Source organism: Pipistrellus hanaki, assembly GCF_964339955.1.
Source record: "Pipistrellus hanaki genome assembly, chromosome: 9".
In the NCBI taxonomy this organism is placed as follows: Eukaryota; Metazoa; Chordata; class Mammalia; order Chiroptera; family Vespertilionidae; genus Pipistrellus; species Pipistrellus hanaki.
The window spans coordinates 62969250-63085602 of NC_140511.1; the positions used below are offsets into that span (position 1 = coordinate 62969250).

Consider the following 116353-nt stretch of genomic DNA (forward strand, 5'->3'; position numbering starts at 1 on the left):
TCAACCTGCTGAGCTGATTTACGGCAACTGTAGCGGTAAATTCACTTGTACTAGGTGTTCAGCTGATGCCCTCCTGATGGAAGTGTGTGATTGTGAACTTTTAAAAAAGGACTCATAATTGTTAATATCTCTATTCTCTTTTGCTGACCTGGAAAAAGAAGCGATGCAATGATAGCCTGATTAAAATGACCCCTAAAGCACAATCCCCACCACGCTGTCCACAAGCCCATTCAGCCAGCTCCCACGCAGTCCCTTTAAGATGCGATCAGAAGAGGGGCCTCTCTGGCTGCCTCTCTGAGGGATTAAGGCCTCCCGCGTTTCCACAGGAGGGAATCAATAGTGGTCGGGACCTGGGACAGGCTCAACTCGTGGTCATCAATGTCGGCGGTTATCTTCTTGCCTATTTAAAAGAGGCTTAAAGATTTGAGCTCCAGAGGGCTGATAGAATCTTGCCACTTTCCTTTTGAATAGACTTTAATTGAGAGCGAAGTGAAAAAAAAATGCAGGTTACATGTTTAGTGTTATCCATACGTTGTAAGATCAACACCAAGACAGTGATGCATCTAACGTTTATACATTTCCTAACTTCAGTTGTCAAAGAGCAAATCATGATCAGATAGATATATTTACATGATAATTTCAAGCAACAGTAAATAATAAACTCCCTCCCTTAAAAATCCAGAAGAAAAAAAAATCACACACACACACAATTACCTTTTAAACAATGGATTTCCTCACCCTAGTTAAGTATCATTTTTTGCACATATACTTGTAGACCCAAAGTTACTTAAGTTACTTAAGAACAGTCTTATCAGTGAGATCCCGGATCAGCCCCATTTCTTTTCGAGTTGCTTTAATTTTTACAACTGGAAGCCACATAACCGGCGTGGCCTGTACACTTGAAGGACTCTAAGGGAACCCCACAAGATAAAAATGAATTCCACTTCCTTTGTGGAGGATATATGTACATCTCTGAAGATGTGTATGACTACAATTCAAAAAGTAAAAAATGAACACAAAACCAAAATCTCAGATCTTCAAGCACGGTGTTTTCAGAGCACTGTGTTAATGTTAACAATGAATTAACTGAACGGTAATATTCTTTCATATTTCTCTACAGTTGCTGGTTAGTTCTGATTCTCCCCCCCCCCCCCCCCCAAGCTGCTTGAAACACACGGGCTTTAAAATTTGCCTGGCAGTGCGCAGCCTGCCTAACCTCTGCACTGTCGGACGGGTCTCACCCCCAGGGCCCTGCTCTCTGATTTATTTCTTGCTATTGCTGTTAGTAAATGAAAACCATGACAAAGTTTACATTAGCAGACACATACGCATGCCCTGGCCTATAAATATTCTATGATGGAAAATGGTACAATGACTCCATTCCCAGTGAAAATGAGCGGAGAAGAAGAGGGCGGGGGAACCTTCTCAACAATGGCTCTTCTTACGCTGGGAAATCCAGACCATACGGTGATGGATGTCGTCAGCCACCTCTCCGGGGCCTTGTGAGTCAACTATAAGTTGGCAGAGTGGAGGCCACCTTCTCTGGGGGAATCTGGCAGGATCCAGTAGTACACGCATCTTGTCTTGGAAGCTGGATGAAGGCGGCGAATTGCCATTTCCTTCTTAGAGAGGTGAGTGAGGAAAAATTTTAAAGTCAGGTTGGAAAGCAGTTCCCACACTGTCCTGCCTGGGACGCAGCCCTGTCTCCGGGCAGTTGAACCCCTCAAAGTGCCAGCTGGAGCTTGGTCATGTTTCTCTGGTGCATGTTGTGATGGCGGACTAATTCGTCTGACCGGGCGAACTTTTTCTGACAACTGGGCCACCGACAGCTGAAGGGCTTTTCACCTGTTGACACAATTGCCAGTCAGATACTTGCAGAGGAAAATATGGTGTATATTTAACTCTCAAAGGCTTGAGTTAATGCCACAAGGCACCCAACTCCGGATTCCCTCTAGTTTTGACCCTAAGCTAACGTGCCAGGCTTACTTCATGGGCAGCTCTGAGATGGCAGCACCTCTGAGGCCTTAAAATACTGTAGCAAATTATAAAATATTAGAGGCCTGGTGTATGAAATTTGTGCACTTGGGGAAGGGTCCCTCAGCCTGGCCTTTGCCCTCTTGCAGTCCAGGAGCTCTCGGGGGATGTCCAGCTGCCTTGGAGGATGGAGAGGTTCCAGCCAGGATCACTGTGCTCACCAGCTGTGAGCCTGGCTTCTGGCTGAGTGGTGCTCCCCCTATGGGAGCACACTGACCACCAGGGGAAAGCTCCTGCATTGAGCATCTGCCCCCTGGTGGTCAGTGCACAACATAGAGCCTGGTTGTTCTGCCATTCAGTAGATTTGCATATTAGCCTTTTATTATATAGAATTATTAAGTCAGAAGACTTGGGAAATGAGAGAGTATGAAAGGAAATGCCTGAGTAATCATATAAAATGAAGGTGGGAGGAACAGTAATTTCAACCTCTTCTGTTAGACTGTTTTACGAACTGTGTAAGTAGGGCCTCAGGATCGGCACCCTGGATGTTACTGATTAATTGCCATCCAGCAGTAGAGCTGTGACTGCAGCTTTCCTATCTCTGAGTAGACAGAGATTCTGGACAGGCTGAGTATTTTTAAATAAGTCACTGATACTAGTGTGCTTCTATTTCCTTAAAGTGTTACTCAGAGCATAATTCTGTTACACAGAAAATTCTAGTTGAGGCATAGTTCTGAGATTGTTAACATGCCTGCCAAAAGATCAAGCCTTCTCCATCTAAGGCACCCTCAGAAGTTCTTTCCAAGCCTCATTCTGTACAGGTAAGATAATTAGCTTTCGTCAAGTGCCTAATGTATGCCAAGCTTTGTGCTGGCCATTGCAACAATAAATGACTGTTACAAATGAATGACCAGAATGATTGGTCGACCAATCACTATGACACACACTGACCACCAGGGGGAAGACATTCAATGCAGGATCTGCCCCATGGTGGTCAGTGTGCTCCCTGCAGCCTTCTCCCCGCAGCTGGCCGGCCCTGATCACCCTGATTGGAACCTCTTGCTGCCCAGATAAGGACTGGGAAAGATGCCTCCATTGGCCCCAACTCCCAGCCAACTCAAGGGATCCCATCCTGCACGAATTCGTGCACTGGGCCTCTAGTATATATACTAGTATATATACAACTTGCCTCATGTACTCCTTAGAACAGCTCTGTAAGGGAAATGTTGTTATCCCCACTCTACAGATGATGGTGGACTTCTAGGCAAGGCAGACCCTGGCAAAATTCCATTTCAGGTCAGTCTAATTTCAAAACCCATGCACTTTGCTGTACCCCACCTCTTGGGCCTAGCCATAATGCAAAGTTTAAAGCTGTGACTTCAAACTAAGTACAAATGCCACAGACGCCAAACCCTTGCACCACGTAGGGGATCTTCTCACAATAACACTGGTCCCACTTGGCCTTTTCTGGGAACTACTGGTCAGGACAAGCAATGAGAAATGTCCCAGGGGAGGTGCTGACACAGGATCAGTGCTGGGGGCCCATCAAGTATAGCATTAAACAGTCTAGTGGTAACCTAGGTCACGAGCACATATGCAGATATGCACAAGTTTGCGGGTTGGAGTACAAGGAATAGAAACTCTTTCCCACCGAATTATGAGCTCAGGACTAAGGCAAAGAAGCAACACCAAAGGCATCCGAGTAGGGCCAACGAGATGCCCATCCCACCAACTCTGGGGCACAGGTGCCTTGACTCTTTCTGTAAATGCAGCCTGTTTGGGTTGAAAATCCAGGACTGCAGGAGGGCTCATGACGTCATGCCTTCCTTTACCTCCTGCTCACTGCTCCTGTGCTCTTTTTTAATCTGGCTCCTGCTTCTGCTCCCCACCCCCAGCCATGCAGCCAAAGTCCTGTCCAACCCTTTCGCTTGCTGTCTTCATTCTTCTCAGTATATCAATGGTATTCAACTCTGCTAACTTTCTACTTGATTCTCTTTCCTCCATGTGTGGTGAGATAAACCCCAATCCCCCAAACCTTTCTCCAACAAAGAAGGCATATGGAGGGCTGGGAGCAGGTAAAACTGGGTTTGCTACTTACTAGCTTTAGGACTTTACACAAGTCATTTATTCACTACGTGCCTTAGTCCCCTCATCTATAAAATGGGGATAAAACACGCTTGCCTTACTCTTCTTACAAGGATGATGTTAAGATAAGGTAGATAACCTAGACATCGGCCCTCCTTCTAAAGTTATAAAATACATAACAAACACGGTGCCGTTTTCATTCTGAATCTTAGAGAAAGCAAAAGCCTTCAACAGCCAGTGAATAAATGCTAGAGTCCCCTTCTCTAGACTAGTACAAAGGAAATAATATCCACACGCTGATGTGAGTCTGGCAGAAACCATGGCAGCTCCCGGGGCACTGACTTTTAGCAGAAAAGGAATTCCAATCTCTGAAAATGGTGTCGTGAAACATGAACTTTCAGAGAATAAATGTTTAGCTTGCTAGAATTTCTGTTGTTCTTCTGTGAGGCTGATTATCCTATCAAGCTGAGTGATAAGAAAAATACGATGAAACAAATTGGGAACAGAGGGACCTAAGTTATCTCTTCATTTTTTATTCTGGACACTCATGAAAAGTTCTTTTCACATCTTTCTTCTATTCTGTATCAATCCCCGGCCCCTTCTTAAACAATGTTACTGTTTAAAGATAGCCATAGAATGTTCTTTCTCTCATCTGAGCCTAAACCTGTTTAAAACCGTTTTTACACTAGTCTTTTCCAATCTCTCTCATCATAAACAACTTCATTCAACAGTAGTTTAAAAAATAATGAAAAATAAATGTGAAGAAAAGTTTACGCACTTGTTTTACCTGTATGAGTCCTGGTGTGGGTCTTCAGGTGGTCGGACCGGGAGAACTTTCGCTGACAAGTTTTACACTGGAATGGTTTCACACCTAGACGGACAGAGAAGGTCTAACCGCAGCCCTACGAACGTGGGGGCATGACGAGGCCCACAAGGCCTGCTTCCCAGAGGCCGGAGGAGCCGGGCATTTCCAGCCACGCCTGCAGCATCTGCCTCACCCTCAGATTTTCCCCAGGCCCAGCATGAACCACCCGATTCTGCGCATAACCCTGGGAGACCTGCTTCTGCTCTTGGAAACAATTATTCCTTAACCACAGATGTCCAGCTTTCTGACCAAAGTCTCAACTCTGTCCAAGACTTTAAAAAGAGGATCATACACTACAGATGGGATTCCAGTCTCCACCACCCATGATCTTTACTGGTGCTCGGTAAAAATGAGATTCCATCAGCAAGTAGCTACTGGAATCTCATTGTTCTGTGGTCTGCATGATAAATATGGGGTGCTTCTTTCTCTTTTCTCTCTCTCTCTTTCTTTCTTCCTCTCTCTCTCTCTCTCTTTTTTTTTTTTTAAGAGAAGGAAAATCTCCAGTAATTAGAAAAATTTGGTAAATGAAACAAGTGGCTGACCCTCTCACATCCACATTTAACAACAAAGAATCACAACATCAACTGTAATGCAAGGGAACACACTGCTGGCAACGAGAAGTGAACCTACAAACCTGTGTGTCTCCTTTGGTGTCTTTTGAGCTGGTCTGAACGAGAAAACCTTCGCTCACAGTCCTTGAAGTCACACTGGTATGGTTTCTCACCTTGGGGGAAGACACAGACTCCATTTGAAAACAATACTGGAAGTGGGGATCTCATTGAAGGCAACCTCTCCGCTTGGGACTGAAGGGATCCCCAAGTGTCTCAGGCACCTTCGGTGGAGCATGTTAGTGTGGCCTTGCCAAACGCAGAGTGTGGTTGAAGGCCCACCTATCTGTGGGCTCACTGTCGGTGACTGCAGACTTGGGGGAAAGGGGAGGTGAATGAGGATGGTCCCTCACCTCCCAGTAAGAAGTGAACAGAATCCCAGGCTCTGGAGTCTGAGACCAGGGTCACATCCCACTCTGACACTTTAAGGGCTGGGTGAGGTGCAGTTTCCTTGTGGTGAAATGGGGTGAATAATCTGACATCTTCCGAGGATTTATAAACTGACTAAACCAGACCATCTACATAAAGGGCTTAGCCCAGTACCTAGCAAAGCAGTGTGCTCCAAAATCACTGGCAGAGAATATTCAGACAAATAATAAACTAGAGAAATCTTGACTCCTAGACTGAGTTTGAGACAGAATCCTGGGGTGGCCGTGCCTTGGAGCAGGCTCCGTATTTTATGGCCTGAAGATCTGGTGTTCTCTGCTACTGATTTCTCATTCCTGAGTCAAGAATAAACAGTTCCATGGTTGTGAGACACTCATGTAAAACCAGGAGCTTAGGAAGATTGTGCTACCCCTTTATCAGAGAGAAGTCAGTCGTGGGGTTACACAACCTCCCGTCTCAGAATGGAGAAGCCCCACCCTGTCCTCGCTGGAGAAAGTTCAGCCAAACCCTGGGAGCTGAGCCCCAAGAGTGCACTCAGCGACCTCGGGTCTTTCCACCTCGTATGAGAATTCTGAGTCACCCACATTCTGGGATGGAGTTCTGGAATGGAGAGCAAGTCACACACCCTCACCCGCCCCCCCCCCCCCCCCCCCCAGGGCTCTGTAGGGTCTTTCCGTTGCAGGGCAGTCCCTAGTTACCTTTCCAGCCCCATAACCTCCTCTCTCTCCCCTGAGTAATCTATATCCCTGCTATACCAGAGTTCACCATTCCCGAAGTCTGCCTCACACAAATGCCTGTTCTGTGATCCTTCCTGGGAACACCACGTGCAGACTGAAAGCCCTTCCTTCGCTCCTGACAGAATTTATTACAGAACATCGAACGTCGTGGGCTGTGCCCAGGTCTGCCTTTTCTCACCGGCTGGAAATTCCTGCGGGCAGGAGCCTTTCCTTCACTTGCTACTTGTCCCCAGCCCAGTGGCTTAGCTTTACCTCCACAATTGGGGAGGACAATACCACTTTTTGGTCGCATTTCCTTTCCCTGCCTTTCTGCTTCTGCTCCTGTTTTTTCTTTTTCTGCCCAACCTTAACCTTGTTGGTCAGCCCACGCCCATCCTCCTCCGAGAAACCTCCTTGACCCTAGCTCAAGTGGATACTCTCTAAACAACCCTTCCCACTCCTCCAGCCTCTGGTTTAGTACATTATCACGTGCTCTCTTAGTTCCTTTTCATCTGTATATGTCCTAGATCCAAACTAGACCTTACACCCTTTGAACTGGGGGCTTGTGACTTGGAATTAAAAGGCATGAGTTTGAGTTCTGCTTCCGCTGTATTCTACTCACCGGATTATTGTCATATGTGTGAGGATTAAACGAAATAATGCATGTAAAGAGCCTGACACACAGAAAGCACTTAAAATATAATTACTTAATATTATACTCTGCACTGTTATTACAACTCTTTCAAGAAGGGGCCACAGAATTGTTCCATACCAGCCTGCCCTAGCAGGTCTGATACTCTTGGCGATCTTGTCTACTGTCTTCCCTTCACAGACACTGAACCCTCATTGTTTTCTAACTATTTCTTTTCCGTTAAGAGTTTCTACAACTGTATACTAGTCTTGAATATGTTCCTTCGCATTCTTCCAAGCAGTTTTACTTCATACCCCTTCTAACCTTAACATTTACTTTCCACAGGATCCCATTTAATCCATTTAGGAAACTATGTAAAAACAGAACATGCCACCGGTTTTCTTATCTTTAGCCTCAAAGCCAGTGGGGTGCACTGAGTGCAAAGTCAGGTTTATGCAGGAACTGCATCCTCCACATGCAATGACGTAGCAGCGCCCAATGGTCTAGAGATCCCAAAGCAGATCCTTTTCTTCTCTAGCTTCCCCTAAGCAACCTCGGCAGTAATATTAAATAATGATGCTTATTGTCACCACAAAGCTGTCTTTCAAATGTGTTAAGAATGCCCTGGTCAGTGGAGCTCAGGTTGTTGGAGCATCATCCCATACACCAAAAGGTTGCAAGTTCAATTCCTGGTCAAGGCACATATCCAGGTTGTGATCCCTGGTCAGGATGCTTGTGGGAAGTACCAGTCAATGTTTCTTGCTCACATCGATGTTTCTCTCTTCCTCTCTTTCTCTCTCTCTCTTTCTCTCTCTCTCTCTCTCTCTCTCTCTCTCTCTCTCTCTCTCTCTCTCTCTCTCAATGTTAAATAATTTTTAAAATGAAAAAATATGGTACCTGCTGCCCTGCGGAAAAGCCTGCCCTTCCCCCTTTCCCTATAGGGGAGACCCAACCTCACTCCAACTACAGGCAAAGGCAAATGTTTGTAAAACGGCTGTTCACATTTGAGGTGTCCAACAACCACACAAGGACTCTTTCCCAGAGGCAGACCTGTGGGGGAAAATCAAGTTTTCCTAGACAAATCATCAAAAATCACCATCTTTTTTTTTTTAAGACTGAAAACAAAAATTAAGCCTACAATCCATTTTCCCATTCTCTTCTGGTTGATTAATAACCCAAGCAGTTAAGTTTGTCTTTGAACCATCTCTTTCTAACCTTGGGATAACCTTGCCATTTAAGCTCTCAAAATTGTCTGATTACCAAACCCCCAGACTAGCTCCTCTCCCTTTAGAGATGCTAATAGTATTCTAATAGTAACACTATCACTTATTCAGACCTGTTGGCATAGGGTAATGCACTTTGTGTCTCATGCCTGAAATTTCTTTAATCCAATTTAATGTTGAAATTTAATGTTATTAACAATTATATAAGGTAGGCATTATGATCTCCATTTTTCACATGAAGAAAATGAGGTTAAGAGAGGTTAAGTAACTTTCACCACTTGGTGATGAAGCCAGACTTCAAACACCAGACTCGTTAATTCTATGTGATTCTCTTTCCACCACTCTGCTCAGCCCTTCCTGAAGACAGCTTACTGACTTCTTCATTAAAGGATGGACAATTAGGATGCAAAATGGCCCTGCAGCCTTTTTCTGTCCTCTGAGCCAGAACTTTCAAAGTAGTGCCTGCTGCCCATCCCAGCAATCACCTGGGTCCTTAGCGGTGTGAGACCCAGGAGCAGGAGCTCCGGAACCAGCCCTCCCCAGAGGTCACCGAACCAACGCCAGTTGGTGACACACTTACCAGTGTGCTTCCGGCTGTGCATCTGTAAGTGGGACAGCTTAAAATATCTCTTATTGCAGCCCGGGTAAGCACACATGAAGGGGCGCTTCTCACTGGTCTCAGATGCTGACCGGACAAGAGTTGGGGCTACTCCAGGCACACGCCGCACATCCTGCAAGCAGAGTGTAAGAGAATGCACGCTTTAGCCACATGTGAGCATGCGTGCCAGGTCTGCAGGGAAAGCGCGCATTGAAATATACCCAAAGAAGAGATGGCAGAGCTGAGGCCTAAAATCGCTTTCCTTCACACACTAGATGCCCACAGCAGACATCACTAATGGATGACGGATCAGTGCATTCTACAATGAGGTGCTCTAAGGTCATCAATACTGACCAGCCAGAACCAGTACTTGAAGTCTGTTTGGGGTTGCTGATCCAGAGTATCTGAGAAAGAAATGCTGGTGACTGGAAGAGCTCCTGGTCCAGCCTGTCTATCCGCTTCTCCACTAGATGAGGTGAGGTTTGGAAGCCAAAGTCCCAGATTGTATTCCATTCCCTCCCACTCAGACGCATGGCCACAAGACCGGGGCCCAATTTGCAATGGGTGGGAACATCCTTATTAGAGAGGCATGCGGGATACAGATGAGTTCCAACTAACCAGACCTCCCATGTGTGAGTAAATGGCAAGGAAGAGAGGAGCCCCTGAGATCTGTGGGTGCTGTTTGTGAAAAGGAGCTGAAGCCAGTGGCTGCATGTGCAGTGCTTTCATGGCGACCCCAGAAAACACTGGGCCTGCCCTCTGTGCACCATACACATCCTCATAGGGCAATATGTGGATCCCCTTTACCTTGTGAGTGTACATGTTCGGTCAGTCCCACCTGAGAAAGCGCTAGAGGAAAACAGTGAGGCAAGCTCCCCTTCATTCTCTCTGGAGACGCCCTCCTCCCTCACACTGTTCTGTCTCCCTCGAAGGCGGTATACGGAGGTGGTTAAAAACAGGGTTTTTGGAGTCAGACAAGTCGTGTTGTAAGTCTCTGCTCCACCTCTTACCAGCTATGTGGTTTTGGACAAGCCACTCATCTTCTCCAGGCTTCAGTTTCCTTACCTATAAAATGTAGTTAATAATAGTACCTACCACATAGAGGTGTGCTGAAGGTTAAATGGAGGAGGAGGGGTCAATGTATAGACATGGAAGAAGCTTAAATGTGTATTACTAACTGAAAGGAGCCACTCTGCAAAAACTAAGTACTGTGTGATTCCAACTACATGACACTCTGGAAAAAGGCAAAACTATAGACAGTGAAAAGATCAGTAGTTATGGGGGCAGGAGAGAGGGGAGAGATGAGCAGGTAGAGCATTTTTAGGCAGTGAAACTGCTCTGTGTGATATTATAATGGTGAGTGCACAGCATTATGCATTTAACAAAACCCGCAGAACCACCCAGCACAAAACGTGAACCCTAATGTGAACTATGGACTTTGGTTAACAATACGTGTCACTATGGGCTCATCCATTGTAACAAATGCACCATACCAAAGCAAGATATTTATAATCATAGATACTATGTCAGGGGAGTAGCAGGGGAGAGAGAAGATGTGGGAACTCTTTGTACTTTTTGCACAATTTTCCCTTGAAATTAAAACATGGTTGTAAAAAAATTAAGTCTATTTTTTAAAAAAACTTAGCACAATGCCTGGCATATGCAAAGAGTCCAACCACAGGTGGTGCAGTTATTGATGTTGCTGTTATTTATTAGCAACACTTGGCAAGACAGAGTCTACCTTTGGGCACTTTACATTGCAGATCAAATCAAAGGCAGGCCACTCATTCAAGTCCCTTTAGCCCCAAATATAAGAGCTGCGCAGTCCACCGTGGAGAAGGCGAATTAAACCATGAAATGGGGAAGCATCTTGGCCTGAGCCAGAGAGGCAGCCCCCTTCACGCTGGCCTCTGGAGAGGAGGAGGCTGCCCTATCTGCTCCCTGGAAGAGGAGGGGTCCCTGATGTCCCAGGAGCATACAATTAGGAAGAGACTTTCTAGGAACAAATGGCCATCAGCTAGGAAGGGAGAGGGTGGATGTTGAGAAGAGAAAGAGGCCATGATGTCCACTTCCAGCCTGGGCCCCGAGTACTCACCTGAATGCCCCTGAAGACGCCGTGGGTATGTATTCTGTACTGGGCGCCACAGAGGATGGGCGTGGTGTGGTTATCGCTCTCATACCCTGTGCCGTGGCTGCAGACACAAAGAAGAGAGAACAAGGCTCTTATTGGTCCAGAGGCACCATTGGAGATGTGCATCTGCAGCAGAAGGAATGGTTTTTAAAGCTCACAGGACAGCAGCTGGTTTCTGCCTCCCTCCATCGGGAGGACTACTTTGGAAGTAAGGTTTTGCGAAGGGCAGGGCTGCTCAATCCTGGTGTCACCACCACGCAACCCTCCCTCACACTCAGATTCTCACAGAGGCTCTGCACCGTCTGGGGCTCTGCCTCTCTCAGACAAGCCGGGAACAGTCACCGTGGCAGGAGTTCATCCCCAGCACGCTGTTTACCCTCTAGATGGCAGGGCTGACAGCTGCAAATATCTCAGGAATGAGCAGATGCCTCAAGTTCACATCAAGTGCAATGGATGTTTGTCGGCACCTCATGACTCAGTTTTCACCAGATAGCGCCAAGAAAGTGATGACACAAGGAGAAGAGATGTCACATCCTCAGAAGTGGGGGTGACACATCTGTGGCCCTGCTCCACTTAACCTAGAGATCAGTTTTCCAGATCAACTTAACTTTTGGCAGCCGACCCATGCCAAAGGCAGACACCAGATAATCTTCCTCCAGCAGTAGACTGCCTAGTCCCCTCGTCTATGCTCAGGTTAACCGTGGACTACTAGTGAGAGCTGAGGGATGCGGAATGTTGAAAAGGAATCACTTGGAAGAGGTGGATGTTCTGCTCTAAATGTATTCTCTCCTCCAGGAAAAAAAAATGATATCTGTTCTACAGTTATTTTACTTTCAAATGAGGCAGAGAGAGGGTTCTTATCCCCCTGGCGGCACACTGCGATCACATCTAGAATCATCACGGAGAGCTTTTATGAAATACCTCTGTGAAATGATGCAGCGGCTTTGGAAAATGCCTGGAAGGTCTCCACTAGGTTAGACATAAAGTTCCCGTAGGGCCAGCAATTCCATGTCCAGGTATTTTCCCAGGAGGAATGAATCATATGTTTACACAAAAACCTCTGCACATTGTTTTTGAGCAGCATTTATTCATCCCGGCTAAAAAGTCTGAATCAACCCAGAAGTCCAGTAAACAAAATTCAGTACCTTCATAAAATGGAATGCTATTTGGCAATAAAAAGGAAGAAAATACTGATCCCTGGTAATGCAGACAAACCTTGAAAACACTGTACTAAGTGAGAGAGGCCACTCCCAAAGGACCACCTATTGTGTGATTCCATTTATACGAAGTGTCCAGAAATAGGCAGAATTATGGTGACAGAAAGTGGATTTTGGTGGCTGGTTGCCTAGGGCTGGGGAAGCTGGAGAGAAATGGAGACTGCTGAAAATGTCCTAAAACTGTGGTACTGATTTCACAAGTCCAAATTTACTAAAACTAATTGAGTTGTACACTCCAAGTGAGTGAGCTGTGTGATATATGAAACCTGTAAAGCTGCTTTTAAAAAATTACCTCTGCAGAATGAGGTCCATGCACCAGCATTTTTTTAAGCCTCCAAGTGTAATTAACTGGCAGTCAGGGCTGAGAGCCTCCACCCTCTGACTGTTACTCCGGAGATTCCAGGGGCCCCAGGGCAGGAGGCAGGTGGTTTGGCTGATGAGCCCACTCCATCTGAAGGTATGGGGGAAGCCTGGGGCTGGCTCAACTCTCACTCACCCAGGGAAGAGAATTCCTGGAAGGCAAGAGTGTCTGCCAGGACGCCTGACATGTCCACACACCCTGTGGCCACAGCAGCTGTGGGGTGTCACATGTAGTTCTGGCTCCAAGCTTTTGGAGAAAAGATGGCCTGTCTCCTTTGCACAGAGCAATGATGGCAGTCTGGGGAGGTGGGTGGCAGGTTGCTCCCCACAACCTACTATATACACCTTGTTTCCACATCTTCCAGGTGATTTCTGAAGAGAAATGTCCCAAAGGGCTAACCTAGGGTCAAGCACGTAAAAATTGCAAAGACATGCCAAATCCAGATAGTATCTGCCTTTCTGAACCTCAGAACATGCCTGCCAAGAAAAAGAGACCATGTCTGCGTTCCTTACAATTGCTAGACAGTCGGGAAGTGAGAGTTGATGATGATGGTGATGGGGTAGCAGAAAGCGGACAGGATGAGAATGCTGCTGCCAGAATGTCTTGCCTCAAAAGCTGTCTTTGCCTGCTTTCGCCTTCTGCCTGCAGCCAAAATGTGACTTACACCCTTTCCAGGGCTGAGGAATCTCTAGGGACAAATCAATAGGAATACGAATTATATTTTAAGAGTTCTGCCATCAAAGGGGAAGAAGTAGGAATCTCCTGTCTTGGCAGCTGATCTCTGGATGTTTCTGGGATCCTGGAGGGTGAAGGACATGGGGAATAGACGTTACTTAGGATACTTGTCCCAGGAAATGAAGTGCTGTGTCATTTAAAGGGAATGACATGAATCTCACGGCCTGATGCAAGCCAACAAACAAAAGAAGCAACCAGCAACAAGAGTGTATCTGCCAAATATGCCTCTACATTCTTCTACCAGGTTCACAAATCAGAAAAAGAGCTGAGCCCTGCCTGCTGGCTCTTGTGTTTACAGGAGGCAAATACACAATGCAGTTCAACGCTGTGGAAACCCAGCAACCCAACACTCTTCCCCATGTGGTCTGCCCAGGACACCGAGGACAGCCAGTGGGCTCAATGATGACTCTCTCTAGATAGGTAAAGGAAAGCAAGTCGGTGGTCTTGGAACCATCCACTAATAGAGGTAGAAAAGTAATTTACACCAACCCCCATTCATAGCGCCTCTAGCTCATCCTCAGCAGTTGAAGAGTGAGAAATTTTCAAGACAGCCCATGCTATTTGGAGAACGTTTTTATTGTTAGGAAAAGCCTTTCTAAACCAAGCTGAAATTGGTCTCCTATTTCTGTCTTTTGAAGAACCACAGAATGAGTCTTACTATTTTACAGCTATCTCTTTGTATCTCCTCTGCTCTATGGTAAACTTGGCCCTAAGGACAGAGATCAACTTGCTTTTCTCTGTATCCTCTCGATCTAGTGACTGACGTAAGGCACATAGTCCATATATGTTCCATGAGATGGACTAAATCTAACTCCTCTTCCACATGACAATCCTCCAGGTATTTGAAGGCAACTCTCCAGGCTACAGAACTATGGTTCTCTCAACTATTTCAACATGAACTGGTATCTAATTCCTTTACTGTTTGGATCCCCCTCTTCTTGATCCCCTTCAGTTTGTTAGTGCCTTTCAAAGTGTGGGCTTGGGATGGATCCCTATGCTCCAGAAGAGAAGTTCTATAAAGGAGTTAGGACACACACAAACACACACACACACACACACACACACACACACAGCCTTTGGAATCAAGGAAGGAACATCAATGCATAAGACTGGAGAGTACATGCCTCACCAAGGGGGTTCCATTTCAAATTTTTCAAAATCAATATGCTAGTCACACACAGTACAATGCATCAGGCCTACAGGCTTCTAGGGCCTGGGACATCCCCCCTCAATGAGGACAGAACAGTGCTAGTTATACACCTGAGACCACATTTTCCTAGCACTCAGGTCACAGTTGTCTTCCTCAGCCAAATTATATCTCCAACCACAGCACCCATCCTAGTATGAACTGCAAGCATGGCAGGTATCTCCAATCTTAAGCTTGAAGACATGATTTTTTTCAAGCTGCAATTCAGGACTACTCATATATCCTTCAAATTCCATTCTATTTATTTTAGCAAGTCATTCCCAACTGTTTAAATCTTTTTGACTCTTGATTTGGCTTCCAAACATTTGCTTTCATTCCTCTTTCATGTTATACATTTGAAAAGCAGCTTTCCTGTGTTTTCATTATTGGGAACTATTGTATTTACAATATGTATAGAAGTGATAGAATTTGAGAAGGTTCTAGGGGGCAACTGGAGGGAGGACATCATAGAGAACCTAATCATGTGTATGGGGTCCAGTTGAACAGAGCATAAGTCATCAGCAGGAGTTAACCTGAGACAGAGAGGCTCAGGAAAGTGGTGGCTGCCATTGCAACAAGGGCCACTGTTAAGAGACAGCTACTGCCGAAACCGGTTTGGCTCAGTGGTAGAGCGTAGGTCTGTGGACTGAAAGGTCCCCGGTTCGATTCCGGTCAAGGTCATGTACATTGGTTGTGGGCACATACTCAGTAGAGGGTGTGCAAGAGGCAGCTGGTCGATGTTTCTCTCTCATCGAAGTTTCTAGCTCTCTATTTCTCTCCCTTCCTCTCTGTAAAAAAATCAATAAAAAATATTAAAAAAAAGAGAGAGAGAGAGAGAGAGAGAGAGACAGCTACTATCTTGATGGCCAAGAGAAGCCACACTTTACTCCAAGAGAGAGCAGCCTTAAAAACTTCCACTTACTCTGCTGTGGATGAATAACATAGGAGTGAGGGTAGGATTTCTAGAAGTTTGAAACCATAAAGCCCTCCAAAAAAGGCAAGAGGCTACTAGTCCAATGAAGAGAGTTCTGGAATCAAACATAAAGAAATCAGAGAGCCCCGAACAGTTGTGGGGTAAAAATTCATCATGCCCCAGAGATAAAGGAGTTATCATTCATAGAACTGATATCAGAAAGAAGGTTTCAAAGGGAAGTGTGAATCCACTGATCAAGCCACTGAAAGACCCAAATCTCCCTTAATGGTTTGATCCACCATTCGCAGATAATGAGAAGCAAAATAAAGGAAGCCCAAAGCAATGCACAGTAAGGCACGTGACCCAAGCCTGAGTAAAGCTGGACTTCCTTAGGCTAAGAAATTGGTGCTTTGAACAATGTTTTCATGATTTTCTGTTTTATTGCCTAGTAAACTTCGCTCTGACAGGTAAGATACTTTTCCAGATGGATGAGAGGGTAAAGGGATTTGATGACGCCTTGGCCAACATCATCAGGGGGATCACAAGGATTTACAGTGAGATGGAATGAGGGCAGCTGTGGCTCAGAGAAGAGCCGGTGGTTCTGGTGCTGGTGGGTGAAGATGTGGGGAAGGAGGCTACGAGTAATGTGACTACTTCTCCTCTTGCCACAGAGCACTGCACTAGAAATCACTTGCCAGTTTGATAAACATGCTTAAGAAGCCCCTTTGGTTTTGTTGTGTAATTAGGTACAAATCATTCGTTCAAGTATTTAGCCCATAATTCCGTCTTGCCCACCCGGACATCAAAAGTGACTATCAAATGTCTTTTGTCAATAAAGACCCATTATACTAGGGGCCTTCCTCTATGAGATGAGTAATTCTACCACAAAAAGAAATAAACCCAAACATGGTTTTGTATGTGGTTAAAATACGTTAGTTCCTAATGATCATTTTCTTTCTACTTGCTCCTATAAGTCTAGCCTAATAACTTTCCCAAGAATTCAAGCTAACTTCACTGTTCCTTGGTTTCCAGAATTCACTGTTGTGTGTTTTATCTACTTGAAAACTAAGACATTTACCTGTCTTAACTCTCTTGTCACCTCTCGTATTCTCCATGAATTTCCAGATTATTGGCCAAAGGGCAAAATTATTTTATGTCTTTGTTAAACTAATCAGGATATGGATTTGGCTCTTTTTTTCTTGAAAGCAGAGCCACAAACTCAATAAATCTACAGGGGCCAAGCAAGTAAGAAAAATAAATGAAGAAGGCCCTGGAGGGCAAGATGGCACTAAAAGGGCAAGAATAGCCACGATGGCCACCCATTTCCTACCTAAAGGAAGTAACCAGGACTCTGCTCTACCAGCCAAGTACTGGCAATAATTATGAACCCAGTATTTCCAGATCTTTCCATTCTCCAAGAAAAGACGGAAATCTGGATTTTCATATGAGATCACCTGAGTTTTCAATTGTGGCAAATAATTGAAAATTTATAGAATCATTGTCAGGTCATATAAACATCCTCTTGCCTAAGGACCACCAGTTTAAAAACTCTGCTTTAAAGATTGAGCAGTGAAGTTCAAGATGCAAACTGGAAAATTCCATCTCAATTCTGTTGTTTCCTCCCACAAGGCAACAAAGTTGAGGTGAGGATGTGCCTTGTATGTTTCTTAGAAACCTGATGATTGAGATCTACAAAACTTATATAGTTTTTATCCTCAGCACAACCCTGGGAGTCATGAAGGTATAACACCTGAAGCAAATGACTTAACTTCCTCATGTAAAATTAGAAAAATAGTCTCTCCCTTTCCCCACCATTATCACTATTTTACAAGATCAAATGAAATGAGATAAGTAAAACATGATGTTTGGTATGTTAACCATTACTTACTGGTCTAAACCCCATTTCACTGCAAATAATACTGAAGTTTAAGGAGAAATTAAGTTATTTGCCCAAAATCAGAAAAAATGGCAAGTGGTAGAGATAGGGTTTGAGTGCAGGTCAGCTTAGTTCTTCTTCCTTCAAAAACTAGGGAGACAATTCTGGTTTTGTAACCCATGCTGGGTTTACATCTAATGATATTTGAGTGATTCTAAGCTCTTTTCTCCAGGGGTCTGAATTAAATTCAGCAAGTTGAAGTTTTTAAAATGTAGTGGAAATAAAATAAGAGGGGGAGCAATGAGGAGGGGAGGGTTCAAAATATTTACTCTTTAATATGCATCATCTTCTCTGAGGCTCAGTATTTATCTGGTATAAAGAAAGTGCAAGGCACACTAATGGAAATGGTCCACTTATATGTGTTAGAGCAATCAAAATTGAGCATAGCCCTGGCCAGGTAGCTCAGTTGGTTAGAGCCTCTTCCTGATATACCAATGTTGTGAGTTCAATCCCAGTCAGGGCACATGTAAGAAACAATCAATGAATGCACAAATAAATGAAACAAATTGATGTTTTCTCTCTCTCTCTCTTTCTCTCTCTTAAAGCAATACATACATACATACATAGACACACACACATACATACATACATACATACATAAAAATTTAAAAACTAAGTGCAATTTTTATTTTTAAAAATCTTCCTACCTAACTGGGAAAATAAGCTAAGCAGAAGCATACTCTTGGTGACTCCCATTTCTGGCAGTGGGCGTGGACTGTACATTTTCCAAAACAGCTTTAAATTGCATAAAAATGTATCCTGAGAAACTGCTTTTCTTAGACAGCTTTAAAATACATAACCACTTGTCCTTAGAAAGTCTGCAAAAAGAGAAAAATGTTCCTCATATAACACAAATTATGAGCCTTCTTCATGCTAAAAACTTGTACATTGAGGTTTGGTCCAGAAAAAAACTTAGCGTTTGAAGAGTAGCTTCTTTAGAAATGATTAATTTTGATATTCCACAGACACAAGAAGATTAATAAAAAGGTATTGAGGTTTAACAGATGAGGAAAACCAGAGCTGTCCTGAAATCCCATATCAACAGAAGAGGTAAAAAATAAAATAAAAAAAGGAAGGACAAGGAGCATTTTTAATAAAATTAGCATTTGTTATGAATATTCAAAGGGAAAACCTAGGTCTGCCATTTCTCTCTTCACCCCTTGTCATTGGCCAGGTGGGCAACCACATCTTCACCTCTTTCTTCTCACCTCGGCAAAGTTTATCAGGTTGAAGGAAAGCACCTGGGAAAAATTCAAACTCTATGTCTCAAAAAAAAAAAGTGTGTGTGAGTGGGAATTTACCAATCAACCCCTCTTCTCACGCTGTTCTTGATACTGAGCTGAGGCATCTAAATAAGACACTTAAATGTCTGATTCCTTTTGTTGTTGAAAATATCCTTTGATGCAAGCCTGTCTAATGTGCTGCTTTTAAGGGACATGAGCAATGGAAAACCATATTAAGAAATTGTGCCTCGAGATGAAGCCAAACACACCACCACTTCTCAAAAAAAGGAACCCAGCCCTAGCTGGTTTGGCTCAGTGGATAGAGCATCAGCCTGTGGACTAAACAGTCCCCAGTTCAATCCTGGTCAAGGGTATATGCCTGGGTTGTGAGCTCAGGTCCCCAGTAGGGGTTGTGGAGGAGGCAGCAGATCAATAATTCTCTCTCATCACTGATGTTTCTATCTCTCTCTCCCTCTCTCTTCGTCTCTGAAATCAATACAAATATATATTTTAAAAAGGAACTCAAATCTAATCAAGCCTCTAGATCTAACTACCTGTATATAGGAAACACAAGGGATAAGTAGAAGACCAAAGTTAAAAAATTTGAAGAGGAAGCAATCTGCCAAATCCAGAATCTGGGTTACTCTCCTGGCCTCCTGGCCTGCTGACCCCAACAAATCAAGAGATGAGAACACAAGAGGGGTAGAGGGTGGGAAGAGAAGTTACAGTTTAAAGAGAATTGAAAGAGGACAATCAATAAAATAAAACAAAACAGTAAGCCTCTGCACAAATGCTCACCATACACAAGGATGAGCCAGAGACTGTTGTACTTGAACTAACCAGTCCTAGAGGATTTAGGGCCCAAAAAACCAGCACTTCCTCTAGGAAGCCTCGTTGACCACACCACAATGCTTAGTTTAAAGCTTAGTGAATGAAAATATAATTTCCCTGTAGCCAGAGTAATTTTAAAACTCACTTTCATATCCATTTATAAGATCCAACTTGGAGAAATGAATAGGTAATGGATTATCCTTTTGCACATATGCAGAACTGGTGGCAACCTAGCACAGCTACCTCTAGCTCAACATGAATGTTATTTTACCCTTTGTCTGAATGTGATAAGTGAAGGACAATAATTCAAATGAAATTCACAATTCTGCACAAATATTATCAGCAATGCCATCTAGTCATTCTCTGTAATTTAATTTTTATAGTGGGAATATAACAAATGAATGGTACATTTAAAAATCAATAGATTATTCTGCTCCTGAGACTATAAAGAAAAAGGGCAAAAGATGACGTTTCTTTGCCTAATCCAGCATAGAATGTAAACCTAAAAATAAAACAACCATCTTACATTTGATTGGGTTAAAAGAAACCACGTAATGCCTATCATCTGATTATTCATAGATACAAAAGTTCCCCAGAAGTTCTGTCTATAAAAAAAAATCATCAACTTTTTTACTTTAAAATTTTTTTACCTTTCTCCTTCCCTCAGGTGTTTCATTTCAGTTCAGGGCTCAAGAAAACAATGCATTTTACTTTAACAAAAACAATATATTTTGTCAATTTTAATTTAAAATTGCATGATGGTATTTATTCTAACTATTGTTTTTTGTTTTGTTTTTTTTGTTTTGTTAATCCTCACCTGTAGGTATTTCTCCATTGGTTTTTAGATAGAGTGGAAAGGAGAAAGGGAGGGGAGAGACAGAGAGAGAAACATCCATTGGTTGCCTCCCGCATGCACACTTGACCAGACCGAGGATCAAGCCTGCACGCGAAGATGTGCCCTTGATTATAATAGAACCTGGGACCCTTCAGTATGCAGGCTGACACTCTATCCACTGAATTAAACTGGCTTGGGCTAACTATTATACTAAAATTTTTGATGAACATTTTCCCTGTGAGCTTTAGAAAGAAGGCTTCCCCAACCCCTGTTCCTCCTTCATTTATTTTCTATCCAGGCCTCATACATCTATCTCTATGGCACCCACCTCCACACCATATCTGGAGAAAAGAGGACTCACTCCACTTTCACAAACTCTGAGTTTTTAAATTATTGAGTATCTCTTGCTTTGACTATTCCACATCCATCCCACCTTCCTCTGCTAACACAACACTTCTTTTCCTCTCAGAGAATTCCACCCTCTCTAATTTCACCCTCAGGCTCGAGGGGTGAGCACATACATAGAGCCTGGCCTGGCCAATCAGATCACTGCATTCTCTAGTTACATGACCTAATCCAGGCCAATCAGAGCTTTCCCTGGGTCTTTTGCTGCAGAAGAACCATCAGAGAAAAGCCTTCTTCTTGAACTATTTTTGCCTCAATAGAAGGCAGCCAGCACAAAGCAGAAACAAGAGACAATGAAAGTATTCTAATGACACTGTCTGAACCCCTGAATTCAGACATGGTTTTGTTTTGCTTTGTTGTTTTGCTTTGTTGTTTTGTGTGTGTGTGCGTGTGTGCGTGTGTGTGTGTGTGAATCTTCACAGGAGGATATTAGAAAGGAGAGAGAGAAGGAGGGCTAGAGAGAGACACATTGATTAGTTGTCTCCCCATGTGCCCCATTTAGCATGGGGATGAATCTGCAACCCAGATACTGACCCTTGACCAGGAATCAAACCTGAGACCCTTTGGTGCCCAGGCTGATGCTCTAACCACTGGACCATGTCAGCCAGGGCTGGAGATGGAGTTTTTAAACACAATACACTAAACTGCTAAATTCCTCATTTGACCTATGCCAGTAACAATGGGGGGTTCTGGTATCTTCAATAGAAAAAGTCCTGATTAATATGTAATCTTGCAATTGTCTAAAGGTAACTGGATTTATATTTTCAGCAAATACATCAAAACATGATACCCGTAAATGAATACTGGTCCTTTCAATGTATTACCTTTTGGAAGATGCCCTCTTGTTCCAACCATGCTATTATTACTAAAACCTGGTTTTTATTCCTCTTCTGAAAGTTTTTTTTTATAGTCACAGCTCATATGTCTCCACTTCCCATGCAGCCTAGTCATTGGCAATTATTTAATAGGACACCGGCTGAATGGTTAATGGCCTGTCAAAAATGCTTGTATAAATCACCCCTTATGAACCATCAAGATTCCCTCACCATTGAAACGGTATATAAACCTCCTTCAACTGACCTTTTTCCTCTTATTTCACACTCAGAGGAGAGCCAAGAGATATTTTCAATCTAATTTCTCACAAAGTTTGGGGAAAACACAATTGAAAAAAATCCACAATGCTTACTGGCCCCTACTATTGAAAAAGGTATTTTTAGGCAAGACTTTCCTTCCTACTTCAACACATACAGCCATAGGAACTCATGTTCTCACAGACCACCTCATCAGACCACGCATGAAACATCTGGATCTCCCCTGACAACGCGGTCTGACATTGAGGTGCTAATTCATTAAAATTCCAATTTTATCTAACTCAAAGCTTTGTGCTATGGCCAGAGACAGCTATTAGCTCCACCCCAAGAATGGGTGTCCCAAATCCACATAGTAGATGAGCCCTGCATTTCACACAGCAAAGATAGAACAGGATCGTTTCATCCTGGCTTCCCAAAACCTCCCACCCAGCTCACACATTCTTGAATCAGAAAAATTTATTCAACCATTTTCAATTACATTTAAAAATGTCCTCACTAAAACCCCAGCATCTGGGGAGTGTGTGTGTGTGGGGGGGGGGAGATAGGAAATCAACCAAAGGACTTGTATGCATGCATATAAGCACAAATGGACACAAGACACGGGGGGAAGGAGGGAGGAGATGAGGGCATGTGCCAGGGGATAGGGGAGCCCAGGGGAAGGTCAGTGGGGGGGGAAAGGAGACATATATACTACTATTTGTAATACTTTAAACAATAAAAATAAAACAAACAAACAAAAAAGCATCAAGCAGAGCTCTTAAGACTGAGATCTCGCCTGCTTCTCAGTTGAAATGGAGGTTTGTAGGTATGAAGGCTGTGTGCAGGCCCAAATCCTCCAAACTGATGTTAGTAACATAATGTAGTAATTCAAGGTGGAGAAACAAAGAAATATCTAAAGGAATCACACTCTGAAAGAGATTTTGCAGCAAGAGGCAAAAATGGAGGAAATTCTAAATAGGGACATCTAACATAGAACAAAACTTGAAAACATTTTGAGATATAACATGTTCCTGAAGAAAGAATTAAAATTTATTTCAAAAGTTCCCCCAAATTAATTTTTAAACTGCTGCAATCTATTCAAAATTATAATTAAGACGTTTAAAATAAATTTGTTATTCAGAATGATTTTAAATGTAAAGAAAAATTTCTAATATAATACCTCACATTAGTATAGTGCATTTGTCACAATTAATAAGCCAATATTGACAAAGACTTTCTTTGAAATTAACAAAATGAATCTAAATTTCATCTTAGAATAAACAAAATGCAGTAGTCAGAAATAGTTTTTTTGGGGGAGAGGGAGTATAATGCTAGGAAACTATCAGATATTTAAACAGACTATAAAATTATAGCAGAAAAAAACAGCCTGATATCTGACAACAAGAGCCAGACTGAGCAAAAGAAAAGATAAATTAAATATGGGATTAATTATTCAAATATGAAAATTAAATTAAAAATATATAAATAAAGAAGTAAGTTATTTAAAAATATTGGAATGGGGGGAAATATCTCTAGTCATGATATAAAAGCCAAAAACTTAAAACTACAAAACATAAACTCTACTCTGCCATTATTGCTCAAAAGCAGCCATAAAAAATACATAATACAATTATCTTCTTTTGTGTGCGTGTGGTAAGAATATTTAAGATTTATTCTCTTAGCAACTTTCAGGTATAATACATGTTAACTACAATCACCATTCTGTGCATTAGATAAAATGACAGAGGTATTAACTAACCATTATTGTGTTTATCATTATAAGCCACTATTGTTGTAATCATTTTGCAATATATGCATGTTTCAAATAACCACACTACATCTTAAACTTACTTAGTGTTATATGTCAACTGTATCTCAATAAAGGTGAAAATACACATAACAAAAGATACATGGATGATAATATTTACTATATAAATAAAATTTTCTAACAGAAAAAAACCATTAACAGAGTTAAAATACAAACCAGAAAAAAAATGTGCAGTAAATACGAGAAGCAAAAAACTCTTTTGTAAATCAATATTGTTACTAGATGAACTATCCCAGTTCCTACCTAACTAGGAACCTGCACTTGCTTACAGAGCCTCTTCCTCTCTCAAGCACATTATTCCAGCAATTCTATACCCTCTAACATCATCAGTGGTATTGTGTTTTGGGGTTTTTGTTTGTTTGTTTTGTTTTTTACCTCTTCTTGATCATTTTCATTAAAAAAAAACAAAAAAAAAAACATGAGGGTACTTCTTTATAAATATAAATAGCCAAAAGAGTGTGGCTCAGGGTGTTGAGCGCTGACCCATGAACCAGGAAGTCACAGTTCAGTTCGTGGTCAGGGCTTGATCCCCAGTAGGGGGCATGCAGGAAGCAGTTAATCAATTATTCTCTCTCTCCATTAATGTTTCTATCTCTCTCTCCCTCTTCTTTCCTCTTTCTGAAATCAGTAAAAACATAAAAAAGTTTAAATATAAATAAATAAAAAAGCATGACCCTCTATATCCATTGAGCCAGAACCCCACTTCTTTCCTCCCTTTTGCAGCAAAACTGTATGAAAGTGCTGCCCAATTTATCTGCTGCTAAGATCTCTGTTATGCATCTCTATCAGGCTTTTTCTCTCTAATCTTCCCAAAGGCAACTACAGTTAGTAGATTGGTAAATGTTTCCAGAATTTTATTCTCTACAGTTAAAAACATACTCCAATTTGTTTTAAAATGTTATCTCTGGGTGGTGAGATAACAGATTCTTTTCTCCTTTATAATGTTTTGGTACTGTCTGAATTTTTAAAAAAATAATAAGCCTGAGTTACTTTTATAATCAAAGAGAAAAAGTTGTTTTCATTTTTGATAAAGTTACCCTCTTAGCCTTAAGAACACCACATCTGTGGCTTTAGCTTTATTTGGTTTTTTAATTTATCTTTATTGTTGAAAGTATTACAGATGTCCCCCTTTTCTCCTTCCACCCCACTCCCATCTCCTCCCCAGGTCTTCCCTGCACTACTGTTTGTCCATAGGCTATGCATATAAAATGAAGAGTTATAAATAAATAAAGCCAGACAGAATAAATGAATGTGTTTGCTTTTAACAGGGAAAAAAAAAAACCCTTCTAAAATATACAGTAGCCTTATTTCAGAGAAGCATTTATTTGGATGACTTTTTGAATCTAGCTTCTATATTTATGTTTTTCCACGCTAGAAGTGATGTTTTTTTTTCTTGGATAGACAGCAGAGAGAAGGGTAAATGGTGAGTAGAAGGTCTCAGAGAGACCAAGTGAGATCACAGACATGAAAAGTCCAAAACTCCTTTAGTTCATGTAAGGTATCTTCCACTCATTTGCTATGCCCTTTCCCCCTCCAACACACACGTACACACCCCTTTATCAACAGATTGGAGTTCTCCTTATCTCCACCTAATCTTCCTGAGCTGAATCCACCATGATCCTCATTTCCAAGTTCATCACCACCTTCTCTTTCTCTCTTTCCTGCTTAGCTCCTTTCTCCTCTTGATCTGAACAAACCTGTCACTTCTCCTCACCTTTATAAGAACAAAATAATTCCTTGCTTTAAAATGAAATAGTGTGGAGATGGTATGTCTATAAAGCCCAAAATATTTTTAAGTATTTTTTTAAGACATTGCCAACAGTTTCAAAAAGTCAATAAAGGTTGAAACACAGTATGTTGCAATGGCCTGTAGATTATGCATTTGCTGAATTAGGTCCAAGCAGATCATCATTTGTTATAAAAAAGGAAATGACACAAAATGTGTATGTATGCATAGAAAAAGGTTAAAGTCATATGCAACACAATATTGATAGTAGTTTCACTGGAGGGAGTGCTCATTTCTTCCCCTATATATTTATATTTTCTAACTGTTCTATAATCTACACATATTTTATACACAATTAAAAATTAAGTACATCAATTGAATATATGCCTAAGGAGAAAAGGGTGGGAAAGGTGAACAATGAGGGAAGAGAACAGAGCAGCAGGGAAGAGAGAAGTGAAGGAAAAGAAGCAATAGAAGGGGTTCTCTCTGAGAGGAACAGGGGACACAGCTCTAAATCAGTCTCCATCTCCATCCTGCAAGCCCAGGAGTTCCAAGCTCTGTTCTATACGGTGGCTAACAGACCCTAGCCAAGGCCACTGGCAAAGCAAAGAACTGCCTGCATACAGGCATCAGTGTAACCATTGATTCAAACGGAGAACTTAACTTCTTGCTGGGGGTGGAGGTGAGGAAGTACACTCAAGAACGCTGAAATTGCCCAGACAGGTGTGGCTCAGTTGGGAGTTACACCGAAAGCTTACCAGTTCAAGAACACACAGAAAGTCTTTTTTCAAGGAATAAAATGCACCCAGGTTGTGGACTCAATCTCCGGTGGGGAGTAGGCAAGAGGAAGCCAAATAATGTTATGCTCTCTCTCGCATAACATCTCTCGCATTGTCATTTCTCTCTTCTTCCTTCCTCTCTCTCAAAAATAAATAAATTATTCTTTTTAAAAAGGAAAAAAAAGGTGGAACAGAGCAATGGTGGGGGGGGGGAAGGAACATTTGTAATAATATGAAAAATAAAAACTTATTAAAAAATAAAAATAAAAATAAAAAAATTAAAAAAAAAATAAATAAAAAAAAAAGGAAAAAAAAAATAGAATGCTGATATTCACAGAGCTGCTTCTCTCCACCTTTGCTTTTACATCTCAAGCTCCAGGAGTCACTTAGAAAGCAGGCTATGTATTTTCAAGAAGTAAATCTCTTGGATGAGTACCTTATGTTCAGGAGCAGGAGAGGGAAGGTGCCTGGCTGTGTACCGGAACTCCCAGCCAGAGGAGACGGCTATCTATCTTGGCACAGGTTCTTGGGGATGAGACCACGTCTAGCGGGGATTTTCTCCAGATTCAACAGCCTTGGCCCTACCAAACCGCGCAGCTTTGTTTGCACCATACATCACTCGTCACAAGTCTTTAGTTTTTCCTTTCAAGCATCCACAGGTCAAAGACTGCGTGTTCCCAACCGTCTGGGAGCTTCTTGGGCCAGCCACAGGACATTCATTCTGCTCAGCACTCCTTTAACATTTCTATTGTGTTCGATTTCCCACTCCCCCTGCCCATGTCCCCGGAGAATAACTTCTTCCTTGTTTTAAAAAACTTGGACCCCAGTCAAGGTTGATGTGTTTCTCCGCTTGCAGGATATTTTCTTCAGGAGAGACAAAACAGAGGCTAACAGAGTAGCCAAGGCTTGTGAGGGGCCTTAAAAAAAAAAATCAGCAGCCTTATTAAGAAAACACAGAAAGTCTTTTTCCAGGAACACAATGCAGATGGCACAAGGCACCATATAAACAGAATTATTCATAAAGGTGGACTGATCCTCAGAAAGGGTGCCCAGCAATGTTTTCTCTGAGTGACCCACTTTAAAAATCTAATTTCATGTGTCTTATGGGTGAGGGAAAGGGTCAGACTTAAGCGAATGGTTTCATAAAGTATCTTCTCTTTGACTTAAAATGGAAATACAATAGCCTCCTGTTTGAGGTCATAAAACTAATACTGATCCCAATGGGCATGGGGAGATTAGAAAATGAGTAAAGGGGAAAGGAGACAAGAGTAAATCAATGGCAAGAGTATCCTCCCTTCCCCATTCTATCATGTTTTCATCTCATCTTCCCCATGCTCTCCCTCAAACCCCAGCCCCGCCCATGAGAACATCGCTGCTGCTCCCTGATGTCTGGCGAAAGCCTCCTCCGTGGACCTGTTAGGACATGAGGAAACAAGCCTATTCTTTTCTGTGTAAAAGTAACATTTGCAAGGAAAGAAGACATGAACAAATATTTAGTGGGGGTTAGCCTGAAGTACATGATCTTTTAATAAAGAATTGATAATGCCTCATTTTTATGAGCCTTGTGGGAATTCTATCTTTCTTCTCCAAAACATGAGTCAAACCTCCAGTCTTCCTGTCGTATATCTACCGCGTCACCATGGTTTTTCTTACCACTCATCTCAAATAGTGTCAAGACACTAGTTATGAATTAAAGCAAAAGACGGTTATTTCTCTTTGTTTTTCTTTGGGAAATATCTCTTCTCAAATGTATTCTCCATATTATCAGTGTTTGCATACCATGACCAAAGAAAGTAAATTTGATATCACAGAAAATAATGACCCCTACCTACCCAGATTACCCACCCGGAGAAAAGCCAAACTTTCTACTGGAATAACAGATTCAGTTGAGTCCAGTTCCAAGCTGTTCATGGGCTTGGAGAAAAGAGCTAAAGAGTCAGTCTCTCTTTAAGAATTAAAAGAGGGGCAACCTAAGCACCAGGAATGAATACAACTCGGGCCTACTCAAAAATGCACATAATCTCCTTTGTCTTGACCTTTAGTAAAACGTCCTGGTTTGTGCTGTATAAAATAAACATACTGTATTGGCTCTGGGTCCCTGTCTCTCAACAGAGGACAGAGGTCCCACCTGGCCCTAGCTTTTTCCTTCTTAAAAAAAAAAAAAAAAAAAAAAGAAGAAGAAGAAGGGCAACCTGTGGGTCATGACACATCAGTGGTTTCAAAATCAATATACACATCACCACCAGCAGTTTTAAAAATGAAATGGAATAAAGTAGAAAATATCAGCATGCACAACATGGTGTAAGAGTTAAGTACTGATTTTTGGAAATCTGTGTGGTGTGTGTGTGTGTATGTGTGTGTGCACTCATACTCACATGTGTATACTGGATCTCAGTAAAAGGTATTTCTACTGTGGTCACAATATAAAAAGCTTAAAAAGAAAAGGAAAAAAGCTCAAGAAATTCTAATCTAGGGCCCAGAATCTGGAGTCAGACAGAGATGGGTTCCAACATGGCTCTGTCACTTAGTCCCTCTGTGGACTTGGTTTGGTGGCTTACTCTCCCCAGCCTCCTCACCTGAAAGTTGGGCATAACCGTAAACCTAGGATTGGCATGAGATCAAAAGAGGAAACATATGTAAAGCCATTGACACAAGGCCCCACAATGTTAACAGTCATTCTTAGATAAATGTTCAGTTCACAAATGCAAGCAGACATCAGTTAATTTACACTGTGTTCAGAAAGGACAAATCCAGTGTGAGAGCTGTTAGTCAACTGGACACCTGTGCACCTTTTTTATTCTCCAGAGAATTGCTCTTCTGTAGGACTATCTATTGGGGCCATTTGATCCTTGTGAGACAGCTCTCTGAAGTTAGTATTCTAGAAATACATTTGGATTTCAGAAATCCTTTATCAGAATGTAAGCACCAAACTAATGAAAAAGTCTTCTAGTGTTTTCTTTCTCTTATGCAGAATTAAAAAAAACAAATTATTCACAGTTTGTGCTTCATCGTTACAATATACAATAGCTTCTGACTGTCCACCAAGTGACTAATATCACATGTCTAAAGACCTTCAAAGATATCAGAATTATCTCAACTATGGAAAGACCCAGATGCAAATAGATGCCAAGATCCCTTATTTGTAAATTTTGTAACTAAGCAAAAAAAAACAAAAAAAAAAAAAAAACAAGCAAACTATGTACTCAACATACAGATATTTTTAAAACAGTAACATACACATTTCACACTCAAGTTCTTTTTATTCTTGGCATTTAGTTTGTGGAGTTACTGAATTCTGAGTGAAGAAAAGGAAGAGATCCAGAAAGAGTGAGACCAAGAGGCCAAGTAATATAAGACAGGTTAAGAATAGGTAGAAGAATGAAATGATGAAATTGTCAGCAGCCCCTTGAATGCACGTAGGGGAGAGAGAAAATGTCAAGTCAACAGGAAGTTTCTTATTTTGAGGTCCAGAAAAAGGAAATGGAGATTTGAATAAAAAAAGAAAAAGTGGGGGTAAAGGTAGAGAGAAGCATCTAGTAGTCGATGAAAAACAACTCTGTAGGTTATTGAAGGATTATCCAAAAAAACAACTGAGCCAACAAAAGGATGAGGAGAGGGAGGCTGGTTCTGGTGTTCAAGCAGAGAAAATGAAATCAAAAGAAATAGTTATAGAAATATCCCAGTGTGCAGACTACAAGACTAGGGAAGGCACAGATGTTTAAAAAGAAAAATTCTTTGCAGAAAGTCTGGCCATAGACTTGGGGTAAAAATTAAGTTCTCCCTTAGAAATTTAAAGGTAAGTGGAGAAAATGCAAGTGAAGTATGACTGAAAGATTTGATTGATCTAACAGGAATATATGTAATGTCACGAATCTAGTATTTTATGAAACATTGACGAGAGGAAATGAGCAGGGTTCCTACATAAAGGCCATTAAGATGTTTTAATCAAAAGGATAAGTATCATGTGGATTATGAGGGCCTAAAAATTGTTTTCCAGAAGTATGTTGATGAGAAATGTCACCGCCTCCATTTTCATCCACTGCATGCTCTTGATGAATAAGAGGAAGCAGAAAGCGAGAGACAGATTTTTCCCATCCCAGGGGAAATACCCTGATTACCCATTGTCAGTCCTAACTCCTGCATTGCCCCCAGACGCCATCAACAAGACCTAGGCATTTGCCATCATCACATTTTCCACTCACTTGCTCTGCCCTTCTGTCCATTTCACTGAGCTGGAGCTCCCAGCAGCAACTCTAGAAGAGAAGAAGAGGTGGGGGATGGGGAATGGAGCATGCATGGCTCTAATGGCCTCCCAGAACCCAGAATCCAACGGGAAGCCACTAACTACACAGAGATGTGAAGCTAGCTGTCTCATCCAGAGTGTGAATAAAGTCACCAATCCCACTGGAGCTGAGGGAGGGTGAAAGGCCCCATGGGGAGGCCGGGAAGAACCTGGGCTTTTGGAATCAGATCTGGGCTTGGAATCTCAGCTCTACCACTTCATACAATGTGAACTTGGAAACTTTCTTAAGTCCCTGAGCTTGATTTACTTCTTTAGAAAACAGAGTAACAATACTAGGCCTCATACTGTTGTTATAAAGATTAGATGAGGTGACCTAAAAGACCACCTGATATGTCGTAGGGACTTGATGAGTGTCATATCCAACTGCCTATCAACTCAGACTTGCTAGAAAACTGAAAGCAACCAGGTTTGAGAACTTTGAATCTGGATTGTCCAAATCATCATCTCTCAAATATAAATTTAGATACTGAACTTTGCAAACACAAAGCATTTTTTGTTAAGATAGAGTAATAGTTAGCATCTGTGATATCTCTAACGAAACATAAACATTCAATGAGATTGAATGGACACAACTTTGAAGAACTCTAAAAATATTCAAAAGTAAAGGCCATATTAAGTTTTCCAAATAGTCTCAGCTCCCTCGTTCCAAGACAAAAATATCCCCTAAGTATATGCCTGAAAATTTAATACTTGAACACAACCCACCAACTGGGGGTGGGAAGAAAACAACTTGATTGTACAAAGTGCCTTGCCTATTCTTCTAAAACTGTATTCTTTTCATAAATTATAAGTAGGTACCTTTAAAAAATGGTTCAAATAGGTATAAGTGCCTGTTTAAGGAATAAAGAAGAACTTACCCCTTTAGTGTGGCTCCCAAGTTCATCTGATTCCAGGTCATGCATTCAAGCTGGGAGGTCATCTGGTATAAATTGTCACTGTTACAAAGACATGCAGAGTTAGAAACGCATAACTACAAAATAAATAAGCAAACAAACAAACAAATAAATAAGCCATTGTCTCTTCAAACAGCAATGGAGCTTTAACTTTCCTTTACTGTGGAAGCCTCCATGTTTTCCAGAATGACAGACCACAAGTCTGAAATAATTTTCATTTCACCTCACTGATCTTAGCACAGTTATTCACGTCACACAGCAGAAAGGATGTGAGGGTAATTTGGAAGCCTTTAAAAAGCCTTTAAAAAACCAACATATAGAGTAAACGTTGAAGTTTCTAAAGAGGTATTAAACCTTGGAAGGGAAGAGGCTAAAGGGAGTAAAAGTTTGAAAGGCAACACAGGCTGGATAGCTCAACATTAAAGTTAAAAGCCTGGAGCTGAAAGTAAAAAGACAGCAGATTAATTATTCGTGAAAAGGCCATTAAGTTGTTTTAATCAAAAGGATAAGTATCATGTGGATTATGAGGGCCTAAAAAGTCAGAGTGATGGGTGATGGATAGTCTCAAACGCAAGGATGTGACAGGAAGAGAAAGAGGATGAACTATGCACTAAGGGAATAATTTTCTATAAATTTTATAATCCTGGTACAAGTCAAACGGAGCTTTTTTTTCTAAAAGCCTCCAACCCAGTTCTATAAAGCTCGATGAGGGAAAACAATGGCTGATCATTTACATTAAGACGCCAAAGGAAAATCATGTAAACCAATCAAAAATTGTTCTCTCCCTTTTACTTTGTACATACAACTGTTATAAACATCTCTATTACATGTGTTTTTAAACATTACTCTAAATGCACAAAAAAGAGCTATCACATCCATGCCCTGAAATAACACCCCAAAGTATCCTGCCTGTTCAACTCTTTTAAGCATATTTTTTACAGGTTTTAAAATTTTCATTAATTCATTCATTTTCTATTTACCTCATCCCTAGAAAACTAGCACTTAAGTCAATCATCAGGCATCTCCTAAAATTGCCAAGCTCTATGAAGAATGAGTTTGGTCCTGAAGTGAAATGGTTAATTATGAAATGTGAAACCCAAGAGATGAATGGTTTGTTTGGGAGCCCTTGCTCTAAACACATTACAGACATTACAGAACATTTTCACTCCACCTTCACAGCAGACGTGAACAAAGGGTAAGAAGCTTTCAATATCTAAGGTGCGATATCAGATTGCAAATTCTGGACAATCTCCGTCTTGTCAAGGCATTCCTTTGGGGTGCCTTCATCCATCCGGCCGGGGCAACACCAGTTTAATTATGAGACGGTTTAGTCAGGCCAACCAAACTGGGAAATTACAGCAACTCGAAAGAAATGAATACTGTGCTCTCTCTCAGCACAGCTTGATAAATCAAGGTAGAGTGCATCTGCCTCTCATAGAAGCACTCTGAAAATTATTTTGAAGATAACACAGGATAAGGAGGAAGTCAGAGTCCAGAAGTGAGTTTTACATATGAAATGAGAAGTGACTTCAATCTCCAAGTATGTGTAGTTTCATTAGTCAGTGTATGTCTGGACCCCATCATTCATCCCCACGTCTGACTGGCTATTATGCTACTACAATATCCTACATATCAATGAGGAAAAAAATGATTATTTTCTCCTGCAGCTTCCCGGTTTGCAGAGGCGGCCGGTGCTGGTCTGTGCCACTGCGTTTCTCAATTCCATGAATTCTTGCTGTAAGGCCAGTGTAATTAATTCCTGAAGGACCCCAATTTTTATTAGAAGTGCCAGCCTGCTGCATTTAACACAGGAGAGTTTCTTGAACTTTCTTTGGGTTGACAGTCCATTAATAAGCAGCCTCCTCCACAATCTCTACTGGTTTTTGTTCTCCTGCGCCTTTTCATCAAGCAATCCATTTATTAATCTTGCCATTAATCTCGGCCAACAGGCATTGTATTCCCCAGGCAGCTCTATATATTTGTCACTGATTTTTTAAAAATTGTTCACCAGTTGAATCACTCAGCTCCAGCTGACAATTTTCCTAGGCCCTATAGGGATGTGGGATCTTTCTGAAATGATTTCATCCCTGCATAAAACTAAGAAAATCCTAATTTCTAAGAGGGCCGAGAAACAAGATGAATGACAGAAGTTTATTTGGGTTAATGAGTCCCAAATATTTAGGAATTTTCTCACAGATTTAAAAGAAAGTCCAATAGATTCCTAAGGGTCTCGGTAAGGAAGTACCCCAACAAGAAAATATTTTAAGGACAGTTTCTTGGCCCCCAATACCTCAAATACAAGGTATGTCTCACATATAGGTATCTTCCTAGTAGGTGCTTAATAAATATATTGCCCTGTCCAATATGGTAGTCACTAGTCACATGACTATTGAGCATTTGAAATATGACTAGTGCGACATGTTGAAATAAGATTTTGCTATATTGAATTATATAGAATATTTCAAAATTAATTTCACTTTTTTTAATTTGACTACTAGCACATTTCAAATTATGTATTGGCTTGCATTATGTTTCTGCTGGACAGTGTTACTCTGTAAGTTTTTGGATACTGAACAAATCAATTCAGCTCTTTGCACCTCAGTTTTCTTACCTGCCAAATGAGAATATTAATCTCAATCAATCTAGCTTTACAGAGATGTTGTAAAGCTCTAATAATGGCTCTTGGAGGACTATACAGATAAAACATTTTAATTTTATGATCATACAGGTTTCAGGGATAGGTTTCTATATGATCATATTAACCAATGTCACCCCAATAAATTTAATAAAAAATTAAAACAAAAATATTTTAATTTTTCTAATCTATCAAATTTTGCACAGCACTTCCACACCATCTCGAATATTCTTCACAACAATTTTATGAGGTAGTTAAAATTATGATTCCCATTTATCAGAGGAGGACCTGGGCTCAGAGAAGTGCCTAGTGCTGACTTTCCTGATGTCCCTATCCCCATCCTGCCCAGCCCCTTTGAAAGATTCAGACATCATTTGGCTTCTGAGCCTGTCCTCTCATTGCCATTTACATAACAATAATAATAATACAGACAAGAGGCTGGAAGTGAAAGAAAACATACATAAGAAAGCATTGCAACTATTTTGTCTCCAGAAAGTGACAAGATGCAAGATGCCCAACACATCCTCTTGAGCTAACCATGGACAGTGTGCCAGTAGAAGCCCCACTTCTTGATTTTCGTGGTCCTGCTAGCCCAGCTTATAGATCCTCAGAAGGGGAGAGAAGGTGGGATGAGAAGAAGAACTTCCAGAAAATCCTCAAGCTATTCATAATTTTCCTGAGGCCAGCGACAGGATCACAGCACCATTTTAACCACATCCTGCCTTCTCTTGGCTGGGAGTCCTCAGCAGCTCCCATCAGTAGGCTTGGCTGGCACAATCTTTCCACTGGAAGTCAATGACAGCAATGACAATAACTGCTGCTGGGGAGAGGACAAAATGTGTGCTGCAGCTAAAAATACTGGGCCCAAACATGCTCAGGCTCCGATCTCTTTGGGCAATCGGTCAACACCCAGCTCTCATTATGAAAACCCACAGAAAGAGGCAGCACTGGTCAAAGAATATATGGCCTCTGACAAAGAGTGCATCTAATTATTAAATAACCACTGTAGGTGTCAACCGCCTCATTCCCAGGGGAGATCAGATAAGCAGGTGGCTTGGCTCAGAGCAACCACAGTGGTCACGTAGGCATTTCAGCTCCCGGTCTAACTCTGTCTGTTCGGAAGTGAACTCTGAAATTGCAGGCTGCCAAAATATATTCCGAAAGTCATGCTGTCCTTTATATTTTTGTAAGTAGGTTTTGTTTTTTTTTAAGTCACTTGTTTCCTATGAAAGAAATGTTTGAAGTTGGAGGCAAAAGAGAGAGAAAAGCAACTTCTATAACTGGGATTAATGCAAGCTGGAGTAAAATAAAAGGAAGTCCGTCTTAGCAAAAAGGGGAACTTAAAAGGAAATCAGTAGTAGATCATATAGAGTTTATTTTGGCCTGGACTGCGGTATTACTGAGTTCCCGACCTCTGCACAAAAGGAAAGGAAGAAGAAAACCCTCAGCTATTATCTGGACTGGACCTCCTCCACTCTTCAAATGCATGTGTAATTCAAGTACATTTTCATCTTTAAGTGTGTTTACTATATTCAACAGAACAAGGTAGAAAAGTGCATATCACCACTGAAAAGGGACCATTGAACCTGGATGAAATTGGAGTTACCTCGGCCAGATGTTTGCTAGTTGGCAAAGTAGCATCTTTTTTCTCCATTACACTTTACAGTCGATATTATTCTGTATTAGTTTCAGGTGTATAGCATAGTGATTAGATAATCGTATAGTTTACAAAGTGGTTCCTGTGATATTTCTTTCCAGTACCCACCTCGCTCCAGACATAGTTATTACAATATTATTGACTATATTCCCTATGCTGCAATTTACATACCTGTGACTATTCTGTAACTACCAATTTGTCAATTTGTACTTCTTCATCTCTTCACTTTTTTTACCCAGCCTTCCCAACCTCTCTGAAAAGTAACATCTTGGTAGAAGAATTTCCCCATGATATTTTTTAAAGTCAAATAAGAAAATGGGGAATATAACTGGCATTCATGATCAGAATTCCCAATGTTCCTAGCATTTGCTGTCATAGCTCTGCCCCACACTAACAGACAGGCCTCTGTGGTTTTACCTGTAAGCATAACCAAGGCTCAAGAACTCGACTTCCACGCTGCCCTTCTCCTGAGTCCTTCCCTCTGAGGTGCCTTGGAGGCTGCCAGTAGAGAAATTTCTTCCCAGCAGGCCATGGTGAATAATTATTTTACAGTCAATCTCTTGGTATTGTAATTTCTCTCAAGTTCACCAGTTAACCAAAGAAAAACCCACTGGGGATTCAACTTCTATTAATAAACACTTGGTCAGCACAAAAGTTGAAGGAATATTTGAAACTAGATTTTCCTCCCTCCCTGGAGACAAGTCCAATGCAAGTCCCTTGGCTTTGATAGTGCTGCCAACCGACCACCCTGGAAACCATTCCAGACTTTCTGCCCTCATGCCTACCTGTGTGGGAAACATATGCCAGTGTTGTCTTAAGTGAAATTTACACACCATGTAAAGTGTACTTGGATAGCCAGTGAAAAGATACAGCACTGACTGGGCACAAATTGATACATGTCTAAGTATAAAACTAACCTAAATGGTGGGTTGTGAACTTCTCACTGAGCTGGATTCTCCAGAAAACTCTATGGCTGCTAAGGAAGTTTTTCTCCTATGAAAGATAATCTACTGGTAAAGGCTCCACTGTCACATTCACCATTTGTGAATCATCAACGGTCAATTAAAAATTGTCAAATCATCAATGATTGCTTCCCAAATGGCTAAGGGGCAAAAGGAAACATTCTCATTTATATTATAATAGTAGCACAACTGCTAGAGAAGGATATGCAAATTACACATGAAAGGAAAAATGAAAGCGAAACAACCAAAATGTAAAAAAAAAAAAATAAAAAATAGTAGGCATGGGAATATTTTTTCAAATACAGTGCACAGAACTTTTCAAAGTAGCTGTGAGAATCAATCTGGGCAATGGGCACAGTAAGGGACTGGGGCTCCAACAAGGTCAGCAACCAGACCAGATGGGGCTTATGGAATAGGACTCAAGAGGAATGGGCAAGGAAGGTCCAGCTAACAGTATGCTCTAGGTAGAAATCACAGGGAACATTATATTATACTCAATGAGGGTAGACTTTACTCTTCTGTCCCCTCAGGGAAACACAGGGTCCAACATTCCCTGGGGCCTTGCCTCTGAGCAAGCAGAAAGCTGGGTGGCTCTGGAAGCAGACATTCCTCCTGGGTCAATGGACAGGGAGAAAGGTCTCTGCCCTGATTTCTTAGGTGTTTGAAACTGAACTTCACCAATAGTTTATGTGCAGTGGTGAAGGCAAAGTTAGAGGAGTCTGCAGTTTGAAAGACCGAGCTGCTTTGTGAGAACTTAAGGAGAGAGTTCAAGTTGGCTCCAGTAATGCTCACCAGGGGAGAGTACTGTCAGTCCACTAAGTGCTTACTATTGAAAGCTACAGGTACAACTAATAGATCATGGTTTCTTTCACACCTGTGGGAAATAAAGACCTTCCTCTAGCGAGATCCAGGGCAGATGCCACTTTGGAGCAAGAGTGGCACTTGTGTACCAGGAGAGGCAGCAGGTGGGTGAAGTGGGTAGGAGAATGGATTCAGAAGCCTCACTACCTGAATCTGAACACCAGCTCTGTCTCTTACTGTGTCCCACGGGGTAAATTCATTGCCCAGGGCCTGTTTCTTCTCTGTGAAGTGGGAGTGATCATTTCAAAGGGATGATAACTCAAAGAGTTCTCATGTGATTAGGCAAGTTAATAGTTGTAAAGTGCTTAGAATGGTGCCTGAAGTAAGTGTATGTAAGCATTTGCTGTTACTGTTTATTAGCAAAAGCCTGGACTTTATAAGGAGAATATTCCAGATAGAGTGGTCGGTATCTCTCGGTGCTGCAGAGCTCAAATGAGCTTTGAAGTCAGAGACACTGAGGATCGAATCCTGGTTCCTGATTTTCACTCACTGTGTGACCCTGGGCCAGTTACTTCTAGTCTCTAAGCCTATTTCCCCCCTAGTAGAGTGGAGTTTAGAGTACCTACCTCATGGAATAATCAGAAGAATTAAATGAGTGAACTGAGTGAAGCACTTAGCACAATGCCCAGCAGTACCCAGTCAGCATGCAGTAATAAATCCTAATTACTATGTTCCAGGGACTCACACTTTCACCCAGCTATGATCATTGGCTTCCCTAAGGGCTGGAATCTCGTTTCATAAGCCTTAGTGACAAAACTCTACCCATCTTCAACTTGGCAGGAGGGGCGGGGGGCAAAGAGGAAGGGGAAACCATTTCCTATCACTTTTCATAAGTTGATTGAGGGCATTTTCTATTCACTACTGTTTATATCTACACACAAATGTGTATAGCTGTAACTCAGATATGTTACCTGGGAGAGAGAAGAGAACTTACCACGTTTCTCTTGTTGTAAAGTTCTCTCTGAACAAGTAGAGAATTCTGAGAATTTCCTCAAAGAAATTCACATTGTGTGCTGCTTATTTAATGGCCATATATGTGCCACTACCTTTACTTCATGCTGGAAGGGAGACTGAATCCAATAGTGGAGAGACAGAGCTTTGGGAAGAGGCGTGTGGGAGAAGCTGGGCAGGCTGCCTCAGAGGGTCAAGTGCAATGAAGCAAACAAAATAGGACAAGCCTTTCCCAGGAGGTCTCAAATTTAGACAGAAAAGCGCCACTGAATATCAAAAATCCAAAAGTTAAGTTATTAAGTGATTCAAGTTTAGTCCTGTTTTCTATGCTTTTTCAAGCACTGTGTTCCCAAAGGCATTTAAATACCCCTTCAAACTTGTTTTAGGCGTAGGGGAAAAAAATGACATAACTGCAGTGATGTCTATGCCCAGACCCAATTTTAAAATAACCCTACACCTGTCCATTCATCATTACTGCCGGGGAAGCACCTGATCTTTTTTTTTTTTTTTTTCAATTAGGCAAAACAAATCCAGTTTATTTTGTCTGATTAAGTTTGTGAAACACTGATAAAAATTTCTCCATAGTTAGTCTTGACATATCAGATACTATTGATAGTGGGTTTTTTTTTTTAAAGCAATTTGTTTAAGTGACATGCAGGATGCCTATACGGCTCTCTCTTCCCAAGCCATCCATCCAGAGAATTGAGGAAAAAGAAGGATAAGCTACATGAGGCACAGCCAGGGCATTTCTGTGAAAAGGGCACACGAAGGAAGCACAGTGCTCCCCAGCTGGTGATAGCCCCTGAAAAAAGACCTCGCCTCTTTCAAGAAGAAGAGCCAAAAGAAAACCTCAGTTGCAGTAACAAAAACACTACCAATAACTATTTAACATTTAGTAAGTGCTTACTGTATACCAATTAGGCAATGCTAAACCTCGCAGGCTTCTTTTCACGATGCCCAACCATCATCTGATTTATTACTTCAGTACCTGGAGAGTCCCTTCATCAACACAGGTGGGTGGAGATGAGGTACTGAGGACACCGTGAAATACCTGTTTACACAGCTGCTTTAACAGGGTATATGATCACATGTACTTCAGCCTGAAGTACCTGATCTTTGAAAGTGATTCGAAAAGTAGTGACTTTAGGGTGGATGGTGCCTCAAAGACTCAGATAGTACAAACTTCAAGGGAGCAAGCTCTTTTCCTACTGGGGTCACAAATTCTTTTTTAGGAGAGGTTACTTCTTAGAAATTTTTCTGTAATGGGAGAAAATGGTATTTTTGTGACATTCACATAAAAATGAGAAGCAAAACACTGTAATGTAGGAAGAAAACAAGGGATACGCAGATACTTCCCAAAGATGAGCCTGACAAAATTGCTTTATACAGTGGCCAATGACAAACTGGATCTTAAAAATGTGAAAATTTTATGCATAAAATGCAATTCAAGTGACTTTTCCTATGTCTATAGTAACCACAAATTTAGCCCTAAGTCAAAATCCACCCCAGGGGCTCAGTTTGGAGACCTACTATTCAAGTGAGTGTATCTGTAAAAAAAATCACTTTAATCTGGACTCCTTTTCTTTCTGGGTAGCTCAGTCCCTTTGATGGGCCTCTTCCTAGCTTAAGAGAATAAGAAATGTGAGTAAGGCCCTGGCCAGGTAGCTCAGTTAGTTGGAGAATTGTCCCAAAGCACCAAGGTTGTGGGTTTGATCACTGGTCAGGGCACATACAAAAATCAAGCAGTGAATGCATAAATGAGTGCAACAACAAATGGATGTTTTTGTCTGTCTGTCTGTCTCTAAAATCAAATGTGTGTGAGCTGTGTCACCACTGAACCAGACTCCAATGGCCTCTCAACCCCCAACTCCCAGGTGCTATCCTGGCCCATCTCACCAACACCCGCTCGGCATCAAAGTCTTCCTCTCCACCTTTGGTGAAGCATCAAGCACGGCTCAAGGAGAGAAGAGCAGGCCAATGGGGAGCCATTCCACTGCTCCCCCAAAGGCTAGGAACAATAGCAATGTCTGGCAATGGGAGGAGCAGCTCCTCAAGAAGGAGGGGGAGGGCACCTCCAGGCCGGTTGTGCTAAGGGAGGAGGATCACAATAGAGAATGGGTGGGGATTCTGCATCCAGTCCAGTGAGCAGACCCAGGGAGGGGAGGCGGAGATGCTGCCTTTGGAGCAGAACCGTGGGCCTGCAGGGCTGAAGAACAGAGCTGGGTTCCAGCTAGGAAGGGAGAAAAGGAGGGTGATGCGTTGTGACCTTTCTATCTCTGTCTGTGAAGAGGGGGAGGGGAGAGAAAGAAGAAGAAAAAAGTGATCTCAAATCCAAGATTCTATTAGATATGCTGGATTTTCTAATCAAAAGTAAAGGTTTCCAAAGCGGGAGCAGCTCCAGCATACAGAAGTGGGAAGGGCTGGGGCTCTACCTCCACGGGGCAGTGGAATCAGACAGTACCAGGCTCAAATTCGTAAGCACGCCAGGACTCTCCGAGGCGCCGCTGCGGGGTGGGAGCCAAGACTCCTTCCCCTCCTCCACCTGTGGGACTGAAGGTCCCCCAGGCGCGGCCATTCCCCCCACCCAATCTCCCAGGGCAGATGCTTTTCCTTCCTTCATTACCTCACTGCCTCCTTCCCTTGACGTCAGCCCCGGGTCCAGGAGCGGAGGGGAGGGAGGATGGAGATGAGTTTAGGGGCCAGTCGGTATCAGGATCCCCGGAGCACCGGGGTGAGGGGTAGGGGTGGTACGTGAGGTAATGCGCGGCCAATCCCCGGGCTCCCAGGGCCGGGAGCCGCCAGTTCACTCCCCCCGCCCCACCTCCCCGCCTGGTGCAGGCTGGTGTGTGTGCACCAGTTACTAGGCAACCCTATCGGAGACGCGGGATGCTGGCCAAGTTCACCCAAAGTTGAAGAATAAATTTGGGGGAGAGTAGGTGGAGGGTGGAGCGAGAACAGAAAGAAGGCACAGGAGATAGGAAAAAAGCTTCCAAGGGAAAGAAGCTGTCTTCCGCCTCCTGGGAACAGGAAGAAGGGCGGGCTCAGGACTCTGCTGCTACCAACTACAGTCCCCAACACAGGCTGGAAGGACCATCCCGCCCCAGCGTAGTTCCTAGCTATGAACAACACCCACTAAGTGCAGCCGGCTGGCTCCAGGACCAGGGTGGGAAAAGCTGTAGCCCAGGGTATGCCCAGGGTATGTGCCGGCAAAGTTGTCCCAGAGAAATCTGGCGGGTGGGTGGCCGGAAGGGGATCTGAGGAGGGAGAAGAACCACTTGGCAATTGACTTCGTGTTTAATCTTTGGTCCTGAGGATGCTAAAGTCTTCCCGAGGAGCAAAGAGCCCCTAACAAAACAGCTTTTCGAAGTGCCTCTCTTTCTTTTCCAGTTCTAAACAGCAGCCACGCTCATTTCTATTCAGAATAAGGGAAGGGAAATGAGGAAACCTACTTCTATCCGAGCCTGGAGACCTGCTTTCATTTGCTTTAAGTAACTGGGTAACTGAAGGAGTCATTGCCTCCCGAAGTCCTACCACCGCGCATCTGACGCACATCTGACGTTCAGTGCCCTCTGGCTCCTGGGAAGCCAGACGGCGCCCAGCGCCTTCCTACCTGCTGTAGGGCGTCCTCAGCAGCAGGGCCTGGCTGCCGGTGCAGCTGTCGGTGGGCGTGTGGCAGCCGTAGACTGGGGGCGGCACTGAGTACTGCTGCTCGCCTGCGGAGAGCAGGAAAGCAGGGTGAGCGCCCAAAGGTCTTTGGGGTGCGGGGTGGCGGGCAGGGGCTGGGGAAGAGAGCATCCTGAGCGGGGGCTCCCCAGCTAGATGGGCAGAGATGGAGTGTACAGACGTAATGAGTCAAGCTTCCCGCTTTACACTCTCTTCATTAAAAGCCGCTGCCTGGTACACAGCAAAGACTCTGGGGACATTTAAGAATGGTTGACTTGCCGAAACCAGTTTGGCTCAGTGGATAGAGCATCGGCCTGCGGACTGAAAGGTCCCAGGTTCGATTCCAGTCAAGAACATGCACCTTGGTAGCGGGCACATCCCTGGGGGGGGGGTGTGCAAGAGGCAGCTGATCAATGTCTCTCTCATTGATGTTTCTAACTCTCTATCTCTCTCTTCCTCTCTGTAAAAAAAATCAATTAAAAAAAAGAATGGTTGACTTAGTTGAGTGGAGTCCCTAACATACTTGGGTGGGTCGTAATCGGTCTTTTAAATTGAGTGAGATCAGGCTAATTATTTCTCAAAATCCCTTTAGATGTCCTCTTCTCCCTTCCTAACGTGCTGTGGGTTGGGTATTCATTGTGGAAGGGAGGGAAAAGGACCTGGTAGGTCCGATGGGGTCTCCTGGAAGAAGGGGAGAAGGACCCCACGCCATCCCCGCCTGCTTACCCAGAGAGCCCTGCTGGCCCATGGGGTCCTCGTGCTTGAAGGAGTGGTTGGGGAACTGCGCGGCGTGGTGGGAGGGCGTGTGACCGTAGTTGGGCGTCCCATCGAAGGTGACTGTGCTATATCCTGCGGGAGCAGCAGAGAGAAGCACAGCGTGAAAAGGGAGCAGATGCGGCTGATGGGTCCTAACCAGAACCGCAAACCAGAACCGCTGTGTAGGAGCGCCTGCCACACCTTGGAATCCCACCGGTCTCTAGGACTTTGGGTGGGAAGATGGGCCCAGTGCCCCAGGGGACTTCGGACCTCTCTCTGCCCTATCCCAAGTAGAATTCGGATTTCCCCACCGTTTCCCAGTTTATGTATGCCCCTGCCTTCCACCATGACTGCCGCTTCTGGACCGAACCTCCCGCAAGGAAGTTTGAAAGAAAGTTGCTCTCTCCCCAAAACCTGACATCGCTCTCGCTCAGGGGCAGCTCGGGCTGAGCGAAATGAATCTGCTCCGCTGACCCCACGCTGACTCCGAGCCGTAAATCAGGGGCCTCACCAACTTTCATTAATTACTCAGAGCCCGTTAACGGCATGGGCTCTAAATGGGGAGAGTAATTACAGAGTAATGGTATCTGTCTGAGGCAGAGCGACCTGACACCGTGACACCTAAGGCCCTGGGGAAAGCTGGCGAGGAGAAAAAGAAGGGGCCCTTCCCGTTAGGCCCGCAGGCCTTGACCCTGCCTTGTCCTCCTTCCCTTCTGCACGGACCCTCCTCTGCTCTGGTGGGTCCAACTCTGACCACCACTGTGGGGACCAACGTCCCCGTGCCCTGGGCCAGAAACCCTGTTTCCTTTAGTGTCCCTGACACAACAGTGCACGCGTACTCTGCCGCAGTTTCTCTGCAGAGAAATTGAAGGTAACATCGCCCTTATTCTTTCCCAGCTCTCCAAAGGTAAGAACTAAAATAACTGTGGTGTTTCAGTTGAAAAATATAGCCGCCTTTTATGATTATTGTTATTTAACTGCTTTAAACATATGTCCCAATGGCTTCTGGAAAAAACGGTGGCCACCTCTAGGGAAAAAGTATCTATGGCTTGCCGAAACTGGTTTGACTCAATGGATAGAGTGTGGGCTTGGACACTGAAGGGGGTTCGATTCCGTCAAGGGCATGTACCTTGGTTGAGGGCATATCCCCAGTAGGGGGTGTGCAAGAGGCAGCTGATCTGATGACTCTCTCTCATCGATGATGTTTCTAACCCTCTATCTCTCTCCCTTCCTCTCTGTACAAAATCAATAAAATATATATATATTTTTAAAAAGTATCTATGGCTAAGAAAAGGATGAGTCCTTAGGACCCTGAACCCAAAGGTAGGGGCCTCCTATGTCAGGAATCCCTGGCCTGAGGTCAAGACCAAGTGAGGAATGAGATCGGCCCAGGCACTCATATCTGCTCCCTGTGGGACCACCACTGGTCCAGTCCCTCCAACCCTAGCCACTGCACTGGGTCAGATGGTCCCCATTGCCCCACTCTTGTCCCAGGCATGATCCCTCTGCAATGTGTCCCAGAAGGCAAGCAGTTACCTGGGACATAACAGCATTACGAAAGGAGGCCGTTACCCCCATTTTTGAAACACACACCTGCACAGGGAAACCGAGCTTCCAGGGGCCCACTCGGGGAATGTGGTGTGTCAGAGTGGGAGAAAGGATTGGGCCAGGTCTTAATTACCAGACTGTACAGATCAGGCCAAGTCTCATGCACAGTTGGCGCCAAGGGTCTACAATTTAGGAAGCCACGGTAGTCTCTCATTTGCGTGACCCCAGAGGCCTTCATTTCTCACCTGCTAAGTGGACAAAGATAGCCCCTGTCCCTTTAGGCATGGGTGAGCTCGATTGGGCTTGGAGGGTACTTCCTTTTGAGAGCGGAGGCCAGGCTCCGTTAGAGACCTACCAATCAGCTTGCAAACGAAATTTGGCTCTGGGCAGCGAAGTTTGCAGAGGAAGGTCCGAATTTTGAACGGAAAAAAAATTTTTTTAATAAAGGAGAAACCGAAGCGACAAAGAAATTGCCCTTCTCCATTCCTGAGCCGGAGTAAGCGGTGGATTCAGGCACCGTGCTGTCCTCCGCAGCTGGCTCCGCGATGTGGATTAGCGGAAAGGGCCACGGGTTGCGGGCCCACCGCGTCGCCTCCACACCCGGCGAGGCTCCTCGGGGCCCCTCCCACACAGGACACGCACAGGCTGGTGGGCAGGAGCCGGCCTCCAACCCCCTTCCTTTAATCCTTCCCCCCACCCCCCAAGGGCAGCGGTGAAAGCAGGAGCCGAGGGGAGGGAGAGCTCTTTTAATTAGAAGCTTATCAGACGGGGACTGATTAGAGCGCGCTGTCCCGAAGCCTCGCGCTGGATCTGGCGCGGGGAGCGCGGGGGCGGAGGCCAGGGGCCAGGGGAGGGACCGCTGCCCGCAGAAAGGGGCAGCGTGTTCAAAGGCTCCTTGTTCTACTTTTAAGGTCCTTAGAGGAAGACACTCCAGATTCCAAGGTAGCCCCTTTCCCATGATTAGTCTTCGCCCGAAGAGAGTGCAACTTTGACCTCCACAAAAGACAAGACTGCTCAGCGCCATCCTTCTCCACCCCAGGCAGCGAAGGAGCAGGGTGATTACCTGGTCCTGCCAGCGCCCCTCCTCCCCAACCTCGGAGCTGAGGGGCGAAGTGGGCAGCAGGCAGTCAGAAGGCTGATATTGATGAAGCTGCTGCAGGATGCGGGAAATCTGTCCCACAACAAATACCCTTTTTCCAATGCCACCCAAGGAGGGTGCCCTTGTCCCTTGGGCCAAACTGGTCTCCCCAGTGACCCCTAGAGTGGCTGGCAATGCCAAGTCTTCCTCTTGTGCTGTAGTTTGGCTTGGGGAATAAGCCCGACTGACAAAAATGCCCCCCCCTCCCCAAACCCCACACTTAATCTGGGGATACCCAAGTCCTTACCCCACTTCTGCCCTGGCAAAACCCTCAAGCCTCATGCACAGACTACAGCGGGTTCCATGCCCATCCAGCAGAACAGAGGAAATCCATGTCAACAGTGGGCCAAGATCCCTGGGAAAGTAGGTAGAAACAGCCTAGAATGGTCTGGATTTGAGTCCCGGCTCTGCCACAAACTGAGACCTCTTGCACAACCCATTCCTTAGTGTCTGCCATGACAAAGTAAAGGCTTGGGCTAAAATCGACCCACAACTAATCTCTTAGAACCCAAATTTCCTTATCCAGAAATAAGGCCTCCGCCAATGTCAGGCTGTCAGGTTCTGGCAAAAGTTGAGGCGAACGGTCTTAATATTCAATTTCCAGTGCCTGGCATTGGCATGGAGTAGGTGCTCAGTAAATGTTAGCTGAACTAATTCATGTTCAGAAGTAAGGTTAGGACATCAGGTATAAATGTTTTTAAAGAAATAGGAAAAGTATATTTAAAAAAAATAGATAAAAAACGGTTGGAGAGGAGGTGAGAGGGTGCCAGCAATTGCCCTCTCTTGAGGACCATGGTTAGGCTGCCCTATTTGGGGACAGGGATCCAGGTCTTTAAGCTTTTCTGCTGGAGTTTGGCCTGGGCCTGCTCATGGCCATTCCTACACTTTGGGGAAGGAGCTGATGCCCTTGCTTCCCTCAGCCCAAACCTCCCACTAGACCCTATATATTTCTGGAAGAGACACAGAAACCCCGGAAATCAAGAGAATAAATCGGAATCCCCAGGTCTCAGGACCCATCCAGGGCCAACATCAGGGCTGAAGCTGGAACAGCTTCTGACATCTCACCCCAGCTCCCAAATGAGTCCCAAGAGGTCAGCCAGTGACCCATTTATGTGTTCACTGTAAGAGAAAAACCTAAGCCTAAGGACAAAACTGAGCTTACAGGCTGTGACCCTGGTCTGGGGCCAACTCTCCATGGGGCTTTTCCTCAGGGTGGGGAGGAGGGACCTCCTTCACCTTCTAGTCAGTGGTTTGTTCCCAAACCTTTTTCTTTTAGCAGCCGACCTATGTACTAGGTTTGTGCCCACTGGCTAGGAAGCCCACAGTTGGCCTCTCCATCCCATGCTGAGTTGATGGGGTCCTGGGCAACAGACCCGCCCTGCAGAAGGCTGGACATGGGCCCAAACAAAGCAACAGAGCTCAGATCTCAAAAACCCTCACAGTACCTAGATGGTCTCAATGATAATGGTGCAACAGTATTTTGCTGCTGGGAGTCTTAAATCAGTGGATTCTCAGGCCACTCCACATAGCACACATCTACACAGGAACTCAACTCATATCACACACCTACCTGCCAGTCTTGCCAAGAACAGACCCATCAAGTTTTCGGTGGGCTGTTGCTCTACCTTCTGTATTTAGAACCCCTAGCAGAGGTGAAGTCAGGCTTCTGCACAGATCACCAGGCCAGACCCAATTTCCCAGGTTGTCCATCTCAATTCCTCTCTTACAGGTGGGGAAACGGAGAGCTGTGGCTTTGCCACAGGTAACACCAGCCTGCTAACTGGGGTGGCATGGTCAGAGAATAGGAGTCTCTAAGAGGGACACTGAGCTAGTCCAACACCCTTTGCGTCCAAAACACTAATTTCATTTCTGAAATAGCTGGCATGGAGGACCCTCCCCAAGGATCAAAGATCACAGACTCCCCTGACTCAGAGAGGAGGATAGTTTCACTTTCCCCAGGGCTCCTTGTCATCAGGTGCTCCCCGCTGGGCTACTGAAGAGACCACCTAGAGATAAGGACAGAGCCTTCCCCCCGCCTTAGCAGCCCAGAACCTCCTGCAAACCGTGCACACTCTGCTTCTATCGCCCCAGGCACTCCAGAAACATCCCAGCCTCTCAAACTCTGCGAGAAATTTTGCTCCAGGAAAAGTGTTCGCCATTGCGTTCGTAAAGTATGTCCTAAGATATCGAATCCACCAGAATTGGTTTAGGTTCTCAAACAGTGCAAAAATAACAAACAACAATTAAAATAAATTTAGAAACCAAACTACAAGGGCCAAGCCCCGTTGACTCAGGGCTGGTCAGGGAGAAAGACGTGTTCGCGGGAGCCTGTGCCCCTCAATGTACAATGACTGAAAAAATGAAAACATCGAAAAAACCTGTCCTTGTTATAACCCTCACGTCTTGCAAAAATCTTCCCTGGGTAAGACCCGCGTTCATTGAGGAGGAGGCTTAGCCAGGGAAGCTCGGGCTTCATTTCACTGCCTCTGGTCGGACCTGGTTCCGCACAGCTCGGAATCGGACAAGCGGGGTTCTTCTCTTCTACCCCTGGAGCCCGCAGGGCAGCCACCTGAGCTGGAACCAAGGAGAGATCCGCTTCCATACTAACTAGCATACTCGGGAGCCATAGGCAAACAGTGACAAAGTTCCAGGAAAGCCACCTACTAGTTGCTAATCCTTTCAGTTACTCATTCTCGCTCCAAGGATACCTATGGTGCCTCTAAAGTGCCAACTCCGCGTTAAGAACCAAAGCAATTCCTGGACATTTTGGTGCGAAGGAGGCAAGCACCGGATGCTCATCCTGTGCTGGTCCCACTCTGAATCTAGTCTAAATATCTGAAAAGCCCAATGCCGGGTGACAGTCTGGTGGTGCCTGGAGCGACAAAACCTCCTCCAAGGCACAGCCAGAGGCTGCAGCCCCTCCACACTCCCAAAGGGACTCGCAGCCCCGGAATCTTCGGGGGTCCGAGGGGCCCCAAATGACCTCCCGGCTCATGCGAACAGCCAGCTCCCCAAGGATGTCAGGAGCCCAAACCGGCGCGAAATCCCTCTCCTGGACCTCTGCTCCCCCAGCTGCTGCTTCCGCTACCCTCAGAGTCTTTGGGGAGACAGCTGGTAAGAGCTGGGGTCAGGGAAGGGGCTGGACAGAGGACTACCCACGCTCGACGACAGCCCCCTCGCCGCCGCCCCAAGTGCAGGGGGCGCTCCCCGGGCTGCTCACCCTGGTTGCGAATAGCGGGCTGGCTCTCCAGGCAGCTGGGCAGGTAGGGCGCGTTGGGGAACATCCTGGCCTGGCCGGAGGACGCCTGGCTGGGCGGCGGAGGACCGAAGGGTCCGTAGCGACAGGCGCCGGCGGTGCCGGTGAACTGGCCGGAGAAGTGGACGGTGAAGGCGCTGAGGCACTGCTCCTCGTGCGGCTCCGCACCGCCCCAGCTCGGCTCCTGTTTGATGAAGGAGTGCGGCGGCGGCGGCGGGGGTGGCGGCGGAGCCGGCGGCGGGGCCGGGCCGCCCAGCGAACCGTACGCCGAGGCGCCCGGGGGCGCGAAGTCCAGCACCGGCGCCCACTGCGCGGCGCCGCTCACGGGCAGGGCGCAGCCGCCGCCGCCCCCGAGCGAAGGCACCGCGGGCAGCAGCGCGTTCAGGTCCCGCAGGTCGGAGCCCATTGGCGGCAGCTCTGGCCCGGGCGCGCCGCGGCTCCTCCGGTCCTGCAGGCGTTCGGTGCCGGGCTCGGCCACGCCTAACTTGGCCCAGATGCTACCGGGGCCCCGGATCCCCAATGGCTCAGGTTGCTGAAGACACCCGGGTCCCGAGCGGAGCGCGTACGAGGACGCCGGCTCCGGGACGCACGTGGAAGCCGGCTCCGTGGGCAGGAGAAAGTCCAGGATCGCGGTGAGGAGGCGGCGGGGCCCCGGCTCCTGGGCTGCAGTCTCGGCTCTGGGTGGGTGGAGAGTGAGTGAATGAGTGGGAGGGCGGGCGGGAAGGGGGGAGCAGAAGACAGGCGGTCGGTCGGGTTTCGGAGAACCCCCGGGTGTGGGCGCTGCCTTGAACTCCTGATCCAAGCTGCCTAGCTGCCCCCAGCTTCCCAAAGCTCAAATAAGCGGGGCCGGCGGCTCGGGAGGAGGAGGAGGAGGAGCCAGGAGTCTCGGCCGCTCCATTCACTCCGCAGTCCAAGCCCGTCCAGGCGTCACCCGCGCGCGCGCGGCTCCTCAGGGGCGCCCTCGCGGTGAGGGTGGGGGCGGGCTTGTGGGAGACACCCTCCTCTCCTATCTGCCCCGTTTCTCAGAAGGCCCGTGGGACCCCCCACCCACCCTCCCCTTCTCAGCCTTGGCGAGTGTGGACGTCTCGGGGCACTGGCGAGCCCCTCCAGGTGAGCAGCGAATGTCCCCTCAGCAAATACGCGCGATGGGGGTAGGGATGGGGTTGTTCATCTAAGAGGGCGGGTTGGAGGGAGGGGCTGGGGGCTCCGCGAGGGCGGGAACTTCTGGAAAGCGGTGAGAACTTTCCGGGACTCCAAAGAGGCGGATTCTCGGGCTCCTCTTACCAGGAGCCCGTCTCTCTCTGGGAGCCGTCGGGCTGGGGTGCTGGCCATAATCTCGGGGTCACTGGGGAGGCGAGGGGCCCCTTGTGGGTTCCGGAGGTCAAGACTCAAGGGAAACGTGGATGACCTGGAGGAGGTTGCTGCAGTTGTGATAAACGGGGGTCGTATTTTCAACGTCTGGTAAATGGTGACTGGGTGAGGTTGCCGCCCTACCTAAAACCGGTGTCAGCGGCATTTTAACCTCCTTTTACAGCCCGGAGCATCTAACTCTCCTATGATGAATCCGGGTAAACAATGGCTAGTTTGGGAAGGAAGAAAACTCTTTTTAAGGAAACAAACGTCCAGAGCCTACATATATTCCTGCCGGAGATTGCCAGCGCCCAATTCGGGGGCTGGGGTGGGGAATGAGCAGGGTTGGGGTGGTTGGTTTCTGAAGCCGCTCCCGCAGAGAGAGATTGCTTTCCACATTCGCAATCAGGATGCGCGAATCGGTTAGGAGCCACCAGAGACCCGCGGGCCAAGGCAGTGTTCGCACATGGGGGGTTCCGAGAGTCTGGCATCGCCAAATCAGACTCCTCCCTCCACCCGGTCAACAGTTTGGGAGACCCCCACCTCAGAGCAGGTGTTTGGGGGTTTTGTTTCCAAACTGAGTCAGCTTCCACGGGGAACTGAAGCCAGGAGACAGGGAGAAGCGCCGGAAACCCTGGTTCGGGTGCGTTTCAGGGGCGCCCGGGAGAGCCGGGAGGCAGCGGGGAGGGCGCAACCGGGGGCAGACAGCGGCTTCGGGCAGGAAGCTGCCAGGCTGGTCGCCGGTCGGCGATGGGGCCCGCAGCTTGCCCCATCGAGAGGCGACAGTCGAGGCAGTAGGAGTTGGAGTTTTGACGAAGAAACCGAACGTTTTAAAAGCCTGCACTTACTCGCCATTTCTGATGCTTCGGCTTCAGTTAATTTGGACGGAGTAAACGAGGTAGCCACGGGGTGCTGGCTGCAGACTCCAAGCGTGTGTGCGGGCTCAGGACTGACACGCGGGACACAGTTCCCTCCTCTTGGGGTCGCTGGTCCTCTTGGGGTCGCTGGTCCTAGAGGCGCTGAGACCTTGAGGGCAGAGGTCTGGAACACGCGCCGCGGGCTTGCTCCCCATCACTATCGTGGTGGACCCCTCTCAGCCCTACCCTAGAGTCTGACTTTGGCTCTAGAGGCCAGCTTCTTCTCCCCTCGCCCCTACACACACTCTGAAGGCCCCCCACTCGCCTTGCAAAAGCCCCATCTCTTGATCTTAGCCTGCCGGCCAGAAGGGATGTATGTGTTTGGTCTTTTTGGTGAAGAAAGACCCAGCGACACAAAAGTTCTGAGACCTAGACGTCCCTAGAAAGCCCCAGACCTCTTTCTCAACCAACCCCTCCCTCCCAAACACACACGTTTATTTCTACTTCGAAATGGTTTTTCTTAACTAGGACGCATTCAAGCGCTACCAGGGAAGGCGGACCCCGTAAGAAAAGCCAGGAATTTCGATTTCCAAACGAAAAGGTCAAACACTGTTTCTCTTTTATTCTCCTTTGCAACTTTGGGGGGATATTGTGAAGAGGATAGATTTCGTGTTTTCGAATCACAGGGTAAAAGCGCTTAACTCTGTGCCTTTATATTAAAAAAAGAAAAAAAAAAGGTTTGCCCAAGAATGAGGTGGATTTGGATGAGAGGAAAGGGGAGTTGAACCAATTGTGGTGCCATCTCATTCCAACCTTAGGGTGCCACCTCACCCACCTGACCATCAGTGAGGGCAAAAAGTGCTGTGTGCATCCAGGAGTCAAAATGCCTTTCCCCATCCCCATGCCCAGGAGCCCATGCGCCTCAGGGCCAAAGCCTGGGAACCTGCAAACTACTGCGTTTGCAGAGTGCCCATGCTCTCCACTTCTCCCCACCCCTGGGTAAGGTTCTCTGTGGGAGCTGTGGTTATGCTGTGTCCATGCCCGCCACGCTGCCCTTGACGCCATGAGCGGGAAAGGACAAACAGTCTGGCCAGATGGACGGTCCACCTTGCGCCAGCCCAGCAGGTAGGCGCTCTGCTGCCCCTCCTGTGGGTCGAAGCTTGCCGGAGATCTGGGGAAATAAAGGGCTGCGGAGACCTGGCCATTCCCTTCTCTCACCGACCTTTCCACCCCTGTCAGCTAGGAGACCTGTGCGCAGAGGATCTTGTTTGCACCACCGATTGGCACAGATGTAAATTCAACTCCTTCCGCAGAGAAGGAAACTGAGGCCCAGACGGAAGGAGGAAAGGCAGCTGTAGAGAGCAATGGTTAAGAGCAAGGGATAGGTAGCCAGACAATGGAATATCAGCTCTTTCAGGTAACCTACAGCTGTGTAATCCTAGGCGATTTTCGTAGCCTCTCTGAGCCTCAGTTTCCTAATTGGTCAAAGGAGATAATGCTATGCTAGCGCCTAACCTCATGGGTCAAGAGGAGTGGACAGGAAGATAGTGTTGGCCTTGTACACATGAACGTTACAATTTTTGTAACTGTTGTTCAAAGACACGTAGCAAGTTAGTGTCTAAGCAGAGCTGAAACCCAGGTCTCCTGGATGTCCGCAGTGGGGGCTTTACCCCCCACCATCCCCTCTGTCTCTCCAGAGTTAATGCTATAAATATTTTTTTTTAAGAAGGCATGGGGGGGGGGAGGTGCCTGAAAGGTGCTTAATTATTGCAAGATCAAAAAAATTGTCTCTGAATGGGAGGGGGCGGTGAGGACCCATAAGCCCTCCACTTTGACCCTGTCGCTGTCAACTGCGGCAGACCCAGCCTTGAGCCAGCCCAGCAACCGCGGTCCCAGGGACCAGGGAGCACTCTCGGGCTGCGCTCTGGGCGTAGCCCCTCGCGGCTGCGGACAACTGAATAAACACCACTAAGCGCTGCGATCTGTCAAGGGCTCGGATCGCCTGCTTTATTGGCGCAGGGGCCAGCGCCCAGAGTTCCAGGCTCAGCATCAGCAGCCTGACCGCAAGTCCTCTCTGCCCCCGCCGCCCACTCCAGTTCAGGAATCTGCCTATCCAGGCCGATGGGCAGGCATTTAGGCTGTTTTCCAACCCCAAGCTGGCGATAGAAATCACACTAACTTAAACTGAAAACAATAATAAGTAAGGGAGGGTTTTTTTCATTATAGTCCACCCGCAGCTCCCCACCCTGCTCCCTGTTCATTTGAAAAGTAACTCTATTTCCTTTTTTAAAATCAGTTTCCCCACCAACATTTAAAATTCAATTCTCTGACCCAGTTGGTTTGAGAGCTCTGGGCTTGCACGCACTGCTGGGTGTGCAGTGCAAAATCCCCCCTCACCCCACCTCGCAATGTACCCGTCTGTTCGGATACCACCGAGAGATGGTCCCCGAGAGTCCCCAGTGAAAAGAGTCAGCAGCGCTGCCTCTATTCTTATACCGTAAATCTTTTTAAATTCTGGAACTAATTATATAGAGGATATGTCTCAATTTGTTCTGCATTAATGCCACAGTGGGGATGGAGGCCGGGCCGTGGCCAGAGCAGATACTTAGGCCCATGAAATTGATGAACTGAGAGTTGCTTCCAGTCCTGAGCGCACCATCTGGAATTCCAGTCTGAGGTTACAATTAGAACTCCTGACCCCAGATTCAACTTTGCAAACAACAGGGGGAAAAATAGGAAAAAGGAAAAAAAAAAAAAAAAAAAAAAAAAAAAAAAAAAAAAAAAAACGAGAGAGAAAAAAATACAAATCGCCCAGCTTATTCTGCACCTGTAAAAAAAAAAAAAAAAAAAATACCCATACAATCTTAAAATCTTTCCATCTTAGAAAACTCTTTCCAAGTATTTTTGTGTGTGTGTGTTTTTAACCTATAAAAGATAATGGAACATATTTTATAGGCTGGGTTTTATCTTATCCCCTTTCCCTCTCCCAACTGCACTCTATTTAATAGTTGTCAGTTTCTCCTCGGTGTTGGATTTAATTGCATAGGGCTGAAATATTCCTCAGGAAATTAGTTTGCTGAATATTGTCACTTTTGTTATTCTGCCTTTGAGAAACAACTCAGTTATAGAACTCTATGTGGAGCTAGGACCTTCTTTGACTGTTGCTTCATAATCTGAGATTTTATTTGTGTTGCAATTTTATTTGTTTTAAATTGGTTGGGCCAATTTCTTTTTTCTTTCTTTAGTAACACATTGCTTTTATTTTCCTCTCACTTTGACCCCCTGAAGAAAACGAAGGACCCAGCAGTACCAGGGAATCTGTTAAATTTATTAGCATAAATGCTTAGACAAAACGAGATATAAATCATTTGGATGTATTAAGCCATAAAGTATCCCAATGAAGTCAGTCCCTCTGCAGGTCCTAGTATATAAAGGTTCATATAAAACGAGATATCAGTATTATCTTTCAAACTGGATATATGTTGTGAAAATATCCAAATGTTGAGTTAGGAATACGGGGGCAGTAGTGGGGCAGGAAGATGAGAGTCTTTAAAGCAGCCTGTTAGAATTGTGTTGCTTAAAAAAGATGATAGAAAGGGAAAACTCGGCAGTCTGCATTTTTAACCTAGTGTTCAGTAGACAACTTTAAAAAAAAGTCATACAGGATATATTTGATGGGAAGCAAAGGTATAAGGAAAGAAGAGATGAATTGAGAGCAAATGGCACTGCTTTCTGTAGAATGCATTTTTTTTTCCAAAGGTCAATTTAGCTTAAAAAAAAATCTACTCGGAAAAGGCACTGACTCTTCATGCAGATAACGGATGAGCCATTAGTGAAGAGCCACCTGGGCCTGCGTCTGCAAACCCGGATATGCAGCTGGCCTGCAGAAGGATGTGTATTCACTAGGGGTGGTGGGGGAGAAGAGGGGTGGGGGAGAGAGGAAGGAGAGTTGCCAGAATTCCTAGCAGAGGTTTACGGAGACAAAAAGTTTAAGGAGCAAGGACTCAGAAAGATCATAATCACATCTCTCCTTAAATCTTGGCAGGTCAGGCATTCGTTGCCTTTTAGAAACGGTTGTTCTGAAGCTTAAAAAAAAAAAAAAAATCAAGGTGTCTTTTAGGTGCTGTCTATTCATTCAGCATGCTCCACCTACTCACACTTCCTATGTGCCATGCATTGTGGCAGGGACTGGGAATGTAGCAATAACAGGACAGGATCTGCCCTGCCCTCAGAGCTTACATTTCAGTAGGAATGACAAATTACAAGTCAAAAAAAAGTCCGATACTTTCACATAGCGATAATTGTTATAAAGGAAAAGGAAATCTGCTAGACCAGAGAATTGATGACTTAAGGTAAGATGGAAATGGAAGCAACACGTTGCCCTCACTTTTTACCGTCCTCTATCTACACTGCCACATTTTACTGTGTTTATTACTAAGTATCCCACCCTCCCATTCAGACACTGGAAGGGTTTGAAGGATTTGGGATGCCAGGACTGGGTAAATCTCTGCTACAAGGTGGCTGAAGTTTATGGAATCAGGAGGGCAGCTGTGTATATAGAACTGGGTTAAAATCACCACCATTAGCTGAGTGACTGTGGAAATTAACCTCTAAAAAACTGAATTTTCTCCTCAAGATAGAGATAACAACAGCACCTATTCAAGCTGTGAGAACCAGATGAGTTAAGGCATGTAACCACTTAGCCCGTTGGAGGAAGCATTCAAAAATAGGGCTGTTATTTACACTGACACAGATTCTGTTTTTCTTGCTTCTAATTAATTGATGAGTTCTAAACTTAGTATCGATACTGGTGTGAGTTAAGAAAAGGTAGCAATCTTGGTTCTGGATAAGGAAGAAGGGTAGAAAGAGAAGTCCTTTACCAAGGAGTTTGACCTTAAGCAAGATTGTTGCCACCTTGAAGTAAATGAAAATCATTTTGTCCTGAAACAGGAAACGTGACTTTGCTTCAAAAATCAAGTTTGGATTCTTTCCTCTTCGTGCAGACTATACAGGTTAACTTCATCTTTAAAATTTAGAATTGCATTGTTTCTCATAGGCGCATTTTGGGTGTGCAGCCTGGTCCAGAATCATGGAGACAACTGATCAATGTTTCTCTCTCTCTCTCTCTCTCTCTCTCTCTCTCTCTCTCTCTCTCTCTCTCTCTCTCTCTCTCTCTCTCTCTCTCTTTCCCTCTCTCTCTCATAAATAAAAACATATCCTCAGGTGAAGATTGAAAACCGGCACTTGGGCTCACTTAAATCCTGTCTCAGCCAGTGATCATGGCTTTGGGGAAATAACTTGAGCTCTTGGTTTTTTAGTTCCCTTATCTATAAAATGAAGATAGTAAAAATGAAATAAAGCATACAGGGACTTGAATGCTGTAAAGGGCTAGGCAATGCAGCGGACCACCGGATGGGAACAAACCATGGAAAGGAATACTAGTGGGAGTAGCTGGTGTACATTGCTTGCTTTCGTGTGTCTTCATTTGTAACGTGGGCTTAGTACCCTTCTCATAGGGCTGCTGTGAGACTTAAATGACAAACATGTAAACTGTTGGAACAGTACCTGCCATACAGTGTATGCTACCTGGGTGTTGTTACTGTTTCCCGTCTCCGGCCATATTCCTGGGCCCAGAGCGAGCCTGTGTTTCACACGGATAAGCTTTTGACTCTGGAAATACGGAATAGTACAAACAGCAGGGCACAGGGATCAGATGGCTGCCGTTAAAGTTCTCCTCTGCTGTTGATTTTCTATGCGACTTTGGGTAACTTCTGTACGTTCTCTGAGCCTTAGTTTTCATCACTATAAAATGAAGCTAATGATCCCTTCACCTCAGTGAGTTATTTGGAGAACAAAATAACACATCTAAGTGCCTACATGTGTTCAGAATTAACAAATGGTAGTTACTAAATTTCTATCTGTCTATTTGGAGACTGTTAACTGACTTTAAAACAAAACAAAAAACACAAAGAGATCAGCCATCAAGAACTTGAATATGAACATGCACAAAAGCAAATTCCCATCTTCTTTTAAACTCACTGGTACCACTTTCGTGTATCAAAAACTTTGCCATCAAAGCATTGACAACAAGGTTCCTTTTTCACCATGAACCCTGGAGATTACAAGTTAGAATCCCACTTATTTCCACTGGCTCTCTTTGCAAAATATCCAGCATGTATCAAGGACTTTGGTAATCCCATGTTTTTTGTTTTTAAAATAAGCAGGAAACTGTTTTCGGCCAATAGAGAGAGAAAAAAACAGTTTGACTCTCTTCCTGGAGTTGCCACATAGCATTTATTAATAGCTTTGTAAACAGGCTTGAACATAGTATCAGCTAGCTGCTCAAGATATTACAAAAGTTTATGAGAAGTTGCTTAGGAAAAACAAGATAGAGCCATTAGAAATCTGATACTGGTCAATAGTGCATTTATTCCAAGTCCCCATAAATCACAAACAAATGAAACTTCCATTGTGATCACTGTTCCAGATCTAAAGGATCCCCCCTGCCCCGCCCCTTGGGTAGAAATTAAATACATTTTAAAAAGCCCAAGATTTTTTTCTTTACAGATTTAGAGGCTAATTACAAAAATTCCCAAGAGATAATACATATATTAAACTTTAATCAACAGATGTGACACACAACAAAGGAGAAACACATAACTTTGATTCTCTAGTTAGGACACTTGTTTATCTTTAATTATCCCCACCCCAGGAATGGAGTGACTGTTGTCGTCTGTTATATTTATTATTTATTTCTACAGTGACACCACATTTTGATTTTGCCCAAGACAAAAGATTTTGCTCAGTCTCGTTTTGAGTTGCTGTCCCAGCTTAATTATTAATCGCTCTTCTTTTACTCTCAAAAGTGTCCTGATAAATCTGATGGCCAATGATAAGGACTACACTTGCTTAAAGTTTTATTTTTAGAAAGGACAGATTTAAGAAAGCCGTTAGAGCAAAGGTAAAAGAAGTGAAGCTACTGAGAAGAGGAAAAGATTGGGTTAATATTAGAAATTGAAGGATGAGGAGAGTTACTGTAATTGAGCATAAAACTGAGCTCTGAGCTGCCCGACAGCCACGTCAAAAATGGAAAATAAAACTAGTGACATATCTCTCATTTTGCAATAGAAGGAAAACAAAACAGATTTTCGTAAGAGACAAACTTTTCTAGTACTAACGAGGAACGTATCTCACTGGTTTTCCCATGAGGGTCATTAGATGATGGTTAATGACAATAATATTTCAAAAGATACAGAGACGTTCTCTGACTGATGGTTTCTCATTTCAACCCAACAATACAGTATTAAAATTACAGCTCTATAAAGATTTTTTTCTAAGAGGAGGGAGGCAATAATCTAGACCCTTTTCATAGTTTTCTGGGGGTCCAACCTGATTCAAATTAGCAAAATGTGTTGACTTTCAGAAACTCTCAATTGATAATTTTGAAAACATATTTTATTTACTAATCACTCTGAACATTTACCAAAACCAAAGCACTGCTGGTTGTTCTCCAGAACCTGTGATCCAATTTGGGGAGAGCCCTAGGGCAGTGGCTCTTAACAGATAGGCTTTGTCCCCCCCACACATACCCCCCCCTTCTATACCTTCCTCCCCCCCCCCTCCCGGGACATCTAGGAATATCTAGCAAAGTCTGTGATTGTCACAACTCGATGTGGGTAGGAAGGTTGGATGCTACTGGCTTCTAGTGGGTAGAGACCAGGGATGCTGCTAAACATTTTTCATGCACAGGGCAGTCCCTCTAATCAGCAAAGAATGATCCAGCCTAAAAGGTCACTGTGCTAAGTTTGAGAAACCCCATTTCAGGGTTTAGTGTCAGGAGAAGAAAAGAGCATGTCTAGCTGGGTAAAAAGAAAAACGTCTCATGGAAGAGGAGCCTTTGAGTTAGATTCCCCAACCCCACCCGGTGGTGCTGGAGAATGTGTCTTCCTCAGGCTCAAAAAACGGGGGTGCCCTGGATGGGTGGCTCAGTCGGTTGGAACATTGCCCCGTACACCAAAACGCTGTGGGCTTGATTCCCAGTCATGGCACATACCTAGGTTGCAGGTCGATTCTCTGTCAAGTCAGCTACAGGAAGCAACAGATCAATGTTTCCCTCTCACATCTACGTTTCTGTCTTCCTTCCTCTCTCTAAAAATCAATAAAAACATATCCTCCGGTAAGGGTCTTTAAAAAAAAGAGAGATGGCAATAGAAATAGGCAGATGAGAAGAGGCAAGGCATGTTGTAGGAGATGCAGTCCAGAAAGGAAACTATGTGTATAAACTAACTTGGCTAGAAAAGAGGGATGATCCATACAGAGCAGTGAGAAAAAAAAGAAAAGAAAAAAAAAACATGCAAATTTAGAGCAAGCAGTTTCTGTTCGGATGTTATGCTCCAAGATCCTTTAATATTGCGTGTGTGTGTGTGTGTGTGTGTGTGTGTGTGTGTGTGTGTGTGTGTGTTTGAACCACACAAATCAAAGGCAGCATAAACTTTTATGCTCACAAAGATCATCTCTTGAATCCTGGCTTGTGGGGTATAGATGGATAGGCACATATTTTGCTTCCTCTCCCCCACATCGTTTTTCACCACTTACATAGTAGAGATTCCTTGGAACTCAGTTTTATATCGCATTAAATTTAAAAAATGTGTGCGTACGTAAAAATACAACCTATCAAGGCACAGAAAATTCTGAACCACTGCTGTAATTAATAGGACATTGTAGGAATCACCATTAAGAAATATTATTCTGACCTAGTTCACCGTGTCACGCTGCAGATTGTCCTCTTCGTGAATCATGGAACGCCTTGTGAGAAAGGACTACAAAGCTGGGTCCCTTGACATTAGCCATCTCACCCCTCAAAGTTCAGCCAGGAGTGGGACAAAACCCTTCTCACCATGTTGACATGTTTACTTCTGGCACAGGAAAATATTGCTGCTGCCCGACTGGCTTTCCAGTCCCTTCGCACTCCACTCCGCTGCCTGGAGACATTACTTTACTCTTTTCTTTGATGATTCACAAATAAATTAGCACGATCCACTAAGTTCTGCCAGCATATATGTGTTACTGCGGAAATCCGAGATGCTGAAAAATGATTGTAATTTATGATATCCCAATACTTTTTTTTCTTAAGGACCCAAATAAATAGCATGGGCTAGTTTATATACCTGACATATTTATTGCAGCATTCCCGCTGAGCACTTCCCATTGTCATGTGTCCTCGCACGTTGTTTTCACAAATTGTGTTTTGAAAGAAATTCAGGCCAGAGAAACAAGATGTTATCTTTTGGAAAGGATGAGACCACTCTAATGGAAGAGGATAATCCATTCAGAGGGCTGGAAAGCCCATGTGCTCCGGCGGGTGTGATAAATCCACGGGATCTGAATCCAGGATTTTGCACTGGGACCTTGAAGTCAGTAGGAACGATTTAGCTGTGTTCCAGATGAACACAGTGCATCATTATTATTGGATAAGCATGAACATATTAGGTCAGCTTTGCCCTATGTCCTTAAGGCAACTGGACTCACGGAGCACAGTTCTCATTCTGTCTTATCACAAATGGATCTAAGATGGGTGGGTAATGCCAGAGTTGCTCCTTGATCATCTGTGTTTAAAAAAGAAAAAAAAAATCCACCTGCTTACCTCAGATGGGTTGCATGCGTGGAGGCGGCAGTTCCCTTCTGAATTACATCAACAGAACCATGTTCGAAAGAGAATATTTGAGATAGCTGGTCTTCGTTTTTAAAGAAATGTTGTACATGCTCTAAGTAATTATCTGGGGAGAGAGGAATCTAAATATATTACTTACTAAGAAGTTACCAATCACCTCTTCTTCCTAACTCAATATGGTGCCTCCCCAGGCATCACTCAGTTCACAAGGGATCCAGAAGACAATCTCTCTCCCGGCTGAATCAGTGGTGTGCAGCAGGTTACAGCTGCAAGGGGCTTTAAAGAGCACCTACTCCACCCTCGTTTTCGAGTTAAGACATTAGATGAGTTAGCCAGGACTGCACAGCTAGATAGTGATGGTTTTCTCAAAGGCCAGACCTGTGGGAGGTAAGAATCATTTTTCTGAAACAGCGGGCATTTAGCGAGTACCTACGACAGGCCCAGTAACCAAACTGAAGATACTAAGTCCATGCTCTCAACTTGCTCACAGTCTGGCTATGCTAAAGGACCCCATCACATTCAAAGCAGGATATGGAAGTTCTGCTATAAAAAGTATCCTTGTAACAAACTTCGTTTACATCAGATCCAAGAATTTGCTTCAGTTCCTCTCAGTGGGAATCAGAGAGATCAAATCCTTTAAGTTTCAAGGGGAGGCCTCTGTTTGGTCTGTAATTAGCTCATCACAATATGGTTAAAATTAGGAAAGCATCATTGTATATTACAGAGCATGCTGACCGCACTTTTTTAATTAATCAATGATTTCTCAGTAAAGGTTTAGCAACAAGATCCCAGGACGGGGTTGGGGGGCCTCTTCTGGTTTGGAATTAAAGTGACTGGCTGATGGAACCCAAAAGCACAATAAGCCTTTAGAGATGCATTTGTTTAGTAGCAGAATCAAAGGAAGAGATAACCAGAAAGCCACAAAGAAACCATTAATCCTCTCTTCCCTGTATTTTTGTTGCCTACTTAAACGCTGATGAAATCCTGACATCATTTAGGACAAGATTGGGGGGTGGGGGTGGGGGGAAAGGGTGATGGCGGGATGAATGTTACACAATGTGCAAACATTAGACATTTAGCAAACAAGTTCCAAGACGTAAAACAAAAAAGATTTCCGCCTGGTTTTACTCCCAAAGGACCTGAAAAGCATTTCAAACGTGTCCAGTAAGACATTAAAAATAATTATCCCAGAGACTACGCACTCCCTTGGTTATTTTAATGTATTTTTGTCTACAAACAAGAGAAGTTTTCTAAACTGCTGGGTTGGCTTACTTTGAAAGGTCCCTAGAACAAAAGTACTTTAGGTGACCCCAGGATACCTGGCAACAGTAACCACGGATGTGGATGAGGCTGAGAGCGATAAAAACGGATGATGTACTTTTTTGATGTCGGATCTAAAATATTGTATAATTAAAACAGAATAAAATGTTGAAGCTCAGAAACAAAGAAATAATCCCATTAGGAAAATTAGCAAGCTTATTTCAGAGCATGTTCAATAAGATTTTTTAAAAGCATACTATAAAATTACTCTTGTGTTCCCCAGATGGCCCTGTGGAGTGACTTTTTATGTAATTAGAATTAGCTTTTCTCCTCTTTTCCTCCTCCTTCTCTCCTCCTCTTTCTCTTCTTTTCATAATAATAGTTATTATTTTTATTAGCCATCGTTACTAAGTACCTAGGCTTCTCAGACATCCTCTCTACTTCTCATAACAACCATTTTAATGAGAAATTGTTATCTCCGTTTCTGAAGTGAGGAAATAGGTACTGGCAGATTTGGATTGCCCCCAGTCAGCCGTCTAGAATGTGATCATCATTTTAGATGGCATAGCATCAGAGTTCTGGAAGGAAGTAAAGTGGATAAGCAGTAAAGATCCACTTGGCATAGCTTATCCTCAGAATCAGACTTACCTTCCAACCCAATCGTGACAAGATCCACAGACCGAAGTAAAATTCACTTGCTTTTGCCACAGAATTTGTTTCCACCAGTGTTTATCACTAAAGTCTGCCCCACCCACTTCCTGTTTGTGTCATTCGGGCATACCTTACTTCAGACAATGGCTGTATCTCTGAAATTAATTGTGTTGTTGTTAAATATAGTGAATAATAGTGTCAATGTACTGTGAGGGAGTTACAAGAAGAATTTGCTATTTCAAGGAATCCCAAAGTATTCTTTCCTCCTGATTCATTCATCTTCTTTCTCTCTCTAAACTTGAATTTTCCTACACCAGAATTGAAGATAGAGCAGAGGTGGAATGCTCAAGCACAACCAGTAGGTTTTCTAGACACAGCAGGAGGCAACTCCATGGAAAGGTACGCTATGTTTTAAAGTTGCTCTCCAGATATCAAAGAGTTAGGCCATTTGTTTTGTGTGTCTGTGTGTGTGTGTGTGTTGTTTTTGTTGTTGTTTTTTGAGTGTGTTTGTTTAAAAATATATATTTTATTGACTTTACAGAGAGGAAAGGAGGATAGAGAGTTAGAAACAAACATGAGATAGACTTCCATCAGTTGCCTCCTGCACGCCCCCTACTGGGGATTGAGCTCACAACCAAGGTACATGTTCTATTCATTACACAGAATGGAACCCAGGACACTTTAGTCCTAGTGCAGACACACTATCCACTGAGCCAGACCGGTTGGGGCAAGCTAGGCTGTGTTTGATGGTCACAGGAAGAATAAAATGCACCGTTATAAACCCAGAAGCTCGTGTGAATGTAGAGATGTTTTCATGCGCAGGCACCTACACGTTTCTGACATGCACCCTCACATTTCTGACATGACTGAGCTGGCCCTTCTCACTGTTACCTTTTGTAACAGTTTGTGTTTTACACCTCCTCTCCCACCCACCACGCTCCACCACCAACCACACAACAATCCCAAAGTCTTAAGCTAAAGCAATATTGCAAATTTAAAAAAGAATTTTGGTTTCACGGGGACCACTTGGCACCTTCCAGTTATATTAAGAGAAGAACTCCATCAAGGTGGACTCCCTGGAGCTGCTCATGCATTGCTGGAGAGAGGGGTTAAATAACCCAGGCTGGGAGTCATGTGCTCTGAGGCTGAAATTGCTCTGCCCGACACAGTGCCTTAGGAACACCGCCTTGGAGCCTCAGCCAGGTATTTGGGATCACGGCTTTTCTCAGAAATGCATCTTGGTTCCAGCTTCCCCTTTATCTCTGGCACAGAGCGCCATGATCAGAACTAAGGATTGTGGGTGGAACTTGGAGCTAGCTGCCAGAGGATGCCCCACCCTCCTCAGCAGGACCCAACCCAAGAAGGAAGATCAGCCTGCTCAATTCAAGCCATGCTTCAGGGTCCAGGCACAAAGCCTCCCCACCTGGTTCAGTTTTCTTTTGCCTCCCATCCAGATTCACAAGTGAGTCTGAGAGGCTCATGGGGGTGGCACCTTGGCCATCTGAGTCATTTGGTCCCTTTGAAGAGTGAGCTCTTGGCAGGCTAACAATAACACAAGGAAAATAATAATAAATAATAACAACCACCTTTTACTGAGTGCTTGTTAAGTGACCGGCACTGAAATAAAAATTTTTTTTTTTTGGCTTATTTCATTTGATCCTCAGAAACTCTGGGAGGAAAGTCATATAAACATCCCCATTTTATGTACGAGACACAGAGAGTTGGTTATTTGTCTAAAGTTTCACAGCTAGAAAATTACAGAGCTATGATATGTATGTGGGTGGATGTGAAGATTCTAAAGCCTTTGCCACAACTATGCTGCCTTCAAGGAATAGTAACATTGTCTATCAGTTACCCAGGCATCTGTGTTGGTCAGGGTCCTGCAGGAAACAGGTGAAAGACTCGGATAGGGCAATTGAAGAATTTTAATGAAGTGTCTATTTAAAAAGGCGTGGGCAGGGTTAAGGAAAATCTACAAGGAGTGGTAAAGCCCCTGATCGTTGTCACTGCAGGGAGCCTGTTACCATCCATGTGGTTGAGAGCGAAGGCAAAGGGAAGGAGTAGTTCCTCCAACCCAGACATGAACTGAAGTTGTTGCAGACGCCTTACTGACCTGTAAGGAATACTGACCCGTAAGGAAGTCAACCTGAGCTGACATGGCAGGGAAGGTGCCAAGGAACAAAAAGCCTGACCTTGTTATTCTTTCTCTCTGCAAACTCTGCCGGTATTTCCTATTGGCCAAATCCTACTGAAAGTGGGAGGCAGTGGATCCCAATGATGTAATCCACACGGGCCAGCCTTCTGGGACCTGGTAAAGAAAGACTTACCTGGTAACGACCTTGGTAAAGAAAGGTAGAGATGGACCTTGAGGGGATTTGTATGCCAAAGATGACCTTTTTTTCTCATCTTGGGTGATATTTGGCTGGCCATATAATTATAAATTAGAAATTATTTCCCTTGGAATTTCAAAGATATTACTCTTTATCTTTTAGCTTCTAGCATTGTTTTTGAGAATTACAAAGCCATTCTGTTTCTTGAGCCCATAAATGAAATTGTTTTTCTTTTTGGAAGTTGGTTGGATCTTTTCTTCGGGAGTCTCTTAAACTGTCCATTTCAATTCCCACTAATCCTTGTGCTTTTGTGTGTGTGTGTTTTTAAATCACTCTATTTAACAAATTGCCCTAACAAAAATTTTTAAATTAAACGTATTTTGGGTGACATTGGTTAATAGCCAACAACTATTTTATAATGAGAATTTATAGAAACAAAAAAATATTGCTTATTCACTTTTAGAAAACATCACTTTTCCCTTAAGTGGCATTTAGAACCCAATCTAATATAAGAATTGAATTTGAAATTCTCCGGGCAAATCACATTAGAGATGGGGAGAAAAAATTCATGACAGTGGGAACATCCTAAATTATAGCATTTCTATGCTGCATCTAAAAACATCTGTTATACCACCCTCACATAAAATTGGTGTTGCTTATGATAGTCCTAGGTTAGTGCTAAAATTGTGTCTTTTCAGTAATAGCATGCAGCCACAGACTATTCTGAAAACACTTCCCTGACACTTCTCTGAGAAAAGTGATATATTTTATTCTTAATGAGCTTATTATTTTACATGAAGATGTTGTAGATGGAAAAGAGATTGTCCTGCTGTAGAAACCACCAGTCAATAAATGGTGGTCCTGGCACTGAACAGTTGGTGACAGTTGTGTGTTGTTATCTCCTGATAGAGCCAGAGTTGGTTGGCATGAGATGATTTCCACGGTCTGTTGAACACCAAAGATTAGACTGGCTCTTGGCCACGAATTAGACTGCATAGTCAATAAGATCAACTTCCATCAACCTAAGGCTGCTCTGACTTATGATTTTTCAACAATAGAAATGAAACTGCCACAGGGAGGAGAAAGAACAATGGTGTTTTGACAAATAGAGTAAAGATAGAACCTGACTGACAATTCAGGTCAGAATAAAATGAAGGCACAGGAAGACTGATGTTGGCCAGACTCCTTGCCAAGAAGCAAACACTCCGTGGGAGGTTTCCACTGACACAGGGAACTGGCTCCACAGTGGCCATTTGGGCTTGGCACTTTTGTTGGATATTTTCTGGCAAAAGGACACTTTTTCTAAGACTTCAAATACAATTAGAGTAAAAAATACACCATCAACCCAAATAGCCATAGTATCCTTGAGATCTAAGGAAGAAAGAACCAGAGAGAGCTTGTGAGACTCAGTGAAAAATGTTGATATCCTGTTTCCTTGGCGATGTGCTAGCATGGTTCAGATAGAGTCCGGCCTGTGGAAGTGGTTAGGCTAAAGAAACCTCTAGCTGCCCTTTCTAGACTTGTAATCCTCTAAAAATGGAAATTAGGAAGCATTCATTCATGACCTTGAAAACACTGTTTATAAAAGTATACTATAATGTATCAGTAAAATGAGCTGGGAAGAGGGTTTATGTGAAAGTTCATGTGAGAAATGCAGCTATTAGCACGCATGCCATTCCCTACCTTGACCCCGGCAGGAATGTGTAAATTCTAACATATGGAATGTAAGCGTCTGTTGAGATGTTTCATCAATCTGCCTGGCAATGAGCAGCGCAAGGCCTTGTGTGTGAAGAGGCCGCAGAGAGAGAGATGCTGCATCTAACTTTAGGCTGTGAATCAGCCCAGAATATGACAACCAAAAATTTCCAGGCAGTGCTCTTTAATAATATTGGTTATTTCCTGGCAAAATGACACTTTTTCATGGGTTCCAGCCCAGGTATAGTTAATATGTGCATCTGTCCATCCATTCAAGAAATGTCAATGGAAGGCCTACAACATGGCAGGCAATGTGCCAGGCACTGCAAGAGGGATGCTGCATTGCCAATGTAGTACCTACTGTAGGTAGGAAAACAGATATTCAACAAATAATAACAAAAATAACTTTATAATCACAATTTGGATAAATGCTCTAAAGGAAAATAATAGCTTACATTTATAGTTCTTCCAAACTTCCTACATAAATGGTCTCATTTAATCTTCACAACAGTCCTCTGCAGTAGATGCTACTGTTAGCCCCATTTTAAAGATGAAGAAATAGAGGCATGAGGATCTACATGTGGTGGACTTACACTACCGTGTTAAGCAGTATGAGTCCAGGCCCCAAATTCCTGACATTGTGCCACTATTTATGGAGAAGGGGAGATGCTGTAGATTTGCAAGTTCAAAATAATGTCTTACAGGATATGCTTTTAAGCTGAGCCCAAGGATAGATAGGAATTAACTGGGCAAAAGAAGGTAACAGGAGCATTCCATAATTAGGGAAATAGCAAGTCACATGGCCCCGAGGTGGAAAGAGTTGCCTTGGAGACCAGTGTAACTGGAGTGGGGGGATGGGAGAGAAGAGGCTAGGCTGGAAAGGAAGGCCAGGGCAGGAGCAGGTGGGACTTTGTAAGAATCTTGAGCTAAATCTTGAGCGGAGTGGGAGCCCCCGGAAGACCTGGTTTTACCTGGGGTTCAGAGTGGTGTTGCTCCAGGCTCGGTTGCTACAGCTGAGCAAGGAGAGGTGCTCTCCATGGGAGACTGAGGCTGCTGCTCAGCTAACAGGTTGCCCCTCCTCCCCACCATCTTCTGACAGATTAAATTGATTCCACATATTTCTGTTTGTATTAGATCTCTGTCCTCTGATGTGATTATAAAACAGTGATGCCAAGAAAAGACTGATGCTATGAATGTTTGTGTGCTCCCCAAATTCACAGGCTGAAATCCTGATCCTCAATATGATTAGGAGGTGGGCCTTTGGGGTGTAATTAGGTCAAGAGGGCAGATCTCTTGTGGGTGGGATTAGTGCTCTTAGAAAAGAGGCCAGCGGCCTCGTTCGCTGTCCATCTTTTTGGCATGTGAGGATACAAGGAGCAGCTGGCAGTGTGCAACCTGGACAAGGGCTCCCACCAGAATCGGATCGAGCTGGCCTCCTGGTATTAAGACTTCCAGCTGCCAGAACTGTAGGAAATAAGTCTCTGTTGTTTTTAAGACACCCAGTGTATGGTGATTCGCTATAGCAGCCCAAAGTGATGGAAACACTGGCAAACCCAAAAATTCATGCAGCACTGAGATCTGCTTAATGGTAATCTCAGGTACCACCATTCGTTTTGGCATTGCCCTCACTGTGGGATCCCATTAAGATTAAAATATGACACCTCCAATTTTCATGTTAAAAATGACAGCATTTCTTTACTTCTAAAATAGATGCCCTATTATCCTGTGCATTTAAAAAATTAGTTCTTTCATCTGTTCATCAAGTATTTGCATACCTATTGTGTGTCCAGCATGAAGGATAGGAAAGCATGTAAGACTGAAGTCCCTGTGCTCACAGGTCTTGTTCCAGGGGAGCACCTCGGCACACGGTGCAATCATTCCCTGAGGTAGGCAGAACCACAGCATCCCAAAGAAGCCCACCTCCTAATCCCTGGAACCTGGGAATGTGTTACCTTCCGTGGGAAGAGAGACTTTGCAAGTGTGATTAAGGATTTTGAGATGTTTTGGAGACCATCCTGGATTATCCTGGTGGGCTCACTGTAATGAGACAGTTCTTTAAAAAGTGAAAGAGGGAGGCAGGAGAGTCAGAGAAAGAGGAGCAAGGACTGAGGCAGAGTGAGAGGGAGGCAATTCCTGGATTGGGGCCACCAGCCAATGAAATGAGGCCTCCTCTGGGAGCTGGGAAAAGCAAGGCAAGGATTCTCCACTAGAGCCTCCAGAAAGGAATGCAGCCCTGCCAACACCTTGATGTTAACCCAAGGAGACCCATTAGTGTTATTTTAAGCCACTAAAGTTGTGATAATTTGTTACACTGGCAACAGGAAACAAATACACTCCCCATTCCAGCCAGGATAGACATCTTTAATCCCTCAGTTTCCCAAAGGGCCCAGATGCAGCCACACAATCTTTCTCAACCCAGCAGTCCAAGTAGCTACTCAATCAATCAGTGAGATGCAATTCACTGACATCCTTTGGGGTCTGTGCATCAATTTCCTCCACTGGCTTTGTGAGCCCTCTGGCACTGCCATATATACATATCAATTATTAAGGTATTACTTGATAATTCCTTTAGACTGTGTTACTAAACTTGTTCCACTATTTAATTGCTGTGCATCCTTGCACAAATTACTAGTACAACTATCTCTGTGCTTCAATTTCTTCATCTCTAAAAAGAGTAATAATAATATCTACCCTCTAGAGTTGTGAAGAGAGTAAGTGACTTAGACATTAAAGCATTTAAAATAGTGCTGGCACATAGGTGGTGCTCGACAAATTTAATCAATGATAATGATGATTGTTATTCTTATTATCCCCTACAGGGGTTAGCATGAGGCTTAAAAGTTCTTTATGGTCATTTTGCTTATAGTGTGGACAGGCAAGAGGGGGTGCAAGCTGACGAGCTATTTGGGGAGATTGAATTAGGGCAAAGATGGTGGAAGTGGATAGACTTGAGAGATATTGCAGAGGTTAAGTCAACAAGGCCTGTTGATGAATTGCATATGGGGGGTGAGGATGTGCCAAGAATGACAAAGTCAGAAGCCTTATAATGACATACTAATACAGCATGCTATAAATCTTTATTTTGCTTTTCTGCTCTCCCTGCCCCTCTTTTTCTACTATGGTACGTCTTGCCTTCCTTCCCATATTGAAGAAACATCAGATAAATGACCAGGAGCAAAAGGAGACACCAGATATAGGAGTCTGAACTATATGGCAATGTGTAACAAAACAAAAAAAGACGACTTCTACCTGAATTTTGGCTTTGCCAATATGTGAAGAAAGCATCATACTTGGGTAGAAAGTGGTGGTATTAAGATAAATGACAAAGAAAAAAATAAATGTCTCAATTGATTTAAAAAATAATAAGTAAAAGTGAAACTTAAGCAAATGGGATTTTTGTGGTGTGTGTGTGTTTCTTTTTTAATCCTCACCAAGGATATTTTTTCCATTGATTTTTAGAGAGAGTGGAAGGGAGAGAAAGAGAAACAGGGATGTGAGGGAAACACGATTAGTTGCCTCCTGCATGGACCCCAACCAGGGCTAGGGAGCACCCTTCAACCCAGGTACCTACCTCCTCTTTACTGGAAATCAAACCCATGAGAACCTTTGGTGTCCAGGGCCCATGATCTAACCACTGAGCAACCGGTCAGGGCATAGGTTTGTATTTTTAATACCTGTAATGAGTTTGGGCTGGGAGTGTAGGCAGGAGGCAGAGAACAGAGGAACCCATTGTGGCTGTGCAGGGTATGAAATGGAACCAGGGACTGATTGATGGGGAAGAAGGAAGCATTCTAGAGATGGAGTCTGCAGAGACGATTTCCAGCCCTGGCTTTGCCACCAGTGAGCCTCTTGAGCATGGAGCGGACTCATGAGGCCCTGTTCATGGGCTCTGTAAAGTAGGGGACTGACAACAAGAGAGGAAGGGATAGAGTCCTTAAGAGAAACCCATCTTCCTGGCACGTAAGATGCCTCTAGTTTTCAACAGCCCCACCAGCTCCAGGGTGGCTGAAGGGAGCCAACTTCTCCCAAAAGCTCCTTCATGCCCCTCTGCTTTTGTCCTCCCAAAGTGACTCTTACTAAAGGTGGGATGTTTCTGAACTGGCTCGCCGGGAGCTGTTGAACAATGGAGTTTATTTCTGCATGAAAGAAAATGCCTGTCTCCCCACCCCGCTCTGCCAGGGTCTGTGACTTGGCTGAGCTCAGCAGAAGGGAGGGAGGAAAGGCGCCCTTTGAAATTGTAGCGAGCATTTGAGCAATTTTCGATACAAATGTCAAGGACCGGCTCCCTTGGCTTCTCCTTGTTTACTGAGGCGCGATGTGATGCTTCATTGAAAGGCGTGCTGATAATGATGCCTCGTAGGAAGCAGGGAGCCAGCGGCAGCGGACTGAGCGGGAGGAAGGATGACCTTCCCGAGGATGCCTGGGAAGACTGCCTGAAAAGCCTCTGCCAAGCTCCCACGTGCACACTGGGATCAGGGCAAGAAGCAGAGAGCTGCTCAAGTCCCCAGCTTGGCCACAGATAGGCTGGGTGGCCCCTTTCCACATCCTTAGCCTTGATCTTCCTGGTTCATAAAATAGACTGGAGTGATTGGTCTTTAATCTTTTCTTTCTGATGTTTTATGACTCTGGCATTTGGAGCAACCATGGATGCTGGAGATGAATGCCAGCAAAGAGTGCATGATGAAATTTAGCACAACCATTTCAGAGAGTTATTGGACATGAGCTTTCAAATTGTTCAAGGGGCACACCCTTTGGCCCAGAGGTGTCAATTCTTGGATGTATCCTATGGAAATACGAGCAGAAGTATGCAAACATGGATTTTTACAGTTGCAAAACATCAACAACCATGTATGTGTTCATTAGTAAAATAGTAGTTAAATAAATTGACGGCATAACCCTGATAAAGAATGCAGATCCATATGTACTGAAAAGGAAGAATAACCAAAATATAATTTGAAGTGAAAAAAAAATTAGATTTTGTTGAGTAAAATACATAGCATGATTACATTTTTCCAGAAATGAAATCCAGACATGAAAATATATAGTTGCTCAATTATCTTCTATCTATACTAATAAAAGGGTAATATGCTAATTAGACTGGGAGACTTTCCAGACCTTCCGGGCAAAGCTATGGTGGTGGGCCAAGGCAGAGGTGATTGGGGGGATCAGGCCAGGAAGGAAGGGCAGTTGGGGACAATCAGGCCAGAACCGGGGGGGGGGGGGAGAGCCACTGGGGGGTGATTAAGCTGGCAAGGGGGACAGTTGGGGGCGAGAAGGCTGGCAGGCAGAATGATTAGGGGTGATCAGGCAGGCAGGCAGGTGAGCAGTTAGGTGCCAGCAGTCCCAGATTGCAAGAGGGATGTCCGACTGCGGTTTAGGCCCGATCCCTAGGGTCCCCGATTACAGAGGGTGCAGGCTGGGCTGAGGGACACCCTGCATACCATGCACAAATTTTGTGCACCAGGCCATTAGTGTATTTATAAGTATTGATATATGCATAGAGAAAAGGTCAAGAAGGTTCCACACAAAACTTATACTAGTGGTTTCCTTCAGGGCTGCACAATCCAATATGGCAACCACTGAGTACTTAAAATGATGCTGGTGCAACTACAGAATTAGATTTTTAAATTTTTCTTAATTTTAACTGCTTCATATTTAATTTAGAAACTGGTACTTCATTAAATTATTAAAAAGCTTTTAAGTATGTTTTTAACAACTTGGATAGGCGAGCTTACTTTTTCAACTGTATAGTTTATGAAACGTAACTATGGATAAGTATTTTCAGTGAAAATTTAGCAACCAAATTGAGATGTGTCATAAAGGTAAAATACACACCAGATTTAAAAGATTTAGTATAAAAATAATTTTAAAACTCTGAATAACTATATCTCACTAGGGGCCCAGTGCAGGAATTTGTGCACCTTAAAAGGAACTGTGGGCCATGAGGCTGTGGTAGGCACAGGGGCAGGTTTCTGCCCATCCTCCGCACCCCCACCTGGCCCCTTCTGCCATGGTCCTCCATCCCCTGTCCATCGGCAGCCCCTCTCCTGCCACGGCCACTCCCATCACTGACAGCACTGGCCCCACTCACACCCACTGACAGCTTGGAGCAACTGGGGTCTGTGCCAGCAGATCCCTCAGGAGCAGGGACTGGTGGAGAAGCCTTCAGGGACGATTGGGGCTGGCAGCTGCCACTGACACCTGCTGACAGTGCTGACCCCAATCACGCCGCACTGTCAGCGGGTATGAGCACCCAGCAGGATCGCAGTGCATGGGAGCAATGAATTTTCAGTAACCACCAGAGGCTCACCCTGATGACAATGACCAGTGCCCCGCCTTGGTCTGGAGCCCACACTCACCTGCTCCACCATCCTGCTGCAGCTGATGCCTGCCATGTTCTGCGCGGGCCCCCTGATGGTCAGTGCATGTCATAGCAACTGGTTGTTCAGTTGTTCAGTTGTTCCATCATTCGGTCTACTTGCATATTAGGATTTTATATATATAGATGAATAACTTGATAATATTGCTTACATGTGAAAGTAGTACTATTTTGGGTATGTTATGCTAAATAAAATATGTAACTAAAATTGATATTACCTATTCTTTTCTTCTTTTTCAAAAATGTGGTTATCTAGAAATGTTTAATTAACTATGTGGCTAACACTATATTTGGGATTAGAGGAGAGGGTTAGACTTTAACTTTTTATTTTATACATGTTTGTATTGTTTGATTTTATTGCAATAAACTTGAGTTACCTTGATACTTTACTAAGAATAGTTTTAAATATTAAACTAAAAAGAAATTTCTAGGATATTTTGATACATAAAGAAAATTATTGAGAAAACACTCCCTCTGATTTGGCTCTTTGGGGATGGTGTGTCAGGGTCTGAAATAAATGCCTTGCTGTCAGGTTATTATAAAATGGGACTCTCCCCATCGTGTCTCTGTGGTTTACCAGTATCTTCTCATTGCCTGACCCTTTTTTTGGATTACTGCTCTCCTCAGCAGGGATACCTCTGCCTGACAACCATCCCAGCTGTGTTGGAAAAGGATTGTTTCTCAGAGAGGAGTTAAGCCCAGGAGAGTTAGAAAAAAGAGAGAAAACTAACCCTTAAAGAAATCTCCCCTCCTCTCTCCAGTTCCCTCCTTCTTCCTTATCAAGATTCCCCAAAGCTTTGGGGATCTATAGTTCTAGGCTGAACTTCCTACCTCACTAAATGACAAGGCCAGGATGTTAATGTTCCCCACACAGACACGTCTGCATTATACATAAAGATGTCTGTGTTACACATAAACACGTTATGGCTGTAACAATATCGCTTTCAAAGGAGTACTAATCCGCTGAAGTCATCGAGTCAGAAAACATTTGCTTCTCCATGTCTTGTGTCTGAGTTGTGTGTGAGAGAGACAGAAAGTAGGAAGGAGGGAGGGAAAGGAAGGTCAGAGGGAATGGATGGGGGGAGGGAGAGAGAGGGGAGTGAGAGACAGAGAGATAGAGAAAGTGCTGATTATAATCTATTCTGCACAAAATTACAGATACACAGATTACTCTAACGTTTTGGGTACGAAAATGTTGGGCTTGAATGGATGTCACAAGGTGACTAGGGTAGAAAAGAAAAATTAGAATTTTTAGTTCCCTAAAAATTCAGGAAATAGCTATTTTGATGCTCCCCTAAATCCCTGTATTACCTATATCGTAGCTCGTATCTCCCTATATATAATTGCCTCTATCCCCAGCACCGAATTGTAAATTCTTAACAATAGTTTATTGATTGAATGAATGAATGAAAGGAGAAATGAACCCATCTACCATTTAAGGGTCAATCACTGCCTAAAATATTAATAAAATTAGAGTTTCATCTAAAAAATAGGCTTGAAAATTTTCCATTTTATTAAGACTATATTTATTAAATTAAATGACTATTACAGGCTAAAACTGGATATAAACACACACACACACACACGCACGCACACGCACACACACACACTCCCTGCCCTTGTGAGGTTTAAAATCTGCAGAGAGAGGGGAAAGGCAGGGGTCAGGCCTGAAAACATAAAATAAAAAATTAAATGGTCATAAGTGCTTCCAAGGATATGATCAGAGTTGCTGATAGGGAATAAAGGAGGGAGCTATCCCAATTTTGCCAAGCCAATTTCTCTCTCCTCTGAGGAAGTGTGACATTTAAGCTAAGGCATAGAGGATGAGAAGGGGTCAACTATTAAACTATTAAATAAGCAAATGGGGGCAGTGTGGTAATGGGAGAAAGGGAAGAACCTCCCACACGCCCAGGAGCAGTGTCTGCTGCTCCTGTGACTTGCTGCTCAAAGGTGCTAGGAAATTCTAACTTAACTCCATTCATTTGTGCTTTAGATGTTAATTTACATGCTTGGCTGGATCCCAATGTCTATTGGAACACACGTTCTCAGAGAATAAAGAGGATGATTTCCCTTCTTTGAAGGGCAATGTGGTCATGGGTTGATGTTCTAAGAGTGGATGGGGGTGGCCAGCAGTAGGCTGGTAGATTTCATCCACGTCTCTCATCAAGGCTGTCTCATGCCTCTTCACACACACTAGCTTCTGTATTTCAGACCTGCTGTCACTATTCAATTCTGCTTTAAATACATATTTTTGTCGACAGTAGTGACTTTTGGGAATTCACAAGGGAGAGGAATTTTACTTTTCACCTTATATTTCCTGTCCCTTTTTAACTATAAGGTTTTTATATCATATTATGAAACTAGTAAATTAAATGGTAAACTTCATATGCAATTCTGTTTCACATGCCATCCTATGACCATTGCTGGGGGGTCATTTTCATTTCTTTTCTCCCCTCTGATTATTAATGCAATGTAAGCTCTATGTAATTAGATTTGGAAAAGCCAGGAGGGGAAAATAAAAATTTTCATAAATTTAGTAGTAATTTGTCATTGCTACTGATAATCTCTTAGTAAATTCCTTTCCCAGGGCCTTTTTGAAAATAGAACAAAATTCTACTTGTTAATTTATAACCAACTTTTTAAACTCAATACAACACAACAATAAATATTGAGCTCTTGTCTGGATGTATCGTGATTTAAGTAAATCAATTCTCTTTTGATGAACATTTAGGTTGTAATTTTCACCACATTAAAACATTTTTAAATCTAAATTTTATGTGCCTATCCAGGGGTTTTACTTGATTCCTCAATATTCAGCAAACAACAGTGATCCTACTTGGTAAACTTTTTTAAAAAATATGATTTTTTTTGCAATATAATCCAGTGCTTCAAACAATGTTCCACTGGGTGCAAGCTAAACCTATGAACATTTAGACTGATCGAATTAAATTCACCATGGTTTCTTAATTTCACTAAAAACTTTGAATAGCAAGGTTCACTCTTTCACTCAAAATGCCCCTTCAAAAAGAATCAGCTTCTTAGAAGTTTGGTGGGAAGGAATAGGGAGGGATTCCTCTGAAATAGCTAATGTTTTAAGACGAGTTCCCATCTGCTGGTGGAGTTGGCTGGCAGGCAGCTGGTGGGGATGCAGGCAGAGGAAGAGGTGAGTACAGCTGGAGTCCGCTCTCTGACCTCAGCTGTAACCATGTAACCAGGTGAGGGGTGTGGAACAAGAGGCAGAGTCCCAGGTGCCCAGGAGTCAGAAATGGGTAGGCTGGAAGGACTCCTTCTGTCATAAGCCCCCACATGCCAGGGCTTAAAAAAAAGGGAGCCCAGCCCGTTACTTTCCAACACAACAGAACAGGAGCCAGGGCTGGAGCTTCTTCATGCCAGATCAGCCTGTCTGTCTCCAAGCCAGCAGAGGCACCAAGACCCATCCCACCCTCAAACCTGACATTCCCCTTAGTTACAAACCTGTGATTTCCAAAAAGGTTATTCCCCCCCCCCCCCCCCCCCCCAGCTATAGCAACATGCTCCCTTAACTAGGTTCTTTATCTGATGGGGCAATTACAGTCTGTGTCGAACAGCTGTGGTTCACAAACATGAGTTTCACTGTTTGGGTCAGTAGCTCTTAGTCTTTTCTGAACGGCAACTCCCCCGGCTGATCTTGGCATAGAGAGAGCCACCTTTCCTTCAGCTCTCCCGTCGTCGGCACTCAGTAGTGCAGGGTGCTGTGGAGGACTCTGCTTTCCCATTAAAAAGGAGGTGACATTTTTATTAAAGTTGCATGTCCTGGTATCTAACACCAAACATATTTTGGGTTTTAATGTTCCCCACTGAATTTTTCTTTATGTAACAAATGGTCTAAAATAGGCATGTCATGAGTTTGATTCTGGCCAAGGGCCCATTCCCGTGTTGTGGGCTTAGACCACCCCCCCCCCCAGTAGGGGGTTTGCAGGAGGCAGCTAATCAATGATTTCATCATTGATGTTTCTATCTCTCTCTCTCCCTTCCTCTCTGAAATAAATAAAAATATAATTTTAAAAAAATGTCTTTCTATGCAGATCACTCCTCCTTTCTTGCACCAGGCCACCAGGTCAACTCCCTGCAGATAATTCTATCCACAAACTAATTCATAGCATTCTGAAGTAGGTCCCATTATAAACTGGAGGTTCTGCTGGTATGGGGAAGGATAATTTGGCATTGGTTCTAGTACATTAAAAGGATCTGATTAAAAGGATCAACAGGTCAATCCCACTGATTCAGAATTACTAGAGAATGGTCTTTCTAATTATCTAGGGTTTCTGCTCATGTTTATTGAATGAATGAGTGCATGGAACATTGAAATACAATACCAGCAATTCTACCAAATTTAATTCAGTCTTTCTTCCCTTGGATCATTGCCATCAAAATGAGTAAGGATTACCGCTCTGTACAATTCAACTGATGGGGTTGGCAATCTTCCCTTTGACATATTTTTGGAAATTTGCTGACCCTAATGTAGACGGTAAGGATGACCAAGCTGGCTCTTCTCTCTCTTTCTTAAAGTAAATCCTTCATATCATTTTGCTTATATTTCACTTATCCCTTTCTCATAAAAACATCTTGAGGAGTATACACACATAAGTCTAGTTATCTGAGTCTCTGGTTGACTGGAATGTAGTTACCCAGTCAATAGGACATCACAGAGGATTATGTCTTAAACTTTTCCCCTGCATCCTTTATTAGTAAGACCAAAGACTGCCATGGGTCACTCGGTCCTTTTTACTTCACTTTGGAGCATGAATGCTGAGGCCAAGAGGTAGAAAACAGTCCATTGACACAACTGGCAAATAGACCGAACGAACAGCTTAGTGGTGGGTTCAAGAAAAATGAAGTCAAGTTTTAAATTAATTTTTTTTAATGACCGGTTACAGTTTAAACGGTTATATATTTTTGAGCAGATAAGGAATTAAAACACAATCATGTTTAGAAATTAAGTAACAGAAGTCTTAGTAACACCATTTTTTAACTTACTGGTTTTCAATACAAGCTAAATATTTTTAAAATTTAAGTCAATTTTAAGTCCACAAATCAAGATTCACCTACATTCAGGTCAGTTCTGCTGACTGATGTCTAAAAGGCTTCATCCTCTTGAGAATAGTCTTTTTACTCTTTCTCAAGGACTTGTTCACACCTTTAACTTGTCAGAAATTATGCAAGGCGTCAGGTCTACAAAGGAATAAGACACTCCTTCTGTCCTATGCTCAACATTTTGTCACCCTTGCCATCATTTTCCTTCTTACATCCCCACCAATCTGAGCTTTATAGATAGTCATTTGCATTTCAAATGGTTTCTCTATAGGGTTTCTATACACTACTAATGATCCTTCAATTTGTCTGACATCTCAAAAAATCCTGCTGTGCTTGCCTTTCTTTTCTTTTTTTTCTTTTTTTTTTTTTTTAAAAAAAAAACAAAACTCTTTTCCCCTGATTTCATTCTTGGTGCTGGCTGTGGATCTGCCATAATGGGGAGCTATACCTGCTCATCTCTAGCTCCTCACACTGGGCTCACTGGTAAGGGTTTTGTTATGTACCATCTTTCCCAAAGTTTTTTCAGCCCATTTATCTCTAGATAGTTTTATTTCATATTAATAAACCATCATTACTATCCACTTAAACATTATTTGTAATAGTTAAGGAAAAAAACACACCGGAAATAACCTCTTATCTATATCTGTAGGTAGTTGGTTAAAGAAACTATGGTATGTCCATATAGTGGAATATCTCTCCATGATTCATTTTTTAAATATGTTTTTATTGATTTCAGAAAGGAAAGGGGAGAGAGAGAGAGGGAGAGAGAGAGATAAGAAAAAATGATTAATGGGCAGCCTCCTGCATGCCCCCTACTGGGGATCAAGCTTGTAACCCGCAGGCCTGTGTCCTGACCAGGAATCGAACTGCAACCTTCTGGTTCATAGATCGATGCTCAACTACTGAGCAACACTGGCCAGTCCCTCTCCAAGATTTAAAAAGAATGAGAGGTCTCTAAAAAAATTTGAACTCACAATAGCAGAGACTAGAATGGTGAGGCTGGGGGATTGGAGGAAATGGGAAGATGTTAGTCAAAGGGAACAAAGCTTTAGTTATGCAAATAAATACGTTTTGGAGATCTAATGTACATCATGATGATCATTATTAATAACTAGAGGCCTGATGCATGAAATTTGTGCACTTAGGAGGGGGGTTCCCTCAGCCTGGCCTGTGCCCTCTCATAGTCCAGGAGTCCTCAGGGGATGTCTGACTGATGGCTTAGGCCCGCTCCCCATGTGTGGAGCAGCTCCCGCCATGGCCACTGTCCTCGCCAATCATGAGTCCAGCTTCTGGCTGAGGGGTGTTCCCCCTGTGGGTGTGCACTGACCACCAGGGGGCAGCTCCTGCATTAAGTGTCTGCCCCCTGGTGGTCAGTGCGCACCATAGTGATCGGCCTTTCCGCAGTTCAGTCGATTTGCATATTAGCCTTTTATTACATGGGATAGTGTATTATACTCTTGAAATTTGCTAAGAGGGTAGATCATAAGTATTTTCATTGACACACCCAAAAAATAGTAACTATGCAAGGTCATGGACATACTAATTAGATGATTGTGGTAATCATTTCATGAGTATACAACATGCATACAAAACCATCATGTTGAGCACCTTAAATGTATACAATTTTTATTTGTCAAGTATACCTCAGTAAAGCTGAAGAGAAAATGAGAGGTGCTGGTGACACATGAGCAATACAGTACTATGTGTTGTGCAATCCCATTTAAAAATACATATTTGAACTTTACATATGTATAATGTATATATGAATACACACACACATATCATATTTGAAAGGAAAGAGTTTTAAGAAACACACGGAGTGTTAACAGCAAGGAGCAAGTTAGGAGAGGAGCAGATGAAGGCAGAAATGTCACTCTCTTTATCTTTCTTTTTTTAATTTATTTTTTTATTAATTTTTACCTAAGGATATTTTTCCATTGATTTTAGATAGAGTGGAGGGAGATAAAGAGAGAGAAACTTCGATGTGAGAGAGATACATTGATTGGTTGCCTCTCACAGTCGCCCTGACCTAGGCTGGGGATGGAACTTGCAACCCAGGTACATGCCTTTGACCTGAATCAAACCTGAGACCCTTTGGCGTGCAGGTTGAAACTCCAACCACTGAGCCACATCGGGCAGGGCCGGAAATGTCACTTCACTTTCTAATTCTACCCTTCTCTATTGATTATTTTGACAATGAATATATGTACTCTAGTAATACAGAAAAGGAGAAATACAATATTTTCCTAGACATTTCAAAACTATACATTCTTCTAGAATTGCATAGCTGTTGAGTTTTCATTCACTTTGATGACACGCTTAACTCCTCTTTTATAACTTCAGGGAATTAAGGCCCCAGACTGACAAGTCTTCCCTCTCTGCTACTTCTCCAGGTTCCTTGGTGCCTGGGATAATGAGCTATTCAGTTACTTGTAGTAGCGTCTAGGCCACCTGCCAGCTTTGTAACCCTTGTGCACTTGCCCGTTTGCAAACAGCATCATTTTCAAGCTTGGGTGTGCAGTTCCTGCAAAGCTCTGACGCATTCCTGTGGTGGACAGGATGTTAGCAGCATTTCATTGGGCTCTACAGAGCTCATTCCATTCAGGCTCATCACACACTGTTCCTGGAAATCTGGACCACATGATAGAGTTGGCCCTGGAAAATCTATCCATCAGTCCCTGAAAAGAAGCCAGAGCAGTATTATTTTCATTTCACAGATCTGTTCACTGAGGTATCGAAAGTTGACCGGGACTGCCTAGGTCACAATGCAGGTTTAAGGTAATGGGATGTTGAAAGCCCAGAATCCAAAGTTCAACTTCTTGCCATATTACATTTTCTTTAAGTACATTTTTTCCCCCCAGTAAAATAAGAATTATAGCCGAAACCGGTTTGGCTCAGTGAATAGAGCTTCAGCCTGAGGACTGAGAGATACCGGGTTCGATTCCAGTCAAGGGCATGTACATTGGTTGCAGGCACATCCCCAGTGGGGGGTGTACAGAAGGCAGCTGGTCGATGTTCCTCTCTCATCGATGTTTCTAGCTCTCTATCCTTCTCCCTTCCTCTCTAAAAAAATCAATAAAATATATTTTTTAAAAAGAATTATAATACCTGCCTCCCAGAATGGTGCTATTACATGAAAGTATATACATTTTTTGCATATTATAAAGCACTATATATATGATAGGAGAACCAGCAACCAAAAAAATTAGATATGAACAGTCATAGGACCGAAGTTGCATATACTAAATTTTTGTTTAATTTTCTTATGCCCCAAACAGAAATTTAAAAATTTCTTTCAAGCATGTTAGAAGCCATTCCTTTATCTTGAATAGTTTTGTTCTTTAAATTCAAGTGCTTTTTTTCTGTGCCCTAAATATGTCTCCAAATGGGCACAAAAGTATCAGTTCCGTGAAGAAGGCAACAATATTCACCCAGAATGCCATGCCGAATTGGATAGCCCGCTGAGAGCAGATTAAAGTTGTTTCAAATGCTTTGAGGAGGAGGAAAAATCTAATCCCCCGAGGCCTTCTTGAAATCCATATTCCATAATTTCAGAACATTTCCCAAGTCTTTTAAAAAGCCCCAATATCATTTTACAGCTAGTAGTAATGGAGAACATTTTCCAATTTTTTAGAACATTTTCCCCCCTTATAAAAGGACTCAGTAAAGCTGGGGGCCGGCCCCCAGGAATAAGGACCTGCCTGTTTTAGGAGTAGAGTAGGGGCAGCAATCCCCAGGGCCATGAGCCTGGAATTTATGGCCGATGTTACCTGGGGAATTCCTTAATGAAGCAGAGTCAGGCATTCCCCTGTTATTTCTGGGTAATATTCGCTCCGCCTGTCATTGTGTGGAAGAACGCCCAGTCCCTCCACTGTGTTACACTGAAGGAAAGAAAGTTTCCAAAAGAGAAGCAAAATAAGGCTGGTTGCAATAGAGGCAAGTGGAACCATTTTCATTGCTTCAGAGAACAGCTTTTCCTGATTCTTCCATTGCTGGGGTGTGGAAACAATTATAAAAGCTCCACTGACAATAATGACTATTTACTGAGATTAACCAGGAACCAAGCACCATGCCAAATGTCCTACATGTAGTGTCTCCTTAAGTCACTCAGGAGTTTTGAGACAGATACTATTACTGGGCCCATTTTACAGATGAGAAAGTTTGAGATCTATTTGACTAATGAATCAACAAGTGATACACAGCTACTTTGTGCTTGAGCAGGTACTCGAACCTATATCTTTCAGACTCTGAAGTAGTGTTTAACCAGAACACTTGCTGCCTCTGGAATTTTATTATAATTAACAATAGCTGCCGGTGTCCCTGTGAAGTGTGCTAAGTGGTTTACATGCTCCCTCTCACTTATTGCTTCCTGGTAGGTTTAAATGGTATAAACTACCTTGACCCTGGAAATACTTTCTTTCTCCTCTGTGTTTTCTCCTTTTTCTAATTCCTTCCCCGTCTCTCTTCAGCTCAGAGATGTTGAATGTAATTTGGTTGCATTTAAAAAAAAAAATGTTTTATTGATTTTTTACAGAGAGGAAGAGAGAGGGATAGAGAGTTAGAAACATCGATGAGAGAGAATCATCAATCAGCTGCCTCTTGCACATTGCCCTAAATATGTCTCCAAATGGGCACAAAAGTATCAGTTCCGTGATACTTTGGGAACTGATACTTTTGTGCCCATTAGGAGACATATTTAGGTTGGGGATGTGCCCGCAACCAAGGTACATGCCCTTGACAGGAATTGAACCCGGGACCTTTCAGTCCGCAGGCCGACCTTCTATCCACTGAGCCAAATCGGTTTCAGCTCTGGTTGCATTTTTACCTTGCCTCCCACCTGGCCCAAAAGGCAGGCTGGGTGATGAAGGGTGGAAGGTGTATCTTTTCAGGTGCCTCCCACTGTAGTTTGAGGGGTAGTTACAAGTGTCCCCCTCTGCTCTCCGTCTTCAGGACACCTCCCTGTGGACAGTGCCAGAACAGTGACCTCAGAGCACGGCTGGAATGCTGATTACAAGCAACCCAGCTCCAGAGGTGATAGAGTGTCTTTTCTTTAAAAAGGAGATAAAAATAGCCAAGAAACAACACTTTACTTAGTTCTCTGAAAGGTTGGCATCCTTCCAGGATAGACTTATGTACTTTTTGTGCTTGGAGGGGGAAAAAAAAGAGATGGGATTTGATCCAAGAATGGTCCTACAAATGAGAGAAATATGGAGCAAGCAGCTGGAGCGGGGCAGCCAAGTGGTACCACCAGCTGCAGGCCCATTAATTAACGTTCCCTGGTATGTAGCAGCTCCAGTGACCTTGATTCTTGTTGAATTCACAGAGATAATTTTTACAGAGCCTCTACTTCTCTCACTGCAGTATATTTATCCAAGGAGTACCTTGCATATTTCCCCCATCTCTCCGAGCAGTAAATTTATCCTAATTGCAAAGAGATATAGTAAAAGGCTGATTGAATACTTGGCAGTTTATAGAGATTTATTCCCGAGGCTTAAGGGGGTTTTTAGAGTGTGTGACTGGAGCAGGATTGAGGGAAGCTAGGGGACGGAGCCCAAGAGAAAATGTAGATTTAATAGATCTATAAAATGACCCCGCTGTAGATAAATACTTATTCCCAAGAAGCTTCGACAGCCCGACCCAAACTAGGGTCTGTGACAGCCAGCCCGACACGAGGTGTCTGAAAGCATTGCATATTTCTGTTTGGGTTTTTAGGTCTTCGTCTGAAATTTGTTATACCCCAGGCAGAGGTGGGAGAGGGGGGAAATCTGTTTTCCAGAGGGAAGAAAGCATATTTAACTACACGTTTCTAACGACTAAAAGCTGCGAAGAGAGACAGAAAGTAAACCTCCAGCACCTGCCCTTAACATTGCTCTGCCTTTTCTCTGACTTGCTTGAAGCTGAATTCCAGATTTTAAGCCTGAGATCCTGGAAGGTGGGTCGTGAGAGCCTGCCCTTCGCACCAGGGTTGTCTGCACAAGCATGGGCAGCCTTGCGGAGCCCGGTTATCCCAGGTGCTTCCAGCCGATGAGGAGACAGACGGACACTATCCTCTAATGGCCTTCTGCTCAGAATAGGCTTTGCAAGCACACACTGCTGAACTTTTCCACGCAGTCCTTCTAGGCTTTTGATCCCATGAGTGACATTCATCTTTTTTGCAGCTGCTTTGCAGGTTTTGCTGAGGATGAATTCTAGGACTTTCAACTGTTAAATTTGTTATATTGTAAATCAAGTCCCTGCGCTGAGATGGAGACGTTTGTTCTGGAGGAAGAGACCAAAAGAAAAGGGTCTAACAACGATGCTTTGGCCAGAGTCTAACTGGATCAGCAGTTTGTGGGGTTCTTTGCGTGTTTGCTCCCCCGCCCCCGAAGTTGGCTTAAGGAATCCTTAGGTAAACATTTTAAACTTTTTGATGGTGAAGTCTAACCCCCATACAGAAAAGAAACAGCTTAACAAGCCATTTTAAAGTTAACACCCAAGCTGAAACCAGTTTGGCTCAGTGGATATAGAGTGTTGGTCTGTGGACTGAAAGGTCCCAGGTTCAATTCTGGTCAAGGGCATGTACATTGGTTGTGGGCACATCCCCCGTAGGGAGTGTGCAGGAGGCAGCTGGTCGATGTTTCTCTCTCATCGACGTTTCTAGCTCTCTATCCCTCTCCCTTCCTCTCTGTGGAAAATCAATAAAGTATATAAATAAATAAATAAAGTTACCAACCAAGCCAAGAAGTCTAATATTGCTAACTCTCCCACCTTAGCTTCTCTTTCTAGGGGTAACCACTATCATGGCTTTTGTGGGAATTGCTTTTTTTATTTATTTATTTTTATTTTATTATTTTTTTTTTTTTTGCAGTGGGTGTGTATACTTTCTCCCCAGTTTCTGAGTATCATCAGATGTTCTCAGCCAATGAGATTTAGGGTAAAGAAACTATTCTGACTGTTCACAGGCAATGAGCATTAGTGTACAGTGCTGTGGCTGCCTCCAGCCAATGAGCTGAGCTCTTTACTATACTTCTAGAGTTGAATGAGGCCTGCCATATTGGTGTTTATTCCGTTCTGGCTTCCCTTTCTGCCGTAACTTTTGTGTTCTGACAAACCGTTTTGACCTAGAGTTGCTGACCAAAGGGGTATATGGGTAATAATACTAGGAAGCATTGTGCTAGATGTTAGAATACAGGTTTTCCAGAGGTTTTTGATTCTTCAAGGATTTGGATGGAGAAGCAGAAGGTCTAGCTCAGCAGGCAAATGGGGACAGGTGGGAGCGCTTGGGCATCTGGGAGGCTTCCTATGGATCAGAGCAGCTCAGAAGCCTCGACCAACAAAAGCCAGAGCAGGAACTGTTCCGCCTTCAGGAGTCATCTCAAATGCTGTTTCTTCCATGGAACTCTGACCTTGGAATCCCAGTAGCATTTTACTGGAGCCTTCCTGGGCCACTTAAAAATCCAGACACAAACTAAAGGTATATATGGCTTTTCTTAACCTCCTCCCATCCTACCACTATTCTTACCCTCTCTCATGAAAGGCCCTGGAAAAACGTTGGTGTCTAACACACCTTGACTTTTTGTATGGTTTCTATCATGATAACTGCATGTAGTATTTGTTGAAGTCTACGTCTTCTCCTAGGTGTTCATAGACCATCAGTTCTAAAAGATGCTCCTTTCAAAAGCTGTTCTATGGCCAAACTCTCTTCAGAATGCTGCATATGCCACTACATCTCCCTTTTGGAGATCCACAGTTTAAGTTGTTTAAACTCAGCATTTCCCAAAACTATTTGACCAGAGAACAAGCCCTTCCACCTTGTACTCCATGAATATCCCAAGAGACTGGTGTTTCTAAAAACTTACTTCAGAAAAAACACTGCAGAGGGCATGGCTTATTTGCGTGCCCAGGCCCTGAAGGCAACATCTTGGATCATGCTTCTATTAATAGCTAACCACGAAATGCATTTTAAGTCATTGATCCTCGGGCTCCTTATTTGTGACATCAGAAGCAGGGGTCCTCTTCTAACTCTAAAGTTCTAGGAATTATAGGGCATTGCCTCTTCTAGCCCATCAGTCAGTCATTCCACACATATTAAATCCCTACAATATGGTAGTGTTGTAATGTGCTGGACATTTAATGGCGAGCAAGATGGGCATAGGCACTCTTTCATGGCGCTACCAGATGAGAATGATTTTCTAGAACTCACTATTAGAACATTGATCTTTAATTTCTAGAATCAAATTTCTTCCTGTTAAAAAGTGGTAATTTACTCTCTCCTTTATTACGTGTATCAGGTTGAATACATCTTTAGAATTTAAATGTATTGTTTATCTAGGCTTATGATTCTATTTCACATAAGAGTTCTGTTTAAGAATCACAGATTTGCCCTGGCCGGTGTTGCTCGTTGATTACAGTGTTGGCCCACACTCTGAAGGGTCATGGGTCAAGGATATATATCTGGATTTCAGGTTCAATCACTGCTTTTATCTGGGTTTGTGGGAGGCAACCAATCAATGTATTTCTCTTCTCTCTCTCTCTCCTCTCTCTCTCTCTTTATCTCTCTCTCCCACTCTCTCTAAAAATCAATGAAAAATATCCTGAGGATATTTTTAAAAATATGAGGACTTTTAAAAGGTGAGGACTTTTTAAAAATCACAGATTTAACTTGATCACTTAGGGGTAACTAGTTTTTAAATTTTCATCTTTAACTTTTTTGTAAAGGTTCAAGTCTCTGTGGTTTAAAAAGCAAATTCTAATGATATGGCTTTGACTGAACACTATTGTGTGTAGGAACTGTTTTAAGCACTTTACATGTATTATCTCATTAACCACAAGAGCCATGAAATATCATTCCCATTTTATAGAGGTTAAGGAACTTTCCCAGAGTCACACAGCTAGTGAAACTGGGCTTTGATCCTAGGCAGTCTGGATCCTGAGTCTGTTCTCTAAACTACAAAACTAAATTGCCACTTTTCTTTATTGTCAAACTAGAGGCTCAGTGCATGGATCTGTGCACTGGGGGGGCGTGGCCTTCAGGGATTGGCTGGCTGTGGGAGCACTGCTCATTCTGGTCAGCCAAGTGACCGTGGACCTGTCCTCTGAGTGGCTGCTGAATGAAGAAATTAGTCTGACCTGGTATTTTGGGGTAATGTCTTGGGTAAAGGCGTGTTCTGTGTCCTGGAGGAACCTGGCCGAGAGCTTTGCACCCCAAAGCCACTCGGTGAATATCCTTGATAATGTGATGCCAGGTCAGTGACACACCATCAGGGATGTTCATGGAAGCCGTGCTCCAGGATCCCCAGCCATCAGGACAGCCTCCCCTGGGGTCCACAGTCATGCTCCTCTTGCCATCCACCTATGCCAGCTTCATGTGCTCTTTCTAGAACACACTTTAGAGGGCCTGCATCAGCTGGTGGGGTCAGGCCAGAGTCTGGGTTGTCTTAGGTATTTGATAGGTACAGAGATTCAACCTCACCCTGGGCCTCCTGGTCAGCTGATTGGTTCTCCCACTGTGAGAGCACACTGACCACCAGGGGGCAGCTCCTGCATTGAGTGTCTGCCCCCTAGTGGTCATTGTGTGTCATGGTGACTGGTTGATCAGTTATTATGGTCATCCGCTGTTTGGTCACTGGGCTTTTATATATATAGATATTGTCCAGCAGGTTTTCTGCTGGAAATTTAGGGGTTAACATCTCTGAAGAGCTGAACATTCATATGGGATTTTTAACTGTCTAAATCTAGCCAGGTAGTGTACTGAGGAGGTAATGAAAAATTAAAAGCTTTTTTGTTTTTTGGCTAAGCACTAATCTTTGTGGTTATGAATATATCCATGTGCCAGAGAATCCTGCACTTTAGATAGTAAGTTAACATAAAATCGTTGGTACAGTTTTAAACCTGACAGCTCTGTGTGTCTGATATGTTGTCTGAAAGTAATTTTAAAGATAAGACTTTACTCTCAGGTCTGAAATAGGCTCTTTAAAGATTTCCAACACCATGCAGTTTTTAAGTAATTGTACCAGCTATACGGAGAAAAACTATAGTTCTAGGAGTAGAAAAGTATTTTAATTATAAAACATTATATTGTCAGAAAAAAGAAACGAAATACAATTAAAGAAATGCCAGCCACACAATGTCAGTGAGAATTCTTGGCATTTCGTTTTAGAAGCTGTTCTGTATGGAGCTGCATAAAATATAAACAGAGTACTTTATCTAGGATATGACAAGAAACTTCAAGATTGTAGTGTGCATTAAGTTAACATTCCAAACCTATCCTTTCAGGTTGTCAGCCAAGAATTTGTTTTTATAATTTCTTTACAGTTGGCAAACAGCTAGACTCTACGCGAGATATCAGTTTTCATGCTTATGGCCCAATCCCATTGTGTTCATCTATTAATGCACTGTGTGACCGAGACTAAATCAGTCCCCTCCATCTGAACCCAACTGAACAAGGCTCCTGGCCGTTTGAAAATGCTGTGGTTCTAGCCTATGAATCATGACATAAACCATAAAAAGTGATTGCTGGCAAGAATGGATTTTTAAAATGTGGGCTACTTAAGCATTTTTAAATGATCAATCTTACAGGGCTGGGCAGCCAGGGTCTGACCAGCTGCCTTGATTGTTTTGCCACCAAGTACCTTCTGTAATTCACATCCATGTGCTTCCTGGACTCCCCAGAGCAAATTGGGTCTGAGAGATTCTGGGCAAAACAAGCTGTGATCACAACCACCAGAGATGACGCTGTACACCTTCCTAAGCGGCAGTGAGGTGTGGACCTGTGATATGCCGCCCACTTCCCGGTTATAGACCGAAGTGCTTATGCCTCAGCTGCTGGGAGTGTTGGCTGCAGACAGTTCTTGAGCTGAGACCCTCTCTGAAGAAAGCCTTTGGCTGAAGAGAGCTGCTTTGCCAAAGCCACACCCCCTTCTGGGACAACTTACAAGGAAGGACTGCAAATTCCATGGAGGGGCTGGTTAACAGCCGGCCCCTTACCTCAATGGGGTCCCTCTGAGGAGCCCTGCCGGTGGCCAGTGCCAGAGCTTCCATATGCTGTGAGGTCTTTGCTGCAGCTTCTCCCTCTGCCCACAGATGTCGCCCTTGAGCACTCACCACTAAACTTCCCGCACTGAGATCTGTCTCTGATTCAGGGAATCAGAGCTGCCACAGAAACTTGAAGACTTGGGTTTGAATTGGGGCTCTGGATCTATGAGTCAGTTTCCTCCACAGTAAAATGGAGATGATAAAATAATACATCATAGAACAGTTTATTATGAGGAAATAGGAAACGAATCCAAAGCACTTACCATGTTTCCCCGAAAATAAGACATCCTCCGAAAATAAGACCTAGCACATAGAAAAATAAGACATCCCCTGAAAATAAGATCTAGCGCATCTTTGGGAGCAAAAATTAATATAAGACACTGTCTTATTTTCGGGGGAACAGGGTAGTAAATGACTAATAGCAATGACTTAACATTTATTGAGCACTAATTATGTGTCAGGTGTAATTTTTGTATTTTACCACACAGGAACTCTATGAGGAAGAGACCATCCCTCTTTTACAGAAGGGAAAACTGAGGCACAGAGAAGAGAACCAACTTCCCCAATGTCACAGTTCATAAAAGTCAAGAATTCAAACCCAGGGCCAGCCTTCTTAGCTGAAACTCTGCTGCCTCCCATTAATAAAGGAAACATTAGAAAATTTGGATGGTGCTAAATAAAAGCCCAACAATGGCGCCTGATTCCAGAAGTACTTTTAAAACAAGGCAAGTATAAAAGCAAAGATTTTCAAAGAATTTCTGAACGGTTGTTTATATTTTTGAGTTGCTATAGGTTAGGTTTATTTTTGCCTCAACTCAACCCTTATTCATCAAGAGAGTGAGTGAAACAGTTGGAGGGGAGGGAACCTAATCTGATGTGACAGTCATTGTTCCATGAAATCATTTATGTTTGTTGTTTGTTTCTATTTTAATGAAACATGTATTAAGTACAAGGTCAGAGAATAAATAAAACAATGACATGTTTCACTATTAGGTAGTAATTTTGTATACTAATAAGGTTTAGATGATATCATATTTTCCACAGTTTTAAACTTCTCCCTCCCCTGGGTCATTAGGAAGTATTGTAGATTATAATGGAGAGGAGGGACACTGTGACTGACCCCTCATTTACAGTTTATACTTGTGTTCCCTTCAGACTAGTTGTCTGTTAGCATCTGGTTGAAGGCATTTGTTTTACATTTCACTTCTAATTTGAACAGATTTATGCCATAAGTTTTATCTTAGGGGATTATGTGTTATCAATTCTTGTTTGGGCCCCTGTTTCACTTTTAAGAACAAGAAAGTCTTTTTTACTTGTTAACACACAAGTCTGTTAGAGTTTTTATGATTTGCAAACTAAGTGGTTTATCGCCTTCTGCTATTAGATAACAAGGTATAAGAGAGTTCCTTCTTCACCAAATAAATTGAACATCAAAATAATTTACAGCTCCAGGTACCTTTGCCAGAGTAGCATAACTGAGTAAAGTCAACAGATTAACTGTTCCCTCGGCAATCAGTGAGAGTATGAGATACAGCACCTGGGCTGCCCCCCCCCCCCCTTATTAAATCACAGGCAAGAGCTCAAAATCCCAGGGTCCCAGGTGACAGGTAGGAGCTGACGCTGGAGGACAAAGCTTTTGTTCCTCAAGTGTCATAGCAGTCAGTACCCATGAGCTTGGGAAATGGAAGACTCTTAGAACAATAGAAATAGAGAAAGAAAGAGAAGGGAAGGGTGTTGGGCGATGTGAGGGAGAGACTGCATATTTCGATGAGAGAAGGCTCTAGTTATTTATATCTCACTAAATTGGGAATTCATCAACATAAACGTGTGTATTTGCACAATCTCAGAGCAAAAGTTAAAAAGAGTTAGGGAATATTTTGTATATACAACCACTGTTTATTCCTGTCAAAGTCAAAACAAGAGCTAGCTAGAAAAATAAATAATATTTCCCTCTTTCTAATTTCTAGGTTTTGACAAGCACCTGCTTTGGCCTGGAGAAGGCAGGTTTGGTCTGCAGAGAGCTGATGGCAACAACAGAAACATTGGAAAGCGGGATCCAGGGAGTTCTCCGTAATATCCAGTCTGCTTCCTGCGAGAGTTGTAAGTGCCAGAAACCAGTGAACTCATCTTTAACAAATGGAACTTGTTAATCAAAATATGGTTTTAAATTTGCACATTTAAAGAACGGAAGGCTCAGATGATCACTGGAAATTTGGGGTGGGGAGCAGCAAATATGTATTTAGTCAGGGGAAATCCACTTTAGATCATATTCATTGCACCCAGTAGACAAACAGGATCCCACCTAAAAAAAGTAAATACCTCTTCCTCCTCTCCCATGGAAACCTAAGTGCTATAAGAAAAATGTTATACTTCCTAACTTTTAAAAAATATATATTTTATTGATTTTTTTACAGAGAGGAAGAGAGAGGGATAGAGAGTTAGAAACATCGATGAGACACCAATTCAGCTGCCTCTTGCACACCTCCTACTGGGGATGTGCCTGCAACCAAGGTACATGCCCTTGACCGGAATCGAACCTGGGATCTTTCAGCCCGCAGGCTGATGCTCTATCCACTGAGCCAAACCGGTTTTGGCTATACTCCCTAACTCTTCTTGGCACAGCTTCTCTGCAGATGAATGGACAGGAAGAAAGAAAAAACTAAAACATTCCAGGAATACTGTCTATTGACACCTCTTGTAATTATTAGACTTTTGCTCCTGTGACAGTACCTTTGGGGAGGAGTGAGAATCGAAGAAATTGAGGATACGGGTGGTGGTGATTATTCACAATGCCTGACTTACAAAGTATTAGAAGTTAAGGTAGAACCATTAAATTGGGTTCACTGCTGGACTCTCGTGGGGCACACTAACCTTTCCATTTGCATTTAGGAATAAAAGGCAAAGGAGGAGCTTCCCTTGTCTGGTTGATGAATATGACCTTGGAAATGTCCACAGACGTATTGTTGTCTTGTTGAGTCTGCAGCCAGGAAGGCAGAAATCACTGCAGCAAAGCAGGTGTGAACGTCCCCCTACTTGAGAGGCAGCTTTCTTTGAAGCTGGAAAATCAAGGACACTGGTACCTTCAAGGAAACAAGGATATAATTATCACAATGCCCAATTGGCCAGTGACCTTCCATTCCTCAGGCCTGCCCTACTCCCTTTGCTGGCACCAGCCCAGGTCCTCACAGACTGAGCTCTGTGTCCCAGACCGATCAGATGGAGGAGCAACCCACTCACATGTCCTTTGAAAGCGTTCTTAATCTCTTTCTACTACAATGCTCCTGCTGACATAAATCGAATCCCCCCACAAAAGGAGGCCCATTCAGGCTAGTGGAGTCTGAGCAGCTAATGGGTAGAATTTATGCTTCCTCTCACCTGGACTGCCTGTGGCCTCTACTCCGCTCTGTTTTGAAGGTTCCAGCATAACCTCCCAGCTCCTTGCCAAATCTGCCATCATCACCTCAGTCACAGAAGCAGACTTCTCAAGGCCATTGGAAGCTAATAACAGTGACTCTCAGCTTCATTATTCTATTTGAGATGTTGAAAGCAGAAGCCTAATAAAATGAGTTCAGAAAAACAAAAAGAGCTATAAATTATTATTTGAAAGAAGTAGCTAAAGAAGTCATCTACTCAAAGTTCCTAGGGCGATTTCTCAGTTACAGCAATAATCCTGTATTTGATTTCCTTCCCCTTGCTGTGCAAAAGCCTTGGCAGTATTCTCTTAGCACAGATTTCTTCTGCTTCTATGAGTCAAGTGTCTAGTCAGGAGTTACACATCACTCCCCACCCAGCTACTACTACTACTACTACTATTATACACACACACACACACACACACACACACACACTCACATTTCCTTTAGCAGATGAAAACTTCCCTGATGGATTTTAAATTAAGATAGTATTAAAATGCATCTTATTCATCTCTTCGTCTTCATAACAGAGACATATCAGGAATCCAATAAATATTTTTAAAATGATGAAATAAAGAAAAATATAAAATATAAATATAAATATAAATAAAAATATAAATAGTGAGAGATGACCTTTGAATTCAGTAATCAAAGGTAACTTATAACTTTAGCACTTGTAATTCAGCATTTAAAAACCCACATCTGAAAGGCTGAATGAATAATCAAGATTTTAACAGGAGCTTTTGCCTTGTGCTGCAACTATATGGACTAAAAATAGAGTGGGTGAACAGGAATCAACCAGTGATGGTTTACTAAGGACAGTAAACTCGGGTTTTAAATGTTGACGATTTAAAAGAATCTATCAATACCTATATACACCTACCATAAGTATGTCAATGATGTCTTTTGATCTTTTAATTCATTTTCATGGTAATTCTTCAACACATGAGGGGAAGGAAGCAAGAAATATAGGAAGGCCAGGTGAAAAGTACTCATCAGGAAATAATCAAAAGCCTTAATTTTATTCCCTCTGTCCAATCTCACAGGCTCTCCATACCATCCTCAGTTCTAAATCTTTAAAAGCATTTACTCCACAATTTCAAGGGTCTGAAAACACAACAATTTGGTTTAATATAAGATCATCTGAAGTGCTATACTGGGATAGGTTTACAGTCCAGGAAGCCTCAGACAAGTTCACTAGCAAACATATTCCAGAAGTTCATTGTTCTCTTTGATATAACTTCCAAAGCTCAGAGACAAGAAAAATCACAGTCCTGCTCATTGAGCACTTGCTATGTTCTCTTCCTAGAGAACTCTACATGCATTTTTCTTGGCTACCCCTCACTACCGCCCCCATCTCCAGCTGAGGAGGCAGGTGTTAAGGAGATAACATAAGAGGGCCCCACAGGAGCTGGCAGAGCCAGGATATGCTCCATACCAGTCAGCTTCCATGCTAAGCTCCTAAGTACCACACTGCAGACGTCTCCATAGCTTCATATTTCTCTCGACTCACTCTTCATGGATTAGTTATAAATCTTCAAGTTGCAAGCATTTGGTGGAAAAATATTAGCACATAAAGAAAGAGAAGGAATATGAAGGGAGGACATGAAACAGTCTTTGCCTAGAAAGACATGCTATCTTCTTGGAATGACAGGGTAGGAAATTGTCCGTGAATAATGTCAACTGTACAGAGTGCTAAAGGAAAGTTAAACCGCATATCAAAATGGATGCTACAGCTGGTGTGGCTCAGTTGATTCAGTGTCATCCCATTCCTGGTCAGGGCATGTGCCTGGAGGGGGCATGTAGGAGGCAGCCAATCAATGATTCTCTCTCATGGATGTTTCTCTCTCTCTCTCTCCTTCTTCATTCCTCTTTGAAATCATTAAAAACATTTCTTTAAATGGATTCTACCGATCCACTTAAATAGACATGTGGGTGACCAGGAAGCTAAGCAGAAAGAGAATATACTGGATGATATTATTATAGAAAGTCTCACTAAGGAGCCAAGATTTTATAGGACTCTTATGAGATTTGGACAGATAGAAGAAGAAGCAAAGGTTGTTCAGGTCAGTTTCTGCCCACCTGGGTTGCTAGACCAATGATGGCCAGGCATGGGTCTGTGCAAGCTGCAGAGCATGGAGCAGAGCTTGGCCAGGAAAGAGTACCCAGAGTAACACGAAGTAACAAGCTAGAAAGACCATCCCTGAGGTGTCCGTATAAAGGCATTGGGCCAAAGGTAGGATGAAGGAACAAGGAAGATGGTTAGGAACTAGAGAGCTTAGTTAAAGGCCAGAAAATTGGGGAAAGAGGCAGAAAGAAATCTGGAGAGCTTTCCCAAATTGTTTTATCCCAAAGGCTGAGAGCCCGAAGGGGATGTGGAGCTGCAGCTATGAGTCAGGATCACACTGTGAACGACAATGTTGAGGAAGGTGGAGCAGGGACTGATGTGTAAGTATGGTCTGGAGACAAAGAGACTAGCAGCTAGTTTAGGCTGTAGAGTGCATTTGAACGAAGTAGTGTCAATTGGGTAGGTAAGATGAGGCCAGATGGGAGACTAGAGAACCACGGGTAAAAGCCAGCTTATCAGGACACATAAGCAGATCTAGAGTTTGATGAAGCAGTCTACATTCATATGTTCAATATGACTGTTTAAGACTTAAATCATATTTCTTGTTCTGTCACCTGTGAGGGGTGAATCTCAGCTTTGTCACTTACCAGCTATATGACCTTTGGGAAAATGGCTTACTCTCTGTGCCTCAGTGTCCTCATTTGTGAAATGAGTTTAATAATACCATCTATCTTCTATGACTGTAGTGCAGATTGAACAAGTCAATATATGTCATATGTACAGCAGGAAGCTTTGCATGAGCAAGTGTAATGTAAGGATTTGCTGTCTATTATTCCATCTTCCCAGGGTCACCAATCCAGGCTGAAGAGTTACAACTGAGCAAAGATATAAAGAAAGCAAGAGCACCAGCCGGGCCCTAGCCAGGTTGGCTCAGTGGATAGAATGTCGGCCTTCAGACTGAAGGGTCCTGGGTTTGATTCTGGTCAAGGGCACTTGGAATAAATATTTTAAGATCTTGGAATTTTGGGGTGGGAAGAATAGCTTTCCAGAAGTAACAAGACTGAAAAAAACCTAATTAGAAAAATCTCAAAACCTAGTTTGCACGATGACTTTTAAACTCCTGATCCTCCCAAGCTTTCTGATTATCTGGGTTCTTTCCCTACCCTTACTGTTCCCCTCTCCCACCTCAAATAATATCCATGTTTGCCCAAGTTGGTTCTGGCAGGATAGCAACGGGGTCATCTCTCCCATGGGAATAAATGTACCTTTTCACAGTCAACTTTACAGAAACAGTGGTTCTCTGCTTGTTGACACGCTGCTAGGACTGCCATGAACTCAGGCACCTTGTCTACTCTTCAGTGTGTTGGGCTACTGGCTGCCTTGGACCTCTTGGCCATTTCAAACTTTTTCTCTGTTGACAAAGGAGGAAGATTGCAGGTCAACCTAATCATTCAAGTAACTCTGCAATGTGTCAGGAGATTCATCCAGCATTCTTATCACTTGTGTTTTCTTATCTTGGTTATAAGTCAGGGTCACTCTGATTTTTTAAGACAGCATATGGAAGGAGAGAGGCAATTGATCATTGTAGGAATCAAAGACAGAGCTAGACTTGAGAGCAGATGTCTCTTCTCATGGATGTAGGAAGTTTTATTTGCTCATATCCTCACAAGTCATTGCTAGGCGGTGGCTATGAGATTTGGATTCAACATGTATTGTCTGGAAATGGAAGTTAAGTGTTCTTGTTCATGTTCATTTCATTTCATCCTTGTATCAGTAGGGAGAGATGGTCTGATCTTATATTACAGTGGGCAGAGGGGGAGTGAGACTCAGAGGACATGAGCAACCTGCCCAAGGTCATGATACCTGTGAGTGGCAAGAGCCTGCCTTTCAAAACAGGTCTCTTATTCCATGCCACATTTTTGCCTCATAACATGAGCAAATAATGAAAGATTTCAGGCAAAACTAGATGTAGCTTATCTTCTTTTTAAAAAAGAAAATATTAATGTGCAAGAAATTTTACCTTTGACTATTGAGATTACACTCTTGGTTGCCAGAAGAAGATGGGGGAACATTTTAGTTAATGCTGGAAAGATGTGATAATATAATGCACACATACCTTACCCTGGGTAGGTATTCTTCTAAGTACTTTCCATATATGATTTATCTTCATCTTTATATCAATCCTGTGAGGCAAATACTATTATCTCTCCTGTTTTACAGGTGAAGAACCTGAGTATCTTTTAGGTTAAGGTTTGTGTGTTTACCAAGTTATTAGATTCAATGTCTAATAGGAGCAATGCGAGGCCCAATACAGTACATCCATGCTGGAAATGTTAGGGAGTCATTGAAAGTCATATTGTAGAAGAATATTTGAGGGCATGAGGACATTCCTATGATACATTAAGCAAACAAAAGCAGATGCTATCCCAGTTGTGTAGTATACATACAGGATATATAATATGTGTTGAAAAAAATACTAAAAGAGATACACTAAGCTTTCTGAAAACACATGACCTCATTGAATTTGACTCAAAGCTGACAATTGGCCTTCTCAAACCAGAAGTTCAATCTTTGAGGGGTTCTAAAATGATCAACATGTCTTCCCATTGCTCATAGAATAAAGTCCAGACTTCTTAACTTAGGTTGCAAAGGCCTAAATGACACTGGTCACTGACTATCCATCCTCTCTCTGCATTGCACACTGTGCTTAACCCACAGGGGCCCTTTTTAGCTCCTCGATTATGCCTGCTCAACCCTACTCCTTTGCAGAGCCTTTGCACATACTGTCCCTTCTGCTTGGAATGCTTTCCCCATTCTTCTCATGGCTGGCTTCTTTCTTCAGGTCTCAGTTTAAATGTCATTCTTTAGGGGGTCCTTCCTCAACCACCTCATGTAATATAGGCATCCCCTTTTATTCACCTACACAGCATCTGTTCTTCTTCTTTTTTAGCATAAATAATAACATAATTACATATTTATGTTTTTTACTTGTTCAGTATCTGCCTTTTCGTAAATCTTGTGTGGGTAAGATCCACACCTGTTCACTGCTGTACACGGTTGCCTACTCAGAAGCTATTCATGGTAGGTACTCAATAAAGACTTGCTGAATGAATAAATAAATGAACAAAGTTAAAACAAATTTTGTACCCAGCAAAGTGCCATGGAGGGTGAGACACGGACTAGATAAAAGGTGGCTGGTAATCAGTGTGACACGCAGGCAACAAAAATTCATACAAGGAGATGCTTCACTTATTTCTAAACTGTCTCCTGGGAATGGCTCATTGGATCTTAACTGTGTCCTACATCCTGGAAGTAATATGAGCTACACAGAAATATCACTGAGCACAGGTCTCCCACTTTCCTAAAGGACAAGGGGCCAGGTGCACAGGCTGATGTGGAGTCGACCTGCACTGCTTTGCCTGCCCTTATAGACCCATTTATCCCACATAGTCTCACAAAATCTAATTTCTTTCTTTAAGCAGGGAGAGAATCTGCTATACTGCAGTCTGAGGGCTTATCAAGAATCCCTAGAGCTGTGGTTCATGAATAGAAGTAAGCCACCAGTCTCCTGAAGAACCATGTGAAATACTAAAATGGTCCCCCCACCAAAAAAAAAACACAACACCACTTTTGTATATAAAAAGAAAATTTGCAGCCCAGACGGTGTGTCTCAGTGGTTGAGTGTTTACCCAGGAACCAGGAGGTCATGTTCCCAGTTAGGGCATATGCCTAGTGTTGTGGGCTCAATCCCCAATGGGAGGCATGCAGGAGGCAGTTAATCATGATTCTCTTTCATCATTAATGTTTCTATCCCTCTCTCTGAAATCAAGAAAAACGTATTAAAAATAAAAAGATTTTTAAAAAAGGGAAATTTTCATTTGCAAAGCTTTGTAGGAGGCTTAAGGGCCATTATAAGAAAATATAAGACATAATTGTATACAGTAACTTAATTCTCCCCCTGCCGATGGGAAGATGCATCCTTTATCTGACTCTAGAAACAGAGCATGCAGGGCCAGCTTCGGAACATCAGTGGTTCCTGGGCAATGTTGTGTGCTGACACAAAACTGTGTGCTTGCAGTGGGGGCTGGCTGGGGATGGCATACATATTTTCCATGCCCTATTCAAACAGCAACTTCTATCTGCTACCAAGCTATCAATTTTCCCAACAGTTGAGTGCAAATTCACTTCATAAATCAATCAGTACAAGAGGTCAGAAGCCAACCACAGCCAATTAAAACCTCTCAGTAATAATTCATCCAAGATCTGAGTAAGGATTTTTTTCCCCAAGTCCTAGGAGGCTCTTGTTTATTTTAATCAGATCAGCAGAGGAAGAACTAAATTGGGTAGAACCCGCATTTTTCTCTTATCCCAGAGCACAAACTCAGATGTTTTTATAAGGAAGGGAAGAGGAAGAGGAAAAAGATAGGAGGAAAGAGTGGGCTGAAGAATGAGAGCCCTTTCTCCACATTAAGTAGTGTTACCGAGGCTCTCCCCAAGGCAAGCCCTAAGGGCTTCATTCTGGGACTGAGTCTTGTCAGAGTTGTGTCCAACAAATAAATACAACGAAGCTCTTTTTCAGTGAGTGCCTGTGCCCTAGCCTCTGGAGTGTCTGCTCAACACTGGCTAGCACTAAAAACACCGTTAGACTCTAGCCCTGCTTCAGGGCTCCCTGGTTATCAGCTCATTTGGTTTCAAGATTTTCCCTGCAGCCCCAGGTCTAGCCAGACTCTTGATTGATCACTCAAAGGCCTGCAATGACATCTACTGGAGGTCGGGACTGAGGAACTGCAGGCTTCTGCAGGCGGTTGCTGACACTGGCCTCAGCCTCCTCCATGTGGCAGAATCTGGGCGGCCTGTGCGGGTTGGTCAGAGGGGCTCAGTGCTGCCCAGCACACTCCCATCTAATGAACAGGCTCTGACCTAACCCCCCTCTCAGAGAGCCTCAGGTGCATGAGCAAATCTCCCAGCTATTTTTTAAAACAAAATACCTTGTTTTCTAATTATAAATGGAAAAATAAATACCATAATAATGTTCAGATTTGAAGTGTATATAAACAAAATTTAACACTCTATTTGCACCCTCTTTACTGCCCACTCATTACCCACATCCTAAGGTAACCAATGGCAATTGTTCTGTGAATATCCTCCCAAGACTTGTAAAGTGTCTGTACAAGCACCTGTGGTCATACAGACATAATAAATGTTACTACGCAATTAACTTGCTTTCTTCTCCCCACCATAGTCCAAAGTCGCATGGATGTGTTTTCCCAGGTATTGTTTAGAAACTCTAGACAAAACTGTGAAGTCTTTACCCAAGTTCTACAGGACACTCAACAAAGTAAATAGAAACATCAGCTTTGTTTTCCTGGTTGCTATCTCTTAGATTTCACCCAAGGAGGTCCAAAACCTCCTTGGTTCAGAATGAAGGAGGTACATCAAAGAACTCATACTGTTTTATTTCTCCACAAAACCAGGGTAGCTATGGCTATTTGTGGCTGATTTATCTTTCTTAGGAAATTCTCTTTGTCTTCAGATTTTGCCTAGATTTTGAGACATATGCAAAAGGAAGGTGGCAGCAAGAGACACTGCCTCCCTCTTGGGGGGTCTCTTTGCAACTGCCAACACACTATGGTTCCATCTGAGGTGAGGAAATGCTGTGTGTGCTTGTGCAGGCATATTTTGTCCACTCTGTTGTTACCATGGGTGACTAGGCCCTCACCCATGCCAGCCAGGAACATAAAGCCCTGCAGAAAACATGTCACAATAAACAAGGTAACACCCAAGACACTTAGCTGTTGGAACAGTTGGCATTTCAGTGAAACTGAGTGAGTCCAAGAGTGGAGTTAGAAGTCATCAAGTCCTAGGCAATGCCTGAGAAAATGAACATAAAGTGGAATCCTGTCCCTCACCCGTGACTCCAGAGAGACAGGAGGGGGTGTGAACATTCAGAGTAGTCATGCCCAACTCCGCGGTTGTCCTTTGTTCTGTATTCATCACCAGCATCACCATCTACAGAGATGGGGCTGTTCTTGGGATGAGATCCTCAGGTGTCTTTCTCAACACTCCTGGGAAGACAAGAGACCAACACACCCTCACCTCCACCCTGTGTTGGGGCAAGAACATAAATAAAGAGAAACAGCTGAGTGAATCAAGATAAGAGCTTAAAAAAAAAAAAAAAAAAAAAAGTCATGCATCTTGGGAGAGAAGAGGGTGCTCTGACACCACGATTAAGCCCCTAAATCCTGCCTCGCACTAACAAGGATAAGAAGTCTCCTTGCAGCTGGAGACAGAACAGCCCTCACGGAGTTATTTATCACTCACCCACCATGTTTATTATTGTTTGAGAGCCAGAGAAAGTGGCTGTGTTTATGGCAGGTTAAAGGGAAATCCGAACTCTGCACACAGGATTCGTGAGTCTCCCGGAGCCTGCTGGAGATTAGACAGCGAGAATCATGAGGCATGGAAACCCACCCTGATAAACACATACATATTCTCTAATCGCACTCGTGTGTGTGTGTGTGTGTGTGTGTGTTTATCAGTGGACTGTGAGCTTCTGGAAGATAGGGGTGGTGCTTCAGCCCCTCTACATCCTCTCCCAATCATCCTTTCACAGGAGAGAGATTTATGAAGCAGGAGCTCCATAAATACTTGTGAAACAGACTCAATCAGAGAACAGAATCTGCTCTGATCGCCAGTGAAAACAACTTAATCTTCAGCTAATACTATTCCGAGTCTAGTAGAGGAGGGACTAGATTAGCCAGGGCAAGAGGAAGAGACCACAGAAGTTAACGGAGGTGCTCCTTCCAGCCTTCCCAGTGGATCGAGTAGAGCAGCTATCAGCTTTTATAAAATGGGCGATTCCATTTGTTGAAATAATTTTTTAAAGTTTTCTCAACAACATTTTAATGTGGTGGTCAGATCTTCTCCCCCTCATTTTAGACATGGGGTTCAAAATATAAAAAAAGGAATACAGCCGAAACAGATTTGGCTCAGTTGGTAGATCATCAACCTGGGGACTGAGGGTTCCCAGGTTCGATTCCGGTCAATGGCATGTATCTTGGTTGCGGGCACATCCCCGGTGTGGGGTGTGCAGGAGGCAACTGATCGATGTTTCTCTCATCAATGTTTCTAGCTCTCTATCCCTCTCCCTTCCTCTCTGTAAAAAAAATCAATAAAATATATATATTTTTTAAAAAAAGGGAATACATGTCAATAGCACAGTGCCTAGCCTATGCCCCCACATGCCGGTTTCCTCCTCCTTTCTCCTATCCTGTGGACTTTAAGTCAGGGAAGTTGGAGTAAACTGAGGCAGACTGTTCTCTGAGAGCACAATTTGGCAGGGGAAGGGAGGGGAGGACCAGGAGGAGATTCAATGAGGAACTGGGGGAAAGGTGCTGTTTTGGTGAATACTATAGTTTGCTGACAAAAAAAGAACACGTGGGAATATCTGCAATACCAAGGCCACTTTTAAATATATGATAAGATGCTCAACTTCTCTCATAACAAGCGGGCTGTCTATGAAAACTACACTGAGAAACCATCTCTTACTTACTAGCAGGTGAGAACCCAAAAGTTTGATAGCTGTGAGGCTGGGGAGTGGAGAGAGAAACAGGCCTCTCCTGCATTATTGGTAGAATGCAAAATGGTACAATTTGGCCATATCTATCAAAATTATACATGTATTTAACCTTTGACCAGCTATCTCTCTCATTCCTAAGAATCTTCTCTGAAGATAAGTCTACACAGATATGAAACAACATATGCATAATGAATATGGTTATTCATGGTAGTTTTATTTAATTGCAAAAGATAAATAGGGCACAGATTGGATCATCATATCAAGCATGTCAAACTTGTGACCTGCAGGCCGCATGCCTCGTTTATTTGGCCCGTATTAGCCTTTGAGTTTGACCTGTGTGAGCCATGTAATAGCTTTATAGCTGTAAGAGAGAATGATGTACTGATGCAGAGAGCTCTCCAAATATATTGTTAAATTTTTAAAAAGTGGCAGAAATGTATGTATCATATTCTACCTTTGATGTAAAAAAAAAAGAAAGAAGTGAGAATATGAATATATATGATGCATATTTGCTATTTTTCTAGAAGAGATACAAGAAGGATCAACTGCAACAAGATGAAAATATGTATTTATGAGAGAGGGGATGTGGATGGGAGTGGGACTTCTCTAAGGATACCTTTTATATTGCTTTGACTTTTTAAAAAATATATTTTTATTGATTTCAGAGAGGAAGAGAGAGGGAAACAGAGATAGAAGTTATCAATGATGAGAGAGAATCATGGATTGGCTACCTCCTACATGCCCCACACTAGGGGTTGAGCCTGAAACCCAGGCATGTGCCCTGGACTAGAATCGAACCCAGGACCCTTCGGGCTGCAGGCTAACACTCTATCCACTGAACCAAACTAGCTAGGGCATCGCTTTGACTGTTGAACATTGTAAATGTTTTATATGTTCTAAAAGTAAACTTCTGTCAGTGATTGCATGGGGCTGGAAAATGAACTGGATGATGATTGATTATGAGGGAGAGACACGGGAAGATTTTGGGGGGGTGATAGAAATATGTGATATATTGATTGTACTGTTGGTTACTCAACTTGTATGCATTTATCAACACTCATTAAACTACACACTTAAAATAGATGCACTTAATTATATGTAAAGAATACTTCGGTGAAGTATATGAATGTTTTTAAAGCACCCTTGTGTCTATTTATTTTTTTAATTCTCCTTGCTCTATAAGCGTGTGTGCAGTTTGTGTGGAGTGCGTTACGAAGGTGTTTTAAGGAGAATGGGCCTTAGACTTGCCACTTCCTACGAACAGCTCTTTCTGAGAAAGATCAGATGGTCTGCTTGGAAGTCAGCGCTGTTTTCCCATCACCAAGGAGATTGCTGCGGAACGCCGCCCCCAAACTTCATTATCTCAGCATTTAATGTTTTGTTTTTGTTTTTTCAAAATACAAAAAAGTAATTAGAAGACATAATGGGCAATAACCTCTGTGCCAAATCACTTTGTTTTAATTTGATGACGCTTTTGAATTGTTCAAGCTCAAATAATTAATTAAAAAACTGCCAGTCTCTTGATGGGATTTTTTTTTTTTTTTTTTGAATGTGCATGCCAAGTACTATAAGGAATGTTTTTCACGGTAAAATCTTAACCCCCCATGACACACAATGACCACCGGACCACTGGTCTGCTTCAAATATTCCAAAGATAATAAGCCACAAGTTCACAGGAGAAAATGATTGCCTGGCCCCCCTCTCGCAGTCTTGGTTTGAATATTTCTGTGGTGACATCTACCAAACCCATTGCTCTAGCCAGGTGATAAGAAGACTGAATCAGGTCTCAGATTCACTCAGAGTTGATAACTGCTCATTCCCGAAAGGCCTGCGAAGCACTAAAGCCCTGAGGTGAAGCCATGGAAGTGAGTGATTTGAATAGGAGAGTCTGTACTAAGAAAACAACCCTCATCGGGGCGCTCATGAAACAAGCTTTGCCAAAACCTAGTAAGATTCATGAAGGTAAAATTACAGAATACACTGTGCATCTTGTGTTCTAGGGGGAGAGAGATGAGCAGAAGGGAAAGAAACGATCCATCTCAGGTATCCCCTAACCTGTGGAAAAGTGGGCTGCTGTGGAGGCGTTCTGTCTCCCTGAGGGAATGCATTGTCCACGGCTTTTCTTCCACTGATCAGGATAGTTGGCTCTCTGAACAAACCCGGAGCAGAGTTCCAGGCCATCTTTTATAAATGTTTGTTCTCCACCAGGGCAGGGCGACTTCCTAAGTGGGTAAGCTGGCTGAAGATCTAAGCGAGCTTAGAAAAGACAGCCAGGCCTGCCCTTGAACTCCAGAAGCTGTGCACAGCAGCACACACACACTCTCCACCCAGGCCCAGGAGCCGAAGTGGAGCCCTGAAGAAGCCTCCTCTTTCTGCATTCACGTGGCCTGGGACAGCTGGCCTTGGACACAGCTTACCCCAGATATCTGTGTGGCTCCCTCCCTCTCTTTCTCCAAGTCCCCATTCAAATGCACCTTTTCAATGAGGCCTTCCTTTTACTTCCTCCAGCCCCTATACCCAGCTCCACGGTTTTTTTCTTTTTTCCATAGTTAATACCTTCTAACACTGTGTACAATGTACATATTATGAATATTGTATAACTCTCCTTCTATAGGATGAACTCATGAGGGCAGGCTTTTGTCATTTTCTACTGTGATATCACTGACATGTGAACAGTGCCTGGTGCAGAGTAGGTGTTTCATAATTTTTGGATGAATGAGTGAATGAGTTATCCTATACTTGCCTTCTGATGACCCTATTTGCTTACATTGTAATTGTTTATTTAATTCTCTGTTTTCCTTAACGGATTCTAAGCTCCATGCAAGCAGGCGTGGTATCTGTTTCACCCAGTAAATACTCCCAACTCTTGGCTTAATGCCAGCCACACAAGCAGGTCTTCCACAATAACTTACTGAATAAAAGAACTAAGCCATCTTGACTATCTTCCTGAGAATGCTGAAATGAGAATGAGTCCAAGATTCTAATCGGCTTTGGGAATATCTCTTGATCTTAGTGGTTCAGCATCTCCATATAAACAATGATGGGATTAGACCAGAGCCAGGAGAAAATCCTGTCCAGACTTTGAATTCCATGGACCTATTCATTTATGCCATGTCTTCCTTTCTTCTTATCTGTTTTAAAAAGTCTAGATTGAGTACAGTTCCTAAGATGCCTGCTTTTGGAAATTGTCTGTGGTGATGGTTGGGATTCCCAATAGACATTTCTTCAAACAGAGTTTACCTTCTCGAACAGAGTGGCTTATCCAGGTTGAATACTCGCCAGTGAGGTCTTCAATAAGGGCTCAGCAAAGCTGTGGAAAACCAGTGTTAGATGAGGTGGTTAAGGAGATGACATTTGAAGACTCAAGAGGAAGGGATTCTCTGGAGAGGAATAGCATGGTCAAGGTCCTGAGGAGCAAATATGCTTTATGTGCACAAGAAATACAATGCCAGTGAGGCTGGTGTATGGCAGGTGAACAGTTACATGAGACAGACCAATATAAGTAAATTTTATTCTTAATACCCAAGCCTCTCCTCCACAGATTGGTATGATGGCACTGGCAGTGGTAGAACTAAAATACTTGCACTCAGGTTGGGGTTCCCCAAGACAGAGATTGCATCAAAACCCTATTACTGGACTTCTTAGACTGACTAATCTTTAACTGGTGACTGTTTAGATAGTTTCTCTCCCTCTGATCTATCTTCTGTGTAGTTTCTTTGCATTCTAACCATTGCCTTCCCTTTTCCACCCTTGACCACCTTGGTCTTCCAATGCCGCTTTAATGTTCAAGGCCACGGCCACTTAGGGTAGTTCAAACCTCTCTTCCTGACCTGTCAGGGCTTCTTGATTTATGACTTCACAAGTCAGCTTCCAAATTGTTGCCTTTCCTTATCGTCCCTGATAGCTGTTAGTTTCCACCCTTTGTGTGGCTTTCACTTCCTCTCTCTCTCTCTCTCTCTCTCTCTCTCTCTCTCTCTCTCTCTCTCTCTCTCTCTCTCTCCTTTCCCCCCTCACTGAATGCCTCTGGTGGCCCTACAAAATGCTCCACCTCTTTAGCCTGCTTCTGGGTACTCTACACTTCAATGGAGGCTTTGTACCTGGAGCTCTACCCCCACCCTTAGGACGGGCCAGATGGCAGGACACTGACTTGTAAGCATGACTAGAATCAGGATAAGGAATCAGGGCTCTGAACATGTTCTCAGAAATAACCTGCACATTACTTACTGACAAATGCTAACCACCTGTATGGCAAAACTCTCTTTAGTTCAATCAATTTCTTCTCTGAACTCAGCACCTCATTTTCTGAACTATGCAATTTGATACTGCATCATAGATAGAGTTTTGCATTGTTTTCTGAATATTTTAATATAGCATCTTAACAAAATGTGAAGTTCTTGAAAAGCAAAAACAGTGTCCTATACTTTATTTGTAAATTTTAAGCCTTATACATACATACAGGTAGTGCCTAATAAATACTAGCTGATGGATATTTATTTCAATTCGGCTATGTGTTTTTAGCACCAGAGCAGAGGTTATGGAAGGATAGTCCTTCTCAGCAGATCTCTGTCACGGAGCCTAAATGCTACCTCTAAAGTGGTGGCTAAAGTTAGAAAGCTGGAGGCTAAGCATTGCAGCCCTCCCACGTTCCTGGAAGGCCCGCAGTTTCATAATTCTGGACAAAGGGGCAGCCCTTCCTGTTTTCTGTGATAATTAGATTGTTCACTCATTTGTTCATATTTAATTAATATTATTATTATTTTTCTGAGTGATGAGCATGTACTATGTGTAAGATAAGGTGCTCAGCATTGGTGGTAGTGGTGGTAGTGGGCACACAAAAATTCTGAACCATTATCTCCTAACTCAGCCTGAGTCTGATCAGATAAAATTCGTGAGGAAGAACGTGGGGGCAGAATCTGCAGACAATGGGTATCACACACCAGGATCTGGGCTGCTGGCAGGATCTTGCCTCCTGGCCGGGATGTGATATCCTGGTGTAAGCCAAACCATGGATTGTGTCTTTTGAATCAGGACTTTATTTTTCTTATTCTTCAGAACTTCTGATTATTTGAGACTGGTTATCCTATATATCAATACAATGTAATCATGTCAACATGATCAATACAATTCTATTGTTGCATCAAATATTTTACCAGTCTTAACTGAATCAGATAAACCATATCATAAAATTTTACAAAGAAAATAGCTTTAAAAGTCGTTTGTAGATTAAATGAACTCATTCTGATGTTCAATTTCCAGACAATAATTGCCCTTAAGAAATGCCAGCAAGATACAAGATGCTGTAAAGTCAGAGAAATGTGAACATTAACAGAACAGCCAGGTCAGTTATGATGTCATTAAATAAAACACACTCACATAACCTGAAGCCAAATAGACCATAAAATAGCTTATTTCTTTCCATATAGAAAAACCAAATGCATATCTACCTTAAGCATGAGGACTGTGTGTGTCAGTTAAGTTGTATATTACATATTTTTCATAATTGAATATAGTCAGAAACTCCAAGGATTTGATAAAAACATATAGTTAAAGCATGCAAAAATATAAAATCAATTTTATGTTATTTTTATCTATTTTTTTAATTATTAAAATTATTGGGGTGGCCTTGGTTAATAAAACTATGTAGGTTTCAGGTGTATGATTCTATAATACATCATCTGTATATTGTATTGTGTATTCACTACCCCAGGTCAAGTCTCCTTCCATCACCATTTGTCCCCTTTATCCTCTTCTGCCTCCCCCCACCCTCCTGTCCCTCTGCTAATCACCATACTGTTGTCTGTGTCTATGGGTTTTTGTTTTGTTTTGCTTAATCCCTTCACCTTTCTTAGCCCCCCTCCCAGCTCCTTCCCTTCTGACAGCAGTCAATTTGTTGTCTTTATCTATGAATTTCTTTCTATTTTGTTTGTTAGTTTATTTTGTTCATTAGATTCTACATGTAAGTGAAATCATGTATTTGTCTTTTTCTGACTGGTTTATTTCATCTAACATAATACTCTCAGGTTCATCCTATAAAATCAATTTAAAAAGCATCAATGAAGTACTGAAATTTAAAAATTTTTAAATATTCTCCAATCTTTCTGAACATAATGGGTTAAATAAGATAACCTAAGTGAAAGAGCAACAGATCTAATAAATAGACATTTGATAAGTTTGTGTAAAAACTTTGGAGTTATGTCCCAGCAATTGAGAAGGCAAATTATTCTAATATTAAAGGAAGATACAATATAGCTGTTAAGCAATAGAAAATTAAACATAATTTTTATACTAGCTATTTGTGTTATTTAAATATACAATCTGGAAATAGTTTAAATGTCATTGCTCTAATGAAACGTATGTATGAGTGATGTTTCTCAATGCTTACATATAAAAGAAAAATTGGAATATAATTGATGCAGAAATACTATGTCATTCTAGCAGTGATAATATCTATCTATGATATATAGAAGAATTTTTTAAAAGTCCATCTGTTTCATTAATCATTTAATTTTTGTGATTAATAGTTATTTATCAAAATTTTTAATACACTTTATAAATGTTATGAAAACTCAATCCAGAAGAAAAAAAAATGTAACTCTTAGAAGTGTATGATCACAGGCATTTTTTAAAATTTCCGTTTACTTACATATTTCTGTGACAGAGAAATATGAGACAGTTATCAATAAGAAACTTTCAAGATTAAAATAATTTACATGAGGATAAAATATTGTAGGTGAAGTAGAATGAAATATAAACCCAAGGGGATATAGAAAAGATATAATATTTTTTACTGTTAAAAAGAGTGGGTTCATGTATTCTTTAAAAGGTAATGGGGGGCATCAACCACCAAAGAAATTAAAGTATTTAGGTCCATTTTTATTTTAAAATGCCAGTGTTTACAATAAACCCAAAAGTATTTTGTTTGAAACTTTCTAAACTTATAACACTTTTTGATGGTAAATATAAATTGTTCAAGAGGATGAATAATTTTACAAAATGAATTTGGTACATATTAGAGCAAAAACATTCAGACATTCCTGCTGCGGGACATAATGTCCACGCTGAATCCAAAGGATGAAGAAGAGCCGTCGGGGGAAGTGGACTGGGGGCTGGATGGCAATCCCTGAAGGGCATTAGCAAGACTGGGAGACAGGAGACAAAGGATGACATAGATATGGGAAAAGTATTTCATGCAGACAGAGTGAGGCCCCAGGTAGACAGTTGAATCCATGCGAGCAGACAGATCATCCAGGTGAAAAGTTACTGTAAGCAGAGAAGCAGAGTCTAAGGATAAAGCTTGAAGGACAGAGAAGGTGGAGAGGCCTTCTGAGAAGGTGTGTGGTCCAAAAAGTGGGAAGAGAATGAGGAGGAGGTACCATGTAAGCCAACAGGAGGAGAAGGGGGGAGGGGAGGAAGGAAACTGACAGGTGTCCATTGGTTTTAAAGGGAAAAAGAATTGCTAATGAAAGTGTAAGTTAAGAGCCTCTAGGTAGCAAGCCTCAGAAAATAGTTTAAGCAAGAAAAGTGAAAGTGTAAAAAGTCAGAGGAAGAGTTGAACAACTAAGCAGGAATCAAGGCAACTGCAGGAACTTGGGCTGGAGTGCTGGGTGGGCTCAATCCTCAATGTGTTGCCTGCCATTCTCCAGCTCAGCTTCAGTTGCTCCCATTTCCTGGATTTCTATGCGGGTTTCAAACTTCTGAGAGATTGGCCCAGCTCAGGTCAGGTGCCTACTCTCAATTATTCAGCGCTGGCCATGGGGTATGACAATGTGGTGCAGAAGTGGGCAGTATGGGCCTATTATATATAATGTATTAGGGCTGAATTAGAGAAAGGGTGCTGCTGTTAGCAGGAAGTCACCTCAGATCTGTGGGGTCTACCACAGACTGCCTCAGCAAGAAAACTGGTGGGAGTGGAAGTCAGACTGCAGTGCTCAGTGGGTGAATGGGAGGTGAGAAAGTGGGCTTTTAAGAACTTGTCCATGAGGGGACAGAGGGAGAGAAGGTGGTGACCAGATGGAGTGAATGGGTTAAAATTAATATCCTAATCCAATGGAACAGTCTATGTGCATCTAGTCTTTTCCCTCTCCCCCATGCACATGAGAATCTAGTTTTAAAATTCACCTATAATAGTTTCTCAATGCTCCTGGATATAAAATAGTTGATGTAAGAGAAAATAGTGATGTAGGGGAAAATAGTGACACGGCAGAAAGAATACAGACTTTATTTTTAAAAATTTATCTTTATTGTTGAAAGTATTATAGATGTCCGCTCCCCCCCCCCCATTAATCCCCCTCCTCCCCGCACACCCACAGGCCTTTACACTATTGTCTGTGTCCACTTATATGCATATAAATTTTTTGGTTAATCTCTTCCCACATTCTCTCCTCCCCCACCTCCAAACCCCCAACCTGCCCCTTTCTCTCTGAGATTCATCATTCTGTTCCATGATTTTAAATACAGAGACCTGGGTTTGAGTCCTGGGCATTGCCTCTGAATAAAAGTATGACTGAGCAAGTCATTTAATTTCCCCAAGCCTTATTTTTTTAAAAATATATTTTTATTGATTTTTTCACAAAGAGGAAGAGAGAGGGATAGAGAGTTAGAAACATCTATGAGAGAGAAACATCGATCAGCTGCTTCTTGCACATCCCCTACTGGGGACATGCCCGCAATCAGAATCGGACCTGGGACCTTTCAGTCCGCAGACTGACGCCTTATCCACTGAGCCAAACCGGTTTTGGCCCCAAGCCTTATTTTTAATATGTAAAATGGGAGTCATAGGAAATGTAAAATGATTAAATCATAACATGTATACACCCATTTTATGAACTGTAAAGAGTCGAACAATCAATCCTATGTAACATCTGTAACAAGCATATTAATTAGAATTGGCTCACCTACACCAACAGCAGCATCACTCATACTCCTCAGAAAATTCTACACACATTTTTGTTTTGGAGAGCATAGTTCTTTGGAAACGAAAAGGTCCATAGTGATTATCTAATAAATCTCTCTGTGTTAAAAAGAAGCTGGTGTTCAGAGAAGGTAAGTGATTCACCCAAGGTCACATAGCTCGTGAGAGATAAGATGAGGACTTGATTCAGGCTTTCCTTGACTCCTAAACCTGTACTCATTTCACTTTAGAATCTCCTTTCTGTATTTGATTTATATGTTGAAGTGTAACAGGCTATTTCTACTATACCATACGTGATCCTCTCCCTCTCCCACTCCCACTCCCACCCCCCAACGTCTTTTTACTATAGTGAAATCTACTTCTTTAGAAGAAAGAGAGATGTCTGTATTGCATAGTCTCAAATAGAAAGTAAATTTCTATTAGATCAGAGTCCTTGCCTTCCAGTTGTGGGAATAGAGAAATCGTGCTCAGATTGCTTAAGGGAATGGCTACTCAAGGCCAATAGCAGCCTCAAAATCTGTAGCCTTCTTGGGAGCACAGGTCTGAATCTTTGCAGGGTCAACATGGGAGCTTAACCTTTTAAGACAGATAAATTGAGTTCTTGGAATGCCCCTATTTAGTGGGCTCATAGGGGCCTTTCGGATGAGCCCCTTGCTAAGTGAAACTCTGTCTGCTTTGCATCAACTTTACACAATCTCAAGATAATCTCAGACTGGATCTCCATGAAGCCAAAGCCAGTAATAGAAAATTCAGTCTATCAACTCTTTATTTGGCATGGGAGAAATTGCTATATTGTCTATTGCAGCATGAATTATCACATTAAAGTTTAGAAGTTGCCGACATAGCTAAATATTAGATGTTTTAATGAATTACGATTCATTTGTGGGAAAAATATTGTGCAGCCAATGAAAATCATGCTTTATTAGACTCTAAGCATCTTATGGAGCTTATATATATATATATTTTTTTATCATATATACATATATAATATTTTTATTGATTTCAGAGAGGAAGGGAGAAGGATAGACAGAAACATCAATAATAGAGAGAACCACCGATTGGCTACCTCCTGCATGCCCCCCACCTGGGATCTAGCCTGCAACCCAGGCATGTGCCCTTGACTGGAATCGAACCCAGGACCCTACAGTCCACAGGCCAACACTCTATCCACAGAGCCAAACCAGCTAGGGCTAATTTTATATTTTTGATAAATGTTGACACAGTGTTGACTGAGCTGGATGAGATCTCATATAAGTTCTTTAATAATGTTTCCATTTACTCATTATCATATTCATATTACCTAGCCTATCCTGTAGCTCTGAACTATGACCACTACAAAAACTTCTGGGATGCCCTAACTAGTTTGGCTCAGTGGATAGAGCGTTGGCCTGTGGACTGAAGGGCCCCAGGTTCGATTCTGGTCAAGGGCATGTACTTTGGTTGCAGGTGTGGAGAAGGCAGCTGATCGATGTTTCTAACACTCTATCCTCTTCCCTTCCTCTCTTTAAAAAAATCAATAAAATATATTTTAAAAAAACAACTCTGGGTTCCAATGAGATTCCTTAGGATGGGGTGTAACTATAAAATTCTAGAAGTGGGTAATGTAACCCTTTACATTAAAAGATGTGAAAACTCTTAGAGTTAAACCATATAAATGTAAGTGCTCTATCTCTGTTAAATACTTTTTTTAGTCTAAATAAAATACATTTTCTACTAAGTAAATACTTTTTCTAGTCTAATAATTTTGTAATGTCTAATTCTGGCATCATAACAATGGTACAAATGATCTCTAATGAACTATGATCAAAAGGATCATAATAATTACAGAAAGTATATGGAGAAATTGGGACCCTCATACATTGTTCATGGGAAAGTAAAATGGCATAGCCATTTTAAAAAACAGTTTTGCACTTCCTCAAAATATTAAACATAATTACCCAGAAATTCCACCTTCCAGTATATACTAAAGAGAAATTAAAACATATATCCACACAAAAATTCACTGCCAAATGTTAATAGCAGCACTATTCATCATAGCCAAAAAGTGAAATTCAAATTTAACCCAACTGATGAATGGATAGACAAAATACAGTATATTCATATAATGGATAATATTTGCCCATAAAAAAGAATGAAGTACTAACACATACTATAACATGGATGAATCTGAAAACATGATGCTATGTGAAAGAAGCCATGAACAAAATATCACCTATTTTATAATTCCATTTAAATGAAACATCCATAACAGACAAGTTTATAGAGACAGAAAATAGATTAGTGATTATCTAAGGCTAGCGGTGAATGTGGTGTTTGGGGGGAAATACAGATTGAGTATTGAGTGGGTACAGTTTCCTTTTCGAGTGGTAAAATGTTCTAAAATTTCTTGTGGTGATGGTTATACAACTCTGTGAATATACTGAAAACCATTGCATTACACACCTTAAATGGGTGAATTGTATGGTATATGAATTATATCTCAATAAAGCTGTTAAAAATAACTTCAGATACTAACGAGCTCTTCTTCAATTAAATGCAAGTTCATACACACTGGAAAGTGGACTTTCAAGTTCAAAGTCCTCTTTAAACTTGAAAGGTTTGAGGCACCTGTAAGTTAAGATTTTAAATGAATGGGGGAAGGCATATCTGAAGCCACCGACAAACGAGGAAAATATCTGATCTAAAATTTAGACCAGAAGAGCCATACACCTAGATGAGTTTTTAAGACACTAAGAAATGGCGGATGACAAAGTTGATGCCATTTAGAAGCCAAATATAAACCAAAGCATTCTGTTCTATATCTCTCCATAAAAATAATATAAGCTACCAGAAAGTCAGCGGAAAACCACGCCTTGCATAGTATTTAGTGATACCTGCTCTGTGATTTCCTTAACCAATTGATCCTAATCTGCCTATCAGAAGTGGAGGCAATTTTGATATATCTTTTGCTTGAGCTAGAGGGAGGAAGACATTCCCACATAATAATCACATCCTTATAGAAATTGAAAATGTATGTTCAAGCCGTGGTGGTCCTGCAAAAATATAAGCTCATAAAAGGGTTCTTGATTCATTGTCATCATTCATTTTGTTCACTGGAATCACCAGCGTTTTGCCAGGCTATACAATGACTGATCGCTTTTTCATAAAAGGATATTTTACAAAATATTGAAATGTAGCCTATTTCTACCTGATAAATGCCTGGACCTGTAAACTTTGAACCCTCATTGGCCTTTGTTGCTCGTGACCTTGTTTAAATGATTAATGTTCTTTTAACAACTGCAGGCTGCAGGAGGCAGCATGAACTTACTGTGTCCAGACACTTTATTTGAGGTAAAAAGAAGTTGTTCAAACATAAAACTGCTAATAATGTGCATTGTAATACCCACAGAATTGTATAATTTTTAATTTCAGTAATCTTACTAAAGGGCAGTATGTATTTTTGAGATGTATACTTTTTCTTTTTAAAAGTTGCCAAGAACTCCTCTGTTTTTTAATTTTTACTAAAAAAGCACTATGGTGATATAATTTATTCATTATCTCCAAACTAAATATAAATGGACAATTAGGATTATTTTATCACACATTTTAAATTATTAATGTTTTATCAATGTTTAGCAGCATTTTGTACCACTTTGCTATTATCATCAAAGTTGGTGAGTTGTATCATATTGACAATGTGAAGTCTTAACCCCTTTAATTCTACCCTCTATTAGTACCCATCTTAATACAGGGTGATTCACACCCCCCAAATGTATACACACACACAATGTCTGTAGATCCTGTTACATTTTGAAAATCAAATGTATTTTAATAAACACTACCTTTATAATAATTCAAAACGTGTATACATTTTTTGGGTCATCTCGTATATCAAATAATATATCAATATCTACTTAAATATCAAAGATCTGCATTTTGCAGAAATCAATAGAATTGCTTTCAAGGGCTAAATGAAAATGAACTGGATCTTTCTTAATTAATGTCACTCTGGAAATGGAAAGACATAACAAATTTTTCTCACTGACTTTATACCAGATTTGAAAGGAAAAAAAAAAAAAGGAAGTTTTACTCTTCTACAAAATGTTTAGTGAGCCCAGGGTTCCCTGAAAATGCTCATAGGAAAGAAAGAAAATTAGAAGTCATTAGCAACTTGGTTGGTATACATCATTACTTCCTGTGGTAGAAGACATTTGAAACACTTAAATAAAGTGAATAAGTTTGATAAAAATAAATGTTCTTATGACTACAGTAAAAAAATACCTGTCTTGTTTGGGTTGTGGAGAGCAACTTTGTTTTCAAGGGCTCCTCTACCAGGATATCAATGGATTATTACATCAGCACTACAAAGGAGGCACTTACTACCTCACCCAGGATCCACACACTACAACAGTGTTTTGGTTTAGCAATTTACATAAAATATTACTAGAGGTAGTTTTTGTATATTTTTTTTTAAGCTCCAAGGTTAAAGTTGAAAATACCAATTTGAGCTTGTGCAAAGATTGAATGTCATTTCCACATTTTCCAGTAAATCATTTCATTATCCATAATAATAATCTTCCCTGGGTTTACAAATAATTGCTTTCCTAAACTTAAAGGAAGTCTGATTTTAATTTGCTATCTACATCTACATTCTCATATTCTTTTTATAGATTTTTTAAAACAAATTATCAGTAGAATCTTCCTTCACTCAAACATAAGTGAAAGTTTTATCTATCTTGAGATATCACAAAAATAATTTATTGCTGGGGAAACAAAACCTTTTGTCTCAAAATATATTTCTTCCCGACAGCTGTGGTATTTCAGGGAAAGCACCAAAGCTATGATGATCTGGACTGCAATCAACTGTTCTTAATGGGAAATTTTACAGACTTTTAATAAGATATCCTCAAATAATTTATGGGGAGAGGTTTTGAAGTGAAGAGGCATTATTTGGCAATATGTTCTTCTTCTAATCTCAGGAAATTTAAATAAGAGAGTGTTCATTTCCTCTGAATTCAGCAGTTCTTCTTAAAAAAAGAAAAAAAAAAGAAAAAAAGAAAAAGATTAAGAAAAACACCTGCTACAACAGTCCCAAAACATGGGGCTTTCTTGGCTAAAACAAAATTGTGCTCAAACAAACAAACAAACAAACACTTTTGGACTATTAAAAACTTTCCTTGTAGACGTCCTCAGCTGTGACAGGTTAGGAATTTCCACAAACATATCTGCAAGACCATAC

General features: G+C 42.8%; 1 protein-coding gene and 1 long non-coding RNA gene across 5 annotated transcripts; one reads left to right on the forward strand and one right to left on the reverse strand.

Moving 5' to 3' along the window:
- Window positions 1-464: 464 nt before the first annotated feature.
- WT1 (WT1 transcription factor) lies at window positions 465-49424 on the reverse strand. 3 transcript variants are annotated; one of them, XM_084895037.1, is made up of 10 exons: window positions 48851-49424; window positions 42915-43037; window positions 42136-42238; window positions 31424-31501; window positions 30466-30516; window positions 11183-11279; window positions 9070-9220; window positions 5559-5648; window positions 4847-4930; window positions 465-1845 (listed from the first exon to the last, which is right to left on the reverse strand). In XM_084895037.1, the coding sequence occupies exons 1-10, from the start codon at window positions 49290-49292 to the stop codon at window positions 1724-1726; spliced, it is 1341 nt and encodes a 446-aa protein (XP_084751163.1). In that variant the 5' UTR covers window positions 49293-49424; the 3' UTR covers window positions 465-1723. The 3 variants fall into 3 exon arrangements, with proteins under 3 accessions (XP_084751163.1, XP_084751162.1, XP_084751164.1); XM_084895036.1 differs by having other exon boundaries at window positions 4838-4930; XM_084895038.1 differs by lacking the exon at window positions 30466-30516 and having other exon boundaries at window positions 4838-4930.
- A 151-nt stretch (window positions 49425-49575) lies between these two features.
- On the forward strand, window positions 49576-93146 carry LOC311628137. Of its 2 annotated transcripts, XR_014795970.1 has the most exons (4): window positions 49576-49996; window positions 89653-89889; window positions 91132-91264; window positions 92054-93131. It is a non-coding gene; the product is annotated as an uncharacterized lncRNA (long non-coding RNA). The 2 variants fall into 2 exon arrangements; XR_014795969.1 differs by lacking the exon at window positions 89653-89889 and having other exon boundaries at window positions 92054-93146.
- The last annotated feature ends 23207 nt before the right edge of the window (window positions 93147-116353 follow it).

Coding starts and splice junctions, on each gene's coding strand:
- WT1 (XM_084895036.1), bottom strand. CDS start 49,292: ATGGGCTCCGACCTGCGGGACCTGAACGCGCTGCTGCCCGCGGTGCCT. Junction 11,280..30,465: donor TGGACAGAAGGGCAGAGCAA/GTGAGTGGAAAA, acceptor TTGTGTCTGCAG/CCACGGCACAGGGTATGAGA. Junction 4,931..5,558: donor ACACCAAAGGAGACACACAG/GTTTGTAGGTTC, acceptor CTGTCCGTCTAG/GTGTGAAACCATTCCAGTGT.